Source organism: Cetorhinus maximus, chromosome 5 (genome assembly GCF_964194155.1).
Source record: "Cetorhinus maximus chromosome 5, sCetMax3.hap1.1, whole genome shotgun sequence".
NCBI lineage: Eukaryota > Metazoa > Chordata > Chondrichthyes > Lamniformes > Cetorhinidae > Cetorhinus > Cetorhinus maximus.
The window spans coordinates 52,790,851-52,935,029 of NC_135883.1; the positions used below are offsets into that span (position 1 = coordinate 52,790,851).

The 144,179-nt window shown below is 44.1% G+C and overlaps 2 protein-coding genes across 2 annotated transcripts in view; both read right to left on the minus strand.

Moving 5' to 3' along the window:
* Positions 1–13,962: 13,962 nt before the first annotated feature.
* Positions 13,963–104,555, minus strand: tpo (thyroid peroxidase). The gene is made up of 12 exons (XM_078541282.1): positions 104,479–104,555; positions 103,163–103,332; positions 97,206–97,338; positions 89,213–89,342; positions 61,074–61,283; positions 58,001–58,516; positions 52,549–52,807; positions 52,285–52,455; positions 45,654–45,891; positions 23,969–24,177; positions 18,542–18,712; positions 13,963–14,135 (listed from the first exon to the last, which is right to left on the minus strand). The coding sequence occupies exons 1-12, from the start codon at positions 104,511–104,513 to the stop codon at positions 14,065–14,067; spliced, it is 2,313 nt and encodes a 770-aa protein (XP_078397408.1). The 5' UTR covers positions 104,514–104,555; the 3' UTR covers positions 13,963–14,064.
* A 15,028-nt stretch (positions 104,556–119,583) lies between these two features.
* The window catches only part of sntg2 (syntrophin, gamma 2), a 1,221,259-nt gene continuing 1,196,663 nt past the window's right edge, over positions 119,584–144,179 (minus strand). The window contains exon 18 of the mRNA XM_078541872.1: positions 119,584–119,691. Within this exon, the coding sequence (XP_078397998.1) occupies positions 119,686–119,691 (6 nt within the window). The 3' untranslated portion in view covers positions 119,584–119,685. The remainder of the gene's footprint in view (positions 119,692–144,179) is intronic.

Here is a 144,179-nt window from a genome sequence, read left to right on the forward strand (position 1 = left end):
TAGTCTTGTTAATCTGTAATACCATCCAAATAGACAGAATGGCATAAGAACCGAAGATGTATATCTGCAGGCAGTGCAGAATATGCAGTGCAGCATGCATTTTGTATTGGACCACGACCTGACAGAACTCGTAAATTGTGCTCAACAAGGCAACAAACAAATTATTTGAAGTAGCTATGGAGCATTTACTCAAACAGCCATTTTTATTTATGTTGATTAAACAAACTTTTTATTACGATATATGAAGAGAAAGAAAGGCAGAGGGTAGAGAACACAAGAACAAGGAAGGAGCAAGGACATAGGACAAGACACTGAATGCAAAATTTATCCATTAGGTTATAAGGGCTGAATTATAGGATCACAAAGCTAAGTGTTTTTAGGTTCAATAAATGAATTGGATAAATCCTGTATTCATCATTTTACCAATGAATTATTTGCTTAAATAATAGATGTGGTATGCAACAATGCTGGAATTGCATTACAATTACATTTACCTTCTTATGATGTCAATCTCATTTTAGTCCAGGTTACTGAAAGTGTCCAGGACACTGTAATATCGCCAGTGTTTTTTTGAAAATTGGATTAGCTTCTTTCCAAAAGATGTGATCAACCATTTTGAAAATCCTGTTCTGCTAATTAGGGTTGGAAACAATAGGCAGAAACAATAGCACCCCATGGAGCGTATTAAAATGTCTGGGCCTGTGACATTTGGTATGATAAATCTTACAAAAATATTTAGCCAGCACTGGAATACATCTGTTCTATCTCTAACTGACTGGATACATTCCGCACTTTAGTTTGTTTCTAGCTTACAAATATATGTGTATCATTTCCAATCAAATAATTGGATTCATACAAAATACGTTCAGCATTGACTAAAAATGCATACTGTATTGCTGTATTGTAAGGGGCTGGTGATGGAAACATGGAACATTACTGTACAGAAACAGGCCATTGACTAATAAGGTTGTTCTGGTATTTTACTCCCCATGAACTAACTTGTCCAATCCCACCCACCTGCTTGCTCCCTACTTCTTTTATTCTTCCTTTTCAAATGATGAATTCCCTCTCAAAATATTTTATTGTCTCAAATACAATAACAGTTTGTGGAGAATTCCACATTTCAGCCACACTCTGCAAACAAGGGCAGAATTTTTAGCTCGGTGGGCAGACACGCGCCTGACCTGATCCGATGTGAAATCACATGAGATGACGTTGGGTGAACGTCCTGACGTCATTCCATACTTGTGCGATACTTCAGTCAGCAGGCACGCGCAAAAATCGGAAGTGTGCTTGCCGACAACTAAGAGGGCAATTTACCCCGTTAACGGAGCAACTGACTCCGGTTTCTCATGATCCGTTCAACCTTACGGTTGGTGGATGGGGGAATCAACCAGGCATCCTTTACATTTTTCATCCATGGGCTGGATGAGATTTCCGTGATGAAATAAAATATAAATAAATTTCTGTGGACAGCATTTTCAGTAGCTAAATTCTCAGGTGATTTATTATAATGCATGGACACTTTCTTTCAGCTTCTGAAACCTTTATTTTTGATTTTTCAGGTCTTCAGCTCCCTGAGGCAGCTCTCCGTGTTCAGGGAGCTTTCTTTCAATGCTGGCCCGTGCTCATATTGATGTCAGCGCCCGCCCTCTTCCCACCCCCACCCCGGCAGCGCTGAGCTTCTCAGCTTGCATTTCACACCGGCGGTCAGGGGGCCCATCGCGGTCAACCATCCGTTCCCCAGCCGATCCCGGGCCCGCCCGATTGTGCCTGCCTGCCAGCTTGCCTGAAAATTCAGGCCTGGGGCAGGATTTTCTGGTCCAGCCATTGGTGGACATATCATGGACAGGCCGGAAAAATTTGGAAAGTGGTCAAAAGTCAATTGACTTAAAATTCATCAATTGGTTTTTGGCTGCTTTCCAAATTTTCCCATCCTGCCCACGACGATGCTCACCAATGATGGGACTGGAAAATCCCGAACAAGTTGTAAACTCTTTTCATTCCATAACTCTTCAATTCTAATATTATTGTGAATTTAGCCTGTACATTTTCCATTCTTTCGACATCTTCCATTTTTCTTAAATTGGGTGCTATCTGCTCTTTTAAATGTCCTTTTCTACTTATGCTGCCAACTTTAATGATCTGTGCATCCGCACACCAAATACCGGCTGCTCCTCCACTTAATTTAATTATTTTTTCCTATTTAAGGTGCATTTTCTTTCCTTATTCCTACTTTCAAAAATTTCATGTTTTTCATCATTGAACTTTATCTGCCACCTAAGTGCAATTTACTGCTGGCCAATCTATCGTCACCTGCACTCCTTCATTATATTCCCAGGCTGAGAAATATCTTATTTACCTTAACATTTATTTTCTGCCTTTCAACTATCTATGTGACCACACTCTCTTTAATTGTATGTGATATTTTCATTGCCTTAAATGTCTTATGTGACACCTTGAGTGGGATTGTCCCAGATTTGCACTAATTGCGGTAGCGAGCGAGGAAAACAACGTTTTACCCGCCGGTCACAATGGCCGCTTCTCACGCTGTATCACCCCAAACCCATCGCATTAATTATGCATTCCTGGGAAACACTCCGTTTCCATGGTGGGTGGGCTCTCATTCACCCGCCACCCATCACCTCACTGCTTCACTACGCCAGGTGCCATATTTAAAGTGCAGCCGCATGTGCACCTCTCAGTGTTTCCAACCCAGGACTGCTACACAGAAGACATGGCCCCGAAAGGCAAAAAGACAGCAATCCCCAGGTTCAATGATGCGTCCATCAGGTGCCTTTTGGATACAGTGGAGGCCCGCCGTGATATCCTCAAGACCCGGTCTGGCCACATGATGGGCAGCAGCATCACCAATCTGGCTTGGGAGGCAGTGGCAGCGGTGGTCAGCACCAAAGCCCCTGCAAAAGAGAACAGCCACCCAGTATCGTAGGAGGATGAATTATCTCCTTGGTTCTACCAGGGTAAGTCACTCTTCTCATCACTCTCAACTCACACACTCACAAACCCATCACACATCCACAGGGACCTCGCTCACTGCCAGTTCAAGGGACATCACCATTCACTCTCTCACACACACACCTTCATTGTCCTCATCCCGTCCATGGGACCACTCAATACTCACACATGCCAGGCATACTTATCATCTGGCCTGGCAGGCATCCAGCTTATACTCTCTCCATCTGTATTCATGCGGGACAAGCTGGCACACAGCAAGAGGGAGAGGTCGCAGACCGATGGAGGAATGCTTGAAATCAAGGTGCTCATGAGCTTTGAAATCAGAGCCATCCAGCTGGCCGGCAAGGATCTGGACCAGTCCTGTGTTGACGGTGAGGTCGGCGCTGCTCTACCAAGTGAGAATCCAGCAGTGCAACATCCATCAGACAACCATGCTGTGAGTGATGTTTCCTGTTTCACAGGCCACTGCCATGCACTAATTATCTCCCCTTGCTTTCACAGACACATCTGCCAAACAGCTGACAGAGTCCATGACCCAGGGCCTCCAATCAAGCCATGAGGGAAACTCAGAAGAGGAATCAGCTGAAACCTTCCCTGAAGACCCGTCACAGTGTCACCTACACCCTCCACCAGCGCAGAGACACACACCTCGGTGGGACCTAGCTTTAGAATAGCCTTGGGATCACAATCTGGTGAGCACATCGCACAGCCTGATCCACAGCAGGGACTTTTCAGGTCCGCAGCACTCGGAGGATTGCTGGAGGCCAGAAATCTGCTGAGCCCAATTCAGATGAAGGGCCTCTGGACTCAGCCATGTCACAGTTGCTGGAGCTGCAAAGGCAAGCTCAGGTGCATCAGGAAGTGATGTCCACTGCACTCTACAGATTGCAAAGCACGATGGAGGAGTCCATCCGTCTTCACTCTGAGGTGATAGCGCCAGCATGTCAACGCATCGAGGTCCGCACTGGTAGGATGGCAGCCGCCATGGAGACCTTGGTCGAGGACATTGCTCCTGCACTGCTGCATGGGCTTAACTCCATCATCAACACCATAGTTAGCCTTCAACAGTGTGTATGTGAGAGGGATGCAGGGCAGCCCGATCTCACTCCAGCTACTCCTTCTCCTCAAGGAGTCAGCCTGGGGCCCTCGGACACTCTTAGGGAGGAGGATCAGCAGGTGTATCCCCCCCCGGGCCCATCCACCCAGGTGACTCCGAGAGTGTCTGGCCCATCCAAATCCCCTCTTCCCGTGACCTCAGCAGTTCTAGCTCCACAGGCTGAGGAGGATGTCACTGCCACACAGCAGGATCCCAAAAGCAGGCCAGGGCCCTCCAGGTCAGAGCTCTCCAGAGGACTCCCACCAAGATCATCACAGACAGGGCGTAGCAGTCAGCAGGCTGCCTCCACCTCCGCTGTGGATGTCGGGGAGCACCAAAAAGTAGCAGCAGGGTTAGGAAAGTTAAGAAGATGAGGCTGCACAGCCTGGGCATGGGTGTTAATCACTAGTACCTAATGTTCCCTATTGTAAATAAACTCCCAAGAATGTCTCCCTGCCTATGGCTCCTTGTTCAGATGAGCAGTGTTTGTGTCACTCAGATGTGAAACCTTTCTGCACGAGATATAAGGCAGGTGTCTCAATCCAGAGCCTCTACCCTGTGCTCTGTGCAGCCTTCAGGCCAAAGTGATAGTCCGGCCTCACACTCCCTGGAAACATTACTGATGCCTGCACCTTGATGGTGTTTGTCATTGCTGCCAGAATGTCGTGGGCAGGTGCCACAGAGTTCTGTCATTCTCTCTGTGTGCTCTCAGCACCTTTAAGGTAGGGATGGCCCCCATCTCTTCAGCATCTGTGACCAGTGACACTGTGCTCCTGAAGGGGCCAGGTGCTGAAGGTGCTGATCAGATGCTTCTAAAGCTTCATGGCTGTGTCTCCATGATATGACCCTGATCACAGAGCACAAATGAGCTGCCCTTAGCCAGACAGGAGTCAGACATTGTCAGAGGCTATGTGAAGATCTATGGAGTGTATTCACTGCATGTCGTAATTGTCCTCCTGCAATCGATCGACTATTAGGGCTTCCACTGCATCCCAATGACAGGAGCATTCTCACAGAGGGTATGTGTGCTGCCATAAGCCAGACCGAGTCAAATGTTCAAAAATGCAATGTGAGGATCAACGGTGTCTCCTCACTGCATGTCATCATCATCCTCCACAAATCCAGCAGCTATGAGGCCTCCCGAGCATTCATGCCTCATTTGACCAGTGTGAGGGCCTCATCAAAGTCATGGTCACCTTCGAGGACCTCCTCATCCTCATCCCCATCGACACCCTCCTCATCGGAGGAGACCTTCAGTTCCTGCACCTCCTCCTCAGCCAGCTCCTCTCCCCGTTGCAGTGCCAGGTTGTAAAGGGTGCAGCAGGTGACGATGATGCGTGACACTCTCTGTGGACTATATTGCAGGGCTCCACCAAACCAGTCCAGGCACCAGACCTCATTTTCAGCATCCCGAGGTGCGAGTTGCAGCCTGAGCCTTGTTATACCTTTGCTTGGCTGCAGTCTGAGACTGCCGCACAGATGTCATCGGCCACATCCTCTGCAGGTAGCCCTTGTCCCTGAAGAGCCATCCCTGCAACCTCTGTGGATCCTGGAAGACAATAGGGATGTGTGACCGACTGAGAATATAGGAGTCGTGGACACTCCCTGGAAACCGTGCGTAGACCTGTAGGATGTGTTTGTGATGGTCATACACCAACTGTACATTCAGCGAATGGAAGCCCTTACGGTTGATATAGTTGAACGTGTGTTGTGATGGAGATCCGAGCACCACACGAGTGCTGTTGATTGCACCCTGCACCTGTGGGAAACCCGAGGTCTGGGCAAATCCAATCGCTCTTACATCCTGGCTCTCTTGGTTCTGCGCAAAATGCACAAAGTTGTGTGCCCTAGCAAACTGGTTTCATGATGTCGTGAAATCAATTTCTGGCCATCTCGCTCACACCACCGAGAACGCCTGATGCCAGCAGGCATGGAAAATTCCTCCCCTTATCAAATGCTCTTCGAAAACCCATGGAAAACACATTCTCTATCCCCTCTGTTACTTCTTCAAAGGTCAGTTATGCATGAGTTTCTCTTTGGAAATAAATGCTGACTGGGCCTAGTTAAGTCATATTTCTTCAAGTACTTTGTAAGTTCATTTTGCATAATATAGTTTCTGGTCATTTACCAGCAACTGAATTAAAACTAACCAGCCTATAATATCCTAGTTTATCTGCTTCCTCTTTTGATGATGTGAGTCACATTTGCACCTTCCCAGTCATTTTAGATAATTGTTATCAAACTCAATACAATCTTTCAGAATCTTCAGATGTAAATCATCAGGTTTTGGTGACTTGTTCACATTAAGTTCGAGTAACTTTTTTTAGTAGCATCTCTATTACAAATCCGTTTTGGTAGAAGACCACTAGTCCACTTATTTTACTATTCTGAAGCACCCCTCAGTTTCTTTATTGTGGTTTCAGAAATAATAGCAGGCTGAAAGATTGTATTAGGCTTGATAACAATTATCCAAAATGAGTGGGAAGGCGCAAATGTGATTCACACCTTCAAAGGGGGAATCAGATAAGCCAGGATATTACAAATAGAAACTCACCCAATCTTTTTAAAAGTAGCTATGGGCAGGATCTTCAGCTCGGTGTGCAGGGGAGGGGCCCACTCGCCGAGGCGTAAAATGACGAGGGGTGACGTCGGGCATACATCCCAAGGTCACCGCGCATCATTTAGATTTTCAGTTCGGCGGACACGCAGCCGACTTGGCTGTGCGTCCGCCGACCTGTCAAAGGCCTATTAAGGCCTGTTAAAAAGCAACGAAGGCAATCAGCTGAGCTGCCCATCCAACTTTAAGGTTGGCAGGCAGGCAAAGAGCCCAAGCAGCCTTTGCATGTTTAATGGAACCTTATCCACGGACGGGATGAGGTTTCATGAATGATTTAAAATTTTCAGAGAAATTTTTATTAAAATTAATGCACATGTCCCAGCTCATAGAACCATAGAACCAAAGAAAAGTTACAGCACAGAAGGAGGCCATTCGGCCCATCTTGTCCATGCCTGCCCAAGGACACCCAGGTGCCCTTTCTAATCCCACCTTCCTGCACCCGGCCCATAGCCCTGCAGCTTTCAGCACTTTAGGTGCAGATCCAGGTACTTTTTAAAAGAGTTTAGAGTTTCTGCCTCTACCACCAACTTGGGCAGCGAATTCCAGACACCCACTACTCATGTGACAGTTTCACATGAAGGGACATGTCATAAATTTTTTTTCAACACTTCATTAAACTGTTTAAACTTAAAACTAATCTTCCTGAGGCACCTCTGTGCCTCAGGGAGATTTCTGCGTGCGCGAAAGAGCGCCCTCCGGACTCAGGCAACTTCCCCCCCAGCCTGCACAGGGAGCGCACAGCGCTTCTGGGTGTGTGTCATGCTGGGCGGGCCTTAATTGGCCCACCCACATAAAATAGTGGCGCCCAGCCAATCGGGGGCGCCTATCGGCTGCGCACCCACCCCCGCACAACCCCCCCAATGGGGAGAAAATTCTCCCCTATGATTTTCTGTTCTAGTTTTCCTGATGGTAATTTGTTACACATTATGATGGCATCTTACTAAAACTATTTCCTTTTATCTTTTCACATCCTTGACTTTAACTTTTGGTTTTGCAATTTTCCGGCCTTCCTTGAGGGAAAGGACTTAATATCTCATCCCTCCCTTTATGTTTCATGACAGTTTTACACTTCTAGTTCTTAGCGAAAATTCAGGCCTGAGTCTCAAACTCGCATGGGGAGGTATTAGGAATGGCAGGTTTTATAAACAGTTATATTTTGAACGGTCTGTGTAATTCCAAGATAGAATGGAGTTGGGGATCTAGACGATTAGTATTTTTACCTGGATACCAGACCCATGTGATTCATATTGCGATGGAGATGAGCTTTGGAAAGAGGAAAGTCCATAGAAAGGCATAGGAGTATCAGGTTACAGGATTTTTAAGATATCTCTGAACCTCACAGACAGAAGTCAATCTGTGGCCACCTGAGAGGCAGAGAGCAGGCATTCCTGCACCTGTAGCAGAGAAGATGTTGAATCTATTGGTCACCATGCCAAATACTGGTGGGAGCTCATGCTCAGACTGCAGAGAATGGAATTAGTGAGTATTTAAAGGTGGCTGGAAGTTTCACCTGGCTTGGGCTACAGGGATGGAATCTCTGGCGTAACCATCACAGTGAAAAAAGAGTAGCTTTTGATTGGTTCTGGGAGAATGAAGGTACAATGCAAAGTATAACCATAGTGGGAGATGTTTAGTTGTATTAAAAGTTAAATGAGGAATTTCTTTTCTGTAGTTTAGAATATAAGAAGTCTACAAAATAGTGTTTAGTCAATGTTGCTTTTAGCTTGTTTTATGGTATGGTTTTAGGCCTTAAAATGTGAAATCTTGTCTTGTGATCCTTTCAGTCAGCCACTGGAAATTCAAATATATTTTTAGAAGTTATTGGTCTACACAGAGATCGTATCAAGATCAAATGAACAATTTACTATTTGGAATATTTCTGTATTAAAATCTCCCATCTATGGTATTGCCTCTCATTAATACCGCCACCTCTCTTCACTTTCTTCCTTCACTGCTCCTCCTGAATAATTAACCGCCAATTCTGACGCTGCTTCACCCACCTGTTAATTATTGCTGTGTTGTGAGTATCCAGTTCATGGTTCATATTAATATATTACAGATGATGTTTAGTTCTGGGAAGATTACAGTTGTAAAGGTAAGGTAATTAAAATGCCGGGCTTTCGAGGATACCTAAAGAAATGGCAGGACAAAAGGTGACTTATGTTTGTTTAATAAAATCAGAAGAAATAGAGCTATAAAACTGCAAGTGGGCTTACTTAGCTAGAGAACTGGAGACAAGTAGAATCTTCCAGTTCCACCAACAGCAAGAAGCTTAGTGGGCAGGGGAAGACCGGCGCAGACTTGATGGGCCAAAGGGCCTTTTTCTGTACTGTAGACCTCTATGACTCTATGGCTCTGTGGGAACTTAATTTGGCATGAGGCCAGAAATCAGTTTCCTGATGGCTGGGTGAACTTTAGTGATTATGTTCTGGGGACTTTAAAGCTGGGTCACGCTTCCTAACGAACAGTGTCAGGAAGTCCTTTTGCATGTCATGCATACTCATTAAAAGGCCAGCTCACCAGAATTAAGCTCCCCCCTCCAAATTAAGTTCCCCACCAGCGAGAAATTAGAACGATCACTTTTACAACTGCACTTAAGTGGCGTGCACCTGGTGAGGTAGACAATGATTAATGGTGATTCACCGCTGCATTGTCCTCTTTGGGGAATGTCTGTAAATGCAAGCCTGTGCTTGAGACCAGGTGGTGGCAGTGTAAGTTACATGGAGGATGACCTAGGGAGGGAGGAAGGATTAGCGGGGAAGGGTGGAGCAGTGGTCAGGCAAGGGTGGAATGGATAGTGCAGACTGTGTGGATGCTCTTTAAATGTGGCGCCTGTACCTTTGAGGTAACGGTGGGGATGATGACTTCCCGCCTGTCCCTGCTGTGAGAATCGGTGAGCTCCTCGAGAATGCATATTTAATGAACTGAACAGCGCAAGACTGTGCGTGGTAAGTCGTATCGGCCCCACAGCAGAAATCACTCCCATTTCCATGCCCGCCTCCAAACTTAGACTCCAAAATGGAAGACTCTGGCCCATGGCAGTCCAGACAGATGGTTTTGTTTTGTGAGTTAGACCTAAATTGGTTTTAAAGCATCCAGTAAAGTCTGAAAGGCTGTAAAACCCATTTACTTCATCAGATCGAAAAATAAATTGTAAATGAGGGATAATTAGCTGAAAAGTCGGTTTGGATAGGCCAGAGCAGGCAACATTGTCATGGCAATGGGTAAGGCTTAGGAAGGCTCTCAGGTTTCAATTTATTTGGGTGTTTGGTGGGACAGATTTTTAGTTGCTGTTTGGACTTCATGAGGTTTGCAGCTTATTAATAGATAGCTGAAGTAAATGGTAGTTGGTTAGGCCTGCACCATAAGCATAGTAAAGCACTAACTTAATCATTGACTGCATGGAAGGCAGGTGAGGCTTAATCTCAGTAGGAATTTTGTGAGGAACCAAAGCTGGAAGATTGCCCAGTTTGAAGCTAGAGGGAGAATCTACAATGGGCCTCACAATGTCTTATTGTAAAAGGAAGTATCCAGCAGATTAGCTTGGAAGTATTGGAAACATAAGCAAAGCAAGGGACTGAGGCCTCCACAGTCAAGAGAGGGTAAACGTACGTTTTACCACTGAGAATGGTTGGAGCTGAGGAATATTCTCCAGAGGACTGTGGAATAATTATGGGTGGTCCCTACAGAAGTAAATGATTTTAAGATTGATGTGTCTTATAAGAGAATTCTTGGGTGAAGTAAGAAATAAATCTGAGTGCATAACATACATAGTAATAAACTATAGTTTTAACTTACTTGCATTTGCTTTGTTTAATTTGTTCTATATACAATAAAATTTATGCTTGTTAAAAACCAGTGAAATTTTGTGGCATAGTTCTATTGGCTAAAACGTGGTGTTCAGATTTCTATTTAAATGTTAAAAGTCCCTAACCGGATCATGACAAATGAATCATGATTTTTGCTTCAGGCAATGATTATAGTACCTCTATATTCTATAACACTGATGAACAGACATTCCATATGGCTTGACTTTTTTCCCCCTTTTATTACCTCCTCACATCCTGATATTTTTTTTCTTTTTACTATCTTTCCACATTCACTTTTTCTCCAGTGTACCTGCCTCCTTTTAATCTATACACCCATGAGTTGTTTTCTCACTTCAGATCTCTATCATGTTTGTGTTCTAATTTGGCTACAACACTTGTCAATACAATTGTGACTACACCTCAGAAGTAATTTATTGGCCATGAAGCTGAGGGTGTGAAAGACATTATATAAATGCTGGCTCTTACTTTTAATATGACAGGCACTGTAAATAAAAGAAAAATACTGGGGATTTCTTAACATTTTCTCCTTTTGTTTCCCCTAAAAAAATGGCTTTGCATTTCCTGAGTGCATCTATGTATTTTTTTCCCCTGTTGAGGTATGCTATATCATTTTGCCCTCACAGTTTCCTAAAATTACTGACCTGGCCCATGAGTGCATATTATTTTTATAAGTGCTTATAAGCCATGAGAAAAGGACAACAAGGAGTGATGCCATAAATAATCGTTTTAACATAGGATTCTTATTTGATATTATTCACTAATGCAGGGTCCTCTTGGTATACCAATATACTTTTGTCTGAGTACAAAAATCATTTCAGACATTGGGGAAATTTTCTTAAAAACAAAAAACTACTGCGGATACTGGAAATCCAAAACAAAAACAGAATTACCCAGAAAAACTCTGCAGGTCTGGCAGCATCGGCGGAGAAGAAAAGAGTTGACGTTTCGAAACGTCAACTCTTTTCTTCTCTGCCGATGCTGCCAGACCTGCTGAGTTTTTCCGGGGAAATTTTCTTCTTTAGCAGGGGAGATGATATTGGCTGCCAAAAAATCAGTTGTGTTTAAAAGCTGTGTTGTGTCAACATGACTGCTCCTGCTCTGAGCATAGTGCTTGATTGTTGCTAGTTCAAAAATAATTACAATGCTCTCATCACTTTTCCATTATAGTATGGAATGTTTATAAATATCATGAATATGTACTTGACATTGCAAGACACCGGCAACCAAGATGAGCACAAAGAGTTAGATCAGTGAGGAGGAGCCCTCTCAGGTACCGTCCCTTCATACAAGTGGATAAAAATATGGCTGTGTGATCTTTCTCAACTGATTTTCATCTTTCTGCTCTGTCCGGGCAGTGATTTATCCCTATGTACTAAAATGAAAACTCTGCCCCTTACGCACGATAAAGTGGATTTACCAAACATTTGGAGTCTGGAGTTAATGGCCTAGATCTTCCAATCAGCTTGATTTTAATGATGTCATTAATCCACGTGAAATAAATGGGCAAATTCTGGTTTTAAAATAACACAGATCTGAAAAACTACACTATTAAGCTCATGATTATCAGCTTAATAAGTGGATCAGCAGCATTAATGTAGATGCCTTCAGATAAGCTCCTTGATTGTCTTTTACTTGCAGTAGAACTGATCTCAGAGAGCATGCCCACTAAACAAAGTGACACTGAACTAACAGTTCACTAAAATGGGAGTAAGATTAATTCTCATTTAATGTACGCTAAAGAATGATTTCACCTTCCCTACTTCTTATGTAACTTGCATTCATAATTAAATGAAAATAGATTTTAAATATTAATTACTGCTCATGTAACTACATTTTATTATCCCCCGGATCAGTTCAGTAATCTAGAAATATAAATTGCATCAATGCGTATACATAGAAATTAAATAAAGCATTAGATGGTGTTGAAAATACACATTAATCAAAAATTTCCTCGGTGCTATTTTGACTTACCTGCCTATTGAAATATTAAGCACAATCAAATCAATGAAAGTACTTCAAATTAAATAGAATTTTATAACTGCAAGCAAACATGATAAATCGGTATACATTTAATTTTGCATTTCCTATATATTCCTGCCAGTCAATGTTAAACAAATTGTAATATGTTTCAAAATTGACGTACTCTGATAGACTGCCTCTGCTTTGAAGGATGAAATGGTGAATGATTCAGGATACCGAAAATGCCTCCATTCCAATCTTCTCACCCTCTCATCATATACATTAATTTTTTCTCTTTCCAGAAACACATCCAATTGTCCATTGAACCAATTTATATTGTCTGCTTTACTGCTGTGGCCTGATAACAATGGGCCTAATTTTCTAAGTATATGTTGGTACACATTGAAAACAAGCCCATGTTCCCACAATACGCAATACCAGCAGGCTATCTTCCCACACTGTCTCCATTATAAGTCTCTTACTCCTTGGCTGAAAACATTGCTGCTGGTGTTCCGTCTTGATTTACATCCACTGCAATTTGAAACCTCACCATAGTAAATTACTTGTTTGGAAAATTGCAGGATCCCTTTAAATATTGGAGCTGAACTGGACTGATGTGGTTTGTCATCACACTCACTCTCACTAATTGGTCAGGAAACCCTGTAGCCAGATGCAAATGCAGCGGCTGGGTTAAAAAACCCCTGATAAACGTGCTGCTGAAATGCTCAGGTTGTGATGCAATGCAGGCTCCCCCTCTGTGGGCCAGTCTGTAAGTTAAAATTCAGCCAGCATTTCAGCTCAATGACCTGATGACCCAAGATGTTAATTCTGTTTCTCTCCTCACAGATGCTGCCAGATCTGCTCAATATTTCCAGCATTTTCTGTTTTTATGTTAATTTTACAAATCTGTATTTACAGGAGGTCCCTTGGTTCTTTTCTAAATAATAAAGTTCTGCTAAGTATTTTGTTCTTATAAGCTTTTCTGAAATATGCAGTTATAAGACAATGTTAGTTACCTTTTCACTAGTCTATGTCCCCATCATCATAAATATTCTTAAATGTGCATTCTGGATTCAGAACTATTCGAACAGCACCTAATCTGGTTAGGTAAATATCCTTTGTTATTTGTACTTTTTCTGGTTTTGTCATTGGTGAAAATTTAACTTAGACAGGTTCTTGTTTCTTTCCTAGGCAATAGCATATATGAGGTAGATGGTTAATAACTTAGATTCTTAGATTCCAGTTTCCCACTGCCATTAAGGGTTCAGTATTTTCCTTGACCCCTTTGTTTACTGTATATTTATTTGGATGGGAAAATGTGTTTATTCATATTCTCAACAATTTTATATTACATACTCCCCTTGATTTCTTTCTGATTTGTTTTTGTAATTTACCCTTTCTTTCGGAATTCCTTGCACATTTGAATGATCTTTCCTTATCCTTATACTACTTCATTTATCCTTGCTAAATCATTTAGTCCTCTGTTGTTTTGCTTCAGTGAAATGAGTTTATTTCATAACATTATTCTCACTAACATGGTGATGTAGGATCTTCCAGTATCTACTATTTCTTGACTCAATCCTCACTCATGATGTAGGTGCAGTAGATTTATTGGCAGGGAAATCTGAACAGTGTGCTCCTCTTTCAATGACAACACCTAGAGAAACAGTTATTGATAGAGAATATTACCAATGCAGCTGTGTCCATCTTCTGAAATGATGTAAGGATCAGAGCAGATACATGTATAACTTCCTTTTGTGTTCACACAGGTTGCAGAGCTGTGACAAGCAGGTCTGGTAGCATCTTCGCATTCATTCATATCTACAGTAAAGAGACATATCTCAAGTACTATAGCTATTCAAAGCACAACACTCAGATCTGCTTTCTCCGATCCCTCACTGCTATCTCCTGCTGCCCTGCTTCCACCATTAGTCAATAGAGTAGGGACTGTCAAGGCTGCAGTTTTTTCAATGATGGCCTTTCAATCTTGGTCCGCGCTGCTCATTTAAGATGAAATGTGTGCATGCAGAGCGGTCCTGTCTTCATCACCACTTCAAATTCTAAATATTACTCTGCCATCATCATCTCTTCAACAATCCCAGCCAGCAATTTGTTAAACCCAGCCACTGTAGATAGGCACATTTTAATATCAGTTCAGGCTGTCATTTGATCAGAGCTTGACACCCAAAATTGGGAGTAATGTTGAGAAGTTGATTTTCTGTGATTGGTTAATTTGACAGGGACTTCGGACTGAACCTAGGACCTCCTGATTTATATACCTCACTTGCAAACTGCTCTTACCTACTGCAGAAGGTAAAAATAGTAAAAACTGGGAAATAGGAAGACTGGTCCAAACTGGTCTTGTATACCTTAAAATGAAACACCAGTAAAAGGGAAATAAGAGTACTAGTCTGAAATGTTTTTCCTTCTGGGTGGGCCATGAGGGAGAGGTACTGACTCCTCCATCTAGTCTTAACAGAGTTGCCACACCTCATCTAATCTGCATTGCTTCAAAATCTTAAGTAATATAAGTAGAATTCTAAAGGGGCTGCAGGAGCAGAGGGACCTGGGTGTATATGTGCATGAGTCATTGAAGGCGGCATGACAGGTTGAGAGAGTGATTAATAAAGCATACAATATCTTAGGCTTTACTAATAGGGGCATAGAGTACAAGAGCAAGGAGGTAATGTTGAATTTATATAAGACACTAGTTTGGCCTCAGCTGGACTATTGTGTCCAGTTCCGGGTGCCACACTTTAGGAAGGATGTAAAGGCACTGGAGAAGGTGCAGAAAAGATTCACAAGAATGGTGTCAAGTATGAAGAACTTCAGTTATGAAGGGAGATTGGAGAAGTTAGGACTGTTTGCTTTAGAGAAAAGAAGACCGAGAAGAGATTTAATAATGATATTCAAAATCATGAGGGGTCTGGATAGAATAGATAGGGAAAAACGGTTCCTACTCGAGAAAGGATCAAGTACGAAAGGGCACAGATTCAAAGCAACTGGCAAAAGAAGAGAAAGCGATATGAGAAAAAAGCTTAGGCTGGGATTTTCCAGCTCTGTCGTGGCTGGACCCGCTGCAGGAGATTTGGTGGCCCAGCAAAAGTCCATTGACTTTCGGCATGACTGGTGATCCCAGCGGTGGGCGGGGCCAGAAAATTCCACCCTAATTCGTGCAGTGAGTGGTTAAGGTCTGGAATGCACTGCCTGAGAGTGTGGTGGAGGCAGATTCAAAGCATTCAAAAGGGAATTAGACTGTTATCTGAAAAGAAAGAATGTTCAGGATTATGGGGAGAAGGCCGGAGAATGACACGAAGGGGGTTGCTCATTTGGAGAGCCAGTGCAAACAAAATGAGCTGAATGGCCTCTTCCTGCACTGTAACAATTCTGTGATATTGAATTATTATCAGAGGTGTTTGAGTGGAACTGAACTTTGTGGAATTTTTATTTTAATTCATTCATGGGATGGGGGTGTTGCTGGCTAGACCAACATTTATTGCATATCCCTAATTGCCCTTGAGAACTGAATGACTTGCTAGGCCATTTCAGAGTCAACCAGATTGCTGTGGGGTCCAGAGTCAAATGTAGGCCAGACCAGCAAATTTACTTCCCTAAAGGACTTTAGTGAACCAGATGGGTTTTTATGACAATCAGCAATGGTTTCATGGTTATCATTAGACTTTTAATTCCAGATTTTTTTATTGAATTCAAATTTCACAATCTGCTGTGGTGGGATTTGAATGCAGGATCCCCAGAGAATTATCCATGGTCTCTAGATTACTAGTCCAATGACAATACCATTACACCACCACCTCCCCCAGGAATCATTAACAACCAACTTTATGGCAGAAAGAAATTAATTGATGGAGCAGCTGAAAACAGTTAAGCCAAGTGCACTTCAGTGAGGAACTCTAACATTGCCAAACATCTTTCTTTGTGTCAGGTATCACTCCAGCCACTGGAGGATTTTTCCTTTTGACTTCCATTGACTTCCAGTTTTGTTCCTATGCTCTGTTGAATACTGCTTTGGTGTTGAAGATAGCTGTCCCCATTTCTCTGGTATTCAGCTCTGGAATCCATGCTCAGATCAAAGTTGTGATGAAGACTGGAGTTGAGTGGTTCTGACAGAAACTGAACTGAGCATCGCTAAGAGGATTACTGAAAAACATGTACTTGATGGCACTAATTATGATTCCTTACAGATGATTGGGAGGAGTTAATAGCATGGTAATTAGTTGGGTTAGATTTATCCTGGGTTTTTTGTAGATAGGGCATATCTTTCACATTGTTGGGCAATTGACAGTGTCCTAGCTACATAGGAACAGTCTGGCTAGGGAAATAGGGAACATAGAGAATAGGAATAAGAGTAGACTATCTGTCCGCAAGAAAGACCCAGACCTCCCTGTCACTTGCCATTTTAACACTCCACCCTGTTCTCTTGCCAACATGTCTGTCCTTGGCTTGCTGCATTGTTCCAGTGAAGCCCAACGCAAACTGGAGGAACAGCACCTCATCTTCCGACTGGGCACTTTACAGCCCTCTGGGCTGAATATTGAATTCAACAACTTTAGATCTTAAACTCCCCCTCCCCCCATCCCCACCCCGTTTTTTTCCCCCCCCCCCCCCACCCGCTTTTTTTTTCAATAATTTATATAGATTCTTCTTTCCCCACCTATTTCCATTATTTTTAAATCTAAAACTAAAACCTTTAGTCTTTCCACCCCACCCCCACTAGAGCTGTACTTTGAATATCCTGTATTCCATTCTTAATTAGCACTTTTCTCAGACAAAGACCACCACCTTCAACACCTCTTTGACCCTTTTGTCTCTGACATCTTTTGATTATCTGCTCACACCACACCCTCAATGTGTCACTTCCCCCCCCGCCCCCCACCCACCTTAAACCAATTTATATTTCTCCCTTGTTGAAACTATGCTGCAGTTCTGCCGAAGGGCCATGGAGGCTCGAAACGTTGACTGATTTCTTCTCCGCCGATGCTGCCAGACTTGCTGAGTTTTTCCAGGTAATTCTGTTTTTGTTTTGTAGTAGACTATTCAGCTCCTTGAGCCTGCTCTGCCATGTACCTAGATCATGGCTGATCTTCTACCTCAACGACATTTTGCCACACAGTCCCAATATCCCTTGATATCTTTAATAACCAGAAATCTATGGTGGGTGGGTTCTCAATGAGCCATTGGCCATTTTTTTCCTGGTCCTGCCTCAGTTTGGTCCCAATCGGGACCATGAAAATCCAGTTGCTGGCATTTATGATGGTGGGCACCTGAGGAGGAGGCGATGTATGAGTGTTGACTCATCATTTTTTGTCTGAAGTTGCTTGTAAGTGTCTTTTGCACTCAGGTGCATTGGCTCCATCATGGTTAGGATGAAGATGTTCAGGAATTGAGCACAGCTCAGATGGTTTCATGGTATTAAGATCATTTGTACAGTACAACTAATAATATTGTTTGTTTTTGACACTGTAAGAAAATTGTACATTATTAAGGAGAAAAACATGAACTGTAGAAAACTGATCAAACAATCGGTGGAACACAATTAATGATGATAAAAGCAAAATACTGTGGATGCTGGAAATCTGAAACAAAAACAGAAAATGCTGGTAAATTCAGCAGGTCTAACAGCATCTGTGGAGAGAGAAAAACAGAGTGAAGAAGAATCATATAGACTCAAAACATAAACTCTTTTTCTTTCTCACCACAGATACTGTTAGACAATTAATGATGATTTATGTTGTATTTCAGAAGTACAACATTCAATCGTTTCCACCACCACTTTTTAGTTTATTGAATGACAATTTTGCAGGCTTTTCTCTGCTTTAGTTGGGCATAGATCATTATATCAAAAAAAAATTGTAATTCATTCAAAGTCAAATACTTTTAATTTTTTGAGTAAGAAAAATAGGACCGAAAAGATCAATAATCCTGCAAATAAAAAAAACTTTATAGTGAATTCAGATTATATCAATGTAAGGTACAGAAATGATGCAACAATTGATTATTTCACATGACTGAATACATTCAAAACTCTAAGATATTAATCATTACCTTTGCAGACTGGTGGATCACTGCTCCATCCCTTGACACTGCAGATCAAGTCCGCTGGTCCAAACAAGTGAAAACCATGATGACAAACATATGAAATGATGGATAGTCCAGAACTGGTGCATAGCACAAACGCTCCATCTTCTATTGGTGGTGGAGGCCCACATGATCCAACTAAAAGCATAGAAATTGGAGATATTAAAAACAGCAAGCAATTTCACCTAGTAATTCTTCTAGCAAATTCTTCTAATAACATCTTCACTCACCACTTTTAACCAGCGGCAAAATTTTCTGCCTACCGGGCGGGCGGGCCCGATGCAATCTCTGACGGGCGGTGAACTGATTCCCGCCGGAGAAGCGGGCCCCGCCGCCATTTTAAGTGGGCGGGCCAATTAAGGCCTGCCCAGCGTGATGCTCGGCGGGAAGCGCTATGCGCTTCCTATGCAGGCGGGGGGGATTCCCAAAATGCAAGAGTGCTCTCTTTCACGCATGCGCACGAAAGAGCGCACATCTCCCTGAGGCTAAGTGCTGCCTCAGGGAGATCGCTGACAGTTGTATAAACATTAAAAATAGAAAAAAAATCCTTAACATGTCCCCCTCATGTGACAATGTCACACGAGATGGGACATGTTAATAAATTTCACTGAAAATTTATTACACTTTTTTAAACCCTACATGAAACCTCATCCCGCCGGTGGATGAGGTTTCATGTTTTTTCAGAAGCCCGCCGGGGCTCCTGGCCTGCCCGCTAACCTTAAGATTGGACGAGCAGGTCTTTAATTGTTTTAATGATCCTGTCAATGGCTTCAATTGGCCATTGACAGGTCGGTGGGCGCACAGCTGATTTCATTGTGCCCCTGCCTTCCTGAAGATTTAAATGGGGCGGGATGACGTCATCCCGCGGCATTTTGCGTGTTGGCTAGGCCCCACCCCCTGCTCACCGACGGCAAAATTCAGTCCCTGGTCATAGAGTCATAGAGGTCTACAGCACAGAAAAAAGCCCTTCGGCCCATCGAGTCTGCACCGGTCAAACAAGTACTTAACTGTTCTAATCCCATTTTCTAGCACTAGGCCCATAGCCTTGTATGCCATGGCATCGCAAGTGCACATCCAAATACTTCTTAAATGTTATGAGTGTTTCTGCCTCTACCACCCTTTCAGGCAGGGAGTTCCAGATTCCCTCCACCCTCTGGGTGAAAAAGTTCTTCCTCACATCCCCTCTAAACCTCCAGCCCCTTACCTTAAATCTATGCCCCCTGGTTATTGATCCCTTCTCCAAGGGGAAAAGTTCCTTCCTGTCTACCCTATCTATGCCCCTCATAATTTTATACACCTCAATCATGTCCCCCCTCAATCTCCTCTGCTCCAAGTAAAATAACCAATCTATCCAATCTCTCCACATAACTAAAACTCTCCAGCCCAGGCAACATACTGGTAAATCTTCTCTGCACTCTCTCTAGTGCAATCACATTCTTCCAATAATGTGGATTCCAGAACTGCACGCAATACTCTAGCTGTGGCCTAACCAGTGTTTTATACAGTTCCAGCATAACCTCCCTACTCTTATATTCTATGCCTCGGCTAATAAAGGTAAGTATTCCATATGCCTTCTTAACCACCTTATCTACCTGTGGTGTATTCCTGTGCTTTGCTTGTCCTGCCCAAGTGCATCACATAACACTTATCAGGATTAAATTCCATTTGCCACTGATTAACCCATCTGACCAGCCCATCTATATCCTCCTGTAATTTAAGGCTATCCTCCTCACTATTTACCACCCCACCAATTTTCATGTCATCCGTGAACTTACTGATCAACCCTCCTACATTCAAGTCTAAATCATTTATATATACCACAAACAGCAAGAGACCCAACACCGATCCCTGTGGAATGCCACTTGTCACAGGAATCCAGTAACAAAATCACCCCTTGACCATCACCCTCTGCTTCCTGTCACTCAGCCAATTCTGGACCCAATTTGCCAAATTGCCTTGGATCCCATGGGCTCTTAACTTAGTTATCAGTCTCCCATGCAGGACCTTCTCAAAAGCCTTGTTGTAGTCCAAGTAGACTACATCAAATGTATTGCCTTCATCTACACACCTGGTCACCACTTCGAAAAATTCAATCAAATTGGTCAGACATGACCTCCCCTTAACAAAACCGTGCTGACTGTCCTTGGTTCATTCCTGCCTCTCCAAGTGTAGATTAATTCTGTCCCTCAGAATTGCTTCCAATAGTTTCCCCACCACTGAGGTTAGACTGACTGGTCTGTAGTTCCCTTCCTCCTTTCTTTAATAACGGTACCACATTGGCTGTCCTCCAGTCCTCTGGCACCTCTCCTGGTGGCCAAAGAGGTATTGAAAATTATTGCCAGTGCCCCTGCTATCTTCTCCCTTGCCTCACTCAACAGCCTGGGATACATTTCATCCGGGCCTGGAGATTTATCTATTTTTAAGCCTGACAGACCACTTAGAACCTCTTCCCTTTCTATGCTAATTTCTTTAATTATATCACAGTCCTTCTGCCTGATTTCCATACCCATGTCATCCCTCTCACTTGTGAACACTGACACAAAGTATTCATTTAGAGCGTCTTCCGGCTCCACATACAAATTACCACTATGGTCCTTAATGGGCCCTACACTTTCCCTAGTTATCCTCTTACTCTCAATGTACTTGTAAAATAACTCTGGATTTTCCTTTATTTTACCTGCCAATATTTTTTCATGCCCTCTTTTTGCTCTCCTAATTTCCTTTTTAAGTTCCCTCCTACACATTCTATACTCCTCTAGGGCTTCCGCTGTTTTGAGCCCTCGGTATCTGCCATAAGCCTCCTTTTTTCTCTTTATCCAATCCTGTATATCCTCTACATCCAGGGTTCCCTGGATTTGTTGGTCCCACCCTTTGTCTTTACTGGAATATGTTGGCCCTGTACTCTCCCTATTTCCTTCTTGAATGAGCCCCATTGCTCTGACGCAGATTTATCTAAAAGTAGCTGCTCCCAGTCCACTCTGGTCAAATCATATCTGATCTTATTAAAATCGGCCTTCCCTCAATTTAGAACTCTGATTTCTGGCCCATCTTTGTCCTTTTCCATAACAACCTTGAATCTAACAGGGTTATGATCACTATCTGCAAAATGCTCCCCCACTGATACCTCTACCACTTGCCCAGCTTCATTCCCTAAAATTAAGTCCAGGGCTGCCCCCTTTTTTGTAGGACTTTCTACGTACTCACTTAAAAAGCTCTCCTGGATGCATTTTAAGAATTCTGCTCCCTCTAAACCTATCACACTATGACTAACCCAGTTAATGTTGGGGAAGTTGAAATCCCCCACTATTACTATCCTATTATTTTTACACTCCTCTGAAATTTGTCTACATATCTGCTCTTCTATTTCTCTCTGATTGTCTGGGGGCCTAAAGTACACTCCCAGCAATGTGATTGTTCCTTTTTTGTTTTTCAGTTCTACCCATATGGCTTCGTTTGAGGAGCCTTCTAAGATATCATCCCTCCTTACTGCTGTAATTGATTCCTTGATCAATATTGCGATACCCCCTCCTCTTTTACCTCCTTCCCTGTCTTGCCTGAAGACCCTATATCCTGGAATATTGAGCTGCCAATCCTGCCCCTCTCTCAACCATGTCTCTGTGACGGCAATGACATAATACTTCCATGTGTTAATTTGTGCCCTCAACTCATCTGCCTTATTCTTCAGACTCCTTGTATTAAAATAAGTACCATCCAATCTTGCCAAACTCCCTTGTGCCTTAACTGGCCTATAATTTCTATGCCTTCCAGAATCACTTGCTCTATTTTCTAATTTTGGCTGTGCATCTCCCCCTGCTGAACCTCCTCTCAGGATCCCATCCCCCTGCCAATTTAGTTTAAACCCTCCCCAATAGCACAAGCAAACCTCCCCGCAAGGATGTTGGTCCCATTCCAGTTCAGGTGCAACCCATCTGCCTTGTACAGGTCCCACCGACCCAGAAATGGTCCCAATGTCCCAGAAATCTAAAGCCCTCCCTCGTGCACTATCTCTTCAGCCACGCTTTCATCTGGACTAACCTCCCATTTCTATACTCACTAGCGCAGAGACCTTTGAAGTCCTGTTTTTTAATCTTTTTCCTAGCTCCCTAAATTCTGCTTGCAGGACCTCATCCCTCTTTCTACCTATGTCGTTGATACCAATATGTACCACAATCTCTGTCTGTTTGCCCTCCCCCTTTATAATGCCCTGCAGCCCCTGGTCTTCTTCTTCTTAATATGTTCAGTTTTGACCTTTGTAGCTGTAATATTTTCTTCACTCCTACCTATGGTTTATAAAATCCACTAACTTTTATTTCAATATCTGTTTGAAATTAGTATTTTCAATAACAGAAATAAATGCATAGCTCACAAAACAGTAAAAGTATTTTGATTAGATAATTTCTGGCATTCCTGTTAAAAATCAATGTATTAAATCTAAGTTAAAACATTGCAAATGCCTTTGGCGTAATAATAACGTGTATTGTTCAATCTTTGACATTCTTATCCACATCAACCAGGAAGGGGCTGTTTGTAAACAAACTCATTGATGCCTCCCAGAGGAAGAGCAAACTCAAGGAGTAAGATTATCAAAGGCACATTAAGGGTTAATTGATTATTCATATCGAATAAATAATGCAAGTCGACAAAAACCGTCACCTGTCTTATTAAGTCTACAATATAGCAGATAATGCTTTGATGATCGGAGTCTGATCTACATACTTAAAGGGGAACTAACTAGTTTGAGGCAGGTGTCCCTGCCGCCTGCAATGTTAAATCTATTAGAGCAGGATGGGAAAGAAGAGGCAATAAGGTGACATCAGCTAAAAAACATTTGAAAATAACGTTGAAACAACTGTGAGGTGGACAGTACCGCAGTGGAGGGCTTTCCTAAGCAACATGGAGTAGAGGACTACCCATGGAGTTTAAAGGCAATTAGGCCACAAAAGGATGGTAGCGGTGGCAGATTCTAGTCAGGGGAATAGTTAGGCTTTTTTTCCAGTAGTGACAAAGAACCCTGCATGATACCTTGCCTCTCTGGTGTCAGGGTGCAGGACATCATGGACTGGGTGAAAAGAATTCTATGAATGGAGAGACGGCAGCCAGTGCCATGACCCATGGAAGACTTATGATGAAGGTAGAAGTATGTTTGAGGTCCTGCGAAAGGATTTTAAGGAGTTAAACAGAAGCTTGAAAAATAAGATTTCAAGGGTGCTGTAAACTTCTCTGGTTCTATGGGCATAGAATGCATTGTTAATACATTGTACCATTGTACTCTCAATTTTATTTTAATATTTCCCACCAGTTGATCAGCTGGACTTTCTCTGCCCTTGTGACGTTTATAACAATATGGCAGGCAATCTCAGGGCCTGGGATTGCATGTTGCAACAGTAAATGTACCTTGTTGAGGATTTTCATGCCATGCCTGAAGGTTCAACCCTGGAACTTGATCACACTGTACAAAATGTTGTGGGAACTGCCCTAATCGGAAAGCATCCAATGGCACCTCAGTGATTGCGGTATTGTCACAAATGACACGAGACAATGAATGTTGGGAAAGCTCATGTCTTTGAGCTGATGTGAAGACACCAGGATTTTCCCACCAAAATCTGAGGAGCAAAGAGCAGGTTTCGTTACATTATTAGCACTGTGTGGAAGTGAATGCAAAACCTTTTTAATTTTGCAAGGTTTCAGATGATGACAGAAATCACAAGCACCAAAGCTGAACACTTGGCTGCCATCTGAATCCAATTTCAAACCATCTAGTCTCCCATTACTTTCATAATATGCCAGATAGCAAAGTTGTTCATTTTATATTGCGATCAATGTGACAGGCTTTGAGCAGCACTTCTAGTTATGTAAGCTGCACTAACAGTTTGGCCGCTTCGCAGGGAGGCTTATAACGATTTATAAAGCAATCAATAAACATTAACGTGCACTGACACACAAGGTTGAACAACTGGCACAAGAAGGGCAGAAGGGTGATGGACTCTGCAGGGAGCTGTCAGTCGGAGAAGAAAAGGCAACCAGATACCTAAATACATGGTGCAATGCATCATTTTGATAAAACTCCATTGTTGCAAAGCCTCAATGCTGAATTATGCTGCAAGATAAGCAGAGACCAGCTAAACTAAAATGCAAGCAGAAGCAAGCTGACTGGGGATATGTTCTTGAACAACAGTTCAGTTGATGATCAGTAAAATACCTTTAAAAGTATAATCCTGAACTGGAAGTCACTCAAAGAATGATTAATACATAGAAGGTAGTTGCAGATAAAATAGTGAAAGTGAAAACACTGGGATTTAATGAGAAATAACTGTGCATCATACTCAGAGAACTTTACTGGCTGAACTAATATGTGATGAATCCGTAATTATATTGTTTCTTGTGGCTAAAAGGAAAATGATATAGAATATATAGGGAGTATAAAGAATATAAGAATATATTTATATAGTGCTTTTCATGCCTTACAATGTCCCAAAGAACTTTACAGCTCCATGAGTTGCGAGTCAGATTTTAATGAGATTATACATGGCATCACACTAAAATTGTAAGGAATGAATCCTCAGTAACTTCCCAGGAATCAATAATAGATTCTTCTGTTGCCTGAGGCATATTTTCAAGATTCTATTTAGTGTTTGACTACAGGTGTTAAATAGGTGGTGCAGTGTGTGTTGGAAAAGGCTGGCCCAGTGATTTCCTGAAACTGATTCTCGGGCCGCTTGACTATGAAACTGTGAGCTGGCGTACTTGACGAAGTTTGTTGATTGGGCTCAGAGTAAGATCAACCATCTTGGAGCCCAGCACCGGCCTTTATGCAGGATCTGGGACTATGGGAACTGGAAGCTATTGGGGGATGGGTGGGGGGGGGAGGGGTGTGTGGTTTGTGGGGCAGTGGAGCTGACAATGTGGGCAGATCTGTGGTGGAGCCAGGAGGGGCAGTTCATTGCCCACTGCCATCACATTCAGGTAAGTTAACAAATGTTTACTTAACTTTGGTGTGAAATTGGATTGATGGCAGCTATTGTTTGGGTGCTGCACATGTCATTCAAGAACCAAAATGGTGTCCAAAGTGTGCGCATACCTTTCTACCAGGAATCACACCCACTGCCACCTTGTTGAGGGACAGACTGCTGGACTGCTGTGATACACAGCATGTGCTTTAGAACACTGTAATCCACAACCATGATGGTCAGAGCCTGAGATTGCATGCCAACAAGCTAAACTCAGAATGACAAAATTTTAACGGCACAGGAGGAGGCTATTCTGCCCATCATGCCTGCACCAGCTCTCCAAATGAGCATTATGACCTAGTACCACTGCCCTGCCTTTTCCACATGCCTCTGCACTTGCATGAGGGCAGTCACATGGCTGTTGCTTGTGCTGCAATGGCAGTTATGACATTGACCATCAGATGCTGCATTATGATTGGGTCCACTGGTGTGCGAAAGGAGTTGGTCATCACTTTCATGTTGGAAAGGATGGAGGTTCTATGAATCTTGTGAGCTGGCAAGTTCTGTGCAAAGCCTTGTACCAAGTTGATGCTGGGCTGCTTCATGCTCCTTGACATTGGTCACAGGCTTTCTGGAAGTTTTCCTAATGCATCAAGCACTGTGTATGCAAATCAGCATTACTCTGTATGCTTATACCATTGAAGTCCTCATCTGAGTCCTCTGCAGCGGGACCTGCATGTGACACCATCCTCTGGTGAGCTGGCATCTGCACTATCATTGTCCCCTGCCCTGCAGCCTAATAAACTTATTACTGCTAGTTAGTGAAGGAGGAGACCAGAAGTCAATCTTTACTCAGCCTTAGGCTGGAATTTTCCAGGCCTGTTGACATCAGGCATCATGGTGGGCAGGGTGGCGGTGCGACAGCATGGTGAGAAGGCCAAAAATCGGTTTCACACCGGTGTGAAAGCACAGCGGGTTTATCCGATGGTGTCTACCATAGTGGAATGTCGATCCCACTGGAGGCCGGCGTTAACCCTGTTTGCATCACGCTAATGGGATGCAAAATAAGGCCTGGCCAGAATCGTTCCCCCCCACGCCAGCTTTACCGTTACAGCGGCAGGAAAACACGCTGGCCCAGAACATGTGTGACGTGCAGAAGTCAGGACTTATAATTAGGGCCTCGCTCAGATCACAGACATCCAAGGAGAAGATGATGCTGGAGCCTTACAGCTACTGAACCCTGGAGGAACGTCCATGGCATTCTGGATGGTTTCTCATGGACATGGCTCCACGCGAAGCAGCTCACAGAAGGTGGGAGGTCTCCGTTCATGTCTCGGATCTGCTTCGGAACATCACAGTGTTGGCTATCGGCTGCTATGGGTGCTCGGCGAGGGGGTGGAGAGGAATGTCCAGCTGTGAGTGGGAGAGGAAGGTGTACTGGGCTCCGCGCCTCGATGGGAGAGGAAGGTGTGCCAGAGGGGTGTGAGGTTGGGAGAAGGGGGACAAAATGTTGGGGCAGGGTAAGATTGGGAGGGGCGACAGAGGTGTCGGGGGGCTGAGCTTGTGGGGCGGGGGTTGCCGAAGATGTTGGGAGTGTGAAGTTGAGGTTGGGAGGGGGAGGAGGAAACACAGGGGGAGGATGGTGTAATGGGGAGAATGTGGAAAGTGAGGAAGAGAGTGTAAGGGGGAGGAAGGTGTAAGGGAAGTTCAGAGGAGGGCAGGAGTTTGGAGGGGGAAGGAGTTTGGAAGGGTGAAGGAGTTCGGGGGGATGACGGAGTTCGGGAGGAGGAAGGAGTTTGGAGGGGGGAAGGCATAAGTGTGGAGGGTGGAGTAATGGTGGAGGAGGGAGTAAGGAGCGATGTCCAGGTGAAAGTGCAAGGCAGGGGTCTGTGGTGTCAATGGCTGCCTCCTGGGGAGTGAACTGAGGGTGGGCATGGTAGTAGGGAATCGTGAGTATGAGAGGCAGCAGAGTGAGCCGGAAGGGTGGGAGGGTGAAGGTGTGACAGTAGTGGTAGAGGGATGGCGAGATTGGTTGGTGGGGACTCGGGGTGGGAAGGAGGAGGTTGGGGAGGTCAATGTGGATGGGGGTGGGATTTTCTGGAAGGTAGGGAATGTACACGTTCACCTAGACAACCTGGAAAGAAAGGGCTCTGGTTGGTAGCTGATGGTGGGGAGATGGAAGGTGATGCAGGGGAGTCAACAGTGATAGGGGAAAGGACATGGGTGACTGGGAGAGGGGAAAGGATTGGGGAGCTGAGCAGAAACATGACAACTACCATTTTTCTCAAGTTGAATGTGAGCGGAGCCTCATGTTGGATGGGCACAAGTGCTGCATAGGAGTGCGATCAGTGGGTGGAGATGCAGGTCAGCTCAGATGGACGACTGAAAGAGAAGCCATTGAAAATGCTCAAGACACTGAGATGAGTGTGATGGATGAAGGCTCCGCCTGTGTGGGAGAGTGTTTGCACGAGGCTCTGAAACGTCCTGCCACACACACACACTTCTCCCTCCAGAATCACTTGTAGTCTAGCTGTGTGCAGCTGAACTGCTAGCTGGGGGTTTGGGGGGAATGCAAGTGGAGGACTCACGAAGCCTGTAAATGAAGTTGAAAGACACTATTACACATTATTCAGTGAAAGTGAATATATTTTCTGATTATAAAGTGACAAAATGTGTTCACCTGTGCAACCACTTGTGATCAGAAATTTTAACTTTTCTAGGCCTACTACTTCTTCTAGTTTCTGCCATAACATCTGCAAGTGGGCTGGAGACAGCCTGTGCAATGTTTGGCCGTTGCCTCAGATGGTGTTGGCGTGCGGCCTCTGGAGAGCCGAAGCCTTGAAGGCCCCGGCTTGCTTTGGATGCCCTGTTGTGGGCCAGCTGCTCCCTCTGCAGTGACAGAGGACAAGGTTGAGGGGGTCACAAGCAAAGGGGACTCGGAGGGATAGGTCAGCCTCTGAGATTCTTGAGTGGATGACCCAGGGATGTCCAGCTGCCGCTCCTCCTCCTTTCGGGTGCCAGAGGGCCTGACTCCTTGATGGGAAGGAGCACCTGGAGGGAGTTCGATGTGCCCGTTACCCTCTCGCATTGCCACTACATGAACTCACCCATGACTACCGTGATGGTCTGCACGCACCTTCGCATTCTGTTGGAGTAGGGTCTCCATGGCATTCACCATCCTTCTTATGGAGACCTCTATGCATGCACATCTGGGCAGCACTTCATCACTGTGCAGGCGGACGCACTTCTCTGACTTGTGTGCCATTCTGTTGAGGGCTTCCGATAGCTTTGCGTGATGTTTGCCCGCCTTCTGCTAACTCTCCATGATGAGTTCGATGGCTGAATCAAGAGGCCCATCATCTGACTCAGGCCTCACAGATGCCTCTTCCCCAGCAGTCTTCTGAGTGCTGGGAATTTCGGCTGCTTCTTCCTTCTGCGAACACGAGTCCATACAGCGGCCACCAGGTTGTGAACCCGGGCCTGCTCTAGATCTCGGTCCCAGTGAGGTGTGTGTCTCTGCGCTGGTGCAGGGTGTGGGTAAGCGCTGTGATGGGTCTTCCAGGTTGCTTACTTTCAGCTCTTCAATGGAGGAGGTGTCCTCTTGGCTGGAGGCGAGGACATGGATGGAGCTGAGGGACAGGCTAGTTGAGGGTGTCGGTCGCTTCGCAGAACCCCCTGTGAACCAAAGTAGAGATAATTAGTGCATGGCAGCAGAGTCAAAAGCAAGAGAGGGAGCACTCACAGTTGCGTTGAGAGAGAGATGATGTGGTGCAGAATCCTCACATGGGTGTTCGCTGCCGACCTCACTGTCGTCGAAGGCAGGGTCCATGTCCTCACCAGTCAGTGCGATGACACACTCCTCAAAGTGAGTGAGGGGCCCAATGTGGGCCACTCCATCCCCAGTCTGGAACCTGTCCCTGCTGTTGTGAGCCAGCTTCTCCTGTATGGAAACAGATGGAAAGAGTGTGAACAGGACACATGACACTGCATGGAATGTTTGTGTGGTGAGCGGAGCCATGGATGGGATGAGGATGTGAGCTCCAGGGAATATGAGCCTGATGGAGATGTGAGGGTGTGTGTGAGAGTTAGTGGTGTTGTCCCTTGAGGTGTGAGATCCCTGTGGATGTGTGATGGGTTTGTGAGTGTGTGAGTTGAGAGTGATGAGGTGGTTGACTTACTCTGGTGGGACGGATGAGACCATTCATCTCTTCCTGCACTGAATGGCTGACATCCCCTGTGCTCTGGTGCCGCTGACTCCCACTGCCATCACCTCCCAGGCTGAATTGGTGACTCTGGTGGATCTCCTGCAGCCAGAGCAGGGTAGAGTACATTAGTTCCTGCCTAGTAACAAGGTGGGACCCTCTAGGAGCATTTTGCTAGCTTCCCAGAACAGTTCAAGGGTCAGTGAACAATTCTTCTTCAGAGAGATAGTTTGGGGCAGTCTGCTAGCCAAGAAATGTCACAGACAAAGGGACAGAAATTGGCCCTGTTTAGTAAGTTAAAAGAAGGCAGCAAAGTAATAGGCTCCAAATTAAAGAAGAATTAAACTGCAGCAGTTTAGCAGACTGACTCCGTACTGTGGCCATACTGTTGGGGAAAAGTTACCTATTTGGAGCAGTGGTGTTCTGCTTGGCACGGCCATAGTGTGCCTGTGAGCTAGTATTGAGTCACTCAGGAATCCAAGAAGAAGGAATCTCTGAAGGCGAGATTGAAACCCTGCGAAGTGGGGCATTGTTAAAGCTGTCGGAGTGGGAGAGACGTTTGGAAAGAACTCCAAGGCAGGAACTTCAAAGTTGGAGACTGAAAACCTTCCTGAGAAAGACGGAGTTTGAATGAGATTGGTTGACTCACAGTGGGATTAATGTCTGGGTAATTTCTTGAGAATTCCATAGACTCGGTCTGGGTTGTGTCTGTCATTTACTCTGTATTGTGATGTGTTCAACCACAGTTTCTCTGTTAATTCACATGTACCTCATTGTTATCATGAATGTTAGAGTATAAGATACATAATATAAATTGTTTTATCTTTCTGAACTTGTTTAATAAATTTTGTTTTTGTTTGTACAAACCCGTGGGATCTTGTGGCTTTATTCCAAAAGCAGGTGTCTCGAATCACAAACTTCCTTTACTTTAAACAAAACATTATTGGTCCCTAACCAGATCTCCCCCTATGCCCAGAGTCTGGTCAAGGATTGTAACAGGTGGTCATTTGGGAGCTGAGAAAACAGGACCTGGCAGGGAGATGCTTATCGACCTCCTGCACACTGTGTCCAGTCTGTTGCAATTGATTTTGCAGGAGTTTTGCCTGAATGCTTGTGGAGCTGTCTTCAAGAAGGACACGGGAATTTGCCTGATGGTCCTCCCATTGAATCTGCAGGATGCAGCAGAGGCATTGCTGATGGAGTTTCTCCACCGCTCTTATGTGTTGCTGATACACAATTGAGGGCTCGTCACAGTACAGGTGTAAAGACAACCGTTTTGTGCACTAGGGCTTTTGCTGATTTTCAGCAGTCTTTGTTTTCAAACACTCACTGCTATAGTTTGTAGAAGCCAGAGTTGGTGCAGCTGATCCAGTGTTGGGTCTCCTCATTAATGGTGGCCTTTTGAGAGAAGTGGCTACCAAGGTATGGGAAGCACTCAACATATTCCAGAGCCTCTCCTTCAACATATATGGGAGGTGGAACATTTGACTGACCAGGTGTGGGTTGATATATGAGTTTTGTTTTGGCAACATTCATGGACAGGCCAAGTTTCTTGTATGGAGCATTGAAGGGATCGAGAGTGGCTTGCAAATCTGGTGCAGGGTGGGCAAAGACACTGCAGTCATCCGCAAACTGTAGATCATGTATGTCTATGGTGTCACTTTAGTTTTGGCACGGAGCACTAAGATTAGAGATTTCCATCTAGGTGGTATTTAATAGTCACACTAGAGTGTATTTGATCTTTGATGAGGTGAGAAGTAACTGTCAGGTAGATCATAAATAGTATGGGGGCTATCACACAGCCTTGTTTGACACCGATCTGGATGTTGAAGGTGTCTGGTTCAGATCTCACACTCAAGACAGATGCAGTCATATCATGATGAAGCAGTTGCAGGATTGTGATGAAGATTCTTGGACATCCAAATCTTTGGAGCGTAATCCACAGAGCCTCATGCTTTACTGAGTCAAATGCTTTGGTCAGGTGATGAATGCAATGAAGAGTTCCTGATGTTGTTCTCGACATTGTTGTTGGATTTGTCTGGCAAAGACCATGTCAGAGGCCCCTCTGGAAGGTCTAAAGCCATACTGTATCTCTGGGAAGATTTCCTCAGCTACGGTAAGTAGGCGATTGAATAAAATATGTGTCAGGGCTTCACCTGCAACGGAAAAGGGAGAAATACTTTGACAGTTTCTACAGCATGATTAATTTCCCTTCTTTTTGCAGCTCTCCCATCAATGGTGATTCATCCATGGACTCTATCACAGGGTACTGGGGAATAGCTTGGAGAGTATCAGCTGTCACTGTGGATTCACGGCTGAGGAGTTGTTCAAAATGTCCTTTCCAGGATTGATGGATGCTATTGTCATCATTAAGAAAAGAAATACCACACTTTGAATGAAAGGGATGTTATCCATTCGGCCTTGTTCTTTAGACAGCTCTGGCAGTTTTGACCACTGGGTTCAAGCATCGTCATCACCAGGACTGGTTCAATGAAAAACATGCTGCAATATTTGACCTCCTGGAACAAAAATGAGCAGCCTTCATTGCCTAGCAGAACAACCCAAGGTCGTAAGTAAGAAAGCAACATTCCAACAGCTCAAGGCTGATGCCTAAGGACAAATCTGGAAGATAAAATGACATGTGCTGGGAAGAGAAAGCCCAAGAGATCCAACAATATGCTGATATCATGACATATCATGAAGCTTTTTTGAAGCCAACAGGATCATCTATGGACCAATGTCAAATGGACAACATTCCCTTCATTCCACAGTACCACCCATAAGAAATCATCAATATGCATCATGAAGGCGCTTGAAAGTTTTCTATACCAGTAAAAAGTTTGGGGTACCTGCTTTCAATTGAACTCAGCCTACTTTCAGCAAAACAGGTCTAAATGAGAAATATCAAAACCTTGAGGCATCATTCAGACAATAAATGCATTTGTTTAGTTTCCATAGTTTCTCTCCTGGATTGCTTGTCTCTTTAGGCAGTTTCAGAAACATTTCTCTCTGAAATGTTTTCCCTTACATAAACATTTATGTCAATTGATCTGCACTCCCACCAATATGTGGTCAAAAGAGATAAAAAGACTCAGGATTACTTTGCCCGCTATGGGACAGTCCACTCTCATATCTGCATCAACCAGTCACTCTTCAAAACCCCGAGCAACTAACCTCGCTTTAGCCTTTTAAGTCCTATCTGCAAGGACCTTTTCCATACAGTCCATCTATGGGACAAGGCTGGCTGTCTCCTATCTGGTACTTCAGAACAAACTCCAAATTCATTCCAATTATCTAATTCTTCTGTTCTGCCTCTCTGATTAGTTTACCCTCTAGCTTATTGGCAGCCACCATTCCTTCACAGTCATGAGGACTTCTTGTCTTACCTTGAGACTGTTCAGTAGCCCTCCTTTCGTTGTTTAATCTATTCTATCCGTGGCCTCCACTGTCAAGGTGCAAACACTATCTAACACCACATAGTTAAACAAATCCATGGATAATACACTCATCACCAGATTAAACCTTCATGTGGCTAGTACAATTTCTTCACACTGATAATTTTCATCATCTTCAGCCTCCGAATCCCATATGTAATGCATCACTTGGAGGAGCTCACTGCTCTGCTTTGGGCGATTCATCGCACAAAGATACTTTGAGCCACATCTGAAACACTTGTTAACTCTTCCCCCAGCAGTCCTTGAGTTCATTTCCTACTCTTGCTGCTCCAATCCTGCCATCTGTTGTAATATCCAGATCCTCTAAAAGTGCTTTCACCCACATTCCCTCTGTCTGTAACTCTTCCTTAGTACTGACATCTGTGTCCAGTATCTGGACTATTTCAAATGCTCATTTGTGCCAACAAAGGTTGCATGCTTCCCCAGGAATTTTTTCAAGGCAATGACATCTGTACCAAAAGGGACTCTCATTCCAAGAACTGAACTTCAGTTAAGACCTGGAGCCTGTCCATATATGGCACCTTAGCACAATGTAGTAATTAAAATGTGAGCACTGAATAAGAAATCTCCAAGTTGAATTTTTGCAATCTTTTATACAGTCTGTTAAAGTACATGATATTCCATGGAATGACTGTCAATCTTTCAAAATCTATCAAAGTTTAACCATGCCTCGTAGGCAACCAATAGATCATCTTCCTGGCAAATTGCATCCTAAAATCTAATGGAAGAACCAAACCTTCCTCAGTATATAACTGACAGGCTTCCAGCTCATAAAATATTTTGCTTCTGATTTTATTTTTGTTAGAAAATGATATGCCAAGCTCATGCCTCATTTCCTCTTTTGTAGAGACATAACCCGTGTATACCTATCCACTTTGTTCTTCCGCTGGTCATAAAGTTCAGACTCTGAGGACATTGTGCCCTGACAATTTATGTATTTACAAATGTATAACTCCTAACTCTACCACTCCCCACTAGTGTCAATAATTTATACTCTTTTAAATAAACAATAAATCAATAAAACAAAGAAAATAAAAATTAACAGGGGGGACAGCCCGTTAAAGGGGCAGTCAATAATTCATACGTGTACTAGTAATTACCCAATGGGCACCCCCACCTGTATTAGCATATAAATTAACACAACTGACTCATGCCCAATGTCTCACTACATGCAGATCTCGCCCCTAATCTATCCTTGAAGGTAAGCACAGTGTCAGCATCTGAGCTGGTAGCTGTGAATATGAGATTGAGTATTGGTGCTGTGTCTTCATCATCACTTTCTCCTTGGTGTTCATCCACTGCCAGGTCAGTTTACACCTCTTGGGCATCTCGAAGGAAAAAGGCACAAGTATAATATTGTGCTGCATGGGAAGAGATGCTTGTTTGCACCATCTTCTGCTTGTAAATCAGAAGAGGTTGTGGGATCATGGTGAAATGGAATTATGAAGAGGTGAGATATGAGAAGGAGGATTAGGTATCCCATCTACTTTGACAGTTCTCTCCCTTCTAATGGCCATGGTATCAGCAATTGCTGTTCCATCATGGAACAGCATGGTCTTCTCCATGGGAGGGAGGGAGGGTGGGAGGGGGGGTGGTGCGGGTCAGGGCATGAAGGTGCACCTGCCCCCTCTGGTTAGCCTCCAGTTGTGCACCACTTTGTCCTGAAAGGTAGCAGGAAGTATGTTAGTGAGTGTAGTGCAATTGTTTGGGTGATGTGGATATCTTGGTTGCATAGCTGGCAGTATGCAAGCTCTCAGGTGTGGACGTGAAGCTTGGAACAGTGCTAAATGTGTGCTGGTGAAGTGAAGCATTTGAATGTTTGGTATAGCTCATGACAGAGAGATTGTGGGTAGTTGAGTTTTGGAGATGTTGTGATTTGAACTGTGGTTGAGGCTAGTGGTACAGTAGGTAGGATACAGCATTTGAAGATAAATTCATTCACCTTGACCACTTGTGTGAGGTCATTGAGCTTTTTATGGTACCACGTCCATGTTCTCAGTGCTTGAATCCTGGCACTGATCTCCATGGCATTCTGCTCCCCACTGCCTTTTGACCATTTGTCTGGAAGGCCTCCTGCCTTCTACATGGTTAAGACATCTCACCTCCTTTCCACCTCAGATACCAAGGCCTCCAGTACAACATTTGAGAACCATGTAGCCTGCTGCCACTTTGTGCTATTTCTCACTTCTCCAAGGACAGATTTACTTCCTGCAAGACCGTCAGCACCTGACCCAGCCACAATGCACTTCCCCTTTAAGAGGTGCAGGGTAGCTTTAAGTGGTGCTAGGAACTTACAATTTTGCTGATGCATGCAGCCAATGAACAGTGTGGTTAGCACTGACTGCACACAGACATCATTACAACAAGCAGGCAGCATGAATTTGGCATACTACTTGCATTCCAATCAACAGGCAAGGGGTAATTACACTTCACAATTCCCACACCCATTTTTGTGGGTTATCCAATTTAGCCCCTGGTCTTCAGCAGCCTTCAGCTTCCCCTTTAAAGATTGCCGTTATGCTGGTGTGGAGCCAGAAAAACTAATCAGAACTTGTGAAATGTTTGACCAATTTTGGAGAAGCAAACAAGTGTTAGGCCCTTCATTAGTATTTGGAAGAAGTCTAATGTCCTGAGATGTCTGAATATTTTTTTATTATTCATTCAGGGCATGTGGGCTTCCTTCTCTGGCTAAGCTAGTACTTATTGCCCATCCTTGAGAAGGTGGTGGTGAGCTGCCTTCTTGAACTGCTGCAGTCCATGTGGTGTAGGTACACCCAGAGTGCTGTCTGTTCCAAGCTTCACACCCACGCCTCAGAGCTCGCCCAAGCCAATCTGACATTGGATGTATTTCAGACCTTTTTGGGGCATAAGACATATTTGTGAAAAACTGAGCCTCTTTCCCCACTTGGTGATGGAGAAATAGGCAAAGCAAGAACTAAGTTCACCCCCTTTAAGCTCTGACATTTGCATTTCTGTGTAATTGTAATTCTGTTTTTAATCACCAAATAATTGTTTTTATTACCTTATTATATATCCTATAGTTGCACTTCATTAAATACAAACAGTCATTATTTCAAGTAAAGAACAGAATGTAATCTAATGCAAATAACCTAATTAGTGCCAAATTCCTGAGCCTCATTTAAATCCCAAGAGTCTGCTATTAACTGGGAGGAGGGAAAAATATCACATGGATGGGAGTCTGCTTGCTGATGTATCAACTCTCAGGGCCATCCTATGAAAGTCTCACAAACCAGAGGGAGGTTGGGTCTGTGACAAAGGAGCCCCAAACTTTCCTTGTGCGGACTGCTACTCCTCTTGACCTCTCCAGGTGGGTCGATCTCGATTTGCAGTCAATGGAAGTAAAATGGGAGTGATGCAAACAGGCTGCCGCTCCTCTAGACCCATTTTATACAATCCCACAAATTCGGGATCTATCATTCGGAAAGTTTAAAAAAAAAAGTGTGTTTGGGCCTGCTCTAGCCCCAGATCCTCCTCTCCACCATCTTCACCTGGTAAGAAAACTGGTGCAGTGGGAAAACCATTAGTTAAATAACATGCCAATATAAAAAAAGGACTCTGCCAGTTTTGGGTGACTGCCCTGACTGCTTGCTCACTTGAGCAGGTTAAAATTGGACATGTTCACCTCCTGGCAGCTCCAAGACACGTAAATAACTTGGAAATTGAAACTGCCAATTGGTCCAGTTTTCACTAAGGGGAGAATTTTACAGCCCTGCTGTGGCAGAGGCAGGGCCGTAAAATGCAGTGAGCCGTTCAAAAGTCCATTGACTTTGGCAGCACCAGAAAATCCTGCTGGTGGGATGGTCCATAAAATTCCGCCCTAAATGTGTAGAGTTCAAATTGCACCCCGAAACAATTTTTTAGATGTTTGCAAAAATTGTCCTTCCAATTTTTCATGAACTACTTTGGCATATGTTGCAGTAGTGATCCATTTCACAAGTCAATGACATTATGTCAGAATAAACTATTTGTTAAGTTACACTTTTATGAGGTTCCCCCTAAATTTTTTTCACACATTGAGGAAAGGTTATAAGCCAATAGCTTGATCATCAGCATTTCTGCATGTTGGATGTTCTGCACAATAGTGTCATGTGTTTTATAATGATATAAATGCACCAATTGTTCATAAGGGATTGTGCAAACACATTGTGAGTTCATTTATTAATTCTAGGCACATGTGAACAGAGATGACACGCTTCCCTTAAAGTGATGGCATGCTGCTATCCCTTAAAGGCATATTAAAACATCCCCCTTTCTTTTTAGAGATATTTTTCCCCCTTCCAACGAGGTATAACTGTTTATTATGCGTGTTCATGTTTAGTTATCATTACACAAGTGCATAGGACTGGTGACACCATGGGCGGAATTTTCCATAAATGAGACTAAGTGTGGTGGCGAGCAGTTTCAGCAGCACCGACCCCACTATCCGAAATGGCAGGAACTTGCACCCGATTCTGTGCTTGGAGGCGCATTAATCATGCAAAGGCGCATATCAGTCTGAATCACTTAGCGGGTCAGGAGTTGGTTTGTGTGGCTGCCGACAGCTTGCGGGTTCAATGGTTTGGGAGCCATATTGAAAAGCCCATCCAACACACAATCTCACTCTCTGCAGCCCATCAGAGATGTTTGGCAGCCACCCAGTGCAGGAAGAGGATGAATGATCTACTTTGCTCTACCAGAGTAAGTCATCCTTCTACACCTTCCAATATCAAACTCTCATCATGGTATCATGCACTCAAATGGCTACTCTCTTCAGGGATCTCATGCAACCATTAGCGGGGACACATATCAACACTCATTCTCTCACCGAGACTTTCACATCACCACCATCCCATCTATCATGTTGCTCGCACTCCATCCTCTGGCCCTTCTGGGGAGGGCTCACAAACACACAGGGAACATGCATCTCACCCAACCATTCATTCCTTCTCAACATATGCCTTTCTTTCTTCTTCATACAGGCCAAGCTGGTGCACGACAGTTGCGAGAGATTGCAGACCGGAGGAGGGATGGCCGATATCATTGCCCTCAGTGAGTTTGAGGAGGCTGCAGCCAAGCTGGCTGGGGAGGACAGCTCATCACTCCTGAGGGGAAGGGGAGATCAGCCTCTCCCAGCAACCTAGTATGGATCGCAGCTCCATCACTTCATCAAATCCTGACAATCATAGTGAGTCACATGCAGTCTTATGTAGCTCATGCTCATTAACTGAAACTCTATTTTCTATTTTCGAGGCACCAGCAGATCAAGGCCCCCAAGCCAGTCCAGCACCAGTGGCAGCCCCCAGACTTCATCAGAAGAGGAAGCTCCAGATGAATAGTCACAGCGCTCACATGCACCCTCCACCAGCTCAGGGACACACACGTCGGTGGGGCACAGCTGTAGATGAGGTTTGGCCTCACTTTCTGGGGAACGTCTCATTGACATGTCACCACAGCATCGTAGGCAGTGACAGCCCAGGTCTCTGGCACTCAGAGGGCTGCTAGACACCAGCCACCCACTCAGTCTGAGTCAGATGATGAGCCTCTGGAAGTGGTCGCCAACTCAATGCTGGAGATGCAACGACAGACGGCAGAACATCAGGCAAATAGTGTCCCACATTCATATTCTTGTCATATCAACCTCAGTTGAACTAATCTCTGCACCCCTTGTGTGAGGTCAGGGAGATGTGTTTAAATCTTTATTGGAAGTGTGTGATGTAAGCGTTCTAACCCTTCTTCCTCAAAGAACACCATTGAGTGAGGGCAGCTGATCAGTGCTGATATTCTAGCGAAGACTTTAAGTCTTCTCTCACATTAATCTTGTTTCTAAGTGGACTCTCAGTTCCCAGAGTGAGCTCACTCACAGGGCTCCGCGGACCAAAGCAAAGATCATGGCCTGGCAACTCACGAGGTTAAAATGCGCAAGTGTGAGTTTGGGACTCGTTCTCCCTGCAAGTGGGTGGACATCCTTGAGTTGAAAAAAAATGATATTAAGGGTTAGGAGAGATGTGGCCATATTCCCCCACTTGACTTTACTCTTCCTGGAACCTGTCAGCAATTGTCGTATCACGGGCATGTCTCCCGCGTCTTCCTTCCTCCATGGCTTGATCGCATTCATACTGGCCCACAGCAGCCTTGCGAGGTTCATGGGCCTCCTGATCTTCATCCTCTGATGAGGTCTCATCTTCCCCCAGTTCATCCACTGGCAGGGAGTCACCTCTTTGCATTGCCAGATTGTGAAGGGTGCAATTATGTGGGAAATCCTGTCGGGAGTGTATTTTAGTGAGGCACCTGAGTGGTCCAAGCATCTGAAACACATCTTCAGAAGCCCTATGGTCTGCTCTATAAGGGAGCGTGTGGAGCTGTGAGCAGTGTTGTACCTCTCCTCGGAACGACTCTGAGGGTGACACATCGGTGTCATCAGCCAGCATTTCAGTGGGTACCCCTTATCCCCAAGCAGCCATCCCTGCAGATGTAATGGCCCCTCGAAAATCTCAGGCACCTGGGAGTGACTCAGGATGTAGGAGTCATGGCAACCCCCAGGACACCATGCACAAATGTGCAGTATGTGCTTCACACACCAGTTGTACATTGATGGAATGATAGCCCTTGCAGTTTATAAACATTAGGGCCTGTGGCCATGGAGCCCATACAGCCACATAGGTGCAGTCTATTATACCCTGCACTCTAGGGAAGCCTGAGATGTTGGTGAAGCCAGTGAATCTCGCAGCCTGGCTATCTTCATCCAGAGCAAGCCTGACATAATGATGGGCCTTCCTGTAAATGACATCTATGACCTCCTTTATATGCATCAATGTGTTGCGGACTGAGTGATGCTGCACAGGTCCCCAAGTCCACAACATTGGAGACATTAATGATTCAAGGGGAAAGAAAGTGAAGCTCAGAAAATGACATGCTTGGAGACTGCAAGGGTCCATAGTTTTCCTGCCCTACTTGCATGGTGGCTGATGCCACCTTGTCCCTGAGACACTCACACACACATCTAGGTGACCAACGTGGCATCGCAGATATGTAACATCTTGAGCCCTGTGTGGGATGCTAAAGTTCCAGTGAAATAAGTGACCCAACCTAGCTCTGTGCTCCAATCTCTGATGTGGCATATTAATGACCAATCAGTTGCTCATGGTCAATGAGTGGATGCCCTTTGGCCCATTAGGAGCATCACATCTGGTGCACACATGACAGGTCTTCATTTGTGGAATGTCATATATGATACAGTTGTGTCTCCTTCACTATTGCTTACATTCCCGAATTCTACATTCCTACGTGTTACTCTTGAGATGCAGTGACTGTGATGTGAAGCCACTGAATTCTGAGTAGCTCTTTATCAGTGCTAATGAAGCCATTGGCTTTCAGCAGCTTTCATCGCAAGGAGGTCTTCCTCCTTTCTTTCTAAGCAGACTCCTGCTCACTCCTGTGGCAACAAGAGATTAGGGGTTGACCTCAGCAAGTCTCCCCTCATGTTCGCCCTTCCTTCTCACTGCCATTCCACAGCCTTCCCTCCCTGTTGCCCCCCTCCCATTTGCCCTTCCCCCTCAATGCCAGTCCGCAGCTTTTCCTACCCGTTGACCCCTTCGCGTTCATCAACCTCACCCTCACATCACATCCCACACTCGGTTGAAGTGCTAGTTTCTGAAAGTTGAGGCCTGCATGAGTGCCACAGCACAGTGGTGTTCTTTGAGGCAATGTAGGCAAAGAGCAGCAGCAGACCAACCCTACAGCCCCAGGAATGTGGTGTTCATCGTAACAAGGTCAGTGCTGCGCTACGGCAGGTAGGCTATGTATGTTCCACTCATCTCGAAATTACCAGCAAACTGAGGCCTGACTTGTGCATGCCACCCCTTTTCGAACAGACTTAAGGCTGACTTAATTTCCCACTGGCATGACTCAAGATTGGAGGGCTTGACAAGATTCCGTCGAGCAGCTGTTTTAATGAGTATTCATGACATGTTAATGAATGCAAATGGAATTCATGCCACTAGTCAGCAGGATAACCGACCTGCCATAAACACACCATCGGGCGAATTGTAACCTGTTTTCACAATGGCAGATTTATGACTTTTTGCCTGCTGCTGGATTCGCCGCTCCCACCCCCCACGAAATCCGCCATGGGCGGGATGGGAAAATCCCACCTTATAAGACTCTAAACTATAGAGGTAATCTGCTGGGATGCTCAGGTTTAATAATGGTAACCTTGTCTGGAGTTTTCTTTAATGGCTCACAGTGATCTGTGGTGTCATTCTTGGATGTTGTTCCTGGTTGCATTTGGGATCTAGTCCTCGATGAAATAGGATTGCACGGTGGTTAATGAGCTGGAACGGATCTGATTTTTCCTCAGTTACACCTCACTGTTGCGCCTTTGTGTGTAGGACCTTGGTTCTGAACAATTCCTTGTCCCCTCAGCTAGTTGCCACATGATTTCTATGGGATCCTGGGAGCGAGCTTATTGTCCTAACTCTAAACTTGGCAATTCTGTAACTGCATTTTTATCATGCATATTGGTCATCTTCTCTTGCAGTTTTAAAAGTTGTTTTCTGGTTTCTGAAGAGTAGAATGGGTAAGAGTAAATTGGTACGCACTGGTCTGCCAAACATGAACTCTGCCAGTGATGGAATAGTTGCACTTAAAGGTGTCGTTCTCAGATGTAACATTGCAATGTGTAGATCTCGCTTTGCCTGTCTACATTTGAGAATTAGGGATTTCACTGTGTAAGTCATTCATTCAACTAGGCCGTTAGATCTAGGGTAATGAGGAGAAGAAGTCGTGTAATTGATATTCCACTTCTCACACATATCCTGAAATGGCTTATCAATAAATTGTAGACCGTTATCCATAATGATCTCGCTAGGTGCACCAAATAAACTGAAAATAGCACTTAGAGTGTGCGTAACAATTGTGCTTGATGTATTGTGCAATTGTTGAACAATGGGGTACTTGGTAAAGTAGTCGACAATGACGATGAAGTCACTGCCATCATGAAATAGATCAGATGCGATTTTGGACCAAGGATGATAGAAACTTCTTGTTGAATCAATGGTTCTTTGTGCTGACTTGGCAAATGCACTTGACAATGGCTTCAATGTCATTGTTCATGCCCAGCCAGTATCTTTCTTGCGAGTCTTCTTGCCTGATCTATGCCATGTGTGAGTGATGAAGTTGTTGAAGAATATCAGTCACAAAGATTCCGGTATGATGACCTCCTCAGGTGATGCCTGGCTCAAGCCGATAAGGCCAAGATGATTTCACGTGTTCGTGGGCATGCTGAATTGAATCAGACCATTCTTCACTGATGGTTTTCCACAGCTTCTATAATATGGAACCTTTTGCCATTTCTTTGTGCAACTGTTGGCATTTGCATTGAGCAAAATGTACCAGATCCATTGATGGACTTGCATTCTCCTGCAAATATAATGCTGCATCTCCCTTGAAACTACCAATTTCATTGAAACATTCTGTATATTTCAATGGGGTGATGGAGTAGTTTCTGAGGTTGATCTGACTAATTCTGTGGATTGTCACTAGTGTGAGGTCACAGCATACCAGTAGACCTGTGATTGCTGGGCCTTTAGTCTCCACAATGTAGAACATCCATGACACCCAGGAGGATTGATAATATTTGCACTCCAGGACTATGGAACCTGCACACAGGATTAGTGGACCATTGTATGCTGAGAGTTTCACAACAGTAAGTTTCGCCATGGCCTTCCACGTCTGTGGATACATGCCTTTTAGAATTTACAGGGGCAGTGTGCAGGCACTTGGTCTGTGTCAAACTTGGCCAATAATAAGTAGTTCCCAACTTTCTTAGGGCAGATAATTTGAATCTTTGAAAACCCTTCGGATGGTATGACAGCATCTGCATTTTCCACAAGATTGATGGTGTGAAATCTCGTCATGCCCTTTTCTCTGCATCTGCTGATGAAATGATTTATGGATTCTGTAGGCTGTTGTCAAAATGACATGAACTCATGTTGATAAATTCAGAAGTTTAACCTGATACTGAACCTGTTTTCCAATTTATCCATTATCTCTGGGGATCCTTCAGCTCTTCCACTGTTAATCCTGACATGTTCAGCATGTATAGATCTTTACTCCCAATTGATAGGGGAATTTTTATGGCTTGATTTTCTGGTTCAGACACATTTGAATTAAGAAACCTTTACTCTGTACGCTGTTTAAATATTTTGAATTCGGATGGTGGGTCAGGTGCATCCCAATTTAAACTGATGGATTTTGTGGACATTCTGACAATATCCCTTTGACTTTCCTTCTTCTATAGTACCTGGGATGTGTGTCACTGTAGCCGTTTTCACACACTTTTCCGAAGCTCTGTCTGTTATAATTTTTTTTTGTTTGACTCTTCTTCGTTTGCTAGTGATTAGCCCACACCCTGGTCACTTGCCTTTCCCAACACTCTCATCCCTGTCCATAATATTTCCATCACCAAGACACATTTCCCTCTCTGCAGTATTGCCCAACTCTGTCCCTATTTTAACCTAATCCCCAATTACACCTTCATTCATACTTCTGTCACATGAAAACTTAATTTCTCCAATGTCCTTCCTGGCCTCTCATCCTTCACTCCCCAGAAATTTTAACTGATCCAAAATGAAACCACCATATTCTGGTCCACATTAAATTCTATCCATTCTTTATCCAATCCTCAGTGACTTATACTGGCTCCCTGTCCCTGTGTCTTTCAAGTTAAAAACTGATTCAAATTTTTCAATTTTTTCATTGTTCTCTATATTGCAACCTCTTTCAGCCTGACATAGCCATCTATATCCTTTGCTCTTTTGAGTCAGGCCTTCTTTGCAGCTCCCCTCTGATTGCCCCACCCATAACTGAACCTTCTGTCACTTTGGCTCTACTGTTTTCAACTCTCTCATTAAACCTACTGTTTTCCACATCCCTTATTATCTTTAAAAACCCTTGCAAAGTCGACCTTTTCGACCAAGCTTCTGGTCACTCCTTTAATCTTTCCCTTCTATCTAGGCATTTGTTCATTTAATCAATTTATTTTCTTTTCTCTCTTGGGGTATTTTCTACAAGAAAGGCAAAATGTTAATATAAATTATTGTTATTAAAAATGTTTGTGGGAACTTGCTGTGTGGAAATTTGCTGCATTACAACAATGTCTAGAATTAAACTTCAAGAAATGCTCAATTGCCTATAAAGTGCTTTGAGGTGTCATGAGTTAAATGATACTATATAAATGTAAGTTCTTTCCTTTCTTGCAGGCACTGGCTGACTTGCTGTGCACATTGGGCATTTACTGCCTTTGCTGAGTCATATGTGTTATACTCTTCACAATTTATATTTTTGATTTAATTTCATTTCCTCACTATGTATGTGTTGCAACAAACTGTGTCTTTATTAACGACCTATATATCCCCTCCCACTAGAATTGAAATGGCAGTCCTTTGACCTTCAGGGCTGTTTTTCACTGATGTAGGTTATTGTTCTTAGTGTAGCACTTTCACAGCACTTGCAATATTTTGCTTTGGTCTGGTAACTATGGCAACAGCATGTAAATGAGGTCATTCAAAACTATTTTCAGAGAACACTGATCAAACTGGAACATTTGAAAGTCTCTTTGTAGATGGTGCTTTGGCTCATCTACTAAGTGTCAGAAGGTAAAATGTCCCTTCAGTCATCATCGGTTGCATTCACTTTGGCTTATTTTTAATTTAACAGATTCAAACATCTGACATGACCATGAAATAAATCTATTAGCAAGGCTGTATATCACTAATACCAGGCTGGAGATTTTATAATAATGCAGCATAAATAAACTAATGCCTATATTATGCGTTTTTTATAGAGTTCTTCTAGAGTTTCTGACATTGAAATGCTGCCATGAGGCATCCATGATTATATATTGGCCTCAAAACCAGAAATGACCCCAGCTCCCCTTTCACATATAACTTACGACCAGCTGCAAAAAAATGGATCCAATCCTCTTTTTTCATTTTGTGCTACTCAGCTTTGCTATGTGCTTCTTTGTATGTACATGTGAGTGCTGCATGAGCTAATATGTGTGGTCAGGCAACATGAATTGTAAACTGTGGGACTTGTTCTCAACAATCTTAAAAATGTGTAATTTTACTGCAGTCCAATTTTTAATCCCTCCCCTGAAAATTGCAGGCTCCCAGGCCCATCACTGCTAGGTAACTATTGGCCAAGCAACCACCAATACTTGTGCACAAGAAAGGTTCCAAAAATAACGTTAAACTTATATCCTTTGAAAGTAACTCAAATAGTTGCTACGAAAAGCAAACTGTTTTTTTCAGCATTCTCTGCTTTTGTTTAGTTTTATTTGTTCTGCTCCAAAGTGCTTGATTAATCTGTGTTAAGCTGGTTAATAATATAAGACCAGACATTTACCAGAATAGTTTGAGCTAACAGACTGTGTATGTGACTACATTGGGAAGGAACAATGTAATATAAAACTCACCTATCGCCTTCTCTTAAAGCTTTCATTTGTTTTCCAATTAAGCAGGCAAATAATGGGCCAATTCTGGCTCCAGGGAGAAAATCTTCTGCCAAGCCACCAAGCCAGATGTCAATATTGTTTGGATGCCCATAGAGATCCATTATCTTTTCAACTAAATCTAAATCAGATATTGCTTTCCTTAAATTGGCTTTAGTTTCTAATCTTTCCAGTTCACAGAATTCCCTCCAGTCATTGTATCCTAGAAGTAAAGTCATGCATTCTGTTAGTTTAGGAAGTCAACAAGAAACTCTGGTCTTGAAATTGCATCAGAGGATATTATCCTGTAAAGGCTTAATGAGTCATCTGCAATTCCTTGATCCATTATGTTAGCAGGTGCATTAACCTAATGAATAAGTCATTGCATCCACTAAATAGCAGAGAGAGGAACTTCAAACATAGAGATGATACACCAATATCTCACGATGTAATCCCAATGCCTCTGTATTGATAAAAAGTTCATTAATGCCATTCAATTTTAACTAAATGTGCAGCCTCTACTGTAATGGGCATCAGCACCACATCATCCAAGGCATTGCTATGGGTCACTTTTTAAAACTACTTCTAACAAAGATAAATGCCATCTGTTTAAAGGGCCAATGACAACATAGGCAGTATGTTGGGGACAGAGATCAGAAAGTGGTGGTGAACAGTTATAGACTGCAGGGGAATGTACAATGCTGTCCCCCAGGTTTTGGTATTATAAGCACTGCTCTTTTTTGATATATTAATAACCTAGATTTAGGTATACAGGGCTTAATTTCAAAGTTTGCAAATGACATAAAACTCAGAAATGTGGTAGGCAGCAAGGGGAATAATAACAGAATTCAGGAAGATCTGTAGTGGTGAAATGAGCAGACACATGGCAGATGAAATTTAATGCAAAAAGTGTGGAGTGATGCATTGGCAGAAAGAGTGAGGAGAGGCCATATGTACTAAATAGTGCAATTCTAAAAATGCTTCAGGAACAGAGAGATCTCGGGGTGTATGTACACAAGTTTTTGAAGGTGATAATTTGAGAAGACTGTAGTAAAAGTATATGGTACCCTTGGCTTTATTAATAGAAGCATAGAGTACGAAAGCAAGGAGATTATGCTAAGGCTGGGATTTTCTGGCAGGACCTGACGCAGGAGATCCGTTAGCCCAGCCGAAAGTCCATTGACTTTTGGCGGGACTGGACAATCCTGGTGGCATCCTGGAAAATCCCACTTTAAGCCTTTATAAATTGCTGGTTAGTGCCTAACTGGAGTATTACATCCAAATCTGGGTGCCACACTTTAGGAAGATCTCAGAGAGAATGTAGAGGAAATTTATTAGAATGATGCTGGACTTGCTCTGCTCCTGTTATTTGGAGACATTAGATAATCTAGAGTTGTGCTGTTTAGAGCAGGTCTGACTCGAGTGCTGTTTTGGGTGCATTAGAGTACTTAATTTGGAGCTTGCCTCCAATGGCTGACTCTTACCTTGCTACAGGGGAAGAAGAAGATTGATGAGTAACTGGTATGTTATTCTACTTATTCTAATTGTAATAAATAGTTTTTAAAGTTACGGTATGGCAGATCAGCTCGGTCAAGTGGAATGTACATCCTGTGGTATGTGGGAAGTCATGGACGCACCATGTGTCCTAGACAAACACATTTGCATGAAGTGTCACCAGCTGCAGAAGCTTGAGCCTTGGGTTATGGAACTCGAGCAGTGGCTGGAATTACTGTAGTGCATCCACGAGGCAGATGACTACATGGATAGCACATTTAAGGAGATGGTCACACCATAGATTAAAAAATACAGGCAAAGAGGGAATGGGTGACTGCCAGGAAGCCTAAGAGATCCAAGCAGGTAGTGCAGGAGTCCCCTAGGTCAATCTTGCTTGCTAATCGGTTTTCCATTTTGGATATTGGTGAGAGCGATGGTTCCTCAGGGGAGTGAAGCCAAAGCCATGAGTGGTTCAGCTGCACAGGAGGGGAGGAAGAAGAGTGAGAGAGCAATAGTGATAGGGGATTCCATAGTCAGGGGATCAGACAGGTGTTTCTGCGGCAGTAAACGTGACTCCAGAATGCTGTGTTTCCTCCCTGGTGCCAGGAGCAAGGATGTCATGGAGCAGGACATCCTAGTCAGGGAGGGTGAACAGCCAGAAGTTGTGGGTGACTTCAATCTGCATATAAACTAGATAAACCTAATGGGTACTAATGCCATGGAAGTTGAGTTTCTGGAGTGTGTTAGGAATGGTTTTCTAGAGCAGTATGTTGAGGAACCAACTAGAGAATAGTCTATTTTAGAATTAGTACTATGAAATGAAAAAGGGATAATTAACAAGTTGTTGTAAAATAACCTTTAGGGATGAGTGGCCATAACATGATAGAATTTTATATTATGTTTGAAAGTGAGGTAATTCGATATGAAGCCAGGGTGTTAAATTTGAACAAAGGAAATTAGAAGGCATGAGGGGAAAATTGGCTGAGGTGGATTGGGAAAATGCATTAAAAGGTATGATGGCACACAGGCAATGGACAGTCTTTAAAGAATTGTCACATAGTTTAGAGCAATTATACTTTCCTTTAAGGCACAAAAACCCAAAATGAAAAGTCAGTCAACCGTGGCTAACAAAGGGAGTTAAGGGTTGTATAAGATTAGAAATGAAGGCATATAAAGTTGCCAGAAATAGTAGTAAATAATAGTAGTAAACCTGAGAATTGGGAAGATTTTAGAATACGGCAAAGGAGGACCAAGAAACTGATAAAGAAAGGCAGAATGGAATATGAATGTAAACTAGCAAAAAACATAAAAATGGATATAGATCGGTTGGAGACTTGGACGGAGAAATGGCAGATGGAGTTTAATCTGGACAAATGCGAGGTAATGCATTTTGGAAGGTCTAATACAGGTAGGAATTATACAGTAAATGGCAGAACCCTTAAGTGCATCGACGGACAGAGGGATCTGGGTGTACAGGTCCACAGGTCACTGAAAGTGGCAACGCAGGTGGATAAGGTAGTCAGGAAGGCATATGGCATGCTTGCCTTCATCGGCAGGGGTATTGAGTATAAAAGCTGGGAAGTCATGCTGCAGCTGTATAGAACCTTGGTTAGGCCACACTTGGAATATTGCATGCAATTCTGGTCGCCACATTATCAGAAGGATATGGAGGTGTTGGAGAGGGTGCAGAGGAGGTTTACCAGGATGCTGCCTGGTCTGGAGGTTATTAGTTATGAGGAGAGGTTGGAGAAATTCGGATTGTTCTTACTAGAGTGACGGAGATTGAGGGCGACTTGATAGAAGTTTACAAAATTATGAGTGGCATGGACAGGGTAGATAGTCAGAAGCTTTTTCCCAGGGTGGAAGAGTCAATTACTAGGGGACATAGATTTAAGGTGAGAGGAGAAAACTTTAGAGGTGATGTGCGGGGCAAGTTTTTTACCCAGAGGGTAGTGAGTGTCTGGAATTCGCTGCCAGAGGAGGTGGTGGAAGCAGGTACGATAGTGGTGTTTAAGAGGCAACTTGACAAATACATGAATAGGATGGGAATAGAGGGATACGGACCCCGGAAGCGCAAAATATTTTAGTTGACGGGCAATATGATCGGCACAGGCTTGGAGGGCCGAAGGGCCTGTTCCTGTGCTGTACTTTTCTTTGTTCTTTGTTCTTTGACTGTAAAAGTGTCTATAGGGATGAAAAAAGGAAGTGTTTGGCTAAGACAAATGTGGGTCCATTACAGGCAGAGTCAGGAGAATTTATAATGGAGAATAAAGAAATGGAAGAGGAGCTAAATGATTACTTTGTGTCTGTCTTCACTGAGGAAGATACAAGAAATCTCCCAGAATTAAAGATCTAAGGGACAAGGGAGAATGAGGAATTGAAGAAAATTTGTATAAGTAAGAAGGTTGTATTGAAGAAATTAGTGGGACTGAAGGTTGATAAATGCCTGGGACCTGATAACCTACATCCCAAAGTGTTGAAAGAGGTTGCTATTGAGATGGTGGGTGCATTGGTGATCATTTTCCAAAATTCTATAGATTCTGGAATGGTTCCTGAAGATTGGAAGGCAGCAAATGTCACCCCACAATTTAAGAAGGGAGGGAAATAGAAAACAGGGAACTACAGACCTGTTAGCCTTACATCAGTAGTAGGGAATCTATTACAAAGGATGTGATAAATGCATACTTGGATAATAATGAACTGATTGGGCATAGTCAACAGAGAATTATGAACAGGAAATCATGCTTGACAAACCTGTTGGAGTTTTTTGAGGATGTTACTAACAAAATTGATAAAGGTGGGTCAGTGGATGTAGTATACTTGGATTTTCAGAAGGCTTTTGATAGAGTTCTCCACAGGAGGTTGGTTAGCAAAATTAAAGCACATGGGATAGGAGGTAATATACTGGCATGGATTAAGGATTGGTTAACAGAGAGTAGGAATAAACAGGTCACTCTCGCGTTGGCAGGCTGTGACTAGTGAGGTACTGCAAGGATCAGGACCCGTGTCTCAGCTTTTCACAATATATATCAATGATTTGGTTGTGGGGACTAAATGTAATATTTCCAAGTTTGCAGATGACACATAGCTAAGCAGAAATGTGTGTTGTGGGAAAGATACAAAGTAGCTTCAAGAGGATTTGGACAGACTGAATGAGTGGGCAAGAACATGGCAGATGAAATATAATGTGGAAAAATGTGAGGTTATCCACTTTGTTAGGAAGAACATATGTGCAGAGTATTTCCTAAATGGTAAGAGATTAAAAAGTGTAGATGTACAAAAGGGACCTGGGTGTTCTTGTCCATAAGTCACTGAAAGCTAACATGCAGGTGCAGCAGGCAATGAGGAAGGCTAATGGAATGTTAGCCTTTACCGCAAGAGGATTTGAGTACAGGAGTAGCAAAGTCTTGCTTCAATTGTAAAGTAGCTTGGTTAGACCACACTTGGAATACTGTGTGCAGTTTTGGTCCCCTTACCTTAGGAAGGATATTATTGCCATAGAGGGAGTACAATGAAGGTTCACCAGACTTGTTCCGGGGATGGCGGGACTGTCCTACAAAGAGAGATTGAGGAAACTAGGCCTGTATTCTCTAGAGTTTCGAAGAATGAGAGGTGATCTCATTGAAACCTACAAAATGCTTAAAGGGATATACAGGGTAAGATGCAGGTCAGATGTTTCCCCTGGCTGGGGAGTTTAGAACCACAGGACATAATTTCAAAATAATGGGGAAGCTATTTGGTACTGAAATGAAGAGATTTTCTTTTTACTCAGAGGGTTGTGAATCTTTTGAATTCTCTGCCCCAGGGGTCTGTGGAAGCTCAGTCATTGAGTATGTTTAAAGTAGAGATTGACAGATTTCTAAATGTCAATGACATAAAAGGGCATGGGGATAGTGCGGGAAAAAGGCATTGAAGTGGATGATCAGCCATGATCGTATTGATCCTGCTCCTACGTTCCTGTGAAGGTTAAGAGGAGATTTGATAGAGGTGTTTGAAATCATGAAGGGTATTGGTTGAATAAATGAGGAGAAACTGTTTCCAGTGCTAGAGGGCTGATAACCAGGAACACAAATTTAAATTAATTTGCAAAAGATCCGGAAGCGAGATTGGAGAAATTGCTAAATGGAGCAGATTGTTATGAGCTGGAATGTTCTACCTGAAAGGATTAATGTGGAAGCAGATTCAATAATATCTTTCAAAAAGGGAATTGGATAAATATTTAAAGGGGGAAAAGTAGTAGGGCTATGGGGAAAGGGAAGGAAAATTGGAATAATTGAAAAGCTCTTTCATAAAGTCAGCATGAACATGATGGGCAGTAACGTCCTATGTTTCTATGGGTAGCATACTGCTCCTGCCTCTTTCACATTTGAGTTCCAATCAGCACCATCCAGAACTATCTGAAAATCAGAATGAGCAGGAGCTCGGCATAAGTTGGCACTTTAAATAAACACTTTATTTTGATGTTGTTACCACGCCAATTTTAAATGCAAATAGGGGCGTGGAGACACAAAAATCATTAACACACACAAGTTAATTTTCTGACTGGTATACTTCGGTATAAATAGTTAATGCATTCATACCAATTTCCCCTGTGTGATATTTTTTACTGTAGGCCCTAACCCATTTAACATAAACAGATGAATGGCTGAAATGAAATCAAGCGCATTGAATAGTTTAGTATGAGCCTGTAGAACAATTGTATCGGAATAGTGCCAGTTGAAAAATAAGCCCCTCTGTTGCATTTTTGGTTACTAATTGGTTAGTTGCTGAGTGGACTTAAAAACAGAGACATAAATATTAATCATTGAATAAGAAGCTTTTATGGTCACACCTTGTAAAATTTGCTCGGAAAAGAGCAGTTGTTACCTTAAAGAAGTTCCCTTGAAGAGCTTGTAGGCCTTAATGTTTTGGGCAGCATACAACAGGCAGAGTCTGCTGTCGAGGCCTACCAGTTCTTCTGAGGAACTCTTTAAAAGTAACAACCTCTTTTTCAGAGCAAATTTACATAATGTAACCATAAAACCGTCTCACTCAATGTTACCACTCTCACCATGGAAACCTTCTAACAATTTTTAATATTAATCATATTTGCAAGGTGCAACTGCTCAGGGGTTACATTTACCAGGAAGTCCGTGGTCGCGCCCTCGTTGCAGATTTAACGATGCCAGATCCAATGCTACAGCACTTGTCAGAGTAAATAGTTTCTCTGTCAGTTCTTCAATCATCATTTGATCCGATGTCTGCAGTTTTGCTGGCTTTGCTAGCAGCCCCCTGAACAAGGGGTTTAAACCACCTACCAATCACAACAGAAATATTGATTTAATTTGTAGCCTGTTGTAAGCATGATGCAACATTGTTTTAAGCCTCATAATATATAGATATTCACCTTCTTTAATGATTCTCCAAGGACTGAAAAAGGTGTTTTGCAGATTTATACTTCGGTACTTGGGATGCTCCTTATAATTTTCATCAAATCTTTGTATCTTAGGACTGATAGTTGCATGACCAAAACGGAAAGCTGCAGTTGCAAACACATTGGATAATGTGGGATTCAGTGTTTCATCATATCCATCATATTTTCCAAGGAATTGATCAGAAACTTGAGAGCCAAGGATTTTTGGAATGTAGTCTCTCATTGTAAGAATCTACAGCAAATAAAATAAAACCCTCCTGTGAGTAATTGTCAGAGGAATGATATAACTAGATAGAGCCATTTACATTATTCTTGAAAAGAGAAAGGCTTTTCTCAGGAAGGGCTTTTTATTACTAGATGTATAATTGCAAATATCGCACTTGTCAATGGCCGGTGAGCCTTCAGATACTGCACAGCGGTTGATAATGGCAGGGCCTTTGAAACTTCATTGAAATGTTTTCAATAACAGGAATAGTCAGCTTGAAAACCATCACTGAGTTTTTGACATGTTAGATGTCATATCAGGTTCATTCTGTCGCGGAATGCAAATCTGCAATTTTTCTGTTTGTGATCATTTCTCTCTTTGCTGTTTGTGAGCCCTCGCTGTGCATAAATTGGCTGCAGCGTTTCCCTACATTGCAACAGCTTTACTGCATTAGCTGTGAAGTGCTTTGAGGCTTCTTCAGATCAATAAAGGACGATATACATGAAAATTCTTTTGTTCTTACTTCCAGGCTTAGGTGTTGAATCTCTTGCTTGAATGCCGCTATTTCAATGGTGGACATTGGCTGGAGATAAACCTGCAGTAAATGGTATTGCTGTGTTGGTCTCTATTGAGCCTAAGTTTGCAGAGGCAGTTTTCCTCTGTTATTGTGAGATATGTATTCCAGGGCCTGAAACTTTTGGTCAGCGTGCGGGGACGGGCCCCGCTTGCCGATGCTTAAAAAGATGCGCGGTGACATTGGGTGTGCGACCCGACGTCACCACGGGTCGTTCCGATCTTCAGTTGAGCGGGCGCGCACTGGAATCGGCTGCGTGCCTGCTGAGCTGTCAAAGGCCTATTAAGGCCATTTAAAAACTAATGGACATAATTAACAGGGCTGCCCGTCCAACCTTAAGTTGGTGGGCAGGCGAAGAGCCCAGGCGGCCTTCACATTTATCATAGGACCTCATCCACGGATGGGATAAGGTTTCATGACGGGTTTATAAATGTAATAAAAAATTTTAGTGAAATTCGTTGACATGTCCCAGCTCATGTGACACTGTCACATGAGGGGACATGTCCGAATAATTTTTTTAAATCTGTTTTTCAGTTTTTCACAATGAAATTAAACTGCCTGAGGCAGTTCCGTGCTTCAGGGAGATTTCTGCGCTTTTTGGCGCGCAGGCCCCCACTCTCCATCCTACCCCACCTGCACATGGAGTGCTGAGTGCTTCCGGATGCTTGTCATGCTGGTCGGGCCTTAATTGGCCCGCCCATGTTAAAATGGCGGTGCACAGCTGATCGTGTGCGGCGATCGGCTGCGCGCCCGCCCACACCCACTCCCGCCCAGCCCAGATGACAAGGAGAAAATTCTCCCCCAGGTCTGTGAATGTGTTTGCTGAGATAATGGTGGAAATGTGCCGTTGCCCTAGAATTATCCAATTCCTTGACATTGCTGCTTTGATGTCCTATGTTTTGTTGCATGTAATCTGAGGCAGGGACGCGCTTCAAAAGCAATTGATATATATTTTAATGAAATGGCTGAAAAAAAGCAGCACAGCTTAGAAAGTCCCTTCCTGACAGGTGGTCCTTTAACAGCTCTAAATGGGTATAGCTAGTGTTGGGCGAGAGCAGGGTGGTGTGTTGAGATGGCAAGCGACTGGAAGGTCTGGGTCATGCTTGTGGCAGACCAGAGGTGTTCTGCAAAGTGGCCACCCAGTCTGTGTTTGGTCTCCCCGATGTGGAGGAGGCCACATTGGGAGCAGCAAATGCAGTAGGCCAAATTGAAGGAGGTGCAAGTGAAGCGCTGCTTCACCTGAAAGGAGTGTTTGGGCCTTTGGACGGTGAGGAAGGAGGAGGTAAAGGGGCAGGTGTTACACCTTCTGTGATTGTATAGGAAGGTGCAGTGGGAGGAGGATAAGGTGTTGGGAGTGATGGAGGAAAGGAACAAGGTGTCCCGGAGGGAACGGTCCCTACGGAATGCCAACAGGGGGAGTGAAGGGAAGATGTGTTTGGTGGTGGTATCATGCTGGAGTTGGCAGAAATGGCAAAGGATGATCCTTTGAATGCGGAGGCTGGTGGGGTGAAAAGTGAGGAAAAGGGGGACCCTATCGTGGTTCTGGGAGGGAGAGAAAAGGGTGAAGGTAGAGGCGCAGGAGATGGGTGGGACACGGTTGAGGGCCCTATCAACCACTGTAGGTGGGAAACCTTGCTTAAGGAAGAAGGAAAACATGTCAGAAGCACCGTTTTGGAAAGTGGCATCATCGGAGGCGAAGGAACTGAGAGAATGGGATGGAGCCCTTACAGGATATCACATGCTGCCATGTGATCTCCTTGCCTTTGGAAGAATATACCTTCAATCAGATCACAGCTGAGGTACAAACCAACATAAAATTAAACACAATATTCAATAAGTTCATAAATTATAAACTTTTTTAATCCCTTCAAAATGTCTAAAACAATTAAGCTGCTTCTCCTGCAATGTCAGCATTGAATTGAACCTATTAAAACATATTTTCGTTACTTTTTGCTTGACTATATGCTATCACAGAGTCACTGAATTATTGCTTTCTTTCCTGGCTACAATATAGCAAATTAATAAGTTCATTTTTTTAACAACCCTGTCCGAAACAATGTCCCACTTCCTTATCATCCCCCTTGCATTTGACCTACATCCCTTCCTGGTGCTGCAATGTTTCCAAATCTCTCCATGGCCCTGTAGCTCCCTATCTCTACTACATCGTCCAGCCATAGATCCTTCCTTACAGTTTTGGTCCTCTGATTCTGACCTCCATGTGAAACCTACTGTCCCTTCATCCCATCACAAAGTTTTAAGTTGCCTCAGGCCTAATCTATGTAATGCCCTTCTCCAACCCTCTACATTTCTATTTCTCTTTCCTTATTTAGAAACCATTTTGACTTAAACTTGAATTGCCATTTCAAATTTCTATCCTATGGCGCAACATCAGTTCCCCTTATTACTTCTCTGCCAAGTGCCTTTTTGTACATTAAAGACATGTATTAATGCAATTCATTGTTAAGAAACCCATTGAGTTGATCCATTTTGAACTATTTCAACCCTGTTACTTTTGCATCTCTGCCTGCTTTAGTTTGGTTGAAGGATACTACTTGTATTCAGGAGATTTGAAACCACTTTTCTTCCTTTTGAATTCCATGAGATAGATTTTCAGGTTGTCTCCCACGTGTGAAAAATAGAAAGAAAGGCTTGCATTATATAGCACCTTTCAGGACCCCTGGATGTCCAAAAGCACTTTATGGCCAATGAAGAGTCACTGTAGTAATATAGGACACGTGGTAGGCAATATGCACAACACAAGTTTCCACAAACAGCAATGTGAAGATGACCAGATAATTTGTTACTTGTATTGTTGATTGAAGGATAAATATTGACCAGGACATCGGGGATAACTCACTCCCCTGCTTCTTCTCCAAAATAGTGCCATGGGATCTTTAATGTTCCCCTCAGAAAGTAGATGGGGCCTTGGTTTAGCATCTCATCTGAAAGACAGCACCTCCAACAGTGCAGGACTCCAGCAGTATTACACTGGAGTGTCAACCATGATTTTTATGCTTAAGTCCTAGAGCAGTACTTGAAGCCATCACCTTTCAACTCAGAGGCAAGAGTGCTACCAACTGAACTACAACTGACACACAGATTGAGTGTGTCTTACAGACACCACCTGTCTTTTCATTTTTATTGCTTTCAAAGGAAATGAAAATTTGGCTATCTCAAAAATGAGCAAGGGTTATCTCAGTTAGCTAGATAGCTAGCATGTGGTTCAGAACAACACCAAAGCTTGGGTTCAATTCTTAATCCGGCTGAGGTAGGTGCTTGCCTCCTTGCCTGCTCCATGCTTGATGTGGAGTAGTGTCCCTTAAGCTATATAACCAATTGTCTCGCTCTAATAGAGGGAGAGATGCTTACAGTCCCTTGTGGATTATAGCTTGTTACCTATCTACCTATGAAGAGTAGCCAAACCACAACACCAGTGCTTTACTCAGATGATAAGCTGAAAATCCAGTTTCATGTCTCCTGATGTTTATTGCAGAATATGGCATAAAAGCAGAATTTTTATTGTAAAGGAGTGAAATGCCAGAAATCCTTAATGGAAAAATAACTACTTCTAATTGCTATGATCCGAGCCTGAACACATTTAGTGAAATAATTATAGTAATTAATATTTTAGTAACTGGTGGTTTTATTAATTACTTACCAACCCCAAGATCAGCATGTCCTAATTAGCTGAGTAAACTCAAACAGCAAAGGGCATTAGTTTCATTATTCAGTTGCAAATATTTAAATCATCAAGATTCCTTTAACACCAGTGCACTGATCATAGAAGGGGAAATCAATAGCAGCATAAAGGTAACTTAGCATTCCATTTCTCAAATGGAATAGTGACAGAAATACAATGCTAGCCCTTAGGAATGAATCTTTTGACAGATTTAGTAAAATCTAGATTTTAGCATGAGAAAAGCTGAAGATAAAGTGGAATGCCATGTATACCTACAAATGGCACATTGGAAATTTAAGAATGAAATCGATCAAATGCCATACCAATGGCAGAGCAGGAATTCCCCTTCACTGACCACTGGCTTTCCTGACTCTGTCAGAATTTGTGAGCTCAGGCAATTAGAATGAAATGGGTCGGCATCTGTGCCATTATCGGTGCAGCTAAAGTGTTTGCTAATAGGTATGTCTTGAAATCAGCAGGACTGATTGCAGAGCCTTTGTGGGGAGAACTGTTGGCTCTATTTCTAAGAAGGCTACTATCCTTACCCTTTGTGATCGGTTGCTGTTATGAAGGAGACCTTTATTTGGTGGACCCCACTTCCACTATGGGGTTGTACTCTGTGTCTACTTCATACAGCTCTTCGGTTTGCTTAACTCACCAGAGACAAGATTGAGTGGCTTTCTGGTGGGTGTTGCCACCTGGTCAATCCCACCTCTTTATTTTGATGTCAGACAGAGAGAGGTTGCCTGCCCTGTTCCTCCTGAAAGGACAGTGCTGACCAAATGGAATTGTGATGGAGAATCACTGGGGTTTCATCACCCCAATTTTCACCACCCAATTTCTGCCCTGTTCACTTATCTTATGCCTTGAAACTGTCTTTGACATCATGGACTTTGGGGGCCAATATCAACCATACACTGTCCTTGTAACAACTTTTAAGAAAGGTAGAAATAGTGAATCGACTAACCTGATGCAGGGCACCAATGATTTTACGTGCCTCTTGGTATATGGTTTCTGAGGTCCAGTGAGGGTTTATCCTGTGCAAGGCCTTTGCTAAACGATTATGCTCACGCATCCATAATGTGTGCATTGAAGCAAGAGTAAGAACTTCATTTGCTCGACTTTCTCCTGCCAGGAAACATTCTATTCTTTCATTCTGAGTAACATTAGGCTCTTGAAAACATGGAGATGGTGCCTGATCCACAAAGGGCAACAGTTCATGGCTGCCATCCTTGTATTTTGGGTTAGTGAGAAGGAGGCCCTCCTTACTTGAATGATCCCTTAGCTTTTTCTCATGGATTGGAGTGCTTCCATAGACAGTTGAGGCATCAATAAAGGAAGTTACTGCGTTAATCTGTTGTCGAGAATACAGATTTGACGGAGTTTCAAAGGCCGTTCCTTGATCTCCTGTTCCACATGTAGGTGAGGAACGATAGAATGTGATGCACTCATTTATTTTGGAGCGGGGATCACTTTGAAGTACCTGATGAATATCAAAATATGACAAGGTTAAAAATATCAGCCCTGCTGTGATTTTGTTTACGCTTCCAGTCCATAAATCAATAAATGTGGGTTTATATTTAAAGATCACCTTTTAGGTCTTCTGTCTATCTACAGCAATTACCTAATCTCAGCAGGTGTCAGAACCACAAATAATTTACAATACAGAAATAGGTCATTCACCCAGCATGGCTGGGTTGGCTGTTTGCTAAAGCAATCCAAAACTAATCATATTGTCTTACTGGAGCCCCATTTGCATGTATTTTCCTCTGCTTCAAATGTTTATCCACCCCTCTTTTAAAAGTTGTGATGTTGTTAAATTAAATATCCATTGTGGTAAAGAACATTAAGCTCTAACAATTCACCACATAAACAAGTTCTCCTTGCTCTGAAGAAGAGTCATACGGACTTGAAACGTTAACTCTGTTTCTCTCTCCACAGGTGCTGTCAGACCTGCTGAGCTTTTCCAGCATTTTCTGTTTTAATTTCTCCTTATTCTTTCCTCACTTGTTTAGTGGCCAATTTAATTTGGTGGTGACTGATTTCGCCCCACCCACAGAGGGGAGTCTTATTCTAAAGAAGCCCTTCATAATTTCAAGCTCAGCTATTGAATCATCTCTGTTCTAGTTGAAATATAACCAGTATCTCAATTCTTTGTTCATAACTATAGTTTCTTACGCCTGGGATGATCTTAGTGAATCTACAATATGCTCTCATGTCTTAAATTTAATGTCCTTTCTATAATGGGCACCCAAATTTGCATTCAGTACTTCAGCTGTGGTCAAACCATCAACTTGTACAAACAGTAAGAGAGGAGCTTAAATTTAAACATATATTTCAGAACACTTGGCTATAAATGCCATTGAAATTCAGTCTTGGAACCCTTTTTATGCAAAATAACTTCCACTATTTATGGCGTAAATGAATTACTTACCCTACCTCTTCATTGTGCCAGTAGGCTGGATTATAGGGAGACATTGGCCAGAATCTTTTGGCCACTTTGGCATCGGGCGTCATGCCAGGCGGGGAGGGATGGGTCAATATGGCGAGAAGGCCAAAAATTGATTTCATGCCGTCGTGAAACCAGTTTGCGATCGTCTGCTCCACCCGCCAAAGGCAGCCACGTTTCCCGCCACCACATGTCAGGGAACCTAATTTCAATACTTTAGCATCTCAATATAAGCCCTGCTCACTAGGATCATCCCCCCCGCACTGGATCATCCGGGCACATCAGCGTAATTGCACGCCTACATGTTTCAGAACAGTACATAAGCGACGTGCACCTGGCGAGCTGCACTTCACTCAGGATTTCGAGGTTTGTTTGACTAACTTGCTTCAGGCAGCACTCAGAGTCATCAGCGCCAGGCTTGGCAGGCAGCACCACATCACTTTCAGGGGGACTCACGGGCCAGTCTTTACCTAACAGGCCAGTCATAAGGCGGGGGTGGCTTTTCAACGGCTGCAAGGCTAGGGCTTGCTTGGTGAAGGGAGAGGCAAGAGAAGAGGCTGCAGGGCAATGGCTCTACTGGGGAAGGGTGGGTGGGGGGCATTCCAGGGCGTATCTGGGGACATGTTGATCTGTACAAGTGGCCTGAAGATGGTGAGGGCTGAGGAGGCTGTCTTCAGAGGAGATGAGGCCAGGTGGAGATGTAAGGGTGTGTGTGAGAGAGTGAGTGGTGATGTCCCTTGAGCTGGCAGAGTGAGATGCCTTGTGAGTTTGTGAGTTTAGAGTGATAAGAAGGTTACCTTACCCTGGCGGCATGGATGAGATAATTAATCCATTTTCTGCACTGGATGGCCAAATTCTTGTGTGCAGCATTGGCACTGACCACCTCTGGCACCTCCTCCCAAGCCAGAGTGGTGAGAATGAAGGACCTCCTGTGGCCAGAGCGGGGGTAGAGGACACTGCGGCTGGCCTCCATGGTGTCCAGAAGACATCCCAGGGATGTGTCACTGAATCGGGGGGGGGGGTGCTGAACTCTTTTGGCTTTTGGGGCCATGTCTTCACCAGAGCAGCCCTGGACTGAAAGCATTGAGAAGTGTACATGCAGCTGCAGTTTAAATATGGTGTCCTGCGTGAGGAAGTGGTGAGGTAGTGGCATGGCGAGAAAATTGGAGGCCACCCACCAGCAAGGCAGCGTGTTTCCTGTGGCTGCATAACTAATGAGGTGGGAATGGGATGAAACGTCGCAGAAACCCGCCATTGCGGCCAATGGGTAAAATGACTTTTTCCCGCCCGCTACTGCACTTTGTGCAATTTTGGGACAGTTCTGTTGAGCTCAGCAATCATTGGAAGAGGGAAAACTTGAAATAACTATGCGGTTCAAAGTAAAAATCATTCTGGATATTTCCTTCAAACCCATACAAAATCTCTGCCTCAAAAATGCTCAAGAGAGCATCAAAGATTGGATCAGTGATATGCTTGGTCCCGATCCATGCTCAAATCTAAAACAACCAAAGATACCTTGAAATTCAAATATTTCCTGACTCTTGTCCATAATCTAAAGGAGTGCAAAGGTCTGTTAAAATTCTACAAATACCTTTATTGGAAAACAGGGATTCAGATTATGGCAGATGTTCCTACAGTCTACTCCTCCCATGAAGGTAACTTGACTGGTGCTCTGAGGCGTGAATGCAAAATCATGGTCAATGTATTGACCCCATTCAACTAGGATGTGTGAATATAGATGATCTTCTGTCATATTTGTCTTATTGGATGTACGTAGAATTTTATTGGTTATATCTCGGACCTGTCAGAGAAAGAAACTTTTTAATATAGAAACTGGTACATGTAGGCTGCATATAGGTTGGCATAAAATGGCTGATATAATATGCAATATGAGAAAGTGGAGTTAGCCTGAGTTAGAAACTCAGACAAGCATTTCACTGTAGGCAGGTCACCGAAGCAAAAATGATTAGATATTTCTCAGAATAGGTTTGTTTGAACCTTCAGTAAAAAAGGAGAAAGAACTGGGTTTGTCCGTCATTAAACATAATAGATGTTTAAACCAGAGTGAGCAATAGAATAGGTTAGATTGTAATGTACGATGTTTATATCTGTCATTGTGAAATTATAAGAAATAATATAATTAACACTCGGCACATTAGTTGAAGAATAATGAGGGACTTACTGAAGAGAAGTAACTAAGTGCTGTGAGGTACGAGGGTGTATATAAATTATAGCTAAGAGAAATTCCAGCTATTGCTAACTTCGCACCAACAATGTCAGTGAACATGGAGAAGGGTCAAGTGAAATAGTTGCATTTCTATTTGATCTATAAAGTGACAGCAACCTATTGTAGGTGTGGAGCTTAGGCTTAGGACCCTAGAGATCAATATCAAGGCATCCGAGGTTCCATCCACTGGGCTGTCCGAGTGGAGGTAACACGGGTGTTTGTTATGACTGATATATTCATATAAGATAAGGCTGAAGCTGAAACTTGCATTTCTTAATAAAGTATTACATTTCTTGTAACTAGATACGCTCATACTTTATAATTTCCTACATGACATTATAAAGCCAAGTGAATCATTAAATCTTGTTCAAACAAAGCAAAATTAAAATCTATGTGGATTGCAGCTTGGCCTATTGTTATTACGAGAATTCCTCCAATGCTTGAACATTTGATTTAAATCATATTTATGTAGGGACTGAAATATTAAAGATTTGAAGAACCTATTCATTCCCCCTTAAATTGATTGACACTTTAGCTTAATAGTGAAAGCTATGGTTAGGCACTCGCATGTCTCATATCAAAAAACATAGAAACATAGGAAAATAAAAGCAGGAGTATGTAATTCGGCCCTTTGAACCTGTTCTGCCATTCAATGTGAACATGGCTGATCCTCTATCTCAACGTCATACTCCTGCTCTCTCTCCATATCCTTTGATGCCTTTAGAGTCTAGAAATTTATTTCCTTTTTAAATATATTCAGTGACTTGGCCTCCACAGCCCCCTGTGGTAGAGAATTCCATAGGTTCACCGCCCTCTGAGTGAAGAAGTTTCTCCTCATCTCAGTCCTAATTAGCCTACCCCGTATCCTGAGACTGTGACCCCTTGTTCCAGAAACCCAAGCCAGAGAAAATGTTATCCCTGCATCCAGTCTGTCCAGCTCTGTCAGAATTTTATACGTTTCAATGAGATCCCCTCTCATTCTTCTAAACTCATGTGAATACAGGCCTAGACGGCCCAATCTCTCCTCATAAAAGTCGACATTTATTACCCAGTTATTTTATCATTTATCCTGTCTTCTGTTGAAGACTCAGGCTGTCATATGGTTCCACAGGCCTAGTCCCTCCACCTCTATATTTCAAGCATCTCACACATGAATCCCATCAGTGAGAGTTACTGGGCTTTTCAATGAGGTGAGTTGGACTGGGGTGGGTGTCCATCACAGCTAAATATAATGCTGTTCCTGTCTGACATGGACACACATCTTTTGGCAAGGATCTCTGGATAGTGACCATGATGGGATTCTTGGCTGATTATCCCCCCTCTGCATGTGGGTTTACTGAGGCTGACAATCATGCTTTTAACCTCAACTTAACTGAGATCAGCAAACTTAGCAAACTCCAGGTATCAAACCAGAGAACTTACAGCTCTTCACAGCTCAGTTCTGTTCAATGTGGGGCCTTTACCCATTGAATCATTGGGGTGGGTAGATCAATTATTTTTACATTTAGTCCTCCTAAAGCACACATCAGACGTTTTCAATCAGGACACAGTGACTGCCCATTACAAGTACTGAGTTTTGAAGTGGGATGTATTACTTTACTAAACATTATCATTTTATTTGATTGTGCAACTGAAAAGAGGGCATTCAAAAATGAAATTATACCCTATCTGCTTTACAGGATCGAACAATACAATTCTTAGTGTTGGCAGGCACTCATGCTCTATGTGTCTGTCAATTCTATTGATGATGCAGAATTGATATCCGGGGCTGGAAAGATACACTTATCTCCACCAGTTTTATGCAGCCACTTGCTGATGCAACCCATTGAGGTGGACTAATCTGAATTGTTGGGCTGAGGCATCTAGAAGACGGAATTATTCACCCTAATAGCAGCTATTGTGGCCCTGAAATTAACCTGAAGGCCACTTCCCAGCAGGTAGCGAGGCAGGGGGAAGGTCAGTGGGTGTTGAAGTGGAATTGCTGGGGGAAAACCAGAAGTCAACTCAGAGGGGTTGAAATCTGTGATCTGGATTCAATTGTACCAAGTCATTTTGACTTCTGGGATTCGCACATCCAAGCTGCGCAGTGGACCGGGTTGTGTACCTGCATGACTCAGTCTCAGCTTTATTTAAAGTGATTGTGCACAAATAGAACTTGTCAGAGGCATATAAGATCTAAGCAGCCTGTAAGCCCTACAACTATGTCTGCAAATGAACCAAATTGCAAGGCACCTCATTTTGTCTCACTTTGAATTCGTAAGGTCAAATGTGCTTTGCCTGGTGTCTGTTTAAAGTTTATGGGCTATTGTTGCCTTGGTGAAGATTTACCTGGGAGTGATTAATTTGGGGATTTCTTTAAAAGCTTTTATGGTAGTAATTTGTATACATGTGTATGTGTTTAAATTCTTGTTAAGTTAATAGATGTATAATTTAGTTTATATAAAAAACCTCTTGAGGCTTGGTGATTTCATCCTGAATTCAGAGGTGCCTCTCAAACATACCAATTGAAAATATAGGTTATGACAGTTGTTCAAGTTTCCCTCTGAGATTTAAACAACTCAGCCTTTACCAACTGCTGTATCATAACAATTGGGGGCTCATCCAGGGTAAATTTGTAATTCCTTGATTGGTTTGGAATTGGCAAATCTTAAGGCTATGAGTATGAGTGTGAATTAAGGAGTTGGTGAAGGATTTTCATTAGTGGTGAGACTGCAAGATGGCTTTGGCAATTGCTAAGACTTGTCTGGGAGTAAAAGATATAACTCTGATTGGGTTACAAAACCTTCCAAGAGTAAGTTAACAGAATTGGCAGATAAATTAAAATTGGGGTTACCTGCGGGGACTAGGAAAGCAGATATAATTAAAAGTATAGCACAACATTGACAGTTGGAAGTGATACCTGACACTGAGTTAATGAGACTTCAGTTACGAATGAAGGTGCTTGAACTTGAAGAAATAAAGGAACTGAAAAAACTTGAATTAGAAGCAAAGGAAAGTGAATGGGAATTTTAAAGGGAGCAAGCAGAAAGGTAAGAGAAAGAAAGGAAGCTGGAACTGGAATTTTAGGCAAGAGAGAAGGATAAAGAAAGAGAGGCAAGGGAAAAAGAGAAAGGAAGAAAAAGGGATTACCTGCTTAAAAGACTGGATGTTAAAAAGGAGATCTTAGATTCTGAGGATGAAAAAACCTTTAACCTAAAACTCAGTGGGGAGATGTTTAATTTGTACAAGCTCTTCCAAAATTTGAGGAAAAAAATGTTGAAGCATTCTTTATTTCATTTGTGAAGCTAGCTAAACAGATTAAATGGTCACAGGAGTGCTGGGCTTTATTGTTACAGTCTAAGTTGGTGGGTAGAGTGCATGTAGTATATGCTATGCTGTCTGAAGAAGTATGGATGATTTATGGTGTGGTGAAAAAGGCTATTATGTGTGCGTATGAATTGGTTCCCGAAGCATACAGGCAGGAATTTAGGAATATGAGAAAACAGCTTGGGCAAACTTACGTTGAATTTGACAGAGTAAAACAAAATAATTTTGACTGGTGGATACGGGCATTAAAAATAGAGACAAGATATGCAGTTCTTAGGGAAGTAATTCTTTTGGAAGAATTGAAAGACTCAATCCCTTTGGTAGTGATAACTCATGTGGAGGAACAGAGAGTTCAAACTGTAAGGCAAACAGCAAAGATAGCTGATGATTATGAATTAGTTCATAGAGCTAAACCATTTTTCATCACCCTTTCAAATCGGAAAATGATAGAAACTGGAACTGTGAAAAGAAGGTAGGTAGTCAGGGAAAAGGAGAAGAAGCTGGAAATTCCCAGGAAGTTTTTTTCTCAGAATAAAAAGGAAGGTGCTGAGGGTAGGAATGAAGTTCGAAAATTGAGGTGTTTTCATTATATAAAGTGGGGCACACAAAGTCAGTGTGTTGGAAATTACTGAGAAAATCTATTGGAATTACTGGTTATTTAAAGTTATGGTTCAGGCACAGGAAAAACCAATGGTTTGTGTACAAGTAAAACAGGGAGAATCAGTGATAGGTAAAGAAGTGGGAATGTGTTCATAATTTACCCAAAAAAATTATGAGGAGCAGGTTGCAGAAATGTGTAAAGACTTTTGGGAAAATTTTCTCCCCGTCGGGGGGCTGAGCGGGAGCGGACAAGGGCTGGCGCGCAATCGATCACCACCCGCGATTGGCTGCAGTCTGCCATTTAAAGTGGGTGGGCCACTAAGGCCTGCCCATTGTGACACACACCCAGAAGCGCTGTGTGCTCCCTGTGCGGGCGGGGGGAGTAGGCTGAGTCAGGGCTTGCGCTCTTTCGTGCATGCACACAAAAGAGCACAGAAAACTCCCTGGGGCACAGAGCTGTCTCAGGGAGATTAGTTTGATTGTCAAAAATTTTAATAAAAAAAAATTTAAGACATGTCCCCTCATATGACAGTGTCACATGAGCTGGGACATGTCAATGAACTTTAATAAAAAGTTTTATTCAATTTATAAACACTTCATGAAACCTCATCCCACCTGTGGATGAGGTTTCATGATAAATGCGAAGGCCGCCTGGGCTCTTTGCCTGCCCGCCAAACTTAAGGTTGGACGGGCAGCTCAGTTAATTACTTTAATTAGTTTTTCAATGGCCCTAATAGGCCTTTGACAGTTCGGCAGGCACGCAGCTGACTCCAGTATGTGCCCACTGAACTGAAGATCTGAATGATGCGCGGTGACATCAGGACGCACGCCCGACATCACCACGTGTAATTTTACATGTCAGCGAATGGGCCCCTCCTCTGCACGCCGACCCGAAGATTCTGGCCTTTTTTTGTGAAGGGAAAGTCTTTCCATGTGTACAGGGTGGAGTAGGTAATGATGTTAAAATTTTAAGAGACATAGTGGCTAGTCAATACTTAATGTTGTGGGATAGTGATATTTGTTGTTCAGAGGGAGTATTGCAGAAGCAGGTGATAATAAGTGGCGTTCATGGAGAAGCTAAATATATTCCATTATGGAAGGTAAATTTAAAGAGCAAATGGAAGACAGGTGAAGTTATTGTTGGAGTGGTGGCACGAAAGAGCGCACTCATCTCCCTGAGGCTAGGTGCTGCCTCAGGGAGATCGGCCGTATACGTAAAAAAGATAAAAATAGAAAAATAAAATTTCCCTTACATGTCACCTCATGTGGCAATGCCACATGAGTTGGGACATGTCCATAATTTTTACAAAATCTTTACTAAAATTTTTAAAAACCTACATGAAACCTCATCCCGCCTGTGGATGAGGTTTCATGCTTTTTCTAGTTCCCACTGGGGCTCCTGGCCTGCCCGGGCAGGTCCTTTAATTACTTAATTGACACTGTCACTGGTGTCAATTGGCCATTGACAGGTTGGCAGATGCGCTGCTGATTTTGCTGCGCTCCCGCCTTCCTGAAAATTTAAATCGGGCGCGGTGACATCGGGAGTTCCCCCCGAAGTCACCGCGCGCCATTTTACGCGTCGGCAAGCGGGTTCCACCCTCGCTCGCCAACTCGTAAAATTCTGCCCTATGTGTGGATTACCGAAAGGTGAATGCGGTGATAAAAGCGGATTCATAACCTATACCATGGTTGGAAGATTGCATTGAGAAAGTTGGACAATCAAAATATTGACTTGCTGAAAGGATATTGGCTGGTACCATTGGTGGAGAGAGCAAAGGAGATATCAGCTTTTGTAACGCCAAGTGGACTATATCAGTTTAAACTCATGCCATTTGGTATGAAGAATGCACCAGTGACATTGCAAAGGCTGAAAAACAAAGTAAGTGCAGATCTAAAGAATTGTGATGTTTATATTGATGATCAAAAAGTTTTCAGTCAGACAAGGAAGGAGCATTTACGGCATCTGGAAGAATTATTTTCTTGATTGCAAGAAGGTAATTTGGTGATGAACTTGGCGAAAAGTGAATTTGCAAAAGTGCAAGTTGCATACCTAGGCCATACCATTGGGCATGGTAAGGTAGATCTGAGAGATGTGAAAGTCAAGCCTTTTGTGGATTTCCCAGTGCATATGACAAAACAAGAAGTTTTGAGATTTCTGGGCATGAATGGGTTTTACCGGAAATTTGTACCAAATTTTAGCCAGTGTAGTTGTTCCGCTGCCTGAACTTTTAAAAAAGAGCAAGAAGTTTCAATGGACACTGGAGTGTCAGAAGGCATTTGGTAGTTTCAAAATTGTATTAACTACGACACCAGTTTTGGCAGTACCCAATTATGCCAAGCAATTTAAGTTTTTAAAAAATTTATTCATGGGATGTAGGCTTCGCTGGCTGGGCCAGCATTTATTGCCTATCCCTAGTTGCCCTTGAGAAGGTAGTGGTGAGCTACCTTCTTGAACCGCTGCAGTCCATGTGGTATAGGTATACCTACAGTGCTGTTAGGAAGGAAGTTCCAGGATTTTGACTCAGTGAAGGAACGGCGCTATATTTTCAAGTCAGGATGTTGAGTGATTTGGTGGGGATCTTGCAGGTGGTGGTGTTCCCACCTGTCTGCTGCCCTTGTCCTTCTAGGTGGTAGTGGTTGTGGGTTTGGAAGGTGCTGCCTAAGGAGCCTTGGTGAATTCCTGCAGTGCATCTTGTAGATGGTACACAAGGCTGCTACTGTGCGTCGGTGGTGGAGGGAGTGAATGTTTGTGGATGTGGTGCCAATCAAGTGGACTGCTTTGTCCTGGACAGTGTCCAGCTTCTTTAGTGTTGTAGGAGCTGCACTCATCCAGGCAGGTGGAGTGTATTCCATCACGTTCCTGACTTGTGCCCTGTAGATGGTGGATAGGCTTTGGGGAGTCAGGAGGTGAGTTACTCATCACACGATTTCTAGCCTCCGACCTGCTCTTGTAGCCACAGTATTTATATGGCCATTCCAGTTCAGTTTCTGGTCAATGGTAATTTCCAGGATGTTGATAGTGGGGGCTTCAGTGATGGTAATGCCATTGAACATCAAGGGGCGATGGTTGGATTCTCTCTTGCTGGAGATGGTCATTGCCTGACACTTGTGTGGCGTGAATGTTACTTGCCACTTGTCAGCCCAAGCCTGGGTATTGTCCAGGTCTTGCTGCATTTAGACATGGATTGCTTCAGTATCTGAGGAGTCGAGAATGGTGTTGAACATTGTGCAATCATCAGCGGACATCCCCACTTCTGACCTTATGATGGAGGAAAGGTCATTGATAAGCAGCTGAAGATGGTTGGGCTGAGGACACTACCCTGAGGAACTCCTGCAGTGATGTCCTGGAGCTGAGTTCGTCGCTGATGCAAGCGATATAGGCATTGGGGACATACTTTTACAAGAAGATGCCACTGGAATTGAAAAGCTGATCAGGTATTTTTCACGGAAGCTGAATGTACAGCAGAGAAGATATTCAACGATCAAAAAAGAGACCTTGGGTTTAGTGCTAGCATTGCAGCATTTTGAAATTTATGTTGCAAATAATTCATCAGAAACAATCGTTTTTACAGACCATAATCCTTTGAAGTTTTGGACAAATTTCGAGACAAAAGTGCAAGGCCTTTCAGGTGGAGTCTATTATTGCAACCATTTAATCTACGGATTATACATGTTGCTGGTGGAGAAAATCTTTTCACAAATGTGTTATCAAGAATTTGAAGCTTAAAGGAAAATTGGACATTTTAAAAAACCTGGACACTGAACTGGAGTGATTTCTGTTGGTACAAAGGACTTGTGTATATATATTATTATGCTAATGTATGCATCTGGTAATGTAATAGTGTAATAAGTATAGGGGATAGTGTGAGATGGGAGGGGGATGTCATAAAGAGATATTAATGTGTATAATGTTATTGGAAATTATTTTTAAATTGGACTTGTAGTAGGGTCTACGGGGAGAATTTTCTCCCTGTCCGGGGTGGGGGTTGTGCGGGGGCAGGCGTGCAGCTGATAGGTGCCCCCAATCAGCTGGGCGCCACCATTTTACGTGGGCGGGCTAATTAAGGCCCACCCAGCATGACGCGCACCTGGAAGTGCTGGAAGCGGGACGGGGGAGCAGTTGCCTGAGCTGGGAGTGCGCTCTTTCGTGCATGCGCGTGAAAGAACGCAGAAATCTACCTGTGGCACAGAGGTGCCTCAGAGAGATAAGTTTTAAGGCTAAACAATAAAATAAAGTGATGAATAAATTTTTATGACATGTCCTCTCATGTGAAACTGTCACATGAGCTGGGACATGTGCATTAATTTTAATTAAAATTTTTGTGAAAATTTGAAATCATTCATGAAATCTCATCCTGCCCGTGGATGAGGTTCCGTGAAAAATGCGAAGGCCGCCTGGGCTCTTCACCTGCCCACCAACCCTAAGGTTGGATGGGCAGCTCAAGTAATTGCTTAAGTAGCTTTTTTAATGGCCTTAATAGGGCTTTGACAGTTCGGCGGGTGCACAACCGACTCGGCTGTGTGCCCGCCGAACTGAAAATCTAAATGGCTCGCAGTGACATCAGGACGCAAGCCTGACATCACCCGCATCATTTTACGCCTCGATGAGTAGGTTTGCTGAGCTGAAGATTCTACCCTGTGGGCAGGATCCTCTGGTTGGCGAGCAGGGCAGTGTCCGCTCAGCGACATATAAAATGATGCGGGATAATGTCGGGTGGAACTCCTGATGTCACCCTGCATCATTTCCATTTTCAGGTCGGCGGCGGCACAGCCGAGTCAGCTGCACACCCATCGACCTGTCAATGACATATTGAGGCCATTGAGAAACTAATTAAAATCATTAATGGACCTGCCCGTCCAACCTTAAGGTTGGCGGACAGACCGGGAGCCAAGGCAGGCTTCAGAAAAAGCATGAAACCTCATCCATGAGCGGGATGAGGTTATTTAAATTTTTAATAAAGGTTAAAGTCATGGACATGTCTCAATTCATGTGACAGTGTCACATGAGGGGACATGTCAGGGAAATTTTTCTATAATTTTTATTGTGGATTTTAATTTGGAGCCAATCTCCCTGAGGCAGCACTTAGCCTCAGGGAGATCAGTGTGTTCTTTTGCATGCATGCGCGAAAGAGCGCACTCCCAGCTGAGGGAATCCCCCCCCCGCTCACCTGCACAGGGAGCGCATAGCACTTCCTGGCAGACGTCACACTGGGCGAGCCTTAATTGGCCCACCCACATAAAAAGGCGGCACCCCCCTGATCAGGGTTGCCGATCAGAGGTGCGCCCACTCCCATACTTGCCCCCTGACGGTGGGAAACTTTTTCCCTATGTCTGTGTGGCTTAATTAGATTAAAGCCAGCTAGTCTGGATGCTTTGATGTATAGTAGTTTGTGATGTTAATTAAATAAATGTAAAGATAGAAGGTAAAGAGTACGTTTGCATTTGCTGAATAAACCATTCAAAAGAAGGGAGTAAAATCTTGCACCTAGCTAGGAGACACCAAGCAATGTGTTTATATTACTAATAAAATTGGTGCTATGAAAGGGGTTTTATTGTTAGAACAGGTGGAGTTCAAAGGCCTCGTGATGCAATGAGAATTTATATTCAAAGGGAAGGCTAGGTATAAACGGAAAAGAGTTTTGTACGTGCAGGTCAGAGGCATGTAAGATCTAAGTAGCCTGTAAGCCCTACAACTGTGTCTGCAAAGGAATCAAATTGCAAGGGACCTCCTTTTTGAATTTGTAAGGTCAAATGTGCTTTGCCTGATGTCTGTTTAAAGCCTACGGCCAGAATTTTTAGCTTGGTGGGCTGCTGCGCGTCCGACCCAACCGAGCACAAAATGACGCATGATGACGTTGGCAGATCGTGCCAATGTCAACGAGCAGTTGCGTGATAGTTTGGTGGGGGGCGTGTGCTGGAACCGGCAGCGTGCCTGCCAACAATTAAAAGGCCTATTAAGGCCATTAAGTTATCAATTGAGGTTAATTTTTCACTGCTCGTTTCACCTAACGGTTGGCGGACAGACAAAAAAGCAAAGCAGCCTTTGTGTTTTTTTGGAAACCTCATCTGCGGGTGGGATGAGGTTTCCAAAAGCAAATACAAATGAAATAAAAAATTTATTTTTTAATTAATAACATGTCCCTGCTCATAGAACCATAGAACCGTAGGAAAGTTACAGCACAAAAGGAGGCCATTTGGCCCATCTTGTCCATGCCAGCCCGAGGACACCCAGGTGCCTTTCTAATCCCACCTTCCTGCACTCGGCCCATAGCCCTACAGCTTACAGCACTTTAGGTGCAGATCCGGGTACTTTTTAAAAGAATTTAGAGTTTCTGCCTCTACCACCAATTTGGGCAGAGAAATGCAGACACCCACTACCCTCTGCATAAAAAAGTTCTTCCTCATGTCCCCCCTACACCTTCTGCTCTAAGCCTCAGGGAGATTATTCAGTGCTCTCTCACGTGCATGTGCGAAGTTCGTGCTAGGCCTGCTTGCCCTCCTCCCCTCACCACCACAGACAGTGCTTCGTGCTGCTGCTCGCGTATCATGCTGGGCGGGCCTTAATTGGCCCTCCAGCGTGAAATTGCGGTGTGCTGTTGATCACGGGCAGCGGTCAGCTTCCTGACTCCCCCCCACCGGCTGACCCCGCCGATCCCACACGCCAAGGGCAAAATTCTGCCCGTGGGTTATTGTTGCCTTGGTGAAGATTTACCTGGGAGTGATTAATTTGGGGATTTCTTTAAAAGTTATTATGGTAGTAATTTGTACACGTGTATGTGTTTAATTTCTTGTTAAATTAATAAATGTTTAATTTAGTTTACATAAAAAAAACCTCAAACATACCAATTGAAAATATAGGCTATGACAGTTGTTCAAGTTTCCCTCTGGGATTTAAACAGCCTTTACCAACTGCTGTGTCATAACACTCAGGTCATGGATGCAACCCAAGAAGAAATTTAAAGACCTAACCAGATCAGGAAGGGAGGGTATATTTACTCTTTCACCTACATCTTGTGGTTAAAGCCCTGCCCTTTCATTCTATTTTGCTAACACTCCTCACATCCGCTCAACTTTTTGAAGCACCCAGACTAGATTCTCTTTCTATGCACATCCTCACCTCTCCATCTATCCATCATCCATTGTCAGCCATCTCTACTCCTTATGCAATGTGATCCACCTGTCCAAGGGTCACATTCACTGACTGCACCGTATCCATTAGGTCAAACTTCACCTTCACTCACTCGCACATCTGTTACTATAGAGAAGAGAGCATAAAATGCGAGGGTGAAGGGTGACAATGTTTGAAATGCAGGTCCCTTTAAGAGTAAACTGAGACAAACTTCAGAGTGAATTGAGGGCAGGTGATGGTCAGTGAAGGTTGCACTTTAGAGCTGTTTTTTTCTCCAGTAGGGGCAGGGAGGGGTGGGGCAGGGTGGGGTGGGGTGGGGCGGGGTGGGGTGGGGTGGAGTGGGGCGGGGCACGGGAGGGGAGGGGAGGGGAGGGGAGGGGAGAGGAGGGGAGAGGATCCAGAAGGAAAGAATGGAAACTGGTATTTGTACAGAACCGTAGTTTAACTATAAAACAGTTGTGATTCACAGAATGTCTTCTGCTGCCTGATTAAGTAAATGGATTCTCACCCGTTGCTCCCTCCCCCAATAAGTACCTGACATGCTGCATCCTCATCTGATAGCTGAGTCTGCCCCGACACAGGTGCAGGTGGTGCAGTTTTTTGGCTGGGCCCTCTGGGGCTCCAAATGCCTGAGGCATAGGTCAAAACAAGTCTCAGGACATGGAACTGAGCAGCCTGAATCTATCTCTGCTGAAGTCAAATGGGATGCACCATGTAGAAACAGTGGAAAGCAAATGTTCAAGAAATTATTATTCATCAAGGGTATACACATGAGTGTTAGACAAAATATCATGTTGCTAAGTTTCCTTTCCTTTATGAAATTTATTGATTAGTATCAATTCCATTTGTTGTCCATTATTGTGTCCCAAGTGAAGGTGGTTCTGGTGATAGGAACGCAATGCAGGATTTTATTTTTTATATTTTGCCTGAGATCAATCTTTGTGATATTAAGGCACCTTTGACATGTCGAGCGGCAAAATAAGCAATCAAGTGATGGATATCCCACCCTCCTTCTACTCCTCCTGCTCCTTTTTCATGTACTTCTGATCCGAAGATGAGTGATGAGGCTCTTTGTCCTCTTCCACCTGCAATCCAGCCTTCAATGGTGCGCAGGGTACAGCAACACCACTCTTCATCTAAAAACCTTCACTGCTTCCCATACGCATTGTTGAATGAGCCACAATTTTCTCCACTTAGATATTTGGAAGACTAGAATCTTCATCCTCTTCCTCAAACTCCATGCCCTTTGCATCAATTCCACCCCCTTACTGACCATTGTCTTAGGCTGAATCAGATTGTTTAAACCCAACTTGAGTTTCTCATCACACATCCTCCCCATCACCTTTAGCCCTATCTAACCACCTGAAACGTATCTTCGACATTCCACTGTCTTGCTCGATGACATACCTGGTAGCCATGTGGCACTTGTCGTAAGCTTACACCTCATTGGTGGGTTCTCACAGGTGCCATGAGCCAAGTTTGAAGAAGTGTCTTGCCTCTCTCGAGTCAGCCCTTCTTAAGTCTGCTACCTGAATGAAAAGCTCTAGAATGTCAGAATGTTGTAGCATGAATGTCTCGTGGCAGCTATGTACAATCTCTGATTGATTTGACAGCAGCTGTGCATGGGTGGAAAAATGTACTTTGTGTTTATAAAACCACCTGGTTGCCATGGTAGTGCTTGTATTACATGTGTGTGGCACCCTCAATCCAGTCAGAGGGGTGGAACTGAGTATCCACTCAACCAGAGGGGAAAATTCAATACAGGGAAATTTATGTAATTTCCTGGGGAAAAAAGCATCAGTGACCTGTCTTATGCTTTCATGTGCAGCCAACTGGGAGACCCTGAATATGTTTCTGGTAGCATTCAGGTAGGGTTAGGAGGCAAAAGATTTGAGGGCAGTGGTCAAAGTCACACTATTGGTAATGCATCCAGCAGAGAGCAGCTCTCCCTGTAGGAGGCTGCAGACACCTGCCATTACCTGACATAACAACCCCAGCCTGCAGAAGCTCTGCTATTCTGAGGGGTTAAGGAACATGAGTGTCTGTTTGTAAACCCTATAAACTTGGTCCCTCTTCCTTTCCCCCTCTCATGTCCCACCACATCAAATCATCACGACCGTGGACAGATATTCTGTCAAACGTCACTGATCCATATCTTGTCAGATTGAAAGCCTCCAAGGTTGTAAGAAAGTTGGTCTACTCTGCCAAATATGTGCCACAGAAACTGAGACATCAGTTGCAATAAATTATTCAGATGGGAGAATGACAAGTTTAAATACCCATCTCAATGCTTGATCTATTTTGCCTCCGTTTCCTTGGCCAGTTACATAGAAACATAGAAAATAGGAGCAGGAGTAGGCCATTCGGCCCTTCGAGCCTGCTCCACCATTCATTATGATCATGGCTGATCATCCAACTCAATAGCCTGCTCCCGCTTTCTCCCCATATCCTTTGATCCCTTTCACCCCAAGAGCAATATCTAACTCCTTCTTGAAAACATACAATGTTTTGGCCTCAACTACTTTCTGTGGTAGCGAATTCCACAGACTCACCACTCTCTGGGTGAAGAAATTTCTCCTCATCTCAGTCCCAAATGGTCTACCCCGTATCCTCAGACTGTGACTCCTGGTTCAGGACATCCTTCCTGCATCTACCCTGTCTAGTCCTGTTAGAATTTTATAGATTTCTGTGAGATCCCCCCTCATTCTTCTGAACTCCAGTGAATATAATCCTAACCAACTCAATCTCTCCTTATATGTCAGTCCCGCCATCCCAGGAATCAGTCTGGTAAACCTTCGCTGCACTCCCTCTATAGCAAGTACACCCTTCCTCAGATAAGGAGACCAAAACTGCACACAATATTCCAAGTGTGGTCTCACCAAGGCCCTGTATAATTGCAGCAAGATATCCTTGCTCCTGTACTTGAATCCTCTGGCTATGAAGGCCAACATACCAATTGCCTTCTTTACCGCCTGCTGCACCTGCATGCTTACCTTCAATGACTGGTGTATGAGGACACCCAAGTCTCGTTGCACATTCCCCTCTCTCAATTTATAGCCATTCAGATAATAATCTGCCTTCCTGTTTTTGCTACCAAAGTGGATAACCTCACATTTATCCGCATTATATTGCATCTGCCGTGCATTTGCCCACTCACTCAGCTTGTCCAAATCACCCTGAAGCATCTCTGCATCCTCCTCACAGCTCACCCTCCCACCCAGCTTTGTGTTATCTGCAAATCTGGAGATATTACATTTAGCTCCCTCGTCTAAATCATTAATAAATATTGTGAATAGCTGGGGTCACAGCACTGATCCCTGCGGTGCCCCACTAGTCACTGCAGTTATACCTGAGCTATGGGAAACTTGTGCTGCTAATGGTTATTTTGGTGCAAAGTAAAAGCAATTTGCAAAGACATTACTACCATCTCCTAAGGATGTTAGTTGCATCAATAACTACCTGACTGCCTGTAATAATTAAATCCTTGATTTTGCCGAGCAGATTTCCTGTTGGCATCTAAATGTGGTTCTGTTAAACTCGAAGTGGACACATTGGAGTTGGACTGCGATCCTGATCAAAATTTAAAAAAAATTAATCTCTCACCTGCTCCCAACCCATCAGTTCATGGGGGTTAAAATTCCTTACATTTAAAAGTACTTTCCAAATAATAAAGTTTTCCTTTAATTTCACTATATCTAACTACTTAACTTATGAATGCTGCTGACATAATTGGACAGAATTGGAGATATTAAGCCTGATAGGTATGAGGGAACTGTATTCAGATTTACAGCTTTAATGCGATCTCTAAAACACCTTGTGGTCAATGCCTATATTAAGTCATATACTGAAACTCAGAATGCCAGATGGCATTTTATAGTATTCTGCATCACTAATATTCTGTTGCTCATTTGAGTGCAGAGACTCCGAAGGTTGCTCACTCGCAGACGTGCAAATGTTTTGCACTATTAAGTAAATGTGACTTTTAGGCATCAATACCCATTGGCAAATTCTTGTACTGGAACCAATGTGCTGCAATGAGGAGAACATTGTTCTAGGAAGTTCAGTAAAAATAGCAAAGCCTTTGATTTCTGATTGCTTTCCTGCAACTTCTTGGTGATCCAACCGTTAAGATTGGGCAAGTGGTAAAAAGCTGCTCAATGTATTTCAGTGATAAGTCTATTAATCATTGGATGCTTGACTTCCGATAGTTTGTTAGTGATACTGGGGAGAGTTTAAACTGCCTTGACATCGGGGTCTGAACCAGGAGGCAATATTTGCAAGGAAAATCAAGGTACACAAATAATTGTGAGAGACAGATAACACTAGAATAAGAAATTAGGTGGGGTCAGAGTAAGAGAATGCAAAAAGGCCTAAATTAGGTTCACATATGTGAATGCACAGAGTATAGTAGCTCAGGTTCGTAATCTGCAAGTGCAGATAGCCAAGTGGGAACATGCTGTTGTGCCGATAATGGAGACCTGGCACAAAAAAGGGCGGGAGGGGGTACCAAATATTCCTGGATACAAGGGCTGGAACTTTCACAACAACAGAGCCTCTCCATCATTGAGAAAATGGCAGAAGAGGCCTGAATCCAGAAGGCCCATCCCAGAACATGGCACCTATCATGTTTGTGGGGGAGGGAATGGGCCCAGGTTGGGATTTGCGCATGTGCATTTCGCGGAGGCAGCTGCCAATGGAAATAAGCGGCTGCCTTCACTCATGTGAATTTGGTGTGAGAGGTGTCAGAAACCCGGCGTGTGTATATTGGACCTGGTTGGGGCAGGTCTGAACTTTGTTTGGATAGCAGAGTACTCTTAGGGAGAGACATAAGCTACCCCTTTGGATATGTCCTGGGACACTTTTGGGCGAGGTCACGTGCCCTTTGAGAGAGGCCAGGTGTTCTTTGGGATTGCTAAAATTCAGCATAAATGTGTGAAAAAAGTGCATTAACTCATTGGAGCTGTCAAGCTCATCGGCACTGACAAATGTCAAAAGCGTCAAGATGAACTACCGAAGAGAGCTGTCAAGGCATTTAAAAATCTCGCCCTTTAACTCTTTGAAAAAACTGGAGTGTTGATAAAAATATTTCTTTCTATTTCATTCTGTCTGTTGACATAAGCCTTAGGGTTACCATTACTGGATTAGTGCTGCATGACTGATTTCACAACTGTCCATTATCACGGTAGGTTGGCTGCCATTTCACAGTTTGCTTGACAGCTCCCAGTGGTTATAGGCTCTTTGAAGTGAGACTATGCATTCCAATGCTTGCTTTTATAAGGGACTGCTGAATTGAATGATATGTTCATAAGGGATAATGTAGTTGAAGGAATGTAAATGAAGTTAATGAGTTTTTATAAATGAGAGGGTTTTTTAAAATAAAGCCTGCAGTGGACAGCTGCAATGTTATTTTATTTAATCTCAGCCTGGGTCCTGATGCCTGCCGATGGTGTATACAGTGTGAGTTGGCATCGCTGTTGTAAGGGCAAAGGGTTATGGGGAGGGGTGAGGGTTATGGGTTGGCATGAGTTTGCACTAAGTTGGCATAGAGAACTATAAAGGCCATACGCTGAGTGGGGGGCATAGGTTGGCATGGAAGATATGAGGAGACATGAGGGTTGCGCAGAGGGGAATAGGTTGGCATGGAGGGCATGAGGTGGCATGGGTTGGCATTGATGGGGCATATGGAGTGTGTGGGAGATGAGGGAGTGTGAGGGTTGAGGTTTGGAGGACTGTATTATACTTTTCCGGGTTTTTTTAACTTTAATACAGTGCCAGTGCGCTGAGAAGGGCCTTCCACCCAGCCCACCTCCTCACCCAGCATCCTCCACCCTTGTTCCGGGGTCGCCCAGCCTGAATCCCAGGGAGCCCTGTCGCCCTGGGACAAAAGTCCATCCTTCTGGGCCACTTTCTCCCAGGTCAGGGTTGCGGAGCCATGAAACGTCTTGACTCTGCACTCCTGACTCAGGAGCGAAAATGCAGGTCGAAGTGCTCAGGAAAGATAGGGAAAAAAATTAACGTGGTAGCAGTATTGACGAAAAAGTATATTAAAGTACTGAAGAGGAAGGATATCCCAGGGGCTCAAGGACAGAACCTGTTTGGTTAGAGCTAAGAAACAGTAGAGGTACCATTACATTGCTGTGTGTATTCTATAGGCCAGCAACTCATAGAAAAGATATAGAGGAACAAATTTACAAAGAGGTCCAAAAACTATAGAGTAATTACAGTTGAGGACTTTAACTATCCTAATATAGACTGAGATAGCAACAGTGTAAAGAAAGAGAGGGGAAACAGTTGCTAAAATCTGTTTAGTAGAATTTTCCAGATCAGTATGTTCCATTGAGCAAAGAGACCATAAGACCATAAGACATAGGAGCAGAAATTAGGCCAATCGGCCCATCGAGTCTGCTCCGCCATTCAATCATGGATGATAAGTTTCTCAACCCCATTCTCCCGCCTTCTCCCTGTAACCTTTGATCCCCTTACTAATCAAGAACCTATCTATCTCGGTCTTAAATACACTCAATGACCTGGCCTTCACAGCCTTCTGTGGCAATGAATTCCATAGATCCACCACTCTCTGGTTAAAGAAGTTTTTCCTCATCTCTGTTCTAAAAGGTTTTCCCTTTACTCTGAGGCTGTGCCCTCGGGTCCTGGTCTCTCCTACTAATGGAAACATCTTCCCCACGTCCACTCTATCCAGGTCTTTCAGTATTCTGTAAGTTTCAATCAGATCCCCCCTCATCCTTCTAAACTCCATTGAGTATAGATCCAGAGTCCTCAAACGTTCCTCATATGTTAAGCCTTTCATTCCTGGGATCATTCTCGTGAACCTCCTCTGGACCCTCTCCAGGGCCAGCACATCCTTCCTGAGATACGGGGCCCAAAATTGCTCACAATATTCTAAATGTGGTCTGACCAGAGCCTTATAAAGACTCAGCAGCACATCCCTGCTTTTATATTCTAGTCCTCTCGAAATAAATGCCAACATTGCATTTGTCTTCCTAACTACCGACTCAACCTGCAAGTTAACCTTAAGAGAATCCTGCACTAGGACTCCCAAGTCCCTTTGCACTCCAGATTTCTGGATTCTCTCCCCATTTAGAAAATAGTCCATGCCTCTATTCTTCCTACCAAAGTGCATGACCTCACACATCACCACGTTGTATTCCATCTATCACTTCTTTGCCTTTCTCCTAACCTGTCCAAATCCTTCTGCAGCCTCCCTGCCTCCTCAATACTACCTGTCCCCCCACCTATCTTTATATCATCTGCAAATTTAGCCAGGATGCCCTCAGTTCCTTCATCTAGATCATTAATGTGGCATTGTTTGATTTGGTACTGGGGGGGGGTCAAATGGATCTTCTGAGGGTCAAGTGGATCAAGTGTCAGTAGGGGAACATTTAGGGGACAATGATCGTAGTATCAAAAGGTTTAGGTTAGCTATGGGAAATGACAAGAAGCAATCTAGAGTAAAAAAAAATAGGGGAGGGCCAATTTCAAAGGGTTGATAACTGAAGTGGCCCAGGTAAATTGGAATCAAAGATTGGCAGGCAAAACTATAGTAGAATAATGGACTGCCTTTAGAATGGAGATAATATGGGTATAGTTGAGGTACATTCCCATGAGTGTGAAAGGTCGGGGAAACAAAGCCAGTGCTCCCTGGATATTGAAAGACGTCGAGAGTAAGATGAAGCTGAAAAACGGCTGCATACGACAAATTTCAGGTTGGTAAAGATAAATGAGAACCAGGCCAAATATTGAAAGTTCAGAGGGGAGGTGAAATAAAAAATCAGAGGGGCAAAGGGAAGAGTATGAGAAGAGACTGGCAGCTAACATAAAAGGGAATCCAAAAGTCTTCAATAGGCATATAAATAGTAAAAGGGTGGTAAAAGGAGGGGTAGGTTCAATTAGGGACCAAAAAGGGGATTTATGTATGGAGGCAGGGGGCACAGCTGAGGTACTGCAAAATGTTTTAGTTGACAGGCAATATGATCGGCGCAGGCTTGGAGGGCCGAAGGGCCTGTTCCTGTGCTGTACTTTTCTTTGTTCTTTGTACTAAATGGGTACTTTCTATACGTATTTGCTAAAGAAGAAGATGCTGCCAAAATCATGGTGAAAGTGAAGGTGGTTGCAACAGTAAGGATAAGCCCAGCAACTACAGGCCAGTCAGTTTAACTTGAGTGTCAGAAAAGCTTTTAGAAATGATAATCTTGGACAAAATTAACAATCACTTGGACAATTATGGAATAATTAAGGAAAGCCATCATGGATTTGTTAAGGGCAAATCATGTTTAACTAACTTGCTTGAGTTTTTCTATGAGGTAATAGAGAGTTTTGATTAGGGTAATATGGTGAATGTGGTGTACATGGACTTCCAAAAGGTGTTTGATAAAGTACCACATAACAGGTTTGTCGGCAAAGTTAAAGCACATGGAATAAAAAGGACTGTGGCAACATGGGTAGGAAGTTGGCTGAATAACAGGAAACAACGAGTAGTGGTGAACAGTTGCTTCTGGACTTGAGGAATCTACATAGTGTGTTTTCCCAGCTGTCGGTATTAGGACTACTGCCTTTCTTGATCCATATTGAAGACTTAGGCATGGGTGCACAGGGCAAAATTTCAAAATTTGGAGATGACACAAAGCTTGAAAGTATTGTGAACAATGAGGATAATGATAGGCTTCAAGAAGACATGGCAGACACATGACAGATTAAATTTAATGCACAGCAGTGTGAAATAATATATTTTGGTAGGAAGAAAGATGAGAGGCAATAAAAATTAAAAGGTGCAAGTCTAAAGGCCGGGGTGGGGGGAGAGGTAGAGGGGGGGTGGTGGTAGGAGCAGAGGGACCAGAGAGTATATATATACAAATCATTAAAGATAGCAGGGCAGGTTGAGAGAGCAGTTAAAAATGCAGATGGATTCCTGGGGCTTATCAAAAGTGGCAATGAGTACAAAAGTAAGGCAGCCATAGTGAACCTTAGTAAAACACTGATTTGGCCTAAACTGGCTTATTGTCTCCAACACTTTACACTTTAAGAAGGATGTGAAGGTATTGGACAGGGTGCAGAAAAGATTTAGGAGAATGGGGCCAAATATTTGAGGAGTGGCAAAATCACTGTCAGATTGCCACTCCACTCCTGGAGATCCACATTTCTGGGGTAATTTCAGGCCCAGACCCCCGGGAAATGTGGAGCATTCCTGTTCTGGGAGTCTTTCTTAGTAGGGCAGGTTTGCTAGGGCAGCCAAGCCACAGCCCCTTTATATGGCACTAGCTGTCATATTTTGGTAATTCTTCATTCACTAACACAGTGAAAAGCATTTGGTACATTTAAATAGCTTTTCACTGTGTTAGTGGATGGGTGTGAGTGAGGTAAGTGGGTTGGGTGGGTAGGGTGCCAGGGTGCCAACTGGGTAGGATGGCAGGGTGGGTAGGGTGGATAGGGTGTCGGCTGGTTGGGTATCAGGGTGGATAGGGTGGTGAAGTCAGGTCAGGCTGGGCTGGGGGAAAGAGGAAGTTTGGGTGAGTCGGAGGGTTGGGGGCAGTCAGAGAGTCATGGTGTAGTCAAAGGGTCAGGGGGAGTCAGAGGGTGAGGGGGATTGGAGCATCAGGCGGTCATTTGTATAGGTACCCAGGAGTTAGATATAGGGCTGTATCTTCCGGTCAGCGAGCGGGTGGCGGGGCCCGCTCACCGTCGTGTAAAATTACGTCGGGCGAGCGTCCCGATCTCACTCCGCATCATTTAGATTTTCAGTTTGGTGGGCACGCAGCTGATTTGGATGCCTGTCTACTGAACTGTGAAAGGCCTATTAAGGCCATTAAAAAAGTAATTAACATGATTAATGGACCTGCCCATCCAACCTTAAGGTTGGCGGGCAGGCTGGGAGCCCAGGCGGACTTCAGATAAAACATGAAACCTCATCAATGAGGTTTCATGAGGTTATTAAAATTTTTATAAAATCTCTAAATTAAAGAAATTGACTTGTCCCACCTCATGTGACAATCGCACATGAGGGGAGGTGCCAGTAATTTTTTTTCTCATCTTTATTTAATGTTTCAAACCTGAGCCGATCTCCCTGAGGCAGCACTTTGCCTCAGGGAGATCTGTGCACTCTTTCGCACGCATGTGCGAAACAGCTCACTCCCAGTTCAAGGAATCCCCGCCAGCACAGGGAGCGCACAGCGCTTCCTGGCAGACGTCACCTTAATTGGCCCATCCACGTAAAATGGCGGCGCGCCCCCGAGCAGGGGCGCCGATTGGAAACCCGCCTGCCCACGCCTGCTCCCACACATCCCCCCGATGGGGAAAATGTTGCCCATGGTTTTTTCCTGTCTAGCATTTCCTGGGTAAGTATCTGGGTAAGCGAGCCAGAACTGCCCGAAGTCTCCAACTCTAACTCAGAGTTGGAGATTTTATAGAAAGTTTCCAGATGCAGGGGAATTGCTCATTGGAAGTTGAAACTTCCTGGGCTACTCCCATGGAGTCCTTGTGTTGGGACTTCCAAAGGGCCCCCAGAGCATATTCTGAGATTCCTCCAGGGTACAACCATCTGGAGACCAGAAGATCTGGGCCATGGTTTCAGAAAAGAAGGTCTTCAGTTACGTGACTTGATAGGAGAAGTTCAGGCTGTTCTCCTTGGAGAATAGAAGATTAACAGGAAATTTGATACAAAATTATGAGGGACCTGGACAGAGTAGATAAGGAGAAACTGTTCCCGTTGGCAGAAAGATCAAGAACCAGAGGATACTGATTTAAGGTTATTGGTAAAATAAGCAATGGTGGAATGAGGAGAAATCTTTTGATGCAATGGTTAGGATCTGTAATGCGCTGAGGGTATGGCGGAGGCAAATTCAATCAAGGCCTTCAAAGTAAATTGGATAATTTTCTGAAGATAAAAATATTTGCAAGGCTGCAGGGAAAAAGAAGGGGGAGAGGGAGTGATTTACTCTTGCAGAGAGCCTGCATGTTTGAATGGCCTCCTGTGTTGTAACCATTCTATGATTCAGATAATCATGAGTAGTATCCATTAAAGTGAGACAATGAAGATTATGATGACAGAAGGATGATAGAAAGTGTGGAGTGAGAGATGGATTGTCTGTCAGGTAATAGTTTTATCTTCTATGATTCTATGACACATGGTCCCAGCACATAGCTCCCACTGGGAATGCTGAACACGTAAGTTCATCCCAAGGTAAATCGGAAAGTTACTTAAAAATCTCTCGAATGGCAAAAAAAAAATTCTTCATATAAATTGTGATGTACCTCCGATGTACAATCTTAGCAGTCATTCTAAATCGATTTTTATGTGAAGAAGCGTAAGGTGTTATAAATGGCTTGGTGTGTTAATTTACAAATTAGCACCCCAGCCAAAGTACAAATTTTAATGTAGAATAATAAAAATTGGATACTATCTGCAAAATGTTAATAGTCTTTCCTGTAAGAGCCAAGCAGTTTACAAGTACTGCTGAATGCTCATTTGATTACTGATTTGATAATGCACTTTTTCAAGTTAAAACAGAAACAAAATTCATACTTTGTTTGCTGTCAGTATTGGCAAAAGCATAAATACTTCCTGTATTATTTTTATATTTAAAAATCCCCTCACTGTATCTGGTGCAGTGATTTCCCCATGACAGTAATAATAGAATAGGAAGTCAACTATTTCACTTAGCTTCCTTTAATATATTTTTCCATTGGTAATTTTTCTCTGCTGCCAAGAGTAATAAGTAATTATCCCTGTGTGCTGTTAGAACAGTTTAAGAAATTAACCATGGCAACTGTTGATAAGGACAATGGCCTTTTGCAGGAGCTGTAATAATTGTGTAGATTAGCGAAGTTGAGTTGTCAATGTCAATTCAACTGTATTTTATGACTAAAAGCCATAAAATCATAGGCTTTTGCCTTCTTATTGCTAGAAGTCTTGTAAATTAAGCTGGCCGAATAATTCACAGCCCTTTGAACAAATTGCAAATATAAGAAATAGAAATCTATTGTTTTATTGATATAAATGAAATGCCTAGCACATAGTATGTTCGATTGTAAAGATCAGTTGAGAAACTAATAAAGCAGAAAAATTGCCTACATCAAATTTTTATTTTACTCCAGAAAGATTCTTTTCTTTCAGTTTTTGAATTATTTCAGATATAACCTACAGAACCTGCCCTTTACGTCTTATGTAATACCCTAGGTTACCATGGTCACTAGAATTAAAAGGTCATACATGTCACCATTTTTCAAAGGTTGTCTCTGCCCATTCACTCAATGCTCAAATTTAATCTTTGATAAAAACATTTTAACCATTTAAATACTGAATCCTGGGCTACCTTCTTCAATACTCTGAGTTGATTTCTTTTTACACTTTTTGAATCCCAAATGTATGAAACAGCACCAACTCCAAACGATCCAGTATACTCCTTAATTTCAAAAGTCTTCCCCTATAGTACACCTTGCACTGATTATCATTTCCAAATATAACCAATAGCAAGACCTCAGTGTTTATAATTTCCTTGCAAAAACTGAATGGCTTCATCAAGATTTCCATTAAGACCCTTCAAAGACAATGGGAAGAATTTTCCCGTCGGCGAGCGGGGGTGGGGCCCGCTCACCAACACATAAAATGACGCAGGATGATGTCGAGCGGAACTCCCGACATCACACTGCATCATTTGCATTTTCAGGTCAGCTGGGGTGCCCACTGACCGGTCAACAGCATATTGAGGCCATTCAAAAAACAATTAAACCAAATAGTGGACCTGCCCGTCCAACCTTAAGGTTAGCGGGCAGGTCGGGAGCGTTGGCGGCCACCTGAAAAAGCATGAAACTTCATCCACAGGCAGGATGGGGTTTCATGACTGAATTAAAAAATTAAGATTCACTTTTATTTAAAGTTGTGTCCATGTCCCAACTCATGTGACATTGTCACATGAGGGGACATGGGTGGTAAATGAAATTTTCGACAGAATAACATTTTAACTTTGGGAACTGATCTCCCTGAGGCAGCACTTAGTCTCAGGGAGATCAGCGCACTTCCACGTTTGGCATTTCCCCCCCCCCACCCGCACAGGAAGCGGACGTCACGCTGGGCGGGCCTTAATTGGCCCACTCACAAAAAATGGCAGCGCGCCCCCAATTGGGGGCGCTGATCGGAGGGCCGCCTGCCCATGCCCACTCCCGCACTACCCCCCCAATGGGGGGAAAATGTTGCCCAATAAGTAACAACATTGCTATCGCCTAAACAACTCCCTACTTTATCTTTTAATTTCTTCAACCTTGGGTATCATTCTATGTTCCTGGACTTGGCCTTTCACATTGGCTTTTGAATCAAAAATGAAGTTGTAGCCTGTAACATTTGAAATCAAACAAGCATAAGAACATAAGAACTAGGAGCAGGAATAGGCTATTCCGCCCCTCAAGCCTGCCCCTCCATTCAATAAGATCATGGCTGATCTGGCCTAGGCCTCAACTCCTCTTTTGTGCCAGCTCCTCATAGCCCTCAACTCTCCGCTATTTCAAAAATCTATCTACCTCCTTTTAAATACTTTCAGTGATCTAACCTCCACAACTCTCTGTGGTAGAGAATTCCAGATATTCACTACCCTCCTCAATTTTAAATAAGGGCCCCCTTATTCTGTAACTATGTCCCCTAGTTCGAGATTCCCCCACCTTCTCAACATCTTGGATGTTTCAATAAGATCACCCCTCATTCTTCTAAACTCTAATGAATAAAGGCCTAACCATTAGCCGTTCTTGATAAGTCAACCCTCTTCACCTCAGGAATCAGCCTAGTGAATCTCTTTTGAACTGTCTCCAATGCCAGTATATCCCTTCTTAAATACGGGGACCAAAAACTGTACACAGTACTCCAGGTGCAGCCTCACCAACTTAATGGCCTACTCCTGCTCCTATTTTTTTATGTTCTTATGTTATGAAATATCTGTTTAAGTGTCTGCCACAGCTCATCCATTGACCTTCCCCTTAGTCTATTTTCCCAGCCCGCTTTAGACAACTCTTTCTTCATACCACTGTAATTGCCCTTATTTAAGTTGAGGACTCTGGTTTGAGACATGAGTTGCTCATCCCCAAACTGAATTTGAAACTCTACCATGTTGTGATCGCTACCTCCTAGAGGATCCTTAACTACAATATCTCTTATTAATCCCACCTCATTACACACTACTAGATCTAAAATAGCCTGTTCCCAGGTAGGTTCTGCAAAGTATTGCTCTAAGAAGCAATCCCTGATGCACACTACAAATTCGTCTTCCATGTTACCCCTGCCAATCTGATTTGTTCAGTCAGTATGCAGATTAAAATCACCCATGACAATTGTAGCACCCGTCTTACATGCCTCCATTATTTCCCGATTTATACTTTGTCCTACAGTGAGGCAACTCTTCGGGGGCCTATAGATGACTCCCACCTGTGACTTCTTCCCCTTGTTGTTCCTTATTTCCACCCAAACTGATTCTACATCACAATCTATTGCATCTATATCACTACTCACCACTGCACTGATACCCTCCTTTATTAACAAAGCTACCCCACCTCCTTTTACTTTTTGCCTATTTTTCCGAAACGTCGAATACCTTTGAGTATTGAGTTCCCAGTCTTGGTCACCCTGCAACCATGTCTCTGTAATAGCTATCAAGACATATTCATTTATTCCTATTTATGCCATCAGCTCATCCACCTTGTTACAAATGTTGCGTGCATTCAAATAAAGAGCCTTAAGCTTTGGCTTTTTACCATTGTTACTCTTTCAGGTTCTAATTTCTGCTGCACTCTTCTGCTTATATTTTCTGCCCCTTCTTGTCACACTCTGATTATCATTCGCCTCTTCACTACCCTGCACCTCGGCTCTCTCATTTCTTTTTGATTTTTTAAACTTCCCTTCAATTGAACCCCCGCCCCCCCCAGCCCACTAATTAGTTTAAAGTTCTATCTACAACCTAGTTCTCCGATTCACTAGGACACTGGTCCCAGCATGGTTCAAATGAAGCCCGTCCAATGGAACAGCTCTCTCCTTCCCCAGTACTAGTGCCATTGCCCACGAATTGGAACCCATTTCTCCCACACCAATCTTTGAGCTACACATTTACCTCTCTAATCTTATTTACCCTACGCCAATTTTCACGTGGCTCAGGTAGTAATCCAGAGGTTATTACTTTTGTGGCTTTGCTTTTTAATTTAGCCCCGAACTGCTCGTAGTCCCTCAGCAGAACCTCTTTCCTAGTCCTACCTATGTCGTTGGTCCCTACAATCACCACGACAACTGGATCCTTCCCCTCCCACTCCAAATTCTCTCCAGGCCAGAAGATATGTCCTTAACCTTGACACCAAGTAGGCAACACAGCCTTTGGGACTCCGTCTTTGCTGCAAAGAACAGTACCTATTCCCTTAACAATGCTATCCCCTATTACTACTACATTTCTCTTTTCTCCCTCCACTTGAACAGCGCTCTGTACAATGGTGCTGTGGTCAGTTCACTCATCCTCCCTGCAGTCTGTGCCCTCGTCCACACCGGGAGCAAGAACCTCGTACCTATTGGACAAGGGCACTGGCTGGGGCTCCTCAAAAGCTAAACCCTGGATCCCCATACCTGCCCCACTCGCAGTCACACCCTCCTGTCCCTGACCAAGGTCCAAATTTTACATAATTAATCTAAGGGGTGTGACTGTCTCCTAAAACACAGGGTCCAGGTAACTCTCGCCCTCCCTGATATGTCGCAGTGTCCACAGCTCGGACTCCAGCTCATCAACTCTGAGATAAAGTTCCTCGAGCAACCAACGCTTGCTGCTGATGTGGTCACCGTGGATCGCACCGGTGTCCACCAGCCCCCACATGCTACAGCTGCAACACACCGTCTGCCCAGCCATCTCCATTCTAGTTAATTAATTAATTTGAATGTTAAATGTTTTAAAAGTGAATTTCTTAACTGCACACTTCAGCTGTAATAACCTCCCCTGATTTAAACCACTTGGCCAGTCAAAAGAGACACAGAAGAGATACCCACCAATCGCCTACATGTTTTCCTTTGACGTCGCACTTCAGTTCTGACAGGTAGAAACAGGTTTAAGGGGCTTTCTGCCGCCGTTTTTTATCTCCTGCCACCGCTGCCCTTCTCACACAGGTCTGCTCTCCTCTATGTGCTGCGGACTGCCTGTCTCAGGGTCCTCCTCTTGCACGCTTTCAAAAACACTATTTTAAGTGTTCACTATTTAGAAACTTCTGTCTAAAAATGTTAGTGTTGTGACACTTCATGTTTGTACTAACTTAAAAATTACAACACATGTAGAGGCGACCTCCATTTTAGGTAATGCTGGGTATATCAGTGAATGTGTTAATTTACAATTTAGGCATCATCCCTCAGAATAGAACACTGCTCTTATAAAAGGAACACATTTTTATTTCTTGATCAGTCTTTTCTGAGCCAAGTGAAGAGCTTGTTGAACAGTACAGTACTTACAAGGGGTAACTTAAAACCTCTGTACAAGCGTCCAGGATTCCATCCTTTAGGTTGACTGAATCCATCCTCATAATCTGGAGGAAGCCATCGTGCAAGAGCAGTATTTGATGTTCCCCACCTGGGATTATTTCTAAAAGAGAATGCAGAAAACCCTGACTAAATTGTGAGGTCCCAAGTCATTTTTAATGCAATCAAATGATTTCTCAAAAAACTCCTGGTTATTTATGAAGTTAGCCTCACTGTTCTTTGTTCCAGCCACTAAACTGCATTGTAAATGTTTTCACTTAGAATAGAAATGTTGCAGAGAGAGTGGTGCAACTGTGTATTCAGCCCATAGTAAATTTTCTGGCTCAGTCGCTATAAGCTAGTTGAGTGTCAGCATCACTGTGAGTTAGCAGAGCTGTTCTGGGCTACAAGTGGTGGGAGATCTTTCCCAACTTTTAAAATCATTATTATATATCTGCCAAGTACTTTTGTGCTGACACTACTCTGCCATCCCTTTTGCTCTTTTTAACAAATGCATAATTCCTGATTCATGCCAGCAATACTACAAGTTTGATTGACATGGTGTACCCTGCGATAACTAGCATTCTGGCCTAATGGCAAAATTACCAGATATAATCAAGAATAATTTTTCACCATTCTCACTCGCTCACCCAGGCCCCACCACCATAAATGTCCCAGGCATTCTCTCTGCTCATCATCTGCTTGTTGATAACAGCAAAGTTTATATAGCCTGGGGAAGGATTTTCCAGTATTAATTCACAATTATATTCACATGGTAATTTCAGAGCTTTACATACTTACTTCATTATCCTGCATTGAAAACAGCTTGAATAATTAAAATGATAAAATTTAAATAAAGTAATAATTCACCAAAAAAAATCAAAGAACTTCATCTTTTTCATTCATAATATTATACCCACACAACACCCAATTAGAAAGTTCACTATACCTCAACCTGTGCAAGTAGCTCATAGCTTCAAGACTCATGATTAAGTTGTTGAAGTTACTTGTGGTTCAAATACCGTAAGCTGTGAACATAAATTCTCGACATTGAATATGCAAGAACCTTATGGTGTCCTGTTGAAGTGACACTGCCTTAAGTTTGGCAATATCTACTTAAGTTACACATATGACATGCCAAAATGCATGAGTGTTATTTAAGCATGTTATCACTTGGAACAAACTCATGAATTTTCTCCCTTTCTCAATATAAAGATGTTCGTCAAGCAGCTTTTCAAAAAAGGAGATGGCACTCCTTATTAAAAAAGGCTTTTTCTTAGATTGAGAAGCCTTGTTAAATGGAAAAGTTTTGTATTGTACGACATCACCAAATTGGAAAAGAATAAGATAAAACTCAAGGTAATTTAAGGATCAGTAATTAGCTGATATCAAACTAGCTGATTTCAGGGGAAAGGATGTACACCATAACTGGGTATGGTAATGTAATAGTTATGCTTGGAGACCAGTAATCTGGAAGCCTGAATTACCTGAGCTCAAATCCTACCATGGCAGCTTGAGAATTTGAATTCAGTTTTCAAAAAATCTGGAAGTGAAAAGCTGGTACCAATACAAGTGATAGTGAAGCTGTTGGATTATCATAAACACCCACCTGGTACACTTGTAGAAAGGAAACCTGCCATTCTGGCCTATATGTGACTCCAATACACACTAGAGGTTCAAGGTGGGCATATCTTGGCAGTTATAGTAAGGTGTACATATTCCAATTATTGGTACCACAGTCTTCATTTGTTTGCCCAAGCATTTGTTCATTCTTTTTGAATTGTTATTTCAGAGCCTTGATAATCAGGTACAAGACCTTTCCTAATATAGACTCTATAGCTTGCACCCCTTGTTCCAACCACTTTGCTAATATTAGGCCTGAAAATGTCATTTATGCTTATTCTTGACTAAGCCCTTGTCAAGATTTCCACTTTAATACTTCCTGTGTAGTTAATTCAATTTTTCAATGCATTAATTGCTAAACTTTGCCTCAGGTTTGTAATGATAACATACAAGTACTTATTTTGTTGTAAGTTATATGAAATATTTTCTCTCTGCAACTTTCTCCCATCCTCAACTGAAGCCACTAGTGGTGTCAAAGTGAACTGGGGGGAAGACCATGGATCAAGGAAGCCCACCTGCAAATCTCTCAAATTCAAATCATATCCTTATATTGTGAATATTAGTCAATTCATTCATTGTAAGCATGTATCACAGTCGAGTTTAATCCTTCACCTTGCACAATAATAGGTGCACTTTTTGGCAGGAGGAATAATCAGGAGTGCGAGTGCAGGCAGATTCTTCCCCTTCTCCCTAGCCAAGGAAGACTGAGATCAGTTGTAGGGCAGAATTTTCCCAGAATTGCACTAAGTGCGGTAGCAGGCGGGTAAAATGGAGTCTTAACTGCTGATCAAAATGGTGGGTTTTCACGCCGTATCTCCCTGAGCCCGCCTCATTATATATTCACTCCTGCGAAACACGCCGTTTCCATGGCAGCCGGGATCTCATTCGCCAGCTCACCATCACCCCGCTGTTGCATCATGCTGGCCGCCATCTTTAAAAGCCGCCAGCAAAGCACTTATTGCCACCAGCTCACCACTGTTGCTTGGAAGACATGGCCAGCAAAGGCAAAAAGATTGCAGCCCCCACTTCAATGATGGGTTCCTCAAGTGACTGCTGGATGCCGTGGAGGCCTGCCAGGATTTGCTCTACCCCCGCTCTGGCCGCAGGATGGGCAGCAATGTCACCGACCTGGCTTGGGAAGCGGTGGCAGCGGTGGTCAGTGCCAGCACCCTGCAGAGGATGACAGCCACCCAGTGCCGCAAATGGATAAATGATCACCTCTGTTCCGCTAGGGTAAGTCACTCTTTTCATCACTGCCAACTCACACACTCACAAACCCATCTCACATCCACAGGGCCCTCACTCACTGCCAGTGAAGGGACATCACCATTCACTCTTTCAGACACACACACACACCATCGTTGTCCTCATTCCGCCCATGGGACGACTCACCACCTACACAGGCCAGGCATACTTCTCATCTGGCCCGACAGGCATCCTGATACACTTTCTCCACGTCCATCCACGCAGGACAAACCGGCACACAACAGGAGGGAAAGGTCAGTCAGGTGGAGGGATGCCGGAAATCAAAGTTCTGACAGAATTCGCAAACAGAGCCATCCAGCTTGTCAGCGATGACCGGGACCGGTCCTGTGCTGATGGTGAGGTTGGCGCTGCTCTACCAAGTGAGGATCCAGCAGTGCAACATCCATCAGACAACCATGCTGTGAGTGATGTGTCCTTTTTCACAGGCCACTGCCATGTACTAATTATCTCTCCTTGCTTTCGCAGGTACATCTGTCAAACAGCCAACAGAGTCCATGACCCAGGGCCTCCAATCAAGCCTCGAAGAAATCTCAGAAGAGGAATCTGAAGGCACCCTCCCTGAAGACCCGTTACAGCGCTCACCCACGCCCTCCACCAGCGCAGAGAGACCTAGCCAACACCAACACCTCGGTGGGACCTAGCTTTAGAGTAGCCTCGGGATAACAATCTGGTGAGCACATCGCACTCTGATCCAAAGCAGGCGGAGGCAGGGACTTCCCAGGTCCCCGGCACTCGGAGGACTGCTGGAGGCCAGAAATTTGTTGAGACCGGGTCAGATGACGAGCCTCTGGACTCGGTCAAGTTGCTGGAGCTGCAAAGGCAAGCTAAGGAACATCAGGAAGGGATGTCCGCTGCACTCCTCAGATTGCAAGGCACGATGGAGGAGTTTGTCCGTCTTCAGGCTGAGGTGATAGCGCCAGCATTGCAACGCACTGAGGTCAACACTGGCAGGACGGCAGCCGCCATGGAGACCTTGGTCCTGGACGTCACTCCTGCACTGCAGCATGGGCTTAACTCCATTGCTGATGCCATAGTTGGCCTCCAACAGTGTGTACATGATTCTGGGAGTGACCGGCCCATCTGACTCCCGTCTCCCTGTGACCTCCGCAGATCCAGCTTCACAGGCCAAGTAGGGTGTCACTGCCACACAGCAGGACCCCGAAAGCAGGCCAGGGCCCTCCAAGTCTCGGACCGCCAGAGGGCACCTGCCAAAGTCATCACAGAGAGGGCATAGCAGTCAATAGGCTGCCTCCACCTCTGCAGTAGATGGCTGGGGAGCACCAAGACAGAGCGGCAGGGTTAGGAAAGTTAGGTAAAAGTGGTTGCACAGCCTGGCTACGGGTGTTGATCACATGTACACACTGTTCACTATTGTCAACAAACTCCTAAGAATGTCTCCCTGCCTATGGCTCCTTGTTCTAATGAGCAGTGTTCTTGTCACCCAGATGTGAACCTTTCTGCACAAGATAAAAGGCAGTTATCTCAGTCCAGGGCCTCTTCCCTGTGCTCTGTGCAGCCTTCAGACCACAGTGATCGTCCAGCCTCACACTCCCTGGAAACATTACTGGTGCCTGCACCTCGGCAGTGCTGGTCATTGCTGCCAAAATGTGGTGGGCAGGTGCCACAGAGTTCTCTCATACTCTCTGTGTGGAGCTGGCTCTCATCACACTAGCATCTGCTGTGCACCAGCTCCTGAAGGGCTGATGTGTTGAAGGCAGACACAGCATCAGATGAGTCTAATGCTTCATGGCTGCATCTCTGAGTTGGCCCTGATCATGGAACACAAGCGAGCTGATCTCGGCCAAACAGGGGTCAGACATTCTCAGAGGCTGTGTGAAGATCTATGGAGTGTCCTCACTGCATGTTGTCATCATCCTCCACAAATTTGGCAGCTATGAGGGCCTTCCCAGTGCTCCTGCCTTATCTGGCCAGTGTGAGAGCCTCATCCCTATCGCCGTCACCACCAAAGACCTCCTCACCCTCATCCCTGTCGGTGTCCTCCTCATTGGAGAGAGACGTGCATCTCCTCCTCAGCCAGTTCCTCTCCCCGTTGCAGTGCCAGGTTGTAATGGACGCAGCAGACGACGACGATGCGTGACACCCTCTGCGGACTGTTTTGCAGGGCTTCACCAGACTGGTCCAGACACCGGAACCGCGTCTTCAGGTATGGAGTACTTGGTGGCCTTTGGTGCTACTGCGTTGCTTGCATGGGCAGGCAGGCTAGAAGTCCGACACCAATCATATCACTGTGGCTGCGCCTGATCTGTCTTTGTTGCAGAGGCATGGTCAGTTTATAAAAGTGTCCTTAATGTGTGGCCATTTCCCTCGTTTACTCTGCCCCCCACCTCAATTTCCTGTGCACAGGACAGCACTTGACTCCCCGGGACTCTGTCTCAGCAGTAACCTCCGAGGCTGGCCAGCACTTGACCCCAGACAACCCCCACACCTCAGCAGTCACCTGCGGGGTCAGGCATCAGTTGCCTCAGAAGCCGCCCCACCACGCGCCCCTGAGGCCTGTAAACAACGGGCGAGCTGTGGAGAACACTGCTGTTCACTCACCTCAGTTCCCCCAAAGTGAAGGCCGCCAAGTGCACACCGCCTGCCTGCTGTTGTGAAGCACATCGGCGTGCTTTCCTGCCGACGTGGACGAATGAAATGACGGGGTTCCAAGAGCCTGGCAGGATGGCCTTTTAATTATATGCTAATGAATTACAATTAGCTCCCCACTAACTGATGGCGGGAAACGCGGCCTGCCATCAATGGGCTGAGCGGAAGATCGCGACCTGCCTTCATGCCATCATGAAGTGGGTCCCGCCATATTTTCTGTGCACGTCACCTATCACTCCTGCTGCCAGCGGGCTCGGAAAGTTCTGCCCATAGTGTCTTCACTACTGTCTCAGCTTACCTCGGTATAGTTTGGGGTGAAGCCTTGGGTCTTTGTGTGTGTGCTGCTCAGCAGCATACCCACTACATTTACCTATAAAACCATTGAGGAGAAAAATTGTGTAGAGTTGGAAGTTAACAATAAAAATCACCCTTCTCTTAGGATATAGGGAATAATAGAAAATCACAGAAATTAAACACAATACTTACCACAGTGTTTCAAAACCTATGTTTCCTGATATAAACTCTATGGTTTTCATCCCTTGACCCCACCACTTTGCTAATAACAGGCCTGAAAAGATCACTTATGCAAGTGCCAGGAAAACCAAGATCTCCTTGGTTTTCCTTCTGGATTGAGGTAACAGAGGTGGCCAACTTTTTAAGGTTTATTTAGTTCATCAGATGGATGGCATAATATGTAAGTCAAACTGATTTGGAATCCTTCCTTAAGGGAGACTGATAGTGATACTTGGATAGATGATCAATAAATAAAAATTGGTACCCTCTGCAAAAATATTTATGGATTTGACAGAATGGTACTTATGTGCACGGATAGATGACAAGTGAGGTTGAAAAAAATGAATACATTCAATACATGGAATTGAGGGGGAGAAAAGAGGAAGATAGGCTAAAACTGGTAATGTAAACGTGTACAAAGCTACCAAGATCCGTGGACAAGCAGCAAAGTAGGTTGACCTCAGATATCTATGCTTGTCTGGATCTTGACAGCTTGTTGTGATCTATTTTTCTAGTTTAACGTATCCTCACCACTACTCTGATGAAAATGTTAACTGGAGTTAAGTTCTACAGGAATTGATAGCCTCTGGTACTTCATTCAAGTGACCATTGTACATTTGTGAGCTTTGACAAAGAATGTTAGTAGCCTATTTAACTGCTGGGAACATCACAGCATATGCATTCTCAACAAGGTCATCAAACAAAATTAGGCACATTATCTCTGGTATTGGCTGAGAGTTGAACCCAAAATGATCCTCACCTTAGGTAATTGTCTTATTCACTGGACAACCTGCAGTAGAGAGCAATGTTACATTTTTTTTTCCAATCCAGCAAAATAAGTGGGTAAGTGAACATAAAGAAAATGGATTTTCCGAAATGTAATGCAAACAAGATCCATGCTATCAATAGCTCAGCTTGACCTTCTGTATAGCCAGTGTGCACCCAGAAGAATAGTAATAGCTTAATGAATTGTTGTTACTTACCATCTACTATCAGTTTCCTATAGAAAGAGAAGCAACACTAAGAACCTAAAATAAAGCCCCTGCACACGTTAGTAACTTTAATGAATATCATGTTTTTTTCCTGCAGTTGAATATTACAGCTTGGAATTTTTAACAGTTAAAAGATGGTTTGATTCATTTTAAAAGGAAGGCTTTCACAGGCATTCCAAAGTACTTTAGAACCAATGAAGTACTTTTGAAATGTAGTCAGTGTTGGAATGCAGGAAGCGGGGCAGCCAATCTGCACATAAACAGAAGTGAGATAAATGACCAGATCATTTTTTTTACTGATGTTTGTTGAGGGATAGGTATTGGTCAGGACATGGGCATATGGGCGAGAACTCTGCTGCTCTTCTTCAAAATAATGTCATGGGATCATGTGCATCCATCGAGAGCACAGCTTGATTTAAAATTTCAGACAGTAGCTCTGACAGTGCAGCGCGTTCCTTGCACTGCACTGGAAGCTCAGCCTAAATGTTGTGCTCAATTCTCTGAAGTAGGGCTTGAACCAACAAACGCCTAACTCGAAGTTGAGCATGCTCACTTACTGAGCCATGGCCGACACCCTAAAATCATTGCACTGACTCGAGTTTCACTTCTGGATGCTTCTTTCTTTCCCTGTTTACTGGCAGCTTTCCTCATTAAACCACCTTCATTTACAGGGCTGTAAAAGAAGAATAATGGTGGTTAGCCATAGCTAACCTTTGACATCACTCTTAGGCCTTTTATTATCAGCACTTTCTATCATTGTGAAGAAAAGAAAATCACCATGTTTTGGATTGTTCAGCTGCAACATAAGGAACAAGAGCTAGGTTAACCTTACGTTGTTCAGCGTAAAACAACCCAAAGAATCAGACACCTGGAGCATTAGCTATTTGGAGAAGTCTGAATAGCTTAATGTCATATCAGTGAAAAAAATTCAAACAGAATAATAATTCAGAGCTACAATTTGCACAAATGAAGAAGTTTCCAGAAACCTGTTGTTGCAGGTTCCATTAATCAATCTGTATTTTTGGGCCAAACAACTGCTGGAGCAAGTTAGAGGCTGCAGCTGAGGTGAACATCCTGACGTGGTTGCAAGAGCATTCAATACGTCTGGTGAAAGGAGATCTAAAACAAAACAGAATTAAAAAAAATTATGTTGTAAATAAATGATTTGAGAGAATGTAAAACCAATAAAGTTTATTGTAAGACTTCAAGGGCATATTATCTCCAGGTTTTCCATTGGGAAAATAAAGAGGCCTTGTTTTTGCATATTTTCTGACTTAATATCTTTCAACAGATAAACTAAATGTTTACAACCAGATGATCAGTTGAAAAACCATAGCTTTGCTGAAACTTGTCCTTAGGTTTTCAGCAACCGAGATGCTGAGTTTTGAGCAGATTTTCTGGGCACAGTACCTCCAGGAGGTCAGCCTGCCTGGAAATTCATTAGCCAGAAAATTGATACCACCATGCAGCTTTTCAAGGTGCCAAACAGGCACTTAAACCTCAAGTGTGTAAACGAACCGTACATTCATTATAAGCTGGAAATGCATTGCCTGCGATATTGGTATGGGCAAAAAAAGTAGGTATTGAAGCCAAGGCCTGAAACAAACAATAATTCTTTTGCATATGAAAATAATGGGCCTAATGTCTGTTTGAGGCTGCCTTTGTGATATTGGGTTGCCCTGAGGCAGACATTGCTGGTGCCAGCTACATTCAAAAAAAGCATGTCCTTAAAGACACTGCTGGAGGCTGCCGTCAAAAATACATACCTGAACATGGAGCTGGGAAGTGCCGGCCTGATAAAGGCCATTGCTATCCTCCCTACAGATCCCCTCCCTGTTGCTCTGCGCCTCTTGCAACTGCTTACCTAAAGATTTACCTGAGGATCACTGCTGGCATTAAATGCCCGCGACTCGCTACTTCAATGTTATTGAAGCCTGTGGTCTAATATTAAGGGCATATTGAGCCTCACCATTCAGGCACATGATCTGTTCTATTTGCTCACTAGTTGCCCGTGTTTGGGTGCAGATTAACTTCTACTCCCTAATGTGCTTGTAACCGACATAATGCAATTAAAATAACACAATATATAACACAATTAAGAAACCTTGCTGGATCACTATTACTGTTAAACTTACAACTAAATGACCAAGGAGCAGGAGCAGGCCATTCAGCCTCTCGAGCCTGCTCTACCATTTAATAAGATCAAGGCTGATCTGATAGTAACCTGAAATTTGCATCCCACCTACCCCTGATAACCTATCACCTCCTTGCTTACCAATATTACAGCTAAAATAGCAAATCTAATTGTAGCCAAAGCTATAATATATATTTGTAAGAAATTATTTCACATCCAATTCACTTCAAATATTATAAAATCTGTATTATTTACCATCAAGGCAATTAACAATTACTATCTCCATTCTATTTTCCTGTGTACTGTTCCTTCAAGCTTTCAATGTGAATATGCAGTTAAACATATTTGATGAATTAATCTATTCCTGGTGTCAACAGCAACACACTGAGAAATATTGACCATAACAATGAGCAACCTTTCAGCTGTGTCCTCATTCTAATAAATCTATCAGTCTTTTCTACTGGAAGGAAGACAAATAACTAATTATAATGATGTGATTCTATTCAACCCTAACAACTGCACTCATTATAGCCAAAGTATGCTCCAGGTAGTACTGTTACAGAGTTTGTGCAGCACTGGGTAAACCTGATCGGCTGTCAAGAATGGAAGCTGTGTTATTCCTTAATATCTGCTACCTTGAGGGATCAGATTTATTGATAACAATAATCTAACTACTAATTGGGCTTAGGTGCTGCCAAGAATATTGCAGATTCATATAAAGTATAAGATTAGCAGTAGTACATTGTGATCCTTGCATAATGCTATGTAATAAAACCTTTTGATGTTTCCCATCAGTAAACTATCTGCAGCACAGTTACACCAGCAGAATTATTATTACTGATAATAGAGATTTGATGAGATTCAGCAACAGCCTAATATTAGTGATAAATCATTTGGTCGCTCTCAAGGAATCAACTCTAGCAATGCTGTCAACCTGTTGACAGATGTATTTTCAAATAGCTTCACAGTGAAAATAACTATATCATGGGAGAATCCATGTGGAAGTGGAAGGAACATTTAAAATAGGTAGTGCGCTCCTTAAATACTCCAGCACTTTTTCCAATGGTTTGTTTATTGGAATTTCTAAAAATTTTGCTATGATTTATTAAACTAGATGACAGTGTAGGTGTAGCACATTATCCTATTCACAGAATCACAGAATTGTTACAGGAGGAGGATTGTGGCTATTGTGTCTGGCTCACCGAATGAGCAATCCATCTAGTGCCACTACCCTGCTTCTCCCTGTAACTCTGCACATTCTTCCCTTTCAGGTATCAGTCTAACCCCTTTTTGAATGCCTTGATTGAATCTGCCTCCACCACACTCTCAGGCAGCGCATTCCAGACCTTAACCACTCACGACATGAAAAAAAAATTCCTCTTGTCACTTTTGCTTCTTTTGCCAATTAATTTAAATCTGTGCCTTCTCATTCTCAATCTTTTCACGGGCAGGATTTTCCTGTCGGCGAGTGGGGCCCACGCACTGACACGTAAAATGACGCGCAGTGACATCAGGCGGAACTCCCGATATCACCGCGCCTGATTTAAATTTTCAGGAAGGCGGGGGTGCAACAAAACCACCTGCGTGCCCACCGACCTGTCAATGGCCAATTGAGACCATTGACAGGGTCGACTAAGTAATTAATGGACCTGCCCATCCAACCTTAAGGAATGTACGGCGGGAATTAGAAAAAACATGAAACCTCATCCACGGGTGGGATGAGGTTTAATGTAGGCTTTAAAAAATTTTAATAAAGATTTTGTAAAAATTATGGACAGTTAAGGGAAATTTTTTTTCTATTTTTAATATTTTTGAAAGGAAAGGCAATCTCCCTGAGGCAGCACTTAGCCTCAGGGAGATGAGTGTGCTCTTTTGTGTTCATGCGCGAAAGATCACACTCTCGATTTTGGGAATCCTCCCCCGCCCGCACAGGGAGCGCATAGCGCTTCCCTGTGGACATCACGCTGGGCAGGCCTTAATTGGCCTGCCGACGTAAAATGGTGCCGTGCCTCCGATCAGGGGCACCAATCGGAAGCACACCCGTATGCGCCAGCCCATCAACTTCCCACCCGATGGCGGGAAAATTCAGCCCCATGAGTGGGAACAGTTTCTCCCTATCTGCTCTGTTCAGACTGCTCATGATTTTGAACACCACTATCAAATCTCCACTCAGCCATCTCTTCTCCAAGGAAAACAGTCCCAACCTCCCCAATCTATCTTCATAGCTGAATTCTTCATCCCTAGAACTATTTACCTCTGAGACTTAGGTCTGTATAGATTGATGGGGTGAAAGCCACTTCTTTCTGCTGGCAGTAGTATTTTGTCTAGTATCAGACCAGTTCTAGACTAGTCAAAATCAAATTATGAGGCATGGTACCGTAGAGTTTGTGTTACTTGGTTACCGATCCATAAACTGGATTAACAATCCAGGAAATGTGAGTTTGAACCTCGCAAGAGCAATTTAAATTCAATTTAAAAAATCTGGAAATACAAAGATGAAGTGACTTTGAATCTGTCAGATTGTTCTAAAAACCCAGCAGATTCGCTGATGCCCTTACCCACTCATCCCTTCACCTGACTTCATTCCAACTACAACAGGGTTGACTCTTAACTGTTCTCCAAATTGACATAACTCAGTTGTATCACTGCCTTCTTTGAGTATTAGGGGTGTGCAATAAATGCGAGCCTTGCCAATTGTGTCCAGATCTCGAAAATGAATTTGAAAAGAACTGAGCTTTATTCCACATGTTTGCAAGTTACCATTTTAAAAAATTCTTTCATGGGATAGGAACATCACTGAAAAGGCCAGCATTTGATGCTTATCCCTAATTGCCCTTGAGCCACCTTCTTGAACTGCTACAGTCCATGTAGCGTAGGTACACCCACAGTGCTGTTAGGAAGGGGGTCCCAGGATTTTGACCCAGCGACAGTGAAGGAACAGCGATATAGTTCCAAATCAGGATGGTGTGTGCCTTAAGGGGAACTTGGAGGGTCATGTTCCCATGCATCTGTTGTCCTTGTCTTTCTAGGTGGTAGAGGTCACTGGTTTGGAAGGTGCTGCTAAGGAGCCTTAGTGAGTTGCTGCCATGCATCTTGTGGTACACACTGCTGCCACTGTGTATTAATGGTGAAGGGAGTGAATGATTAAGGTGCTGCATGGTGTGCTGATCAAGTGGGCTGCTTTGTCCTGGATGGTGTCAAGCTTCTTGAGTATTGTTGGAGCTACACTCATCCAGACAAGTGAAGGCTATTCCATCACAGTCCTGACTTGCGCCTTATAGATGGTGGACAGGCTTTGGGGATTCAGAAGGTGAGTCTCTTGCCAAAGAATTCCCAGCCTCTGACTTACTCTTGCAGCCACTATATTTACATAGCTGGTCCAGTTTAGTTCCTGGTCAATAAGCCTCCAGGATGTTGATGGTGAGGGATTCAGCAATGGTAATGCTGTTGAATGGCAAGGGGATATGATTAGATTCTCTCTTGTTGGAGATGGTTATTTCCTGACAATTGTCTGGTACAAATGTTACTTGCCACTTAGCACAAGTCTTGCTGCATATAGACACAGACTGATTTAGTATCTGAGGAGTTGCGGATAGTGATGAACACTGTGCAATAATCAGTGAACAGCTCCACTTCAGACCTTATGATGGATAAAAGGTCTTTGATGAAGAAATTGAAGATGTTTGGGCCTAGGACACTACCCTGAGGAACTCCTGCAGCATTGTCCTAGGACTGAGATGATTGGCCTCCAACAACCACAATCATCTTCCTTTGTGCCAGGTATAACTCCAATCAGTGGGGAGTTTCCTGATTCCCATTACCTTCAGTTTTGCTAGGGTTCCTTGATACCTTACTCGGTCAAATGCTTCCTTGATGTCAAGGGCAGTCACTCTCATCTCACCTTGAGATCAGCTCTTTTGTGCATGTTTGGCCCAAAGCTTTAATGAGGTCAGGAGCTGAGTGCTGGAAACCAAACTGAGCATCAGTGAGCATCTGGGAGTACAAGATAATGACACTGGGTAACAACATGGATCATGAGTCACTTTACCTCAAGTCCAGCTTTGATCTCAAGACCCTGGACCTACACACAGGCCTGAATCTTCTGGTCAACGTGTGGGGGCGTGTCCCGCTTGCTGACACGTAAAATGACGCGTGGTGACGTTGGGCATGCATCCCGATGTCACCATGCGTCATTCTGATCCTCAGTTTGGCAGGCACGCAATGGAGTTGGCTGCGCGCCCGCCGAACTGTCAAAGGCCTGTTAAGCCCATTTAAAAAGTAATTAAAACAATTAACAGAGCTGCCCGTCCAGCCTTAAGGCTGATGGGCAGGTGAAGAACCTAGGCGGCCTTTGCATTTATCATGAAACCTCATCCACGAGCAGGATGAGGTTTCATGAAGGATTTATAAATAAAGTAAATTTTTAAATAAAAATTCATTGACATGTCCCAGCTCATGTGACACTGTCACATGAGGGGACATGTCTGAAAATTTTTTTTCTTTATCTAAATTTTTCATAATCAAAGTAATCTCCCTAAGGCACGGAGCTACCTCAGGGAGATTTCTGTGCTCTTTCGCGCGCAGGCCCCGACTCTCCCTCCTCCCCCTACCCCCACAGGGAGCGCTCAGTGCTTCCGGGTGGGCATCACACCTTAATTGGCCTGCCCATGTAAAATGGCAGCGCGCAGCCGATCGTGGGCGGTGATTGGCCGCAATCCCGCCCGCGCCCGCTCAGCCCCCCCCACCCTGACTGGGAGAAAATTCTCCCCACATTCTTTCTGACACTGAGAATAGACAAAACCCACTTACCAGTAGCATTGGTTGATCTTCTGTATTTCCGGTGCACTTTCTTTTGGATCAGATACAATGACATTTCCATGATCTCAGCAGCTCTTGAAATCCTTTTGCTCTCAGGCTGTGGCCTCTTGAAAAAGGATAGCAACTCAATGGAAGAAGACAGTTTACTGACATCAATTTCTCTGATAAATAAAAATAAAGAAAATGGAATACCATGAATGAAATGTATAGGCATTGCTTCGGATAATAAAAATGATCCAGTCTTCACTGTGTTTTATGAAAGGTGTGAAAAAAATAAAGGAAGTTACAAAGAGACCTGAATCAGCACTTGCTAATTTTCAACGTATTAACTCGGTTGCTGGTCATTAAATTTTGTATGAGGTTGATTGTGAAACACAGCATGAAGTCCGAGACAATTGAAGCTAAACTTTTCTGACTCTGCTTTTGGTTGCATTTTAGATGATGAAGCCAAATATTGTTCTTTCAAATTCTATCAATCCAACAATCTCTGATGATTTGATAGAGCTAAAGGAACTTCAGTTTGGATTAAAATTCAACTTCAGATCATCAAATACACATAAAATTTATCAGCAGCTTAACTTCAAGTATGTTTCCTCAGGTATAAGAAACCGTTTATCTTGTATTCACTGACGGGCAGGTGTAATTATAACATGACAAGTTTACATAGGCAGTTTCCATTATAAATGTGACATAGGGATTTATAATGGATAAGTAAAAGTAAGGACAGAGGGCCCTAAATTCCTTAGCAGCCCAATTGATGCCATCTGGCAGGGTGCAGCAATGGTGCACTGGAATGGAGAAGCTTGAAGCCCGAGGTAAATTTATTCTTGGGTCTCCTGAAAATAAATCAAGTGAACTGCAGGTGCCAATGAATTGCCCCACAGTTTACCTGTTGAAGTCTTCCAAATTTCGACCTGCACCTCGGTATTCAGCCCTGGGGGCAGGTGGTGATTGGGAGGGAACAGGGGATTGCAGTCCATAGTTGTTAAAATTCTAAAAATGTTCCAAGCTTTTTGCCACATTTTTCATCTCTCAACAACTGCCCCTTTAAGGAATGCTGGTCAGGTAGTTCAAGACCAGGGAGTGCTACTTGGAGCTTGTACATTGCAAGGTCCAACTAGGTCAAATAAATTTCGGAATCCGGTTTCTGCTGACACCTTGCTAAAATTACAGCAGGAGTTCGAGTCAGCCTCCATGGAAATTCAAGAACCCTCTGTGCAAGGTCACAAGAGATCTACTCGTCTAACTTAAATTTTAAGAGCAATATTTATTTTTAATAGGTTTTCTAGTCTTAGTATTGCCCTTACCTTTTCATTGTATGATGAATTGCACTGTCCACCATGTGTAATCCTTCTTGAACTGCATTAGGTAAAAAGGAGTCACCCAGCTTTTCTAAATATTCTTCATAATACAAGAAAAATGCTGAGTTACGAAGTCGAATCATATATCATTAAGCAATGTGGTGATTATGATTTATTGATTTATTATACTAATAACTGCTTATTGAAGTATCACAATGCAATACTTATTTAGCTTTCTAATTATTGAAGGATTAGTATGACTGTAACTGAGCTGATTGCAATTTCATTCTTTAAATGTTCTCATTCATTCCCATCTTTCCTATTTATCATTTCCTGTATCAGCTTCAACTTCAGGAAAGTAAACTTAGCAATTCCACCAACATAATATTGTTCTATTTTCCCTACTAACATTCTGTTGCCATTCTGAGCATGGGTTCCCTTTGTAATGTGGATCATTTTGGAACAGAAATTAGACTTTTTTTTGGAGTATTTCCTTATGTGCCTGTGAGTTTTTTGTATTGGTCAAAGAGTTGATGAGAATTTTTCACACTTATCTTTATGAGTAAATGTTCCCTTGGGCTTCAGCATGGAGGCTTCCATTTTATATGAGCCACCTAGCCTGTCTGAATAAGCTAAGGCAATTTTTTTCTGAAACTCCTGATTGCGCATCAAAAATTGCATTCTATTGCTATCCTAGGATTGTTGTCTGGATACAGAATAAGTGCCCTTTAAAAAATACTTTCTTGTGATTTGGCTAAAGCCAATATTAATTGCCCCTACCTAGTTGCCCTGAGAAGGTGATAGTGGACCTTCTTGAACCTGAAAAAGCAGTTTGATACAATAGGCCCCTTTGGAGGAAAATTAAGAACCAATCATATAGAGGCCAGACCAGGTAAGGTTTCCTGTCCTAAAGAACACCTGTGGAACATATGGCATTCTAATAGCTTCATGGTCACTTTTACTAGGACCAGCTTTTTATTTCCAAATTCTTTTAAAACTGAATTATGTTCTCAAACTGTCATGGCAGGAATTGAAAATCAATTTCTATTAATTAATGATTTTCTAGATGCAATGTTTAGGATGGGATTTTCATTTTTCTGGTGTTGGAACAGGGAAAAGGAATCTAACCTCATGGTCAGTATTTCCCGATCGGCGAGCAGGGGCGTAAAATTATGCGGCATGATGTCGGGCGGAACTCCCGATGCCACCCTGCCCCATTTCAATTTTCAGGTAGGCAGGGGCTCAGCAGAATCAGCTGTGCACCCGCCAACCTGTCATTGGCCAATTGAGGCCATTGACAAAGTCATTAAACTAATTAATGGACCTGTCTGTCCAACCCTAAGGTTGGCGGGCAGGCCAGGAGCCTTGGCGGGCATTAGAAAAAGCACAAAACCTCAGTCTTGGGTGGGATGAGGTTTCATGTAGGTTCTAAAAAATGTAATTAAAGCGTCACATGAGGGAACATGTCAGGGAAATTTTTATTTTTTATTTTTCAGATTTTTTATTGTGGAGCCGATCTCCCTGAGGCAGCACTTAACCTCAGGGAGATGAGTGTGCGCTTTTGTGCGCATGTGTGAAAGAGCGCACTCTCAGCTCAGGGAATCCCCTCCGCCCTGCCCGCACAGGGAGCGCATAGCACTTCCTTGCGGATGTCACGCTGGGTGGGCCTTAATTGGCCCGCCCACATAAAATTGCGGGGCGCCCCCAATTGGGGGTACCATTCGGAGGCGCGCCCACTCCGAAACTTCCTAAAGCTCCTAAAATTCTGCCCCATATTGTCTTGCTGATGCTATTATACTTACATTTTTCTGGCTCTGTAAGCTGTATAGAGCTGCTCCATCATTATAATGGTGACAGATATGCTAATCCTAATGGATAAGATTCATTATCATGTTGCTGCTTATGGGACCTTGTTTTGCACAAATTGGCTGCCGAGTTTCCAACATTACTACAATGACTACAGGTCAAAAGTACTTCATTGGTTGCAAAGTGCTTTGGGACATCCTGAGGTAATGAAAGGAACTATATAAATGTAAGTTTTCTTTTTATTGCCATGAGCAGCCAAAGGTTAGCGTATTAAATGAAAGTATAATAAATAACTGTATGTGTGGATCCTTAGAGAGCAAAGCCATAAAATTATTTAGTGCATGGTTACTTGTTTGTTCTGAAATGTGTTGTTTATTTCTACTTCACAGCCAATGTGGGAAATTCTGCAACTGAGTTCCTGCAATGAAACCACCAGCAAAAGTAAGTTAAAGGTTGAAGAGCACAATGAGTGAGTTGAGATCGCATTGTGTGTGATGAACATGCAAAGACCGACATATTCACATGACATTTCGTTTCTTGATATTTTACCAGTTCGTGTCTCCATAAAAATAACAGGAGAAAGGTATTTCATACAAACTCATTGGGTGGAATTTTACGTTTGGCGTGTGGGCGCGCGCTCAACATGTCCGAGCTGTGTGCCTGCCGATAATCGAAAGGCCTATTAAGGACGTTAACAAGCTTATTAAAATCAAATTAATGCTGCCCATCCAACCTTATGGTTGGCAGGCAGGCGAAAAGGCCAAGCGGCCTTTATATCTTTTAGGAAACCTCATCCACGAGCGAGATACGATTTCCTAAAGGAAATAAATATTAACTAAAAACTTTATTTTTGAATTAAAAACATGTCCCAGCTCATGTGACAGGGTCACATGAGGGGACATGTTTTTTAAAATTTTTACTATCTTTATTAATTTTTTTAAAAAGCACTTCAATCTCCCTGAGGCACGGAGCTGCCTCAGGGAGATTGAAGCGATTTTTCGCACACATGCGTGAACTGTGTGCCAGGCCCACTCTCCCTTCTCCCCCTGCAACGCAGGCAGTGCTCAGTGCTACTGCTCAGGATCCACTCAGGGCCAGCCTTAATTGGCCCACCCGCATGAAATCGCGGAGCAGAGCCGATCCCGGGCGGCAGCCGGCTTCCTGACCGCCTCCTCCCACTCCCACCGAGCCTGCCCAACGAGGGAAAACCTCTGGCAGTTGAGATCTTATGCTAATATTGCAAAGTGTAATTTCACCCCAATGTTATTTTGGGTGTATAAGTTCACTCCTATGTGATTACAGGTATTCACATAACATAGGTGTGACTCAGAAAGTAGCACTAGGCTGAAACAGCTAAAATAAGTTTGGAGTGAACTGGAGTGTACGAAAATATGTGAAATGGTAGAATAATAATCAGGGGGATTTTATCCACCCCAAACAAACTGATAAGTAGAGATATCAAAAGAGGTACAGGCAATAGCGGTTTTTCAATGTTTGTCTTTTCTTACAATCCCTTCTTACCCAGGATATACAAAGTTCAACAAAAGAGCACTGGTGGACCTAATAATGGAAATGAATCAGAATAGATACGGGAACTATGTAGGGAACACTTGGGCTATAGTGATCACAATTTAATAAGGTTTAAGATAAAGATTTAGAAGGATATAAGTAAGAGAAAGATCAGTGTTATAAATTGGGGGGAAAGCTGATTTTGAGGGATGAGAATGAATTTAGGGAAAATATAATGGAATAATTTACTGGCAAACAAAGAAATAGAATCATAGGGCGAACTAATTAAAATGGTGATCAATGGACTCCTACAAGGATGATAAATATATACTACTAAAAAGCAAGGATAAACTAGCCAGTAATGACATACCATGGAGGAATAAGGAAATTGGGGGAAATTTGAAACTAAAGGAAAAGGCATACATTAAGAATATAGACAACAAAGGAGAGGTCGCCAAAAAGGTGCACCAAGGGCCTGGATTTTACGCTCCCCCGCCGGCAGATTTTTAGTGGGGGGGAGCATGAAACTGGAGGAAATGGATTCCTTCTGAGTTCCTGCTTGCCCCGATCACACAGTGATTTTATGCTGGGGCAGGCAGGGTCTCAGAGAGGAAGCCCGCCCTTGCCCCAGTTGAAGCCCTTGCCACTTAAGGGTCATTTCCCACCCAGCCTTAATTTTTAGGCTGGCGGGAGGATTGACCTTGTGTGGGGGAAGCCCAAAAATCAACGGACTTAGATCTCAGGCAGGAAGTGGGGTGGGGGGTGGGGGGCGCCATCAGAAGACCCATCTGAAGTTCAGTGCCCCCCCCTAAGGTCTGATGGTCTCTGGACCTCCCTCGCCCTCCATCCCTCTCCTCTGAGACACTGATCACTCCCCTTCAGACTGTTCCCCACCCCCCCCCCCCCAATTTCTCCCTTACCCCAGGCCTTCCCTACCCTCCCTGCCTTGGGACCCTTTAAACTTACCATGGCCTCCGGTACCCAGCCTTTGTCTCAGATGTCCTCACGCATTTCCTCTTCTGTCCCCTGCAGCTCCTGTCACTGCAGGGACTGAAGAGCTGCCGGCCAATCTGATTGGCCAGCAGCTCTCTAAGGCGGGATTTCTTCCCGGGTAACGGACGTAAGTCCTGCCTGCTGCTCCTTAACGCTTATTTGAGTGTGAAGTGGCTGCGGGGCACTTGGAGTTGGCAGGGACTCTTCAGATGGTGGGAAGCAAGACCCTCCATCCGAAAAATTCAGGCCATAAGGTTAAGAAAGAGTCAAAAACAATAAGGCAAAGGGAAACGATGAAATTAAGCTATCAAGGAACATAAAAAGGAATAGTAAAATATTATACAGACGCATAAACAACCAAAGAAAAATAAGGTCAGGAATAGGGCTACTCAGAGTTACACAGGAATAACTTACTAATAATGACATCAAAAGGCAGAAATACTAAACAATTAGTTTGCCCCAGTATTTACCAGAGAAACTAACATGGTAGCCATTACATTAGAAGAAGGAATCAAAAAAGAATATAAAGACATTTGAGATAGAAATCAGGGAGATAATTGATCAACTAAACAAACTTAAAGAGGATAAAACCTCTGGTCTGGATGAGATGCGCATATAAAAATAAGTTATGTGAGAGATAACAAAGGTGATATCATACATTAAAAATTAATTAGAAAAGGGAATAGTGCAGAGGATTGATAGAAAGCTAATATGATTCCTTGATGTAAAATAGGAGATGGAACAAGATGGAAGCTACAAACCAATTAGCTTAACACTGGTGATAGGAAGGATAATAGAATCATTAATTAAAAATGTAATTGGAAAACATCTAGAAATTGAAAATATAATTTACACAGCATAGATTTCAAAAGGGAAAGTCATGGTCAGCCAACTTTTATCAAAATGTTTTGAAGAAGTAACAGAAAGGGGTAGATAAGGGTTGTAGACATAATGAGCTTGACTTACCAAATAGCTTGAAGTCTTGACGCAGGGGTTATTTGTGGGTCAGGTGGCCACGTGGGCAAGTGGCAGGACTTCCTCGTTAATCTTCTGTTATTGGGCCAATTAGTGGCAGGCCAACAGGTAACCTGGTCAATAATGACTGGTGGACAGGAGCTACTGCTGTCAGGGAGGTTACTGGCCACATTTTTTAAAGGTCAGCAGGCTGCCTTCATACTGACTGAACAGAGAGAAGGGGTGCAGCAGAAGGGAACTTGTGGAGGGATGGCTGTAGTGAGAGAAAGGGTTGCTCATTACCTTGAGTTGCTCCTGCAGGCGGCAAGGGAATGGGGATGTGTTCTGTTCCCAGTGGAGGGGAGGAGGGGACCAGAAAATCTCATCAAGAGCATCTGGCTGTAGGTGGCCGAGGAGGTGAGAAGCCATGGGGTAGTTGCACGAACATGGGCGCTGCACTGTAAACTGCTTCAATAACCTTCTGATGTCTTTCAAGGTTAGTGGCATACATGATGGTAAGATGGCAGTCATCAGGTGTCAGGCATGTAACTGATCCAAACACAGAGGCTCATCAAGGACCACTGTGGGCAATGAACCAAAAAGTGGCCTCACACCGGAGGAGCATTGCCGGTCAAAAATGATCAGTGAACATGTGCAGAAGGTCTAACAGCAAGATGATAGCCATTTAAAGTGGTGCAGTCTGACAAGCATAGCTGGACCAGGAGAGCTGTGTATTTACATTGCTACTAGAGAAGAGAGCTCCTAATGCTAGATAGCAGAGATGTGCGGGAGGAGGTGTTATGCTCATTGCTGTAATAATGCAGATGAAGAGGGGATTAAGTGATGGAGATTGGATGGATGGCAGCAGGCCAGCCTGTTGTGAAGGGTAAGGTGGGTGTAGAGCCCATAGAATGTGAAAAAGTTAATGGTCAGAGGCACCAAACCTTCTCCTTAGTTTTTGCAATGGCAACTCTGTAACCCTTGATGGCCACATGAAGATCTGGACTGTGGACAGACAAGAGGAATTGGGTGATTTTTGTTAACCAGACATTGTTAACTCCACTCTTGTCTCTTCTGCAGGGCCAGTAGTGAACATATTCAGCGACTGAGCGTCCACAACCCTCTGGGGCAGAGAATTCCAAAGATTCACCATGCTCCGAGTGAAGAAATTCCTCCTCATCTCAGTCCTAAATGACCTGCCCCTTATTCTGAGACTGTGTCCCCTGGTTCTGGACCCCCAGCCAGGAGAAACATCCTTCCTGCATCTACCCTGCTGAGCCCTGTAAGAATTTTGTATGTTTGAATGAGATCACTTCTCATTCTTATAAATTCCAGAGAAGGCCGCCTATTTAATCTTTCCTCATAAGACAATCCCCCATTCGAGGAATTAATTTGGTGAACCTTTGTTGCACTCCCTCTATAGCAAATGTATCTTTCCTTAGGTAAAGAGACCAAAACTGCACACAATATTCCAGGTGTGGTCTCACCAAGGTTCTATGTATACTCAAATCTTATTGTAATAAATACCATTTGCATTCTTAATTGCTTGCTGTACCTGCATGTTAGCTTTCAGTGACTCATGAGCAAGGGCACCCAAGTCCCTTTGATGTTCAACACTTCCAAACCTCTCAGCATTTAAGAAATACTCTGTATTTCTGTTTTTTTCTACCAAAGTGGATAACCTTACATTTCTCCACATTGTATTCCATGTGCCAAATTTTTGCCCACTCACTTAGCCTCTCTAAATCCTCTTGACGTGTCTTGGTATCCTCTTCTCAACTTATGTATCTGCAAACTTGGAAAGATTACATTTAATCCACATGTCAAAACCATTGATATAGATTGTGACTAGCTGGGGCCCAAGCACTAATCCTTGCGGTACCCCACTAGTCACAGCCTCCCAACCTGAGCATGGCCCATTTATTCCTACTGTCTGTTTTCTGTCTGTTAACCAGTTCTCAATCCATGCCAGTATATTCCCCCCAATCTCATGTGCTCTAATTTTGTTTACTAACTTCTGGTGTGGGACCAGAAAATCTAAATATACCACATCTACTTGCTCCCCTTATCTATTCTGCTACTTACATCCTCAAAAAACTCCAAAAGGTTTATTAAGCATGATTTCGTAAATCCATGTTGACTCTGCCTAATCCTACCATTATTGCCTGAGTGTCCTCTTGTCAAATCTTTTATTATAGATTCTAATATTTTCCCTACTACTGATGCCAGGCTAACAGGTCTATAGTTTCCTGTTTTCCCTCTCCCTCCTTTCTTAAACAGTGGGGTGACATTTGCCACCTTCCAATCTGCAGGAACCATTCCAGAGTCTATAGAATTTTATAAGATGACCACCAATGTATCTACTATGTCTACAGCTACTTCTTTAACTTTGGGATGTTTTTTCATCAGGTCCAGGGGATATAACATATAGATTGTGTGGTAGGATCCTAATTAACATAAGCTTTTATAATTCTGGTACCTGACAGCTTCATTTCTACAATAGGCACGGGGTCCCCACTCCCCGTCATATAAGTTGGGGTCAAGTCCGCCTCCGTTTGGCTGGCTGCCCCTTAGTTATTAAACAGGTCTTTAATGGGCTTGAGGTGGGCCTTCCAACCCTATTGGGGAGAAAGTCCTGCCTTTGACAACAATGGGCCAATCAAATGACCAACAGCTCTTTGTCCCAGTAGCGCCACCAGGAACAGTGAGCACTGCTGAAGGAGACATGCAGACATGGATGGCATCGGGATTGTCTGGGCGTTGGGGAGTGCGGGAGGTCGGTGGTTACACTTGATGGGGAGGGGAATTACCTTTGGGGAGGCTTCTGATATGTGCACAAGGGGCCCAAAAATGAGGCACAATACCCCGTTGCCTGTTGAAGGGTCATGAGGACTTGAAACGTCAACTTTGCTCTTCTCCGCCGATGCTGCCAGACCTGCTGAGTTTTTCCAGGTATTTCTGTTTTTGTTTTGGATTTCCAGCATCCGCAGTTTTTTGTTTTTAACCCTGTTGCCTGGCCACCATTCTGCCCTGTTATAACTGGCTGGCTGGACACTTGGTGGGTAAAATCCCAGCGGTGGTGGAATGAGGGTCTTAAGTGGCCAATTAATGGGCATCTAAGAGCCTCAATGTCCTATCAGTGAGCAGGCCTCCTGACACTTCTGCCATCAGCACAGCAGGTCTGGGTGGGGGAGGGTAAGCCGCAGGTATAATGCCACTGCCATGGCACCCAATTTTACAGCACCCCCCACCCCACCAGCCCCAACCCACCCCTTCCTCACGTGCCATCCCACTCACAAGGGAATCATAAAATTCAGGCTGGATGCCTATTCTTAATATAATGAGAAATGTTAGGCCCATCCATTCAATTGGTCGGTCATGTCAGTGATAAGGAATCAAGTTTGGTTCATTATGCCTTTATTTGTATGACACTATATTAGCAATAAATTAGTGAATGGTTGAGATTGTCAGCAAAGGGCTTGTCCAGCAATGCATTAGATTGCTCTGACTCCAAAGCAGCAAGTACACCAATTAAAAATCAACAGCTGAGATAAGATGTTTTAACATTAATGAGCTCAGAAAATCAATCTGATACAATATTTATATGCCTCGTGGTGAACAAATTAGAAAAAATGTATATCATTCGTGGGCCCAATCAAACAAAACAACCTCTCATTTTATATTGGGTAAATAATAATGGAAGACCAAAGCTTATCCCATATCGATAGATAAAAATATTTTTAAAAAGTCAATATTCAAAGAGACACTATTGAGAAATTTCACTTAATTGTCTTGGGCCTAATCATCCAACAAAATAAATCGCGACGTTTAGATTTCGTCTTAGCTTCACTTGTCAAATTTTCCTTCACTTCCCTTCTCTCCTGAAGGCACTGGGATAGAAATTGGTCTTTGGATAACTTTTAGGTGTCCCAGGTGACTGTCTTAAACAGGCATTCAGCTCCATGCATATGCTACAGAGGAGATTAACACCATAAAGACCCTTCAACAAGTTAGAGTTGAGTAAAGTAGGCTGCTCCATTCAAGGTTTGCCGGATTTGCAGCAATTGACCAAGTATTTTATCCTCTCATCTTCCTGTGCAACCAGGAGGGGCGGAAATGCTGCTCTGCTGTCTCAAGATTGCTTCCCCCAACTCCACTGTTCTTCTTAATGCCCCCTGACCCTCTAGACACCCACCCCCTGCTTCCTCAGGAATAATACGCAAACTTGGGTTGAATTTCCTGGAATTTAGAAAATTTAAGAGGTCATTTGATCAAGCTTTTCAAGAGATTAAGGAAATTGATAGGGCAGGTAAAGGTAAATTATTTTCTCTGGTTGCAAAATCCAGGACTAGGGAACATAGCCTAAAGATTAGAGACAAATCTTTCAGGAGTAAAATTAGGAAACATTTCTACATGTAAAAGGTGATATAAGTTGGAACTCATCCATAAACAGCAGTTAATGCTGAACAATTGTTAATTTTAAATCTGAGGTTGATTAGAATTTTGTTAATCCAGTGGAATTGAGAGATTATGAGGCAAAGGAAGAGTTAGGTGTCAGATCAGCCATGGTCTCATTGAATGGTGGAACAGGAGGAGACAAATGGCCTACTCCTGTTCCCATGTTCCTATGATTTAACCGAGGGCTGCTGCCAGTGAGGCAGGCAGCCAATTGGAAGCTGTAATTGGAGGAGCTGTCTCTAGAGGCACAACAGGCGGTGGCAGCTCATCCCTATCATTAAAGTGAGGCCCGAAGACAATTTCATGTGAGCTGTGGTCCAGCTGCTTCTGGTATGTACTTGCAGAACATTGCCTGTTTTGGGCTTATGAATGGGCTCATTCACATTTTTACCCAATGTTGCACATTGAGGTTTGGATCCATGGCTGTGTTACCCTCCAGCACTTTGCCAAAATGACCATTACTGATTTATTAACCGCTATATTAAGGTTGAAAATCCATTCCTCTTCCTAACCCATGGCCTATTGTAACACTTAGATTGCCACCTCAGCTGAGTCCAGTTAGCTCAGAAAAGAATTTGTAATCTTCCTGGTCGACATGGTTCAATCAGCCAGCAGGGGAACGTATTCACATTTACTAAAAATAAAGCTTTAACTTGACTTTGGATCTTCCAAAATACACAGATATTTATTTCTACCACACCAGATGAAAATACTCCTTAAATCTTTACACCTAGAATGCCCAGAAACGCATAGGGCAGAATTTTCCCATTGACGTGCAGGGCTGAGACCCATGCGCCGACACGTAAAATGACTTGCAGTGATATCGGGCGAGCGTCCCGACATTAGCGCGCGGCCATCGTGATGTTTCATTGGGTGGACGCACGATGATCTCCAATGCACGCCCACCATTAATTAACAGGCCACTTAAGGCCCTTGAAGCACCAATTAATGGCAATTTTTCGGCACCTGTGCGATCTTCAGGTCGGCACACAGGCGTAATAGGCAGGCGGGTAGAACACATTTGTATAAACCTCATCCACAGGCGGGAGAAGAGGGTTCAGTGGGGCCGCAAGTATGCTCTGTCAAATGCTGATTTTTCAAAGTTACTGACACTTGCCTGTGTGATCTGCAATACTTCAAATTACCACCTACTTGGTCTGGACTCACAACCTTCAAGTTAGCACACTGTAATGAGGAATCTTTTTTGGGCCTGCAGGTTTCAAGAAGCCTTCCCTTAGCCTGGGAATGGGAGCTGAGCTCTTCACTGGAGGCACCTCCTTTGAGGAAGAAGGGAGGGCTAGAAGGGGGAGGAGGCCAGGGGAGCCACCTTTGGGAGGACGGGCACAGACACAAGGGGTGCAGGGCCAAGAGGTAGTCCAAGGTGGAAGGGGCTGCAGAAGATGCCACTATCCTGCTGCCAGGGTATACAGGCGGCGAAGTAGCTACCTCAATATGTCTAAGGTGCAGTGCCGAAGGAGGCCCCGTCTCTCAAGGGAGATAGTCAACTATATCTGTCAGATGATTGGGCCTGAGATCTCTGCGAACTGTGTGGGTGGACACCCCATGCCAATGGCTATAAAGGTCACAGCTGCCCTCAACTTCTATGCCTCTGGCTCCTCCCAGGGCTCGGTGGGTGATCTTTGCGGTGTCTCCCAATCAGCTGTTCACACTTGTGTCTAGCAGGTCACAGGCGCTCTGTTCAGGCATGCATTGACCTTCATCCACTACCGTTGGGACCAGGCAAGCCAGACACAGCGAGTCAGAGGCTTTGCGGCCATTGCTGGCTTCCCCCGTGTCCAGGGTGCAATCAACTGCACACATGTGGCCATCAAGGCGCCAGTGGGTGAGCCCGATGCCTTCGTCAACAGGAAGGGCTTCCAGTCCATGAACGTGCAGATAGTGTGTGATCACAGGATGCTGATTCTACAAGTCTGTGCAAGATACCCAGGCAGCTCCCACGATGCCTACATCCTCAGACACTCCCAGGTGCCGGGGCTCTTCAGTGCTCCGGCTCGGCTGGATGGTTGGCTGCTGGGTGACAAGGGCTATCCCCTCAGAAGGTGGCTCATGATGCCTCTCCGCCATCCAAGAACAGAAGCTGAGCAGTGGTACAATAGGAGCCAAGCCTCCACAAGGGCTGTGGTGGAGAGAACCATCGGTCTTCTCAAGATGCGCTTCTGATGCCTGGACCATTCAGGGGATGCACTCCAGTACCCCCCAGATTGTATCTCGGTGATAGTGGTTGCATGCTGCGCTCTCCGCAATCTTGCGCTGGAAAGGGGGGACGCTGTGGACGACGAAGATGTAGACGCGGTGGCTGCGGCTGCACACGATGAATCCAGCAGTGAGTCCGAGGATGAGCACACACAGGGAAATTCTGAGGGGGTAGACGCTGACCCGGGCATACTCCAGGGAGGCAGGGACACCCGGGAGACTTTAATCCAATGAACATTCAGCTAGCGCACCACATATGGATCTCCAGGACAAGCCTGGGCTGCAGGCTCCATAGTCGATACGGAAGTGCAAAATCTGCCTGGATAGGAACATTAACTAAGGGCCTTGTTAATAAAGCTGAATGTCCCACAAATCACTCATAACATTTTTGGTAACCATCCACCTGCAGAAGAAAAGAGGCACCCTCAGCCACGGTGACATGTCTGAATTTAATATTACAATCAAGGGAACTTAAGAAAACAAAATGACAAAGGTGTTAAACATCACACCAGCTCATAAAGACCTCATTGCGGGCCAACGGAAAAGCACAAGTGATAAACCCGTGGTGTGCCTAAGGTGCCTTATGTTTACGTTTTCAGGGTGCTACGTCTTGGTGCTGCCCTCTCACTGGGAGTGGCATCTGAGACAGCCTGCTCACTGTGCTGTCCTGTTGCCCCGATGATCTTGGCGGCCGTCCTCTGGCCCGTGGAGCCAGTGCTGGCCCCGCTTGTGAGGGAGCTGCCAGTTCCACAGCTGGCATCTCCCCAGTCATCACAGCCTCACCGGATGCTACAGTCACTGGCAGAGGGGTGGAGGAGCTGCCACCCTCATTTGGAGTACCCTGAGAGGAGCCCGCAGAGACGACAGGCAGCTATTATGCCAACGTGAGGTCGGTTCGGACCTCCCAGCTCACCGTAGATGGATGGGCACCGAGGTGGAAAACTTAGTGCCCAGATCATCTCCCATACTGGCACTGACCAGCTGAGGTCAACGCCGATGTGAGGGTTTGCTTGTCCGAGCGCATCCCCAGGAAGCCCTGATTGGTCTCCTGGAGGAGCCGCTCCACGCGAGTTGCCACTCTCTAAATGCAGGACACATGGCGCTTGGCCACGAGGCTCTTTGCATCGGCGATGATCCATGTAGACTCCTCCACCATGGACACCAAGCCAAGCATAGCCTCATGTATCTCCACCAGATGCTCCCGTACACCCGATCGCATTTCCTGCGTTTGCTGCGTTGCGGACGACTTCAGAGGCACATCATCAGCCACTAACTGAGCATGTGCCTAGTCCCCTGCCGTCCTCCAACTGCTGACACCATGGGCACTCTGTCTCTGCCAGCTCCTCCAGTGACTGTGAAGTTCCCTCACCGCTGTGCCCTGGGACACTGGCCGATGTTCTAATTCCCACCGAGGTGCTAGTATCTGCACTGGTGCTTGCCTGGCAGAGATGGTGTGACGCTGGTGAGTCCGAGACTTCAGGGCCTTCAGGTGTGAGAGGGGGCCCCTGTGTCTCCTCCTCCCGGCCCTCCCGCTGATGCTGAAAGGAAGAACAAGGATATTGGATCAGTTAACGTGGAGACAATGTCAATGTGCATCCCTGTCCCCCGGATCATTATGCCCTCATCCTTCCATTAGCAATGGTCAAGCCATGTTGCAAACTTCAATCACTGAACATTCAGCAGTGCCATGGCTGCTGGGAGAACAATGGTGACCTCAGTGTTGGACAAACATACCTCCCCGTGGCACCCCAGCCTCACCGACACCGGTGGACCTGGGCACATTGCGCCTCTCCAATCCTAGGGCCTCGTGTTTGAAGTGGCTGAGAATCGCCAACTGGGCCAGCTCCCCCACCAGTCCTCACCCACTCAGCGGCATTGTGTGCATTCTTCCCCTGAAAAGGAGAGAAGAGCATTGATTGGTGCTACTTGTATGTGGACTCTCTTCGTGGACGTCCCACCCCAACCAGAGTGGGACATTGCAGGGCTCCAGTGCCTCCTCACCCCGCTGCTGCCGAACCCTCCCACAAAGATGCTAGGCCTGTCCCCCACCGCCTCCCCTACTATCCCCTCGGCCGAATGCTGCCTACATCACATTAGGCGCCACACGGTCTAACCTTCCATAGTAATGAGGCACAAACACGTGGAGCGCAAAGAGTAGCAGATCAATCGGTGCCACGCTACCTTGAAGCTCCCCTCCCAGCATGTCATCACCCTGACTTTGACACGTCCTGGAGTTCCAGCACTGCGCCTCGGTGCAGCTCCTCCAGGTTGTACCCAAAACAGTAATGTGGGTCTCAGTGTACCACATACTGCGGGGGCAGAACCCACCTCTTCACCACCCTCTCAGGGTGACCTCGGCATGGACAATATCTGCTGGCCTACCCAGCGAAGGACACATGACATCATTGATTCAGTGCAGTCACTGCACTCAGCCTTGGCGGGGGTGGGGGGAAAGCTACCTGCTGGGTTAAGTGACCTATGCCAACATGGTACTCACCCTTCCCGAATGCAACAGCTCATTGAAATGCTTGCGACACTGGATCGAGGTGCGTCGCACAACATCGTGGGAGCTCACCACCTCCACCACCTCCTCCCAGGCACGTTTGGTCATGTGGGGGGAGCCTCCTCCTCCCATCCTGGGGTACGAGCACCTCCCGCCGTGCTGCCACCTCCTCGAGGGGGGCAGCAAGGCAATCATCAGAAAAACAAGGGGTACAGTGCCCCCCTGCCCTACCCTCCTGCCTGGCCTGCTCACGAGCAGCGCTCTGGGGAGCCCTTCCACTGGCCATGATTCACAGCCTTTGAAAGGCTGCAGCAGCTTTTTAAAGCAGGCCGCTGGGTTGCCATTGGACCCAGCAGTCATTGCAGCCCCGCTGTCCTCGGGAGTCATGGCTCACACTGGGCGGGCCTTAATTGGCCCGCCGGTATAAAATGGCGGCGCGGACCCGATCACGGTTGGCAATCAGCTCTACGCCCACCCGCATCCGCGCCGCTCCCACTCCACCCGCCCGCCAGCCTGAAAATTCTGTCCATAGTTAAGAACATACTCTGAAAGAAACGTTAGATACAATTTTCAGTGCATAAATGGTCTCAATGGTTCTAACACTTCCAAAAAAGTTTATTTTTTATGAAAGTAGCACTTTCACACGAGTAATTAACTTGAAAACTTACCTGTCACAATCATTTCACCTTCCCTATTAAAAGGGAGCAGCAATCCCACAATGAGGGTCAGGACGACAATCCCCAGAATGGTCATTAATCTCATTTTGAAGGATGAGGTCAAACCTAGTCGTGTGGAGAAAAACAAAGTAACACAATCTGCCAATGTTTGAAATGGGTTATCTAATGAGATAAGCAGATTAATGGCAACCCAAAGACCTTTATTAACATGGGAGCAGATCAATGAGTGGAGGTCTGGTAATTGTCTTCTCTGTTGATCGATAAATCATAACTGTTTAAAAAGTGTGGCTTCTTGCTTTTCTATTCAGAAAAGCAAGAAGCTACACTTTATAAACATTTATGATTTAAACTGTCTGTATAATTCCAAGATAGAATGGAATTGGGGTCTGGAAGATTAATTAATTAATAAGATCTTGATCACCACTTAGAACACAGCTGGAGTTCACACTCAGATTGAAGAGACTGAGTACGTGAGGAGTTAAAAGAAGCTGTTGAATTCACCTAGATTAACTAGAGAAAGGAATCTCCACTGTGTATTTCATGGTGAATGTCAGTTCTGGGATTAGAAGTTATCTTGCTGGGAGGAAAAGTGGAAGCAAGCCACTGGGAGCTGTGTATAACTTTGGACTGGTTCCTGAAGAGTGAAATGTCCACTTAAGGGACTGTTTTTTAAAAATTCATTTACGGGATGTGGGCACCGCTGGGGGCTCGGCCAGCATTTGTCGCCCATCCCTAACTGCCCTTAAGAAGGTGCTGGTGAGCTGCCTTCTTGAACTGCTGCAGTCCCTGTGGTGTAGGTACACCCACAGTGCTGTTAGGGAGGAAGTCCCAGGATTTTGACCCAGTGACAGTGAAGGAACAGCGATACATTTCCAAGTCAGATGATGAGTGGTTTGGTGGAAAACTTCCAGGTGGTGGACTTTCCATGTATCTGCTGCCCTTGTCCTTCTAGATGGTAGCAGTTGTGGGTTTGGAAGCTGCTGCTGGAGGAGCCTAGATGAGTTCCGGCAGTGCATCTTGCCAATGGTATTCACTGCTGCCACTGTTCATCGGTGGTGGAGGGAGTGATGTTTGTGGATGGGGTGCCAATCAAGTAGGCTACTTTGTCCTGGATGATGTCAAGCTTCTTGTGTGTTGTGGGAGCTGCACTCATCCAGGCAAGTATTCCATAACACTCCTGACTTATGCCTTGTAGATTGTGGACAGGCTTTGGGGAGTCAGGAGGTGATTTACTCATCACAGAATTGGTAGCCTCTGACCTGCTCTTGTAGCCACAGTATTTATATGGCTAGTCCAGTTCAGTATCTGGTCAATGGAACCTTGATAGTGTGGGATTCAGCGATGGTAATGCCATTGAACATCAAAGGGCAATGGTTAGATTCTCTCTTGTTGGAGATGACCATTGCCTGGCACTTGTGTGGCGTGAATGTTACTTGCCACTTGTCAGCCCAAACCTGGAAGTTGTCCAAGTCTTGCTGCATTTGGACATACTGCTTCAGTATCTGAGGAGTTGTGAATGGTGCTCAACATTGTGCAATCATCAGCAAACATGCCGATTTCTGAGCTTATGATGGGAGAAAGGTCATTGATGAAGCAGCTGAAGATGGTTGGGCCAAGGACACTACCCTGAGGAACTCCTGTGGTGACGTCCTGGGGCTGAGATAATGGACATCCAATAACCACAACCAGCTTCCTTTGTGCTAGGTATGACTCCAACCGGTGAAGAGTTTTCCTCCTGATTTCCATTGACCCCAGTATTGCTGGGGATCCTTGATGCCAACTGGCTCAGATGCTGCCTTGATGTTAAGGACAGTCACTCTCACCTCACCTCGGGAGTTCAGCTCTTTTGAACCAAGGCTGTAATGAAGTCAGAAGCTGAGTGGCCCTGGCTGAACCCAAACTGGGCATCAGTGAGCAGGTTATTGTTAAGCAAGTGCTGCTTAATAACACTGTTGATGACCTATTCCATTACTTTACTAATGATCGAGAGTAGACTGATGGGGCAGTAATTGGCCGGGTTGGATTTGTGAATGAACAAGTTTCCACAATTACATTTGCTGTATTCATTGAAAAGATAAATCATGTCCCTCAGTAGTAAAGCAGAACTGAGAAGGATTGAGATACAGGTGCTAATAAATTTCAGCAAACATGGCAGTCAATTTATGCAAAGCAAAGTTGCATAAACTGCAAGTGAAATGAAGTTTGCTTTTTATTTGAGTTTCAAGAGTTACTGTTTAAAAGTTTAAAGACTTTCCCTGGAATGATCTCACAAAGGTTATCTTCTTATTGCAGAAAACATGCATTCTACAAATATTCCACAACATATTAAAGCACTGTTAAAATCTAATAAGGCTTCCAATTCTGTTAATAGCATGTACTATCTGTTTCAAAGAATTGGTATCTGTTCATTAATTCTTTGTGCCATGAGAAATTGTTGTTTAAAATGTACACATTAGAGAGTTTCCGCTTTGGGTGGAAACTAATGGCTGCAAATTGTGCTCAAAATTATGTTGCCTTTTGAATTGTTCTTTTTGCTCAAGTTTCCACTCAAATTTATTTGAATATCAATAAACATAAAATCTTCTATAAATCAGCACCTTTGGGCAGTTTGTGAATGTAATTATTTTTAAAATGTTTGAATTTGACAATGTTCCTTGGTATATTTAAGAGAGGTGCAGTTTTAGGAATACAGGTGAAAATGGATCCATTGCAAAAATAATCAGAGTGTCTGTTCATGTGAATAAGCTGATTTTAAATAGCTGAAAATTACTTTAAAAACGCTATGAAGAAGCAGTTGCCAATTAGTGGGTGTGCAGAGTCGATTTCTAAGTAAATTTAAATAAAAATATAAATATATTTAATACATATATTAAATACTACAGGCATATATATATATTTAAACGCTTACATTTAAAAGACAGATTTGTCTCATTGCACCTAAAAATGTTTAGTTTTAAGACTCACCTCAGAGGCCCAAAACAAGTAGAATTAACAGAAACTCTCAATGGTAATTAAATTGATCTAAGACATGGCAAAATTTGTGAACACGGGTGACTTCCAGCACAACATTTTCCAGTGCAAAAGGTCACAGACATTGGGCAGAATTTTCCCAACCAGTCCGCAGCAGGTTTCGTGGTGGGCAGGGCCAGAAAATTTGGAGTAAGGCCAAAAATTGGAAACCGCCCCATCGGAAAAACAGTTTGTAATTTTTTGCTCACCACTTTCATGGTGGGTGGATGGCACACGGCGGCAATCTCATTTGCATACATTACCATCTCATGGATGCTCATTAAAAACGCTCCTTGCCAGAATCATGAAGCCTGTCCCAATTACGTGCAAGGTCAGTGGGAAATTAGATCAGTGTGAAAAATGTTTGGATATAAGTGGCGTGCAGCTGACGGCCCTCACTTTCCTCATGACTTAGAGGTGAGTGCATCATTCAGAACCGGCCGGCAGCAGTGCCGCTCCGGGTTCTCAGCAAAGCCAGTGGCACTACACTGGTGGGGGCATAGGCTTGTTCCCCTCATTGACTTCCTCTGTTGTTCTGGAGGCTCAGGCAGGTCAGGAGCCCAGACAGAGACCAGCATTATGACTGCAGGCGGGTGGGGGGTGGTGGGGTGGTAGGGAATGAGGGACGGAGACACAGGAGATAATGGGCAAAGGTGTGTATGGGGAGGGGGGGATGAAGGTAGGGAACACTAGAGATAATGGGCAAAGATGGGGGTGGGGGAGGCAGGGAAATGACGTCCGGGATGGGGGAAATGACGTCTGGGAGGGGGGAAAAACGATGTCCGGCAGAGGGGTCAGGGTCAGGGGGAAACGATGGCAGGCAGGAGGATTCTGGGAGGCACAGGGGAGGGCATGGAAGTGATAGCAGGCAGAGGGGAGACTGGAGGTGCTGGCTGGAGGCCAACATCAAAGACAGGAATGCAGACATGTTAGGGGGTGGAATGGGAACAGACCTACACAAATTGGAGGTGGAAGCTTGCAGACTCAGGAAATGAGAGGGAGGGGTGGTGTTAGTTTAGCACAAGAAGGGAAGGCTTGCACAAAGACTCATGGAGGTGGGGGAGGGGTAAGGAGTGCACATGAGGGAGGTATTGCACAGGGGGTGGTGGTGGAGGAGATACACTGTGTTGTCAGCGGTCAGGAAGGAATGGGAGAGCAAAGAGAAAGAAGCCATCGTCCCTGGTCTGGGGCCAAGTAGCCAGGGTGCCAGAGTAAAGCCAGTCCTGGGGCATACTGCACCTAATATTCAGGGTGCCAGAGTGAAGTCAGTCCTGGGGCTTTGCGGTCCATGCTACAGGGCAATGCTCCAGGGAGGGGCAATGGCTGTGTGCTCAATTGGGAAAAGGCATAGCTTAGTATGCAGTGCATGGTCATGGTCCTAATGTGGCTGGCCATGGTGTTGTCTTGAATGGTACTGGGCTGCAGATGGAATTGTCAGAGTTAAGGGAGGTATCTGCAGCCTGTAAAGGGGGAAGAGATAATACTGAGGGGGGTTTGTGAAACTTTCTTGTTGTGGCGGTGATGGTGGGGGGGTAGGCCACCTCTGTATCACCATGCACACAGCCTTAAGATGGGGAGGGGTGAGATCCCCAGTGGACATTGGGATATCGACAGCTATGGGTTCAGGTGGGAGAGTGGAATATCCACAACAATGATTGTTGGATCCAGGATTATTGGGGGGTGCAGGTGATTAACAGAAGGCATCTCTACCTGCACACTGTTGGGTTCCCGGAAGATCGGAGGCACAGTGACAGTATTGGAAGGAGGGTCGAAGTTGGTTTCGAAGTCAAACCTGAGCACCACCATCTTTGGTGTGGATTTAATGGTGCAGGCAGAAATTGAAACTGGAAAAGAATCTGGATGGGAGGGCTTGGAGTTAGAGTGGGAGGAGCCCAGGTCTGCACTAAGGACCCCATTTCATGGGACATGCCTCAACCTGCTTGCACTCAAAGTATTGAAATGTAGCCAGAACTGACAGAAAAGTAGAAGATCTCCATGGGAAAGTTCTACTGAGACATGGCCGCTTCCAGCACTATAACAAGAGACTTTAGGAGTCATGGGCTTCACAATACAGTTGCTCCATTTAAGCATTAACACACAGGAATGTGAAAAATGGGAATGCAGGCAACTGTTAAGGAGGCACGGGTGCTGTGTATATGACAGATCATCAGTGAAAGCCTCTAATGTGCTTTCTCCAATTGGCATGGATAATGTCCCAAAGGGCATCCAGTCATAACTCAGGTTAACAGTAATCAGTCTGCTAGGTCTAAGATTGGAGGAGTGAGTTTGATAATGTGGCACATGTCATTAGTGGCTCTAAACCTTTTCCAAGCTCTGAGATATTGAGAAGTTATGAGGGTTGGCATCTTATTCACCTCGCTCTGTGCATTTGCACCTCAGTTACAAGGCTGTATCAGCAAGAATGGAGCCTGGACTCAGTGCTGCCTTTTGATGGTGTTCATGGAATGGAGGAGGAGAATAAGGGACCGAGCATAGCTTAGGGAGGAGGCCCCGTCTAAGGTCCCCGACAGGGGAGCCCCAGAAGAACCAGAGGATAAGGAGGTTAGACCCGTACAATGGAGATGACTTGCTCAACCGAGGGTCTGCTGAAGCTCTCCTATCTGCAGACGAGCGAGAGACAATGCTGCGCTCATCTGTGCTTGTCCAGATATATGGTGAATCACATCTGTCACATTCCATGGGAGGTTCTAATGCCCCATGGAGTGGGAGATCATCCTCTGCCTGTGGCCCTGAGGGCCACCGCTGTGCTCAATTTCTTTGCCTACAGCTCGTACCAGGGATCCACAGGAAATCTTGTGGAATCCCGCAGCCCACCACATAGATGCATCAAGGAGGTGACAGATGCCCTGTACAGTAAGGCTTATAATTATGAGAGGTTCACAGTTGATGAAGATAGCCAGACTGCTAGATTCATTGGTTTTGCAGCTATCTCAGGCTTCCTAAGAGTGCAGGGAGCAATTGATTGCACACATATTGTTTTGAGAGCTCCATGGCAGCAACCCTTGATGTTCATCAACTGGAAGGTGTTCCACTCCATCAATGTTCAACTTATGTGCGATCATTGGAAGCACATCATGCACGTATGTGCCAGCTACCCTGGGAGTTCCCATGGCTCATATATCCTGAGTCACTCCCAGTTGCCTCACATATTCGAAGGGCTTCAGTGATTACAGGGCTGGCTGCTTGGGGATAAGGGGTACCTACTCTCATGATACCGGTGGCTCATGACACCTGTGTATCATTCTCAGAGTGCCTTGGAGGAGAGATACAATGTAGCTCAAAGCTTCACATAATCCATAATCAAGCAGACCATCAGCACCCTGAAGATGCGCTTCCGATGTTTGAATTGCTCATGTGGGGCTCTGCAGTACTCTGCACAGAGGGTCTCCTGAATAGTAATGATCTGTTTCACCCTGCACAACCTGGCACTTCAAAAGTGGGGGATCCCTTGCCAGAGGAAGACATGGAGGAGACAGAAAGGGCAGGAACCTGAAGAGGGAGATGAGGGTCAGCCTCCACGTGAGAATACCATCAAAGAAGCACGTGATGGAAGATGTGCCTGTGCCACACTGATAGCCACAAGATTCCAGGAGGAGTAAGGTTCAGGCAACAGGACACGGCCACATTCCTTCGGTCCCTTAATGCCATGCCAATGCACTGAAAAGGATTTACAATCAGTCACATCGACACCAATTCCGCATTCGCATAGCACCTTAAACCCTTATTAATCACCGGGCTCTAATCTTTTGGAAAGGCCAACGACAAACTATTATATCCGTGCGCTCTGGGAAGTGAAAGTCGACACAACAGCGGTAACGAGTGAGTGGGGAGGGGGTTTCAAATCAGACCATGTTGAACTTGATGCAGTCATTGCCACCTTAATGAGAAAATGCAGTTGACAGTGAAATTAGCGCATGGCTGGAGATATCATCATCTCAACTGAGGAGACAGGCATGATGGCAGCTATCCCTTCAGGCTGCTGAGCAGCCCTCACACAATGCTGTCTCGTAAGCAATAATGGTTACAAACTCATCTAGCTTACACCTCCAATGAAGATTTTCACACATCTCCCTGACATCAAACAAGGGTCTGGTAGCTACCTTGAGTGGGATTCACATCACATGAACGTGAGACTCACATAGGAAGGAGATGACTGATTGGGAGGATACCTCACCCTCGTAACAAGAGGGCACATAGATGAATATGCACAATGCCTTCAAATGAACAAACCATTCTCATTGACATAAAATGTATTTACAAAAGTGCAAGATTTATACAGTGTTTGAACACCCATGACCCAGAACTGCTGTTAATATTTCTTAATTTTCCTAACTCTAGCCTGGATGAAGCCCCGACATCCACAGCAGGGGTGGAGGCAGCCTGCTGACTGCTACGTCCTGATGTCTGTGATGACCTTGGCAGACCTCCTCTGGTGGCCCAAGGCCTGGAGGGCCCCAGCCTGATAAGGGTCTCCTGCTCAGGGGCAGATGCACCGTCCTTGGCCTGAGCAGCTCTAGTGGATGGGGTCACAGGCAGAGGAGATTCTGAGTGGCTGGAGCGTCCTACGTGGAGGCTCTCGGGATGTCCGGCTGACACTCATCCCCCCTGTGGGCCCCTCTCTGACTCCATGAGGAGTTATCTGATTGGCTGGGAGCTCTCCAAGGTGGGCATTCCTACGAAGATAGGAGCAGAAGTCTCTCCTTAAAGCAATTAATGCTGCTCCCAACATTAAGTTATTGCGGGGCAGCTGTCAGGATTGTGGGCTGACTCCCCACAAATTTTTAATGGGTAACGTGGGGGGGAAGGGTGCGGTGGACTGGGGAACACGGTGCCTTGTGAAGTCCAACCCAAAGTCTTTGTTTACTGAATGAAATTATATGAACTAGGATCATTTTCCAGAGCCCTAAGGTACATTATGTTAAATCTAGCTTGCTTATTGACAATCAAAACAGTAATTAAAACTGGATTCAGTGATGGTAGCACATAAATTTGTCGTTAATTTATTTGAATTCTATCCCCAGTATTTTAATGAAGACATTAGCTCTTCAATTGTAAATTGGTTAACACCTCTGTTAAAATTGTAAGCGCGAGAAGTTTATATGAATATATTATCATATAATGCAAGTTAAAGTTCAATGTTTGAATTTAAATATTTTTCAGCACAAGAAGACAGTATTTTCCAATTTCAAAAATTTCTATCCGCATTCATTCTAAAACCATGAAATATTATTTATTCTTCAAGTAATGATAGCTACTCACAGTTGAAAGGTTATTTGGCCAGAATGAGCTGGAAAAACAATTGCAAGTTTAATGGAGTTTGCTGTTATTATTGAGTAGATCACTCATCAATTTGTGAGGATGAAGAGCCACCCTGCGAATTGTGAATTGCCACAAGTTACTGGACAATGCACTCCACTATTAACCTTGCAAAAGTGACAGCTCTCCCTTAATCTCCTCATGAGCTTTCATAAAATTGCAGCATTTATGCTTTAATTGCTAAATAAACTCTCCACAGAAAGTTAAGGTTAGTACTTAGCAAAGTAAGTACCCCCTTAATGATGAGACTTATATTCTAGCAAGTTTATTCCACTCATCTGGCCCAGAAAGGGGACAATTGAAACTAGGGAATCTCATTCTGACAGGCAGTAAGTTGTTGGCAGTGATTTTTAACACTTTAAATTTAAAATGTTAATTTATTCATTACTTTTTCATTCTGGTTCTTTTTCTCTCTCTTAATCCAATCTTTCTTTCCCTCACTTTACTTTTATTATTATACGTGATTTGAGTCTAATTCAACACACCTTCCCCCTTTCCTTCCCCAGTTTCCCTCCCTTTCCTTCTCAATCATTAAATCTCAGTGGCTAAGGAGATAGGCTATTAGTCCCATTGCCCACCAAGGTCCCAGATGCCTTGTTGCCCACACAAATTTATCAGCGTGCACTTATAGCAACTTGCAGTGTGTGTAAGTTTTGAGTTGAAGGGTGAGGGAAAAGTCTAATTAACAGGACATGCTGTGAGATTGCTATGCTTCAGGAAATTTGATGTTGCCAATTGTTTGTACAGTAGTTTAATTCTGGGGCAACTGAAAGCTATTAGGTAAATAGAGCATTGCACTAGCTGATGTTCATTCACCTTTACTTTTGCCTTTTCACTAATGGCAAAGAGCATCCATGTCTAGAGCTCCTGAGAGATCAATCATTCACATTCACTGTTGAGTAATGGGACAACGTAGTGGGGCGTAGTCTACAGAGGACATATTGACCAATTTTCTTTTTTCGCCAAATCATTAGTGAAAACAGCTGCATATATTTAAAAGATGTTTTCCCAGCATTTAAAATTAGATTAGGTAATTGTCTTTACAATTCCACCAGCTCCATTACAGCCATTCATTGCGCTAAAATATTGAAATATCCAATAATTTTAAATGGCAAAATAGGAATTTAGTGTCAAAAATGTGAATTAGCTATCAGATAATTTGACTTAAGCAACTTTGAATTAAGAACAGTTGGATTTAGCTACAAATAATGCCTAAATAAAAGTTTTGAGAAAAAATATTAAGCTTTCAATAACATAATAAGGCATGCTGATATTATTAAACATTTAAAACAATAACATTTATCAGAGGCAAAATATGAACTCAGATTCCAGAGTAATACTAACCGGATTGCAAGTCAATGTTTCTCCTTTAAGACTTTGATTTCTTTAGCTTTCAGTGAAGCTGTGGTTCCGCAGATTTAAGACTGATATTGAGTCGCCCTTTCATGTTGCCTAAATGCCTTGACTCTTTCAACATCCTTCATGGTCTGTTACTCGAGCTTTTCGGAAAGCATTGTCAAAGTGCCATGAGTGCTCATATAGACCCTTCAAACCAAAGTCAGGGCCATACCCCTTGTTGCTATTGACGTCAAAAAAGAACAGTGTCGTCAAAATTACCAGCTTAAAACATAACAATGGTTGGAGGTGTTCTTTGTGGTTGGTAGTTGTGTATAAATTTCTAACTTTTTAAAATGACTGACTCAACTGGTTTGTGAAAAAGTATTTTGCAATGTAGATGAGATTCTTTTATTATACTGAGTCTGTTTCCACGTTGTTTGAAGATTGTGCTCATGATCCCCAACTCAACCTGTTCATCTATATAGCACCCTCGCCTTTGAATCAGAGGGTTGTGGGTTCATGTCCCACTCCCGGAAACCAAGAACTGTGATTGTATTTGAAAAGAGTTGCAATCTGTGACTGTTGATAACTCGAAAGAGTATACCCAGGCCTGCTTCAAACACCTGAACTATATCACCTCTCCATCTTCACAGACAAATGATTCTACTCCAGGGCCTTACAGGAGGGTGAGGAAACATTCCAACCTCCCTGTTATCACTACCAGCTTCCACCTTCAAGTTCTGGGTCTTGGCTTTTGATTTAAGGCCTATTTCTGAATCCTACCATTTTCACCTCTCATGCTAGTTTTGATGAGGAGTTTCTGGATTTCATTGGATCCAAAATTGAAGTTATCTGCTCAGCTGTCTTTCATTACAGCATAAATAGTTATTTGACAAGCATCTATCAAATTGTAAATCGATGCCAGTGAATGACGCAATGTACTTCAACATAGAACGTATGAAGTGTTAATATCCAGAGCCACGTAAAGAAGCTGGTGCTGTCTTATTGCATGCAACGAGTATTAGAAAGAAAATAATGAAGAACTTACATTTAAATAGCATCTTTCATGATCTCAAGATGCCTCAAAATGCTTCACAGTGATGAAAAACTTTTGAAGTATTGTCATTGTTGCAATGTAGGAAACATGGCATCTGTTGGGAGTGTGTTGGTTACAGAACAGTATGTCTTAAAGAAGTCTCTGTAGTCTTCTGTAGGTCAACTGTAAGTCTTTATTAACTACTAGAACTATTTAGATATCTACAGTAAAGGGTACATGCTAGGAGCTGACTCCATGCTTAAGTCTATAACACATCACTGCTCAACAGCACACTGACCCTGGATCTGGGCCATGTGCCTTCCTGCATCACTGTGTGGGTGTTATTGTACTCACCCCCACATTAACCCTGTATGCATCAGACCCTTTTACTACAAACACTCAATTTGCACAAGCACCCGCAAGGACAATGCAATATATTGTCCAAGATGCCAGGGAGAACTCCCCTGCATCACAGGGTTGTTTATCTTCTCCCTGTGAAGACAGACGAGTTCCCTGTTTAACATTTTGGTATCAAGTTTCCACTCGGAACGCATTTGGAAAAATGAGCCAGAACATGCTGGAATCTGTACTGGTTTTGGTGAGATAAAGTTATGCTAAAATTTCTGTTCAAACTCATTAGCATAAGTCAAAATGTAACATCGCCCTTGAATCAGCACAATGAGCAGCGTAGTCAAACATAATTGATTTGTGACTGAAACAAGCTGATGGAGCCTAATGGGGCTAGTGTGGGCTGATGTAACAGGGAATGAAATTTAAAAATCGCTTCAGTGAAGATGAAGATCACAAGGCAAGACATTTATCTCTCTCCCTCTGCAAACTCTTTTACAGCTTTTACATTTTAAACACTCGCCTGAGCAGGAAATGAGACATTTTGTCTGGTGCAGCAGCAGAACCTGTAGTTAGAGTTACAGCTGTTCACTGAAGTAAATAAACTAGTTGCCAGTGGAACAGGACAAATGACCATGGCTTCAATTTGACTGCTGGCCGGTAAGGGCAAATACATTGACTGAATTTAAACTAGTTTAAAATTAATTGGTTCAAGTATTTGCTGCAGCTGAAGAAACAGGCTTGTGGACTGATTTCACTGCTGGTCACTGCAGGTCAGGTGATGAAGGCTGGATTCACATGATTGTGACTACCTGTCCAAGTGTGTGGGCACAATGAGATGAAACTTCTGAATGGGCCGAATCAGTGGAAACTCTGCTCTTCAAGCTGTTAGCGTGGCCAGTTTTGTGTTCGGGGAATGTGTCCGGTGAAGGAATTTTTGAACCGGCATTAAGGGTCGCAGATAATCATTTGCTCAGTGGTTATGGCAACAACTTACCTATGCTTAAAATTCATAAATCTTTAGTCTATTGCACCTCGTTCTACTCCGATTCCACTGTTATATGAGTGGAAGTCATGAAGAACCCCAGGCTCTCATCTAACAGTGTCAGCTGTGTTCAAGCCTCAGAGCTGGGAATTGATAAAAATGGGACTATATCAAAGAAAGGCACTTGATGCTTGAATCAATATTTAATATATTAATTTTTGTGAAAATATTTTGAAAATACTGTGCTCAGTTTTATAGAAACTTCTGACGAAAGATCATTGATCTGAAATGTTAACGCTCTTTCTCACTCCGCATATGTTGTATACTGTATACTGTATACTACTTCCAGCATTTTCTGTTTTACAGTTGGCATTACCATCATCCGCAGTACTTAGCTACTTTATAAAAAACTGTGTATTCTTTTGGGTGGAAACTGTTTTTAGTTTGCTTACAGATTTGTAACCTGAGTCCTGTTGAAAATGTGTGGTCCACTGCTGGGAGACATGAGGCCTACCTGATATTGGTCCTCAGGCTTCATTAATATTTCCCACGTGAGTTGCTGATGTCTGTTGTCTCTCCACAGGCAGCTCATGCATTTGACATCGCTGACTATCAGGCTGCTTCTCTTGTCAACTGTGATCCTTGGGTAAGTCCTGGGAAAGGGTTGGAACAGCACCATGCTGGGCTAGCGATCAGGAATAATGTGAAATACTTCTCACCATGGCCCTATTGCAATGATTTTTAAATGGGAAGTTAGCTGACAAAGAAGACTCAGAGGCTGAGTTACTGTGACGCCAGCAGCACCCCTCAAACTAGCTGTTAAAGGGGGGAGCGGTGGTCAGGAGCAAGAAAGAACCTCCGGGTTGATTCGGAAGGAAGGTGATTGTTGTCGTCTGGAGTGTGATCAGCTCCAGAGGGACGGTGCTTGGATCAGGAGTGAAAGTGATCTGGAGGGAAGGAAGGAGTGAGGGAAATTCGGTAGGGAAGGCTGTCGGGCCAGGAGGAAGGGAGGGCGGTTTGTCAAGTTGGCAGCGGGGAGAGGAGGATGAGTCGTCAGATTGGGGAGGCCGGTGGTGATCAGTGAGGGTAGTTAGTGAGCAGGGAAGCTGGTGGACGGTTAATTGAGGTGGAGGCTGGGATCTGGTGCAGCATTTATTGTATCTGGCCCTTTAATGTTGCTGCTTATTTTAAAGCCAGAATTTCCCCTGGGCCTTGTGGTCAATACTGTACCTCCAGGTTTGCTCAAACTCCACTTTCTATATTATGGGGGGCTCCCATCCCTGGAACATCGCATCTTTTTTTGACTGCCAGTAAACTTCCAACGGACTCTGGCCTAATTCCTCATGCCTAGGAAATCCTACCAAATAATGCTGCTTTGCAATAATAAATTTATTTTTTTCATCACCCCCTGTCCAGAGAATGAACATAAGGGACATGAACAAATGAGTTTGGCCTCAGTATTAACCCTCCATTTACAGTGGATGCTGGTTGTTTCTACATAAATAATCTTGCAAAGGAGGGTGAAATTTCAAAGTACTGACCATTGTCTCTATCAATATAAAATATAGAGATTGATGAATGAAGTATAGACAAAAGGAAAACTTGGTTTATTATCTGGATGAGAAGGAGCTGACGACCAGCTGATGAAATTTTAAGTGAGTTTTGTCGATCTTCCCATGAGGGGAATGAGGCGGATATTTCTGTTCGTGTGATTGGATGTTATATTTTGTGTTACATGTAACAATGATACAATGCTCATTTTCAGGAGATGCCGGGCTCTTTGTGCTTTAGAATCATTCCCAGCCGCAGGAGCCATTATGTGAGTGGATCTGCTAATATGTTCCATGGATCTTGTAAAACACCTTGTAATGGCTGACTGAGTCTCTATGGGAACTTAGTCTCAGCTGGGCTGCTGCATGAAATGTGTATGATTAGCGGTGATTACTGGAAATGGGGAAAAGATTATTAAATACAAATACACAATGCCCAAGTGTCCATTTGTACTAACCAGTAAATGCACTAAAAATAGAATAACATCGAACCAAGAAGGTGTTTCAGCTCCCTTGTTTTATCTACTTGGACCACTTGCAGATAGCAAGATAACTTCCTTTCTCTGTTGAAGAATAAATTATTTTGATCAGAGGCAAGATCTGAGATAGTTTTATGACTTTTACAGAGAATATTAACACATAAACATGCAATGGTGAATTTAACAGCAGGGCAGATTAAGAGGTGGAATGCTACAGATGTTGGACATGTGTTCAGATGATGAGGATTCAAGCCTCTGTGTTGGCAGTGCTATAGGGAGGATGCAGAAACCAGGCCAGCTTCTTGTCCAGTGGACCGTGCATGTGAACATTGAGTGAGTTGAGGGATGTAATCAGCTTTGAGTATCTCCGGATACTCCACTGACACTCCACATGTTTGAAAGTTTTATAACTGTATGCTTTGTTCAATGAATGAGCAGACAGCAGACACAACTGATTGAAGATTCAAGAGTTTTCCCCAACTTCCAAGGCTCCGCTCAGCGCAGCTAGCACCAGCCTGAGCCTGAGCACCACTCTGCTCAAGATTTGGCCAGGCAATATCCACTTTGATTGAAGCACCAGTTCTGCTAGCTAGAAGAGAGCTCTATGCATGAGTACATATGTACAGATGCCCTCTTCTAGCAGTTATAGGTTAGAGATATATTCTTCTTGAAATACAACTCATTCATGAAAGAGGTGGGAGGGCATGAATTGGAACCAAGAACCTAAACCCGCTAGAATCTTCCTGTCATATCTTCCCCAGGAGATTGTGCTGCGAAGATCATTGGTATTTCTTAGGTCCCAACCAGTCCTTGGTTACCCGTGTCAGAGTAGCAAAGGACTGCAGTGTGGGACTTGTCCTGCTGCTATAATCTCAAGAACCCACACTGAACATTCAGATAGTCGCTTTCCTAGGTTTTGGTATATAATCAATGGCAGACCAAAGCAGTGGGTAGAAGTCTCACCCTGACCTCTTCAAAGGACCCACATAACCGTTGATCTTAAGTGCTTAGAGAGTACACATAGCTGCACCTTCACTCTTCAACTGTTTAAATTAATTACTAACAGGAGGTCCTATGGAACACTTTACAGCTCTCTTGAACTTCATTGACATTCATACAGGTCCTAGTGCTGCTGCCATTGCCAAAAGATCCTGTCAGGGTCAAATTTATTGTTTTGAGCCAGGTGGCCAGAAGGATCAGTGAGGTAAATTATTTGATCCACATCCCTGACTGGAGGAAGAAACACCATTTTTTTTTCACTTCAATGCATTAAAGAAATATCACAACTGAGAGACCCTAATATACACTGACCATAACCCTTTAAAGTCCCTAGAAACATTTAAAGTGACCATATCAGATTGTTATAATGGAGCTTCCTCTTACAATCTTTTAATCTAAAGATTACACAGATTGCTGGCAAGAACATTGTCATTGCTGGCCCACTATCCAGAGTGTAAGCCAGCAAGGGATTGCAATAGATAGGGGAAAACTGTAGCAGTACTAGATTCCTGTGTAAATGTCAGAATGTGTGCAGAATGTATGTGTATGTTTTCTCTTGCTTCACAGGAAAGCAATGTAAAAAAAAGCCATCAAAATTCAGTTTTTTCCCTGTGCAACAGAAGTGTGTCATGCCCAGTAAAGGCATGTCACATTCAGAACTCTTCACATGGACTGAGCTCATATAGAAGCTTCTGGAATGGTCTTTCATTTGCTTAAAATGAACACTGATGAACTGTTAAGGTAGCTGCCAAGGGGTCAGGTGACCTTTGTTTATTTAACAGACTATCAAGCTTCTAGAAAGTTCCAAATTGAATAACCATGGTTAGGGGGCTCCCTCCTGGAATAGAAATACTAGGACAAATGTTATCTGTGATATTCATTCCCGCTGTTGTTTGAAGCTTACTCAAAACACAAAGTCAACAGATTCCTAGACTCTATGAGCAGAATTTTGCCGTTGGCGAGCAGGGGGCAGGGCCCACTCGCCGACGCATAAAATGATGTGGGATGACATCGGGCAGAACCCCCGACATCATCCCGGCCCATTTAAATTTTCAGGAAGGCGGGGGCGCAGCAAAATCAGCTGCGAGCCCGCTGACCTGTCAATGGCCAATTGAGGCCATTGACAGGATCAATTATACAATTAAAGGACCTGCCCGTCCAACCTTAAAGTTGGCGGGTAGGCCAGGAGCCCCAGCAGCAAATAGATAAAACATGAAACCTCATCCACCGGCGGGATGAAGTTTCATGTAGGGTTTTAAAAAGTTTAATAAAGTTATTGTGTAAAATATGAACATGTGCCATCTCATGTGACATCTCATGTGACATTGTCACATGAGGGGGACATGTTAGGGGATTTTTCTTTTCTATTTTTCAAAGTGTAAGTGATCTCCCTGAGGCAGCACTTAGCCTCAGGGAGATGTGCGCTCTTTCGTGCGCATGTGCGAATGAGCCCACTCTCGCTTTTGGGGAATCCCCCCTGCCCGCACAGGGAGCGCATAGCGCTTCCCGCCGGACGTCATGGGGATCAGCTCCCTGCCCGCTGGAGATCGGGTCGGGCCCACCAGCCCGACAGGCAGAGAATTCTGCCCTATGTCTCCAGGTTTTCAGTTCAACAAAGGAAAGCAGACAGGACCAGTTAATTACCCAGTTATCCACCAATTAAGTGTGAGAAACCACCACCTACCTTATATTGTATATCAATGGCCTTCTAGCTTTAAGCCATTCTGGGGAGGGACAATGGCTGTTGACCATGTGACCGAAACTGGCTTCTGATACTGAGATCCTTTATTATGCCAAGACCCAAAAGAAACCTGGACAGAATGCAAAAGAACATTGAGAAAGGCTATGCCGTCCTTACTTTTTAAGAACCATCAGTTGTCAGCCAGTCTGAGAACCAGGCCTCTGAAACCAGCTACAAGTTATCATGTAGCCAAAGTGGTTAACCTGTTCCAGTTTCAATGTTAACCTGAGAACCAACCACCTAGATACTTGACTACCAGAAATCTCGCAACCTACTGCGAGCCCTTTAATTTACAAGACCCTCACTTCAGCTTTAAATCATAAAATCCATTGAAGAAACCATAGGCCTGCCACATGGCGGTTTTGAAATCCTAAATCAGAGACTACTTGCGAGCCAAACAGCATAAGCAGCAAGTGATAGACAGAGCTAAGCGATCCCACAACCAACGGATCAGATCTAAGCTCTGCAGCCCTGCCACATCCAGTCATGAATGGTGGTGGACAATTAAACAACTCACTGGAGGAGGTGGATCCTCAAATACCCCCATCCTCAATGATGGAGGAGCCCAGCACAGCAGTGCAAAAGATAAGGCTGAAGCATTCACAACAATCTTCAGCCAGAAGTGCCAAGTGGATGATCCATCTCAGCCTCCTCCGGAGGTCCCCAGCATCACAGATGCCAGTCTTCAGCCAATTCAATTCACTCCACGTGATATCAAGAAATGGCTGAAGGCACTGGATACTGAAAAGGCTATGGGCCCTGACAACATTCCGGCAATAGTACTGAAGACTTGTGCTCCAGAGCTTGCCGCACACCTAGCCAAGCTGTTCCAGGACAGCTACAACACTGGCATCTACCTGGCTATTTGGAAGATTGCCCAGGTATGTCCTGTACACAAAAAGCAGGACAAATCCAACCTGGCCAATTGCCGCCCCATCAGTCTACTCTCAATCATCAGTAATGTAATGGAAGGGGTCATCAACAGTGCTATCAAGTGGAATTTGCTTATCAATAACCTGCTCACTGATGCCCAGTTTGGCTTCCGCCAGGGCCACTCAGCTCCTGACCTCATTACAGCCTTGGTTCAAACATGGACAAAAGAGCTGAACTCCCGAGGTGAGCAAGGCAGCACTTGACCGAGTGTGGCAGCAAGGAGCCCTAGCAAAACTGGAGACAATGGGAATCAGGGGGAAAACTCTCCGTTGGTTGGAGTCATACCTAGCACAAAAGAAGATGGTTGTGGTTGTTGGAGCTGCTTCGTCAATGACCTTCCTTCCATCATAAGGTCAGAAGTGGGGATGTTCGCTGATGATTGTATAATGTTCAGCACCATTTCCGACTCCTCAGATACTTAGGCAGTCCATGTTCAAATGCAGCAAAACCTGGACAATATCTAGGCTTGGGCTGACAAGTAGCAAGTAACATTCGCGCCACACAAGTGTCAGGCAATGACCATCTCCAACAAGAGAGAGTCCAACCATCGCCCCTTGATGTTCAATGGCATTACCTTTGCCAAATCCCCCACTATCAACATCCTGGAGGTTACCATTGACAAGAAACTGAACTGGACTAGCCATATAATACTGTGGCTACAAGGGCAGGTCAGAGGCTAGAAATCGTGCGATGAGTAACTCACCTCCTGATTCCCCAAAGCCTATCCACCATTTACAAGGCACAAGTCAGGAGTGTGATGGAATACTTCCCACTTGCCTGGATGAGTGCAGCTCCTACAACACTGAAGAAGCTGGATACCGTCCAGGACAAAGTAGCCCGCTTGATTGGCACCACATCCACAAACATTCACTCCCTCCACCACCGACGCACAGTAGCAGCAGTGCGTACCATCTACAAGATGCACTGCATTAATTCATCACGGCTCCTTAGACAGCACCTTCCAAACCCACGACCACTACCACCTAGAAGAACAAGGGCAGCAGATAGATGGAAACACCACCACCTTGAAGTTTCCCTCCAAGTCACTCACCATCCTGACTAGGAAATATATCACCGTTCCTTCACTGACGCTGGGTCAAAATCACAGAATCACAGAGCAGAAGAGGCCCTTCAGCCCATCGAGTCTACACCGACACGTGAGAAACACCTGACCTACCTACCTAATCCCATTCACCAGCACTTGGCCCATAGCCTTGAATGTTATGACATGCCAACTGCTCATCCAGGTACTTTTTAAAGGATGTGAGGCAACCCGCCTCCACCACCCTCCCAGGCAGTGCATTCCAGACCGTCACCACCCTCTGGGTAAAAAAGTTTTTGCTCACATCCCCCCTAAACTTCCTGCCCCTCATCTTGAACTTATGCCCCCTTGTGACTGACCCTTCAACTAAAGGGAACAGCTGCTCCCTATCCTCCCTGTCCATGACCCTCATAATCTTGTACACCTTGATCAGGTCGCCCCTCAGTCTTCTCTGCTCCAACGAAAACAACCCAAGTCTATCCAACCTCTCTTCATAACTTAAATGTTTCATCCCAGGTAACATCCTGGTGAATCTCCTCTGCACCCCCTCCAGTGCAATCATATCCTTCCTATAATGTGGTGACCAGAACTGCACACACTATTCCAGCTGTGGCCTCACCAAGGTTTTATACAAATCCAACATGACCTCCCTACTTTTGTAATCTATGCCTCGATTGATAAAGGCAAGTGTCCCATATGCCTTTTTCACCACCCCAGTAACGTGCCCCTCCGCCTTCAGAGGTCTATGGACACACACGCCAAGGTCCCTTTGTTCCTCAGAACTTCCTAGTGCCATGCCGTTCATTGAGTACTTCCTTGTCAAATTACTCCTTCCAAAGTGTATCACCTCACACTTTTCAGGGTTAAATTCCATCTGCCACTTATCTGCCCATTTGACCATCCCATCTATATCTTCCTGTAGCCCAAGGCACTCAACCTCACTGTTAACCACCTTGCCAATCTTTGTGTCATCCGCAAACTTACTAATCCTACCCCCAACATAGTCATCTATGTCGTTTATATAAATGACAAATAATAGGGGATCGAGCACAGATCCCTGTGGTACGCCACTGGACACTGGCTTCCAATCACTAAAGCATCCTTCTGTCATCACCCTCTTCCCCCTACAACTAAGCCAATTTTGAATCCACCTTATCAAATTACCCTGTATCCCATGTGCCTTTGCCTTCTTTATAAGTCTCCCATGTGGGACCTTGTCAAAGGCTTTGCTGAAATTCATGTAAGCTACACTAACTGCACTACCCTCATCTACACACCTGGTCACTTCCTCAAAAAATTCAATCAAATTTGTTAGGCATGACCTCCCTCTGACAAAGCCTATCCTGACTATCCTGGAACTCCCTTCGTAACAGGACTGTGGGTGTCCCTACACCACTTGGACTGCAGTGGTTCAAGAAGGCAGCTCACCACCATCTTCTCGAGGGCAACTAGGGATGGGCAATAAATGCTGGGCCAGCCAGCAAAGCCCACATCCTGTGAATGAATTAAAAAAAGAACTAACTGCGCACTGTCTTTATCTGTATCGTGTGTGCAGGTGCATGCTTGTAAATGACCAGGGCCAGGATTTTATGGCATCCTACCCGGCGGGATATTATGGTCCCATCGAACTGAATGGAGATTTAAATGGCTCGCCACATCTTCTGGGGGGCAGACACGCCATGGTGAGGCTGGGAAACCCTGGCCTGAGTGTGTGACATTGCAACTGCTTTATTTTAAACTTGCGAAAGATTGCTGCTGAATTATTTAATTCGAATACACACTCCAGGGTAAGAAAAGACACATTTATTTCCACAGAAAACATACTGATTACAGGCAGTGGTTACATACCATGCAGTAACTTTCAGAGATGCTCACTGTATTTCACTCGAAAGCAGGGATATCAAACTCCCTTTAAATGGTGGGAGTGGCCCAGTATCACTTGGCACGGGTCATATTCATCAGAAGTTATTTGGTCACATTGGGGTGCAGAATAGCATGCAATCTGTCCATTTTGTGGGTGCAAAATGGGCACAGCCTATACTAATTATGGGGTGTGAGTTCATACACCCAACCTGTGAGGTGACATATTAAATTTCATTTATACAGGAGTCACTAGATCAATTTAAATATGTAAAGAAGGTTTCTGTGCCTGTTTTAGGACTCTTCCACAAAATGTATGTAAAGCTAAGTGGAGATTGTGCAGATTAGGCTCTGACTATTCTTTTCCTGGTTTTACAATGGCCTAATGAGCTGTGCTTAATAATACAGCTGAAGAAAGATTAGGAGAGCTTTTTAGTTGTCCTTCTGTGGAACATGGAAGAGCAAGAACTTTTATTCCAGCTTCCCACACACTGCTGCAGGGCACTGCTGGCCTGTACTCTGCTGTCCTGCATCTCAATCCCGCAAGAATTAGATCTTGTGACGTAAAATCAGCATGTGCAGCTCCTCATATGTCCTTGGTTTGTGTTTCCTCTTCTCTCAGCTCACCTCCCACTTATCACATTGCTACCACTCCCAGTTCTGCTAGAAATGCTTGGTTCCACAATCTCTCCACCCCATTCTCCAGTACTCTCTCACCCCCACAACCCCACACTATTTCCCATCACCAACTCATTTGGTGGAAACTGCTGGACTAGACACTCAGCCTGGGCCTCTCCTGCCATTGGTAGGAAGAGGCCCTTAAAAGGCCATCAATTGGTGAGTTAAGGGTCTTAATTGACACATGGGTTGGTGGGCTGCCCAACGCCACTGGTAAAGTTATGGCAGGGGAAGAGGCAGGTAGGTAGGCAGTGGGCACAGCACCCATGACATTTTTTAAGCCCTGGCCTGCAAACCTGCTAGTGATAGAACCGTAAAATCAGCCCAACATCAAGAAGCATAAAGCATCTGTGACACCTAAGTGCAGCTAGGTGCTCTTCTTAACTCTCTTATGGGTGCTCCTACATGGTGTGGCCCTACACTTGCTGCTGAGCGTGGTTTGGGATGATCTTGTCAGCTGTCCCCTGGTTGCCTGAGGCCGGGAGAACCCTGGCATGCTGAGGGGCTCTTGTGCAGGTGCAGGTGCAACCTCTGTCATCATGGCTTCTTGAGGTGCTGGAGCCCCCGGCAGAGGGACTGAGGAGCTGCTGCCCATACTCAAAGCTCCCTCAGAAGAATCCCAGAAGCAGAAGGTAGCCACTTCTCGTCCCATTTATGACATACTTGTACCTCCCTGCTGACCTGAGAAGGACAATGACATGGTGGAGAATCCAAGTACTTTGCCTCCCACTCACCCTCCCACAGCTGCATTGAGCTCACAGACTCAGTCATGATGTGCAGGTCAGCATGCACCTCCAGCACCCACAGATTGGTCTACTGATCTAGCTCCGCATGAGAGACGCCAATCTCTTGATGGAGGAATCTGATCCACAGCAGCATTCATGGTCTGGATGGACTCCTGCATCATCCATGCATGGGTGTGCAAAGTCTCTGGAAGATCCACCAGATGTTTATGGCTAACTCCAGGGTCATATCATCAACCTGGTGCTTAGAGTTGGCCTGGTCTCCAACTGTCTTTATACTATCAGTGGCCTTGGCAGTCACAGCCTCCAACAGTCGCTGGGGTCCATCTGTGATGTGCTCACTGCTCACTGACCCCAAATCTACTGGTACCCACTGATGTGAAAGTATCTACGCAGGTGGAAGGTGCAGGGGATTGATGTGACATTGTGTTCTCTGAGGATCCCTCCTCCTTCTCAGAGGAGGACAGATGGCCCCCGGTCTCTGGATATCTTTTGGCTTTAACTTGACCCTCACTTGCATGAGAGAATATAAAAAGGTCAGGGTTAAGGGCTTCCCATTTCCGCATCCCAGCCATGTTTGCTGTGGAATTGCATGTGACCAACGGTGGTCACATGGGCACTATGCCCTCTGTGTGCCAGCTGCACCCTTGTGCACCCGCATCCATCAACTCACCCTCTTGGCTTGGCACCCAATGTCTTGCCATCAGCAGTAAGATGGCTACTCTGATGGCCTGCCAATTCCAAGACCGCCTTCTCCATGACAGGGGAGGGCGGTTGGAGGGCGTTTGCTGAGGATATGGAGGCATGGCACCCTTCTGCTGGTCTTGGTCCTCTCTTTGCAAAGCCATGTCTGTGACAGGATATGCTGCAAGCCTAATCCCCTTGCCACTGGCTCACTGGGCACACCTTTGGTAAAAGCCAACTGCCTCAGGCAAGCCCAAAGGGAAAACGACTAGGGAGTACTCACTGGCAGTCTGAGTGGGGTCCTTGATGCACTTACAACACTGGATCCACGTTTTGATGGTAATCCCATTGCTGCTGACCTCCTCTGCCATCTCATTCCAGGCTTGCTTTGTTGGGTGGGGCCCTGTCCTCTTCCCATCACTTGGGAAGGGGACCTCTGGCCTCAACCTTGCAGCCTGGAGGAGAACCTGCAGAGAGCTATCATTGAGCTATGGGGAATTCCATCTGCCATCGTGGCTCATGTTCAGCTCCCTGAAGATAGCCAGGCAGACAAGCAGAGGCACCTGGAGAGCCGGCATCAGCAAATGCAGGGCTGGCAGCCCATTCAATATGGCACAGCAGCAGCTACCTTGTGACTTTCGTTCCTGCCTAAAGTCCCAGACTGGACGGCCCGGTGCCTCCCGTACGTTAATTGGACAACCCCTGTGCTGCCTCTTCTTCATTGCATGGTACCCTTGAAAACGCAGGTGCCCAATCACCGAACACGCTAACGGAGTGGCACCGGCTTCTGGTGCTCCCACTGTGACCCTTACCAACAGGACAAAGTCCAACCCATAGAATCAAACAGCACATCATTGGGCCCCAGCTCTATCCAATTAGTGTCCCTGCTCTTTGTCCAGAGCTATACAAATTTCTGCTTTTTCAGGTCTATGTGTACACTCACTTTTATTTTGCTGCCTTTGAACACGCAATCCATCAGGCTGGCCATGGCAAAGCAAAGCATCGCTGTATTTCACCCTGTTGCTCAGCAAGTCTCATGAGAATAGAATAAATGTTTTTGTGATCTGGATTACATGCTGTTTCCCAAGTTTGTCTCCATTGGTTGCGATCTCTGAGTCAGAAAGTTGAGTGCTTTCCAGGCCCTGACAGTCCTTTGCTGATTCTCCAGTACAATACTGATGGAACATCGCTTTGTCAAAGACACTGACCTTCAGATATTAAAGTGTAGACCTATCTGCCTGGGCTTATGGGCTCAGGTAGGCATTAACAGCATGATAACATCAGATGAGATGTTAAATTGAGGTCTTTGTTATATCTTTGGTTCTTTTTTGTCCTTCTTACTCTAGATATTTCAGTTTCTGTACTTTAAACTATTCTCATAGGTGAGCCTTAGTTCACAACAATGAGAGCATCTTCACAAACACTTGTTTCTCTAAATTCTGATAGCATTTCCAGGATTATGCACAAAAAATCTTTCTTTAGATTTGTCTCGACAGTGTCTTCCCCACATCTCAAAGGAACACCAGAATATGCCAAAACCCTGGCCTTGTTTATGTTTTAACTGCCATACTGAATAATTGATGAACATGTGAATAAATAATAGTAAAAGACAAATACATATGTGGTAGGTAATCTCCTAATTTACGCCCCAGCTCCCCAAATTAATTGCTTGCAATTCCTGTACAAAGCAATATATTTTATAATTAAAAGCAAAAAACTGCAGATGCTGGAAATTCAAAACAAAAATAAAAATACCTGGAAAAACTCAGCAGGTCTGGCAGCATCTGCAGAGAGGAAAACAGTTAATGTTTTGAGTCCGTATGACTCTTCA

Coding starts and splice junctions, on each gene's coding strand:
- tpo (XM_078541282.1), bottom strand. CDS start 104,513: ATGGTGGACAGTGCAATTCATCATACAATGAAAAG. Junction 97,339..103,162: donor AAGATCAACCAATGCTACTG/GTAAGTGGGTTT, acceptor GTTTTGTTTTAG/ATCTCCTTTCACCAGACGTA. Junction 61,284..89,212: donor GAGGTTTTAAGTTACCCCTT/GTAAGTACTGTA, acceptor TTTCTCTGACAG/GTCCGAGATATAACCAATAA.